Source organism: Dasypus novemcinctus, chromosome 4, assembly GCF_030445035.2.
Source record: "Dasypus novemcinctus isolate mDasNov1 chromosome 4, mDasNov1.1.hap2, whole genome shotgun sequence".
NCBI classification, from domain to species: Eukaryota; Metazoa; Chordata; class Mammalia; order Cingulata; family Dasypodidae; genus Dasypus; species Dasypus novemcinctus.
In genome coordinates, this window is record NC_080676.1 from 60,970,586 (window position 1) to 61,098,192 (window position 127,607).

General features: G+C 40.7%; 1 protein-coding gene across 1 annotated transcript; it reads right to left on the minus strand.

The window, feature by feature from the left end:
• Positions 1–61,053: 61,053 nt before the first annotated feature.
• On the minus strand, positions 61,054–121,527 carry ETV5 (ETS variant transcription factor 5). The gene is made up of 13 exons (XM_004473722.5): positions 120,735–121,527; positions 117,493–117,611; positions 117,272–117,359; positions 117,104–117,151; positions 116,954–117,004; positions 93,794–93,923; positions 92,607–92,894; positions 81,740–81,999; positions 79,621–79,680; positions 71,137–71,205; positions 70,798–70,967; positions 66,392–66,493; positions 61,054–63,560 (listed from the first exon to the last, which is right to left on the minus strand). Exons 2-13 carry the CDS (start codon positions 117,535–117,537, stop codon positions 63,339–63,341), a joined length of 1,533 nt encoding a protein of 510 aa, XP_004473779.1. The 5' UTR covers positions 117,538–117,611; positions 120,735–121,527; the 3' UTR covers positions 61,054–63,338.
• Positions 121,528–127,607: the final 6,080 nt, after the last annotated feature.

Sequence of the window (127,607 nt, forward strand, 5' to 3'; positions counted from 1 at the left end):
GGTCTCTCCTTCTTAAGGTTCTGTGGGCCCAGCCTCTTCTGATCTTGACTGTAGGGCTGCAAGATCAAAGTTCTCTCCTCTTCTGTGACATGACAAAATTCTCTCCTCTGGCATCTATGAAGCTGTTTTTCTTTTCTTGTATATCTTCCTCTGAATCATCTTGGGTGAGTCTCCATTTATAGCAGCCCACCAAGGGGGCGAGTACTTAATCTGAGTTACACTCTACTGGTATGGCTGAATCAAAGCACTCATTTTAACATAATTTAATCAAAGACATCTCAACTGAATCTAATACAATCAAAGAGGATCATGCCCAGAGGAATAGCCTGTTTACAAACATAATCTTTCTTTTTTGGAATTCATAAATGATATCGAACTGCTACACATGGGCTTAGCAACATGGATTTCTTCTCACCAAGGTTGACTTCGCTATAGCCACTGCTGAATACCTAATCTGCCAGCAGCAAAGACCCACACACAACCCCTGATATTGGGACCATTCCCATGGACTTATGCATGTCCATGGTTGTGTGAGACAATTTTATAAATCTCATACTCTTACAGCTATCTCTTTTTTAAGATTTATTGAAGTATATCACTCATAAATAAACAATAAGTGTATAATAATAGTTGTGAACCTCAGGAGAGTCTTGAAGACCCAAGAGAGGCACAAGAGGTGGGAATGGGCTGTGCATTACAGTGACCAAACCCACCCCTGTTGTCTGGGGAATAGGTGGGATGAGGGGGTGAGGATATGTGAGGGAAGGAACAGAAGGAATACAGAAGTATGTTTCTCCCTGTGCTTCTAGAAATGTTCCTAGAAACACAGGCTATGAAGTCAGATAGTCTTGAAATTTATTCCTGTCTCTGCCACTAACTAGTTGTATGAATTTGGGCAAGTTACTCGACCTCTCTGAGCTTCAGTTTTCTCATCCTCATAAGGAGCTGATTGAAAGTAGAAACGCATATAGTGGGGTCTTCAGCAGATAGTAAGTGCTCAATAAACAATAGGTATGATTATTATTGAGAGTAATTCCTACCTTGCCTTTTTCAATACCACCCGAGTTCCTGGGTGCCCACCTTCAGGTCTCTCCCCATCCAGACATACCCATCCAGGCAGAATGCAGGTTTGTCCACGCTGTCCACCATCTGCTGGGTGTGTCATCCTGGCCCATCTCCCTTCTCCTGCCACTAGATGGCAGTATAAGTCCAAGAGAAATGACCCAAAGGCTCAATTGTGTTTTTCCAACCTGCTTGCCAGCTAGGTTTCTTCCTAGGCTTTCTTTGTGGACAAGGTCAAAGGAGACAGGTATAAGGTGAATAGTACAGCCCTTCAGTCTCTCTCGGTCACCCTTCATGGTTGTTTCAACAAACACACACTGGCCATCTTCTCTGTGGGGTCAAGTGCCGGATTTTGGATTAAAGGAAGGAAAGGGAGAAACAGGGAATTATCCCTGGCCCAATCTGAGGCAGAGGGAACAGGAAGGTAATAGCATAAATTTTATAACACCCCAGAGTATAAATTGTTACAGCACTTCTGAAGGACTATTGAGCTGAATGTTGCAAAAGGATTAAAACAGTGCACACCCTTTCACTTGGCAATACTAATTACAGGAAACTACCTTAAGCAAATAAACACAAAAAATGTTTGAGAGTTTTATGGGAGTGTTGCTCATGAGAGCAAAAAAGTGGAAATAAGCTAGATGTGCACCATTAAAGGAATGGATTATTAAATTATTGAGCAGTTTGCAAATTCCTTTATATTTTTTATTTTAATTTTTTATTAGAGCAATTGTAGTTTACAGAAAAATCGTGCAGAAAATAGTTACCAAATACCCCACTTCACTCACACGATTTTCCCAATTATTAACACTTTGCATTAGTGTGTTACATTTGTTACAATTGATAAATAATATAATTAGATTATTAATTATAGTCCATAGTTTACATTAGGGTTCACTGCGAACCCTATATAGGGTTGTTTACTGTGGTATACAGTCCTATAGTTTTTTAAATTAAATTTTTATTTTAGTAACATGTATACAACCTAAAATTCCCCCCTTTTAACCACTTTCAAATATATAATTAAGTGGTGTTAATTACATTCACAATGTTTTGCTGCTATCACTACCATCTGTTACCAAAATTTTTCCAAAGTCACCTGAAACAAAAACTCTGTACCAATTAACTCCCTGTTCCCTAGCTCCACCTCCCTCCCTGGTAACCTGTTTTCTAGGTTCTTCCCTCCTTCCCTTCCTCCCTCCCTCCCTCCCTCTCCCCATCTCTCTCTTTCCCTTCCTTCCTTCCTTCCTTCCTTCCTTCCTTCCTTCCTTCCTTCCTTCCTTCCTTCCTTCCTTCCTTCCTTCCTTCCTTCCTTCCTTCCTTCCTTCCTTCCTTCCTTCCTTCCTTCCTTCCTTCCTTCCTTCCTTCCTTCCTTCCTCTCTCCCTCCCTCCCTCCGTTCTTCCCTCCCTTCCTCCCTCCCTTCTTTCTTTCCTCCCTCCCTTCCTCCCTCCTGCCATTCCTTCCTTCCTTCCTCTCTCTTTCTTAGAAGCTATAGGTTTACAGAAAAATTAGACAGAAAATATAGAGTTCCCTTATGTATTCCAATTTCTGACTCTGAATTTGCTTATTCTAATTATCTCATATCAGTGAGATCATACAATATTTGTCCTTTCAGTGTCTGGCTTGTTTCACTCAACATGATTCTTCAAGATTCATCCATATTGTCACATGTGTCAGAATTTCATTCCTTTTTACAGCCAAGTAATATTCCATTGTGTGGATATGCCACATTTTGTTATCCATTCACCTGTGATGGGCACTCGGGTTACTTTCATCTTTTGGCAGTTGTGAATAATGTTGCTATGCCCATTTGTGCAAGTATCTGTTTGAGTCCATGCTTTCAATTCTTTTAGGTATATACCTGGAAGTAGGATTGCTCAGTCACATGGTAATTCTATACTTAACTTTCGAGGAACCACCAAACTGTCTTCCACAGCAGCTGCACCATTTTTACATTCCCATCAATAATGAATGAGTGTTTCTATTTCTCCACATCCTCTCCCACACTTATTTTCTGTTTTTCAAATAGTTGCCATTCTAGTGGGTGTAAAATGATATTTCATTGTGGTTTTGATTTGTTTCCCTGATGGCTGATGATGTTGAGTATCTTTTCATGTCCTTTCTGTTCATTTATATATCTTTTTTTTTTTTTAAGATTTTTAAAAAATGTGTTTCTCTCCCCTTCCCCCCACCGCCAAGTTGTCTGTTCTCTGTGTCCATTTGCTGTGTGTTCTTCCGTGTCCACTTCTATTCTTGTCAGCAGCCCAGAAATCTATGTCTGTTTTTGTTGCGTCATCTTGCTGCATCAGCTCTCCATGTATGTGGCGCCATTCCTGGTCAGGCTGGACTTTCTTTTGTGCTGGGCGGCTCTCCTTACGGGGTGTACTCCTTGGGCATGGGGCTCCCCTATGCGGGGGACACCCCTGCATGGCATGGCACTCTTTGCACGCATCAGCAGTGCGTGTGGGCCAGCTTCACATGGGTCGAGGAGGTCCTGGGTTTGAACCGTGGATCTCCCATGTGGTAGGTGGACGCTCTGTCCATTGAGCCAAGTCCGCTTCCCTGTATATCTTCTTTGGAGAGATGTCTGTTCAAGTCTTTTGCTCAGTTTTGAATTGGATTGTTTGTCTTTTTGTTAAGTTGAAGGATTTCTTTATATATCCTGGATATTAATACTTTACTGGGTATGCAGTTTCCAAATATTTTCTGCCAGTGTGTAGGTTGTTGTTTTACTTTCATGATAAAGTCCTTTGAGGAACAAAGTTTTAAATTTGGAGGAGGTCCTATTTATCTATTTTTTCTCTTGTTTCTTGTGCTTTGGGTGTAAGGTCTAAGAAACCATTGCCTAACACAAGATCCTGAAAAAGTTTCCCTACATTTTTCTTCTAGGAGTTTGATAGTTGTAGTTCTTAACAATAAAATATTTAATCCATTTTGAATTGATTTTTGTATATGGTGTGAGATAGGGTCTCTCTCCTTTTCTCAAAAATTTGGCCACAAAAGTATGGGTTGATTTCTGAGCTCTCAATTCTATTCCATTTGTCTGTATGTCTCTCCTAGCACCCAGTACTATGCTGTTTTGCTTATTGTGGCTTTATAGTAAGCTTTAATCAGAAGCACATGCCCTCCTACATCATTCTTCTTTTTCAAGATGGTTTGGCTATACAGGGCCTCTTACCCTTCCATTTAAATTTGATTATTGGCTTTTCCATTTCTGCAGAGAAGGTTGTTGGAATATTGATTGGGATTGCATTGAATTTATAAATTGCTTTGGGTAGTATGGACATCTTAATGATATTTGGTTTTTCAGTCCATGAACAGGGAATATCCTTCCATTTATTTAGGTCTTCTTTCATTTATTTTAGCAATGTTTTATAGTTTTCTGTGTACAAGTCCTTTACATCTTTGGTTAGATTTATTCCTAGATATTTGATTCTTTTAGTTGCTATTGTAATGGGTTTTTTTTTTTCTTAATTTCTTGTTCCAATTGTTCTTTGCTTGTGTATATAAACACTACTGATTTTGGGCTGTTGCTCTTGCATGCTGCCACTTTGCTGAATTCATATATTAGCTCTAGGAACTCTGCTGTGGATTTTTCAGGATTTTCTGTATATAGGATCATGTCATCTTCAATTTGGGAAAGTACCCTTCCAATTTGGATGTCTTTTGTTTTTCTTGCCTAAATGCCCTGACAAGAACTTACAATGTCGAGTAACACTGGTAACAGTGACCATCCGTGTCTTGTTCCTGGTCTTAGAAGGAAAGCTTTCAGCCTTTCACCATTAAGTAGGATCTTGGGGGTGAGCTTTTTATATATGTCCTTTATCGTGTTGAGGAAGTTTCCTTCTCTTGCCTAGTGCTCTAAGTGTTTTTATCAAGAAAGGATGCTGTATTTTGACAAATACTTTTCCTGCATAAATTGAGATGATCATGTGGTTTTGTGCTGTATTACATTGATTGATTTTCTTATATTGAACTAAACTTGCATACTATGGATAAATCCCACATGATCACAGTGTATAATTCTTTTAGTGTTCTCTTGGATCTAGTTTGCTAATATTTTTTAAAGGATTTTTGCGTCTATTATCATAAGAGATATTGGTCTGTCACTTTCTTTTCTTTGTGATATCTTTATCTGGCTTTGGTATGAGGGTGATATTGGCATTGTAGAACGAGTTAGAGAGTGTTCCTTCCTCTTCAATGTTTTGGAAGAGATTGAACAGAATTGAAGTTAAGTCTTGGAATATTTGGTAGAATTCACCTGTGAAGCCATCTGACCTTGGGCTTTTCCCTGTTGGGAAGTTTTTGATTACTGAATTAACTCCTTGACTAGTAATTGGTTTGTTGAGACCTCAATTTCTTTCTGAAGCAATGAGGTGGTTTGCATAGTTCTAAGAATTTGCCCATTTTATCTAGCTTATCTGACTTATTGGCATACAGTTCATAATATGCTGTCATAGTCATTTTATTTCAGAGGGATCAGGAGTAATGTCTACCTTTTCATTTATGATTTTTGTTATTTCTATCCTCTCCTTTTTAACAAGTAAACTTTATTGGTACCTATTAATAAAGCACCAATCCATTCAAAGTGTACAATCAGTGGTATATAGTATAATCACAAAATTTTGCATTCATCACTTCCATCATTTTTGAAGCATTTTCATTATTCCAATAATAATAAACAGCAAAGAAAAACTCATCACTCTCAATTTTTCTATGCTTCCCCTGCTGTATTTAGTTGCTATTCTGTTTCCATCTCTCTAGTTTATTTGTATTTATATTTTGTAAAACAATCTTATATAGGCAATATCACCCATACTCATATTTTACATGAGGTTTCACTGTTATACAGTCCCATGTTACATTTTTTAGCTTTCCTTCTAGTATTATTTGACCTTAGACTTACTCTTTCAACCACTGTCATATCCATGTAATAGCTCTGCTAATTACAACTATTATTACGTACTTTCACCATTTCCACTCATTTCCGAAGATTTACAAACAACCATTTTACTAATTCTATACAGATTAACTTTCCATTCTCTACCCTCATCGTATTTTCTGGTGGCCTATATTCTAATTATTAACTTCAAGAGTTTACACAATATATTTAGTTCATAATAGTGTATTCATACAGTATTTGTCCTTTTGTGTCTGGCTTGCTTCACTCAACATAAAGTCCTTCAGGTTCACCCATATTGTCGTATGATTCACAACTTCATTTATTTTTATTGCTGCTTAATATTCCATCATGTGTATACACCACAATTTGTTTAGCCATTTGTCAGTTGATGGAAACCTAGGTTGTTTCCAACTTTTGGCAATTGTGAATAATGCTGCTATGAACATCGGTGTGCAGATGCCTATTCATCTCACTGCCCTTAGTTCTTCTGGGTATATATCTAGCAATGGTATTGCCAGGTCCCATGGCAAGTCTATATTCATCTTCCTTAGGAATGCCAAACAGTCTCCGCAGTGGCTGTAACAGTGTACATTCCCACCAAGAGTGAATAAACATTCCTTTTTCTCCACATTCTCTCCATCATTTACAGTTTTCCGACTTTTTAATAGCAGGCAGTTTAATAGGTGTGAAATGATATCTCATTGTAGTTTGGTTTGCATTTCCCTAATCACTAGTGATGTTGAACATTTTTTCATGTGTTTCTTTCCCATTTGTATGTCTTCTTGGACAACAGTCTTTTCAAGTCTTTTTCCCTTTTTGTTTGTTTGTTTGTTTTAGGAGGTACCGGTGATTGAACGCAGGACTTTATACATGGGAAGCAGGCACTCAACCACCGAACTACATCCACTCCCCAATGAGAGTTGGTTTTTTTGTTTGTTTGTTTGTTTTTAGAGGTACCAGGGATCCAAACCAGGACTTTGTACACGGGAAGCAGGAGCTCAACCACTTGAGCTACATCTGCTCCCCCCCATTTTTTTAATCAGGCAGTTTGTTTTTTATTGATGAGTGGTATGATCTCTTTCTATATTATTGATATTAAACCCTTATTGGATATGTGATTGCCAAATATTTTCTCCCATTGAGTTGGCTGCCTTTTCACCCTCTTTATTCTGAAATTTTTTGAGGTACCAGAGCTGGGAATTGAATTTGGAACCACTGAGCCACAATGGCTCCCTTGAGTTGAACTTTTCATTTGTTTGCTTGTTGTATTTAGGAAGAACCAAGGATTGAACCTGGGACCTCCCATGTGGGAAGCAGGTGCTCAGCCGCTTGAGCCACATCCACTCCCCTTTATCAACCTTTTGACAAGAGTCCTTGGAGGTGCAAAGGTGTTTAAAGTGTTTGATCTTGGGGAGATCCCATTTATCTATCTTTTTCTTTTGTTGTCCATGCTTTCTTAACTTTACAAACTACCACCTACCACGAGATCTTGAAGATGTTTTCCTACATTTTTTTCTAGGGGTTTTATGGTTGTTGCTTTTATATTTAGGTCCTTGATCCATTTTGAGTTAATTTTTGTAAAAGGTGTGAGATAGAGGTCCTCTTTCTCTCTTTTAGGGTATGGCTATCCTGTTCTCCCAGCAACATTTGTTGAATGAACTGCTCTGGCCCAGCTGAGAGGTCTTGATAGCCTTCTCAAAAATCACTTGACTACAGACGCGTGAGGATCTATTTCTGAGTTCTCGATTCAGTTCCATTGGTCAATCTGTCTGCCTTTATGCCAGTACCATGCTGTTGCTACCATTTATATCTAAGCAACATGCTTTAGAGTCAGGAAGTGATTTCGTTCTTCATTTTTAAGACATTTTGGCTATTCGGGGTCTTTACCCTTCCAAATAAATTTGATAATTGGCTTTTCCATTACTGAAAAAAGGGCTGTTGGGATTTTTATTGGGATTGCATTGAATCTGTAAATCATATCGGTGGAATTGACATCTTAACAATATTTCCTCTTCCAATCCAAGATTATGGATTGTCCTTCCATTTATTTAAGTCTTCTGCAGTTTCTTTGGGTAATGTTTTGTAGTTTTCTGAATACAGGTCCTTTATGTCCTTGGTTAAGTTTATTCCTAAATATTTGAAATATTTGATTCTTTTATTCACTATTATAAATGGATTTTTTTCTGATTTCCTCCTCAGGTTGCACATCAGTAGTGTAGCATTTTAAGAAAATTAAAGAGAGAGAGAAAAAAGCAAACGAAACAAAAGAAATGCTATTGATTTTTGTATATTAATTTGTATCCTGCCACTGCTGAACTCGTCTGTCAGTTCTAGTAGCTTTATTGTGTATTTTTCAGGATTTTCTAGATATAGATCATGTCATAAGTGAATAGTGAAAGTTTTACTTCTTTCTTTCATATTTGAGTGCCTTTTATTTCTTTATCTAACCTAATTGCTCTAGTTAGAACTTCTAGCACAGTATTGAATAAAGTGGTGACAGTGGGCATCCTTGTTTTGCTCTGATCTCAGTGGGAAAGGTTTCAGTCTTTCACAGTTGAGTACAAATAATAGCTGTAGATTTTTCATATATGCACTTTACCATATTGAGAAGCTTCCTTTTATTCCTATCTTTTGAAGTGTTTTATCAGGAAAAATGTGTTTTGTCGTATGCCTTTTGTGTATCAATTGAGAGGATCATGTGATTTTTCTTCTTCAGTTTATCAGTGTGGTTTATTACACTAATTGATTTTTTAGTGTTGAACCACCCTTGCATACCTGGGATAAACCCACTTGATTGTGGTGTATAATTCTTTTAATGTGCTTTTAGATTTATTTTGCAAGTATTTTGTTGAGGGTTTTTGCATCTATATTCATTAGTGATATTGGTCTGTAATTTTTTTTCATTGTATCTTTTTTTTTTTTTTTTAAAGATTTATTTTTATTTATTTATTTCCCCTCCCCTCCCCCGGTTGTCTGTTTTCTGTGTCTTTTTGCTGCGTCTTGTTTCTTGTTTCTTTGTCCGCTTCTGTTGTCGGCAGCGGCACTGGAAGTGTGGGTGGCGCCATTCCTGGGCAGGCTGCTCCCTCCTTCGCGCTGGGCGGCTCTCCTTATGGGTGCACTCCTTGCGCGTGGGGCTCCCCTACGCGGGGGACACCCCTGCGTGGCGCGGCACTCCTTGCGCATCAGCACTGCGCATGGGCCAGCTCCACACGGGTCAAGGAGGCCCGGGGCTTGAACCGCGGGCCTCCCATGTGGTAGACGGACGCCCTAACCACTGGGCCAAAGTCCGTTTCCCTTTTCATTGTATCTTTATCTGGTTTTGGTATTAGGGTGATGTTAGCTTCATATGTGAGTTTGGTAGCATTCTTTCCTGCTCAATTTTTTGAAAGAGCTTGAGAAGATTGGTATTATATTGTCTTTGAATGATGGGTAGAATTCACCTGTGAAGCCATCTGGTCCTGGGCTTTTTTTTTGATGACTATTTCAATCTCTCTACTTGTGATTGGTTTGTTGAGGTCTTCTATTTCTTCTAGGGTCAGTGTAGGTGTTCTGTGTGTTTCTAGAAATTTGTCCATCTCTTCTACATTGTCTAGTTTTTTTGGTTTACAGTTGTTCATAGTATCCTTTTTTTAAAAATTTATTTATTTATTTAATCCCTCCCCCTCCCCCCCCTCCCCCGCCCCGTTTGTCTGTTCTCTGTGTCTATTTGCTGCGTCTTGTTTCTTTGTCCGCTTCTGTTGTCGTCAGTGGCACGGGAAGTGTGGGCGGTGCCATTCCTGGGCAGGCTGCACTTTCAGTCTGGGCGGCTCTCCTTACGGGCACACTCCTTGCGTGTGGGGCTCCCCTACGCGGGGGACACCCCTGTGTGGCGCGGCACTCCTTGCGCGCATCAGCACTGCGCATGGGCCAGCTCCACACGGGTCAAGGAGGCCCGGGGCTTGAACCGCGGGCCTCCCATGTGGTAGACGGACGCCCTAACCACTGGGCCAAGTCCGTTTCCCCATAGTATCCTCTTATGATCACTCTTATTTCTGATTTTATTTGAGTCTTCTCTCTTTTTCTCTTCATCAGTCTAGCTAAACACTTGTCTATTTTATTGATCTTTCCAATGACTTTTGAAAGTTTTGTTGATTCTATTTTTTTGTTTGTTTCCTATTTCATTTATTTCCATTCTGATCTTTATTATTTCCTTCCTACTGCTCATTTTGGGTTTAGTTTGCTCTTCTTTTTCTAGTTCTTCCAGTTTTTAGATTAGGTCTCTGATTTGAAGTGTTTCTTATTTTCTAATGTAAGCCTTTAAGCTATAAATTTCGCATTCAGTACTGACTTTGCTGTATTGCTTAATCTTGTATTTTAATTTTCAGTTACCTCAATATATTTCCTAATTTTGCTTCTGATTTCCTCTTTAATTCATTGATTGTCTAAGAGTGTGTTATTTAATTTCCACATATTCTTGAATTTTCTATTTCTCCCTCTGTTATTGATTTCTAGCTTTATTTCATTGTGGTCAGAGGAGACATATTGTATGATTTCAATGTATTTGGATTTATTGAGCCTTGTTTTATGACCTAATATATGGTCTATCCTGGAGAATGATCTATGTGCAGTAGAGAAGAATGTATATTCTCCTGCTATTAGATGACATGTTCTATATATATATGTTAGACCTAGTTGATTTAGTGTATCATTCAAGTCCTATAATTCCTTATGGATCTTCTGACTAGATGTTCTCTCCATTATGGAAAGTGGTGTGTTAAAGCCTCCTATTATTAATGTTGAACTATCAGTGTCTCCCTTAAAATCTGCCAGTATTAGCTTCATATATTTTGGGGCTCTGCTGTTAGGTGCATATATATTGACTTAAAGTTTATTTTATCCAATATTAGTATAGCCACCTCAGCTTTCAATGGGCTGCTACTTGCATGGTATTTTTTTCCCCCATCCTTTCACTCTCAATTACTTGTATCTTTGAATTTAGGGTGAATCTCTTGCAGACAGCATATAGTCGGATCATGCATTTTTATCCATTCTGCCAACCTCTGCCTTTTGACTGAAGAGTTTAAGCCATTTACATTTAAAGTTACTACTGGGAAGCAGATGTGGCTCAAGCAATTGGGCTCCCATCTACCATATAGGAGGTCCAGGGTTTGATGCCTGGGGCCTCCTGGTGAAGGCAAGCTGGTCCATGTGGCAAGCTGACCCACACAGAGTGCTGGCCTGCACAGAGTACTGCCCTACACAGGAGTGCTAACACAGCAGATGACGCAATAAAAAGTGACACAGAGAAGAGATAATAAGAAACACAGCAGATCAAGGAGCTGAGGTGGTGCAAGAGAATGATCGCCTCTCTTCTACTCCAGAAGGTCCCAGGATTGGTTCCTGGAGCCACCTAGTGAGAATACAAGCAGACACAGAAAAACACACAGCAAATGGACACAGAGGGCAGACAACGGCTGGGGTTGGGGGGGAGAAATAAATAAATCTTAAAAAAAATTACTACTGACAATACAGGACTTTCTGCTGCCATTTTGCTATTTAAACTTTGTAAATCTTATACCCTTTTTTGTCCCTCATTTACCTTAATGCCTATTTTTATATTTCTTTGCTTTTTTGTGTTGTTCCATATTGAGTGGCTTCTCATTTTTTTTTTTTTTAATATATTTTTCATGTAGTTCCCTGTGGTTACCATAAGGTTAAAATTTGCTGTTCTAAATGTATAATAATCATATTAGGCTTGATACCAAGTTAACTTCAATAGAATATATATACTGTTCCTATACTTCTATGTCCCCCCCGCCCGTCTTTTTGTTGTACCTGTTACAAATGATATCTTTATACATTATATCCCAAACCTTTGATTTATCATTACTTTTTATGCATTTGCATTTGAGAACCTGTAAGATGTAAAAAGTGGAGTTACATACCAAAAAAAATACACTACAATAATACTGGCATTGGGAAACAGATGTGGCTCAAGCAATCTGTTTGAGCCTACCTGCCTACCACATGAAAGATCCTGGGTTTTGTTCCTGGTGCCTCCTAAAGAAGATGAGCAAGACAACAAACTGATGCAATGGGCTAGTGTGGTGAGCTGACACAACAAGGTGATGCACCAGAGACACAAGGAGGAAAACACAATGAGAGACACAACAAAGCAGGAAGCAGAGGTCTCTTAGGCTCTAGTTACTCTTTTTCATTCTTTTTTCTTTCTAGTCCTCAGTCTGAATTATTTCAAGTTTCTTGCCTTTGTGTTCACTGATTCTTTCTTCTGCTGGCTCCAATCTGCTGTTGAAACCCTGTAGGAAATTTTTCATTTCAGATATTATAGTCTTCAACTCCAGTATTGGTATTGGTTCCTTTTTAGAATTTCTGTCTCTTTATTGAGCTTTGCATTTTGATACTTCATCATTTTCTGATATCTTTTAATTCTTTCTCTGTATTTTCCTTTATCTTCTTTAGCATATAGAAGATCTTTTTTTTTTAAAGATTTATTTATTTATTTTTAATCCCCTCCCCCCCTCCGCCCCCCCTCCCGGTTGTCTGTTCTCTGTGTCTGTTTGCTGCGTCTTGTTTCTTTGTCTGCTTCTGTTATCGTCAGTGGCACAGGAAGTGTGAGCGGCACCATTCCTGGGCAGGCTGCACTTTCTTTCGCGCTGGGCGGCTCTCCTTATGGGCGCACTCCTTGCTCGTGGGGCTTCCCTACGCGGGGGACACCCCTGCGTGGGGCGGCACTCCTTGCGCACATCAGCACTGCGCATGGGCCAGCTCCACATGGGTCAAGGAGGCCGGGGTTTGAACTGCAGACCTCCCATGTGGTAGACGGACGCCCTAACCACTGGGCCAAGTCCGTTTCCCAGAAGATCATTTTTTAAAGTCTTTGTCCAGTATGTCCAATGTCTGATCTTCCTCATTGATGGTTTCTGCATTTTCATCTTCTTCCTTTAGCTGGACTATCATTTTCTGTTACTCTGTTTGTCTTGACACCTTTTGTTGCACACAGTACATTTTAATATTTTAAAGTATTAACTCTGAGATTTAGTCCCTGAGCTGTTAATACCTTAAGTTTGTATCCAGCTAGTGGTAATTTTTTTGAATGCCAAGAGGTAACAAAAATAAACCAGTGAAAAAAATAAAAACACCTTTCACCATCTTTGCAAATTGTCTGCATTGGCTGATGCTTTCCTTTAGAGTTTAACCATCCTATCAGTATGATCAGTCCATGGCAAATATGAATTGCAGGGTTATCTCACTTTCTTCTGAGCCTGTGTCTTGTCCTGGCCTTGTGCTTGCTTGCTTCTGGTCTTAGAAATTCCTGAGATTACAGGAATTTGAATGCCTCCTGTACTACATAGAAATAGACTTTTTCCCCTTCATAGGTGCTCTACTGTATGACTTAAAGCAGGTAATCTTTTGCCCCAGGCCACTTTGACTGACTTATTTTTTACTCTGCTTTAGCTGTTGCAAGTGGCTTCTGTTGTAGGGAAAGTTCTGGGCAGGCAAGCCAGAGAAGAGTATCCTAATTCAGCCTTTCAGGCTGCCACTGGATAGATTGGCACATACATAGCAGGCACCTCAGCACGTGTATAGGAGTTACTCTTCTCCCTCTGAAATAGGCCCAGGGACCCACATTAGAAGCATAGGTTTGTTCCATACCATGACAGGAGGGAAGGGAGGGAGGCCGGCAAGAGCACCATGAACTTTTCCTACCATTTTTAAAGCTGTGTTTTCTTGATTTGGCCCTTGATTACTGAAACCCATTAACTGTTTTATGGAGTTTTGAGGAAGATGGCTTTGCCAGTTTTTGCTAGTTGTTCAAAGATTCCATCTGGGAGTGGTACCTTGGAGTGTCTGACACTGCCATCTTGGTTAACCAGAAGCTCCTTTAAATGCCAAATTCTTTAAAACTAACATTTGTAAAACATTTTTACCAAAGAGGAAAAACTAATACTTTTTTAAGTGAAAAATAGTGAATGTAAAACATTCATTAGATTTAAATATAATCTCAATTGTGTAAATTATACATATATGTAGTAATGGGAGGAAAAACACCAAAATTAACAGTGGTTTTCATTGAGAAGTGAGATTTTGGATGAATTTTATCTTATATTTTTAAGTATAGAAGTTTCCCCCTACCTGCACAGTTTTCCACAATGAGTATATATATTACTGTTATGTTGAACTTCTATGTTAAAAAATAGTTATTTTTAAAATTTAATAAATATCACTGATTGCCCTAATTCTTCCTTAAGGAATTAGTAATTGTTATTTATGAGTGTTTACTATGTACAGGCCACTATACTAGGGCTGTATACACATACTTTCATTAAATCTTTGTACCAACACTCTAAGCAAGATTATATCCCTATAACATAAACATAATTCAGAGAGTTTAGGTAACGTGCTCAAAATCACACAGCTAGTCTATGGCAGAGTCAGGATTTAAATCCAAATCTGTGTCTCCAATGACAGTGAACTTTCTGCCATATCTGAGCCCTGATCAACGCAACTCTCCTATTATGAAAGGTTGCATCATCAAATTCATTCACAAGTCAATTGCTTGGATTTTGGGTCTTGTTTTCTCTTAGAAATACTGTTTAAATACTAACCTAGAAACAAAACAAAACAAACAAATGAATACTAACCTGCAAAACTGTATAAAGGCCAACCCTTTAAAAGCTGGTAAAACCACACTTACTTATTTACTGAGAAACCACGACTTTCATAAGATATTGCTTGTTAACTCTCTCCTAGCTGCTCACACAAGAGAATAATGAAATTAATGTAGGCATGAGGACAAGGCAGTACTTGGGGGAGTCATGCAGGGGTCACAAAAACTGTGTATACATACAAAAAAAGAAAGAAGAACCAAGATGTACATCAGAGTGTGGGTGAAAGTCGTGACTCTGACTGGCAGACTAGGAATGTGTCCAAGATTAGAGTTGCAGAGTCGAATGTGGAAGTCCTGTGAGGAAATGTAGGGAGCCCACAGGAAGTCTTGGGGGTCCAGACCCAAATATTTCCAAGAGCCAGGCAAGTAAATGAATGAAGCAGGCCAGGTATAAGACAATAAGGATTGGTGGGGGTTATGGCAATGGAAAACTGCACGACCCACCTAAAATATTAAAAATAAATTTTAACAAAAACACAGTGATGGCCAAATATACTTTGCCTCAGCTTTTCCTAAAATGTGGTCCTCTGACCCGAGGGTCCAAAATTTGAACCTACTAATTTTGTGAAAGGCAAGGAACCTAGGAAAGCTGTATGGATTATGGATAGAGGACCTGATCATGAGGGAAGAGAGCAAGAATGAGACTTGTGTCCACTGCTTTGGCAATGGGGAAAATGTTAGGCAGGACTCTGGGGGTTGAGGAGCTTGTCAGCAGCAGCTGTCCCTATTTGTGGGTAATTAGAAATGAAGCATTCCTTCATTGCTTCTAGCAAAAGTTTGGCCGTGGGGGAAGAGAAAGAAGAAAGGAATAAATACTTGTTGAAAATGGTACTGTTTTACATCTCTAGTTCATTGAAGCCTTACACTCTCCCTGAAAAGTTGGTGTTTGTGGTTAAGACTAGCTAGACGTTTACCAAACCTGTTTCCTTAACTTCCTTGGCATACAGTTGGATCTCATTTCCCAGGTTTTCTTTGTAATTAACTGAAGCCATGTGATGGTGTCACAGACTGTAGCATGTGAATGCAAGTGATGTATGCTACCTCTAGGTCTGGCAGACAACGCTTCCATCTTCCCCCTACCTTTGGATTGATGTCTGTAAGCCTCATGACCTTGAAAATCATGTTTGGGAAATGGTGGAACCAGACAAAGAAAGGAGCCCAGGTGGAAAGCAGCCCACAGATTAATTAGGAACACTTGCTTTGGACTTTATACGAAGAAGAAATAAATGTTTTTATGTTTATTTATTACAGCACTTACCATTGCCTTAACCAATACTGTATTTTAATGCCTATTTCATATAGGAGGAAACTGGAAGTCAGAGACATCAAGTAATTTGCTGAAGGTCACACAGCTGTAAAGTAATTAATTTGAACCCAGGCTTATCCAGTTCCCAAGCCCAGGCTATTTCCATAGCAATATATTGCTTCTATAAGGTAACATGACAAGGTTGCTTGGGTAGGGAAGGGAGTGTGGAAATCCTTCTGAGAGCCAGGTGGGGCTACTAGCAGAGCAGAATGGGGCTGTCAGTCCCTAGCCTGCCAACAGAGGTCTGAACATCCTGGGAACGTTTTGCTATTCCCAGTGGCACCCTTGATGGTCCCCTTGTTCATTAACATCTGCGTTCCTCCAATTTGGACTCTGGCTTGAACCCTGTAAATTGCTCAAAGAGGCTCTTGTACCTCTTTGTTCAGACAGACAATGGCTTCGAAAATAAAGAGGAAAATCAGATGCAGGTGAAAGTTTATTTTTAACATTTCCAAGGCCAAATGAGGATTGAACATGAAAACCAGAGCCCTCACTTCCACCTGCTCTCTCCAAAAGTGGATAGGGTGTTTTTGGCTGGTCAGGACTATTTCTCCAATACACTTGGACTCCTTCCAAACCAGTGCACTACTTGATGTGGTAGACAGTTCAAAGTCTTTCTGGGGCCTTCTTTTGGCAAAAAAATAGGCCTTTTGTTTGGGGATAGGGTTACACTTGGGTCCACAGAGTGTGACCAGCTTAGGAAGCCAAGCTGCTCTAACCGCCCCTCCCCCCCTCACCCCCCACCCCGTACGTGTGCTTTCTTCACATTTCAGTCAAACAAGGCTGAAGCCTGAACAAGTGTGGAATAAAGTGAAAATTCTTTGAGATCGTTTGACTGAAAGCTCTTTTGGGGCTGGGTCCCTGGCACTTCCCTCCTCTTCAGCTCCCCAAAGAGGCCAGCAGATAGCAGAGGTAAAGACCACCAGGACCTGGTACTTATGGAGCTCCTACATGTGCAAAGTACTTTACCACCACTATATCATCTCATTATCAAAACTGTTTCCCCAGGATAAGAATTTTTATCAGCTGTGTTTTAGCAGTAAGGGAACCAGCTCAAAAAAGAAATGTCTTAACCCTTCATTAGCCACAGAACACACCTAAGATCGTTTGACTCCAAAAATTAATTTTTTTTCACATCATACCTCAGTGTAGATGAGCATTAATTTTCTTCTGTGATTTACCACTCACCAGGGGAAGCAGAAATATGCAGAGATGGCTCTGTGCTTTTTCTATCTTGAGATCCCTGGAAGCTACCCAGTTTACTCCTATAGACCCTTCCTTCCCCATTAACTCCTATATTCTGTCATTCACAAGTCATATTTGTCCTCTGTTCCAAATCCTTTGCATTTCTTACTCCTCCCCTGCTTCTCTGTTCCCACCCTAGACTAGGGTCTTGCATTTGACTCTTGGCTGGTCTCCCTGTAGACTCTTTCACTCCATTCACTTATTCATTGGAAAAAAATATTTACTGAGCACCCACTAGGTGACAGACACTGTACTAGATATCAGCTGCACCAGTGAGGGAGACACACATGGTCCAGCTTGAGAGTCAGGCAATGAACAGGCAATTACAGTGCCACAGGATGAGCATAGTGATAGAGAAAGAGCAGGCTGCTCTGGAAGCCCCCATGTGGGGCCCTGATCCCAATGCAGGGAGATGCTAGAGGAGGCCTGCCTACTCTACTGCCAGACTCATCCTCATAAAATCATGCTCTTTTCCTGTTTCAACTAAAATTGGCCTCATTATTTTCCCTCCTTAAGGTTCAAACTTGGCAACCTAGGATTCCAAGCCCTCCCTTATCAGCCCAGCCTCATCCCAGGACTCTACAGTGGTAGTAAAATTAGAAGTAGCTCTGGAAATAATAGTGCTGCTAGTAATAATAATACTGAATCTTCATCAATATTATTTATGCCCAGGTTCTTATCTAAGTGCTTCTAATATTAATTCCACACAATATTCTCTGTGAAGGAGATACAATTATTATTGCCATTTACAGATGAGGAACCTGAGGCTCAGGTGAGCTGAATGGCAGAAGCTGAGTTTAAATCCAGGCAGCATGGCTCCAGGCCTGGCACATGTAACCAGCTCCATTGTGCCTCTGTGTAACCAGGTCATGTGAGTCTCAGTGTCCACCATTCACCCTAAATTCTCCCTGCAGGCCTTTTCTCCTGGAATGCCCTTCTCTTTCTATCAAACCCTATCTCTTTACAAAGCCTCCTCTATGGAACAGGAATAGGGTCTGGAGTCAGTTCTCAGTTCAAGTCCCAGTTTCCAACTGACAAATCCCTTTCTCTCCCTGACTCTCAGTTACCTCATCTCTACAGTGGTAATATTACCATCCTCCTCACAGGGCCAGCCTGAGTACAATGTGAGATAATGTATGTGCACTGCTTTGCAAACTCTAGAGTCCTATACAATATGAAGGAATCATCATTTCCACCCCTGGTTTCCCAAAGTATGAGTATTTCCATACAGCCTGTGCTGCACTCTAACAAAGTTTGCTTACACAATCCTTTGGACCCATGACTTCATTTTTCATTTGTGAAATGGGGATGATATCATTTACCTTATAGGGGTGATTGTGGGGATGAAATGAATTGATGTTCTTAAAGGGTGCAACACATGACAGATACTTAAGCATGTGCATTGCTGGCCCGCCAAACCTTGATCTCTAGCTGCTGGAGAAAAATAATTCCTGTCTCTCATTAGAAGAGGGCAGTCTAGAATCAATGACTTTTCTCTTCCTCCATTCTGTTAATGAATGAATGGCACCTGTCTTCTTGGAACATCTGTTTTAATTCAGTATTGACACTGGAATAATTGTTTACCAAAGAAAAATATTTTCCATAATCCTTTTGACCATGTCATCCTTGTGCACCACCACCAGCAGCTCAGAGCCAATTCTAAAGCAGCAGAATATTTTGCATGCACAGCAGTACCCTGTGACCCTTGGAGTGCTTGTTCAGCTGAAATTACTTATGTCTGGCAGAGACCTTCTCTTTTGACTTTGGCAGAACTTCAGGGAGTAAAAAAGTTGGGTTTGTGTTCAGGCTGGAATTAGATTTTGGGACTCAACAGATCATACTGTTAACACTTCTCCTCTTTGCTAACTTTATGAAGTTCATGAAAAGCTTTCTGGGGAATGGCACCAATTTATTTGCCAGAAGCTGAGATGAGCCAAGGAAGATGTAGTCAGAATTTGGAAACTCCTTGCTTTAGAATTTAACAGCCAAGGAGGAAGAAGGATATGCAAGAGATCTGGGGAATGGGGGACAGTGGGAGCAGGTGTGTAAAAAGATTTGGAAAGATTCAGGATGCCCTCAGGCTTGGACCTTTTGCATCTCAGCATTCTCACCAACTACTGTGATACTTTCTGATAAATCATTGCCCCTTTTGTTCATTGTAGGCCCTGCTGCCAGTTTTTAGTCTTCTGCTTAAAAACTTTCAAGGCTCTCCAATGCTTATCCAAAAAATACATGTATTTTTAAATCCCCAACTTGTAGCACAGGGTTCAAGGTCCCCCAGAAGCAGACCACAAGCTACACTTCTCTCCCATCTGATCCCTCATGTTCCACAAAGCTTCTAATGCCAGTCGGCTAGATACGTGCAATCCCCAGACATGCTATGTACATTCCACCTTGTGAGACTATGCCTGGCTGGTGCCTCTGCCTAGATGCTCTCCCCCAGTTCCCATCTTTGCCTGGTAAATTCCTCTTCATTCTCCATGGCCTCATTCAAATATTAATCTTCTTGTGAAGCCTTTCTCAACTCCTCCACACCAAGTTGATCTCACCTCATTTCTATTCTATGGGACTAGTATAGTGCACTAGTTTGTGTGTTCTACTAGGTGACCATGTCTTATTTATAACTATGTATCTACCAACTTACCCAGTTCCTTGTTCAGCATATATTAATTTATTTGAATTATTGAAAGCTGGTAGAACAAGCTGTCATGGTGCCAGGGAGGAACCAGAACAGTAGGCTGAGTTTTTGCCTCTTTCAGGATCACTGATTCTTCCTTTCCTACTTTACAGAGGAGTGTGATGTACTGGGTATTGGGCAGTACATAGTTGCCTTCTTGTTTACTATGGGTAACTGCTCCCTGCTAATGTGTCTGTCTCCAAGATGTCCCAAGTATCAGGAGCTTTAGTCCAATATCCTCACTATATGTCAGACCCTATGTTGAACTCCGAGGGCATAAACATGACTGTGACATTGTCTCTACCTTAATGGGGGTAAGACACACACATAATCGCAAGACAAAGCATGAAGCTTGATGGGATGTTCAGTCCAGCATGAGAACATCAGAGCAGACTTCTTCGAAGAAGAGACACCTGACCTGAACATTAAAGAATTGGCAGGAGTAACCAATACAGCCCTAAGCTTCCATGAGGATTCAGAACTGAAAAATTATTGGTTGGGCTGAGTGGGTAAGATGAAGACAGAGATACCGATAGAGATGTTGGCACTTGAGCTGGACTTGAAAGGATGAAAGTGTTTTGGATAGATATAGATAGAAATAGGATACAGTTTGGAGGACAATCCAGGCAAAGAAATAGTGTGAGCAAAGGTATGGAGGAATGATGCAGCTTGTGCTAAGTGATCAACCCCAAGAAGGTTGTCACTGGAGTATAAGTTGGGAGGTAGGTCATGGTGAGAGATGAAGCTGCAGAAGGGCAAGAGGCCAGATTGTGGAGGGTCTGAATGTCATGCTGAGGTGCTGGGGCTTATCACAGAAAAGGGGAGTGATGTGGTGAGATTTGTGTTTTGGCCAGATTCTGATGATCCCCTAACAATGGGTCTGCAAAACTGGGAGATAGGAAGCCCAGAATTTGGTCACCTCTAATATTGACTAACAGGTTACTCACTTCTTTTATCTTCTCAGTCCCCACATTGGTATGATCAGGCTGACCCACCCTCTAGCAGCAGAGATAGGAAAGAAAGCTCCAAAGTGCTGAGATGCAGTCCAGAGACAAAGGAGGCTCTTCTCTTTCTCTGGAAAAACAATCACCTGAACATTCTTGGCATGAAAGAACAGCCAGAGTATTTTCTTCCAGGCTATTGTGTTCTTAGAAAGGTAAGTTCTCCTGGTTTTGGATGTTTCAGATGGGTCAGGGACATTTTGGAAATTGAGACGTCCCTAGCCTCCTGCAAACAGGTTGGAGGAGTCTTAGGTCAGAGCCCAAAGGAGAGGGTGGTAAGATTGTTTATCAGCCTTCAGGAGAGCTCCAGCTTTTTCCAGTAAGTTACTTTCTGCTCTTAGCCCAGGCTCTGCCAGGAATGATCTCTGTTGGAACATGGAAATCCTGACAGGTTCTGAGAAACTATGGGAGTCTGGCTAAATGGAAAAACCTTCTTTCTCCAGGTGCAGAGCAGCAACAATTCTGGTGTCTTTGACCTCAGGTTCAATATTGGGTCCCCATGCAAAACATATATAAGACATATATAGGAAGGGCCTCCTGCTTAGGTGCAAAATAAACAACTCTGCCTGATTCTTGTGCTGTATTTTAGGGTCTATTTTAGGTGGGGGTAGGCAAGGAGTTAGGTGAACCTGACCTCTCTAGTTCCAACTGGACCCTTCAAGTTGGTCACCCAGCCATAACCTACCCTGTAGCTTCCCTTGTTACTAAAACCTGTGGATCTCTGCTAATGACTGGGGATGTCCTGACCTTGCATCAATAACTGCCTGGGAAAGGGATAAAGGCTCTCCTAGCTACCCAGATCTGGGACCTGATTAGAAATATCTATTAAGGCAGCCTCAAGCCCATCCAAGAAACACGACTTCAGTGCCCACTATGTGCCAGGCACCAACATGACTGCAGGAAAGATCCCAGTTTCTCCTTTCAAAAGGCACACTGTCTAGTTGCAGTAGGTGTGGGGAATAAGATTTAGCAGTTAGGAACCTTTGGTATGTAAGTGATGCTACTGCTGCTTCCATCTGATTTAAGCAAACAGGAAACAGGCTCAGCAAGGTCCAGGGGCTCAGGGTCCAGTTTTTCTCTTTCTGGGCCAACTCTATTCTCAGACGGGCTTTTCCTCTGTGGTTACTAGTTGGTTCCCAGAAGCTAATGAGGCTACCCATCTGGCTTGTGTATAAGGGGAAATAGGGAACGTCTCTTTCTCTGGATTATTAGCAAAAGCTTCGTTGTGTGCTCTTTCATAGTTTGTAACAAATGTCTCACAACAATGCAAGGTGGTGGTGGTGGTGGCTTTATGTATGGGAGCCCTGTATGATGATATGCATGTTTGTTTTGTAAGTTCATAACTTTTACTATATACTTATTGTTCATGTGTGTTAATGTATGAATGATATACTTCAATAAAATTTGTAATGAAAAGAAAAAGTTTCATTATGTATCACTGACTCTCATAGGCTGCATACCCATTTCCAAACCAATGACTATAGTGTGGAGGGTAGAGGCTGATAAACCTAGGCCTGGGATATATCTCCGTCTCTGAACCAGGGGTTGGATCTCATCTGAAGTACGTAGGCTGAAGGCTGGGGAGGGAAATAGGATTGTGGTTACCTGAACAGTGAATGGAAGCTGGTGACAAAAAATGAGAAATTCCAAGGTAGACTAAGATAATAGTTAGGGCCTTGACTGTAGTGAATGGCAAATCAAAGCAAGGAAAGCAAAAAAAAGCAAGTATGTGTGTGTGTATATATATATAGATAAACACACATGACATGTATATACATATATATACTATATATATATAATATATATACATGACATTGGATAGAGTCACAGGATCAAATGAAGAGTTGAACAACAAATTTTCCAGAAGGTTCAGCAACCAAGGCAGCTCCTAGACTCTGTAGAGATCTTTGCAAATGACTTTCTAACATCTGGTCTACTCTAATGATTAGATTAAGTCAATCATGATATGCAAGAAATAAGAGTGGAGTAATAGGGAAAAAATACAGGTCTTTGGTGACATTATTCATCAGCTGTAATAGTCAACCATGGAGCCCACTTTATCTCCAGTAATGTGAGATAATTAATTAAAATTAAAAATTAAAATTAAAATTAAAAATTAAAATTAAAAAAAATTTTTATTTTGTTCATGGCGTGACTTTCATGTCTGCTACTTTCACCTAAAAGCATCCAAATTGGTATAGTCAAACCCTTCAGTACTCTTTTTTTCTGGATTTCTCTCTAAATGCTGGCTTTATTCTACTGCAGCAAGGCTCCTCTAAATGGTAGGCTCTGTACATATATCACAATGGCTCTGCCCTTTCATGTCCCCAGCGGCATGATAGATTCTAATTGGCATAGCTTGGGTTAATTATATGTACTCTTGGATTAATTAGCCATGGGTAAGGATTGAGGGAAGAATGAAATAAATATTGCTCCTGGGGATGGGTAGCCTGTTGAATCTGTATCTGCTACACTAAAGGTTTTCAGAGTCAGGTCCCCAGACTACTAGTATTAGTATCACCTGAGAAATTGTCAGAAATGCAAATTTTTGGACTTTATCCCAGATAAATTAGAACAGAAGTCTGGGAGTAAGGCCCAGCAATCACCTCCAGATATTTTGATGCATACTCAAGATGGAGAACCATTGGCCCAATCACACAAAAATCAAAACCAAATGCTATGGTGGTTCAGAAAAAATGCAATTACATTTGGTCAGAAGATGATGAAAGTCTTATGAAAAGTAGAGGTTTTTGAGATGGGTTTTGAAGATTGGGTAGATTGCTTAAAATATAACTTCACAAATAATATTGAATGATAATAAAGAATTTTAACAAATGGTTAAAACCACTTTAACAAATGGTTTCCACTTGCCTACAGTCTTTCATTTGGTCCAGGAATAAACATATATTTATTTGTACCTACATACAATAAATTTGCTGTTTTACTTTTTCATATAACATGTTTCTTAATATGTTTTATATGAGCCTTTTAATCATTTATAATAAATTTGAGAAAATTCATTGAAGAAAATTTAAAAGTTAACTATGACCTCACCACCCTAACCCGATAGTTATTTTCATTTCCTTGTGGCCTTTTTCCCATGGAAATTATTTATATAATTGATATGATAGCAGATATGTATTATACATATGTTTTTAACATTATAGCAGAGGCATTCCTCTTAATTACTGCAGTTTTCATAGCCATAATTTTCAGGACTGCACAAGAGACTAGAACATACATTTATCATGATTTATTAGCCAATCTCTTACTATTGGAAATTTTGGTTGTTTACAATTTCTGCTGTGATAAACCTTTTTGTGTATAAAGTACATTTTCCCACATTTTGAATTTTTTCTTTAGAATGTATTTCTAGAAGTGGAAATATAGCGTCACAGGATACAAACTGTTTTATGGTTCTTGATACATTTTGCCAAATTTCTCCTGAAAGTTTTGTACCAATTTACTTTACCACCAGGAATGTGTGAGAGTGCCAGTTTTTCCACACCCTTGGCAGTTTGGGATATTTTAATTAAAAAAATTTTTTTTTTTTTTTGCTACTTTAATAGGGGAAGAGCTTCACCTTGTTTTAATTTGCATTTTTATTACTTTACCTAACATTACTTAATAAATGTTTTCCCGTGTTGCTTCAAAGTCTTCTTAAATAAACCCTTTTATGGTTAAACTTTCATGAGTGAAGATAAGGGTAAGGCTATCCAGTTGAGAGAGCACTATGAGTGACAGCACAGGGTCAGGATCAGGAATGCTTAAAGTCGGCCTACCTGGAACTGAACCATTGCTTTTAGCACCCCACCTGCCCCTGGGTTCCCTTAGTGAATAGAACCACTAGCCATCTAGTCATTTAAGCCAAAACCTGGGTGTCTTGGTTGACTCCTCCATGCCCTTTATCAACTATATTTAATCAATAATCAAGTCCCCTAAATTGCTCTTGAAACCATTTCTTCATCCCTACTGTTGCCAGATTTTCTTTGGGTTCTTGATTAAGCTACAAAAAATGAATTTTAAGTGCAATCCAGTTTTGTTATGTCATTAATTTGTAAGAATGGAAGGAAGAGACATGAGAGAAAAATAACAGATTATGGGTCCTAGGAAGAGAGGAAAGGGGCTGAAAAGAATAAAGAGAGCTGATTTACAGACTACAGTTCCCTGTTAAAGATTACAAAATGTCCAGGTTTTTCGTGCGCTGTTCCAGGCAGGGGGAAAAGGCAAGAACAGAGCTGGATTGGCTTTTGCACTTGCCTTTTAAACCATGAATTATTCTGCCCCTTTGCTAATGACAGGGGAGGAGTCCCAGCTATTTGCTGCTTTATTTGATTACCCCACCCATTAATCCCCCGGGAGGGCCCAATGATAAGGCCCCTGGAGAATATCTGGGGCTTCTCCTGGCTTCTATTGGAAATCATGTCCTGAATGGGGGTTCTTGCAGGTTCTTCCAGCAGCCATATTGTGGGGTATTTGCAGCCAAGTGGCTGTTGACTCCGTCTGTTGACTCCGTAATTTACTAGCCTACCTCACTACCACTACTCCCTGAGGCCATTATCCCTTCCTGAACTGATTGCAAAAGCTTTCTAAAGACTCTTGTTTTCCTCCAAACCATGCTTCACATTGCAGGCAGAGCTATCTTCTCAGACCCCAATATGGATGTCTTTTAACACTTTTTAAAAATTGCTCTCAGGATGAAATCCCCAAATTCCGTGGTCCATTTTACAAGCCTTCTGTAGCCTGAACCCTGCCCTACTCTTTTCTAAGTACAATCAGAAGAATGTGTACTTCTGTTTCTCATAACCATACAAAGACCATGTCCCAGGTCTTTGGGGATGACAACTACATTTTCAAATTGATTGTCTGGGGCTGGGATTTAAGGACCGGAAGCATTACCTGTTTACATGAGTGGCTTTACTGCTTGTCCTGTATCCAGACCAACCAACTTGTTGATGCTTGACCATTGCTACTCAAAGCAATTCCAGGGTTGGTCCCTGAAGTGTCTGTTACTGGTTCACAGTGAGGCGAGTACAAGAACAGACAGTAGACATTTAGAAACAGCTATATAACAATTTGAGAGAGTAGTTTTATATTTAGACTCTAAAAAAATGACAGTATTTTGTGGGTTATTTTTCATTTCCTTTTTCTAATAATTTGATTTTTTTTCTTTTTTCTTTTTGCATTTTACAAAAGTATTGGTATGCAATGGATTGGAAAATTTTTTTAAAAAAGAAGCTCTTTGACCACCAATAGTTAGACTTGATTTCTCCTCAATCTGGAGCAAACAACCTTCTCATGAAGTTTGTAAGTGCACTTTCTGGAATAAAGAGATGCTTGAATTTCCAAACTGTGTATTTCAAAGATTGAAGAAAATCACAAAGAGTAAGAAGCACAACTTTAATTTGTAGCTTAACTGTTCATGCTTTTCATGGAGAAACTGATTAAAACAAAGTTCTGGCTTCTGACCATCAAGTCCAGATGTAACAGTACTTGATATATTGAACAGGATGGTAACTTGGAACATTTAAGAGGAGGGATTGGTTTCAAATACTCCTCATGTTCTTGGTCTGTAAAATAAGGGGGTGGTATAAATTTTTTTTCAATGTTTCTTTCAGTTTTAAAATCATGTACTTTCATAATTCTATGTTTGATTAGTTAAAAACTTTTTCTAATAAAGGTAGCTGCTGGTACATGACATGGAAAAATGAGTGCTTGAAAAAAGAAGGGAGGCGGACTTGGCCCAGTGGTTAGGGCGTCCGTCTACCACATGGGAGGTCCACGGTTCAAACCCCGGGCCTCCCTGACCCGTGGGCAGCTGGCCCATGTGCAGTGCTGATGCACGCAAGGAGTGCTGTGCCATGCAGGGGTGTCCCCATGCTGGGGAGCCCCACGCGCAAGGAGTGTACCCCGTAAGGAGAGCCGCCCAGCGCGAAAGAAAGTGCAGCCTGCCCAGGAATGGCTCCGCACACGCAGAGAGGTGACACAGCAAGATGACTCAACAAAAAGAAACACAGATTCCCGTGCCACTGATAACAACAGAAGCAGATAAAGAACACACAGCAAAATAGACATAGAGAACAGACAACCGGGGTGGGGGGGGGGGTGGGGGGGAAGGGGGAGGGAAATAAATAAATAAATCTTTTTTTAAAAAAAAAAGAAGTATAGGGATAATGATTATACTTTACTATTTATTTATTTATTTATTTATATTTTCTACAAATACAACAATTCTTTTAATGGAAGCAATCGACAAACACACTTTGTCAGAGACCTGGGTTATCCAGTGCTAACTAACTGTGTGAGGACAGATGACTTCATTTGTGTGTTCCATTTCAAAACTATGGTGTTGGACTGTGTTGCAAGCATCCCTGGGAGTGTCAATGGGTCCTTTAGGACTGGTGTGGAGAGGGATGGGGAGTAGAAGGAGTCAGACAGGTTAAGCAGGTCCTCTTTGTGTTTCAGGATCAAACTTTTGTGCAAGATTTTATTAGAAGTATTTCACTGCTACAGAAAGTTTGAGAAAACCATCAGGCTATATGGTTGCCAATGTTCCCTCTAGCTCTATGCCTTCCTATTGGCATTGTACCATTTAGTGGGAGATGCTTGAATTGCAGGAATCATGTCTAGATTGGGGGTGGATTTTGAAAACCCAAACATGTGGAAGACAGGCAAGCTACATAAATGAATGAAAAAGGTGGAGATGCAAAATAAGGTGTAGTGGGCAATGCAGTGAACTAGGAAAACCATGCCCTATCTAAAGGGAGTCTTGGAATCTCAGAACCTGCCCATTGTTGCCCTGGGGATACAGGCACTACTCTAGGGTCTACATATCCAATATATATTCTGGGAGCTAAATGTGATTTATCTTTCTCCAGATGGCAGTTTAGAATGTTTTCTAAGCTAAGTAACCAGCACACATGAACTAGCAGGCAGTAGGCCTAATCATCTTCCCTATTTCATAGTACTGTATCTGGCATGCAGTAACAGACTATGGATGTTAGTTATTATTATTATTATCATCCTTATTACCTAATGATGATGTAGCTGAGCTGGATCTGTTAATAATTGCAATAGAATCATAACAATAAAATTTTGTGCTACTTAAGTTTAATTCCTTTAAACTTAATATCATAAATCAAATTCCTCCATATCATAAATCTAGAGCACTTTGGAGGACTACTGACAACAGGAAAAAGAAATAAATGAAGCCTCTCTATGAACTTGAGTCATGTCCAGGGTAGATTCTGTACTACTCTGCCAATTGTGGCTCTTAAGACTCATCATGACTCACTATGAAAAATGTGTGTCCAGCACTATTGAGCATGTGAATGTGCTTGCCCTGTATGTGTCTTAAAGTCAGACCTATTCTGGTGATAATAAAACAAAATAGTCACACTTACATAGGTGTCTTGTCCGGAGTTTTGGCTTAAGGAGAGATTTTTCTTGATCACATGATTATTGAGCTTTAAAATAAGTTCTAATATCTGTAGGACATGGGCCCACTATTCTTTTTCAAAAATGTCTTATCTTTCAAATTCATAAATTTATTTTAAGATAAACCTACTTACTCATATGGCATATAGTGCCCAAAGCCTGATTTCGATGCCATAGTGAAATCCTGTCCAGGAATTGGCTCTACCTTAAAAAACAAACAAACAAACAAAAAACATAAAAGTAAATAAAAAAAAAAATATATATATATATATTCTTAGTTCCACCAGGTTATCAAAACTATTCTTATTTCTCTGCATCCCCTCCCACACATGTTTTCACATTATCCATTAAATTAAACATATCAGGACCTTATTGAACTTGTTAAGAGGTTGCTAAAGAGGTAAATGGTCACAAAAATGAGCAGGACATAGTTCCTGTCTTCAAAGGAGGGAGACAGAGAGATAAATAAGATTATTAAAATGGAATGAATGGGAAGCAGATGTGGTTCAAGTGATTGAGCTCCTGCCTACCACACAAGAGGCCCCAGGTTTGGTGCCTGCTGCCTCCTAAAGAAGATGTACAAGACAGCAAACTAACACCATGGGCAGGCACAGCGAGCTGACACAAGATGATGCAACGAGACACAAGGAAAACATAGTAAGAGATACAACAAAGCAGGGAGCAGAGGTTGCTCAGATGATTAGGTGCCTCCCTCCCACATCAGAGGTTCCAGGTTTGGTTCCTGGTACCTCCTGAAAAGAAGATCAGGACACAACAAACAGACACAGCAAATGCAAACAACAAGGGGGTAGGGAGAAATAAATAATTTTTTTAAAAAATTGAATGAATGAAACAGGATAACAAATGTGTGGTGGTGGTAGTGGTGATGGTGGTGGTGGTAGTGGTAGTGGGGTTGCTAGGAAGAAGGAAGTACAAAGAAGGAGGGCTGATTAACTCTGGGTATGGAATTATCTAGCTTAGAGTTTCCACATTGGGTCCCTTTGCTGTCTGTTCCAGCTGAGGGTTTCTGATGTAGGATTACTGAGTGGGTCTGGGGGCTAGAGTTATATTTATTACAAATATAAAATTTTGTATTTGCCTTTTAAAAAATTTATAGTAAGAGGTAAATCTTTTCTTGTTTTGCTGTAGAGCCTTTCTAATTATTTTTTACAACCTACCAAAATATTCTTCTTTTATTAGGTATGTATATTATGTTTGATTTAATACTAATTACAAATAACACTGTGACAAATGTATTTCTACATACAGTCCCCCTTCCCCCTTCATTTCAATTATTTCCTTAGGATAAATTCTGTGGAATTAAGCATTTTGGGTTTAAAGATATAATTATTATTTTGACTTGTGTCCTATTGCCCAGTTGTCTTCCTAGAGATTTGAACAAATATACAATGCTACTGGAAATTAAGTGGAGTTTCAATTCTTGGGGTGATTTCCCAGAATTGGATTTGATAAATTTTTGTTTTCATTGTTTTAATTTTTGTGTCTCTGAAGACTAAGAAAGAAGATCTTTAAAAACTACTTGTTGGGAAGCAGATGTGGCTCAAGCAATTGGGCTCCTGTCTACCATATAGGAGGTTCAGGGTTCGATTCCCAGGACCTCCTGGTGAAGGCAAGCTGACCTGTGTGGTGAGCTGGTCCATGTGGAGTGCTGGCCTGTGTGGAAGGCTGCCCCATGCAGGAGTGCTGGCCCATGCAGAGAACTGAGGAGGCAAGATGATGCAACAACAAAAAATGAGACATAGAGGAGAGACAATAAGAGATGCAATAGACCAGGGAGCTGAGGTGGTATAAGAGAATGATCGCCTCTCTCCCACTCTGGAACATCCCAGGATCAGTTCCCGGAGCCGTCTAATGAGAATACAAGCAGACACAGAAGAACACACAGTGAATGGACACAGAGAGCAGCCAATGGAGGGAGTGGGGAGAAATAATTAAATAAATCCTTTTAAAAAACCCAAAAACTACTTGTTTATTATTTTATTTTTTCTTGTGTTAATTGCCCATTTATGTCTTTTGCCATTTGTCCAGAGGGGTTGAGGTGATGTTCACATACATGTACCCCACTCTTATGAAGTATAAATAATCATTCTCTGACAATTTATTATTATTTTTACAAATAATTTTAATGGTCAGTTGTTCTTTTTAAATCTTAGTTTAATTAAATTTGTGATAAATCTACCTGGGCTCCATGTACTTTCTTCTTATCTCATTCTGGTATATATAAGATTGTCTTGTGTATATTGGTTTTCTCGCTCTCTCTCCTATTGAACCATGAGCTCCTTTCTATATCCCTAACATCTTACATAGAATCCAGGATATTATATTTGCTTAAAATTGCTTGTTTTTTTTGCAGAAAAGGAACATTTGAGTGAAAGAATGAGATGAAGAAATATGCTGCAGCGAGACCACCATTTTGAATTTCTGGAACTAAAGTGAGACCTGCGTTTTCTTCCTTCAGTCAGAAAGATGGAGGAAAACCTATGGCTGACCTTCTGGGAGGCCTAGTGGCTGGAGGGTAGGTCTTCCTTTCTCCCCTGGGGACTCTGAGGTGCTGCTTGGAGAGCCCTGGGGGTCCAGGTGGGTAGCTGCTTTCCTTTGGCACCACTTTCTGGGCAAAAGTTTCCAGTATTTGGTTTTATTAGCCAATAAAATTAAGGGGGAAATGCTGGGGGGAAAAATCACAGCACACTGTTGTTACTCTTATGAATGAATAACATAACTTGCAACTAGACGATGAATGTCTAAATGGATTTTCTGTGCTGCAAGCCAAAACACATTTCATAAAGTTACATAGAGATGGACAGCATCCCAGTTAATAAAAACAGTTGTGGGCAAAGGATGCTGTGGTCTAACAGGAGGGAGCTGATTGATGTGAGGTTGTTGTGATTATTACATTTCACTGTGATTTTATTTTTAAATGAAAATATAACACTTTGTTACATAGGTGACTTAAACTTCATTACCAAACTTCATTTGTTGAAGTAATAGTACTTCCAGAATTGATGCACAACACTTAAAAACAAAACATCAAAATGAAACTCTCCAGATTCTGATAGCGGTGGATACCTTAGCTCAATGAAGAATCATTTAACTTCTTTAAAGCCCCCATGTTTCTGAGACAAAGAAGAAAAGAAAAAAATGCACGTCAGTGTACTGAAAGCCTAAAAGGCCTAGAACTTAATATATATTTTTAAATCTGAAAAAGGTAAGTTTTCATTCTATTCTTGGACATCTTCCTTATCCCAATAGATCTCTTTAGTGAGGCTCAGTGACTAGTGGCTGGATTACGTGAAATTGCAACCTCCTCTTTCATTAAAGCTTTTTGTAACAAGAGTCAGGAAAACCCATCAGCTGAGACACAAACTGCCAAAGTAGTTAGAATCCTATATATAATGTATATAGCTTTTCTTTTATCACTCTAACAATAAAGACATAATGTAGAAAAATGCTAAAATACAAAAAATAAAGTCAATGAATATACGGATATGTGCCAAACATTAGTAGTGGGTTACTTCTGGGTCATGGAATTAGGAGTAATTTTTATATTATATTTATTTATTTATTGGTTGTTTTGATTTTTTTTTTCTGAAATAAGTGTGCACTTCTTATGTTAGTTAAGAAGAAATCATTTTTCCTTAATTTTGGAAATTTTTAGGCAAACAAAAACAGCAAGACTAGGCTGGTACACTTCCATATTTCCATCACTTATAGTCTTCTATGTGTTCTACTGTATTGATATATTAAGTACATTATAAAACATACACAAAAATTATACTGAAAAAATATGAAAGATGAAATAACCAATATTTTAAAAATAGCGTTTTATTGTTCACTTATAGAATGCAAAAGAGTATGAGAGCAATGATATTGAAAATGTGCCATTTAAAAAAATAACTTTTAATTTTGGAATAACTTTGCATTTACCGAAAAGTTGCAGAGATAGTACAGAGGGTTCTCCAGAGACTTTTATGGTTGGGGGAGGAGGAGAAATAAATGGTCTCCCAGATCAACAAGCAGCTGTGGTACAGAGGAGAGAGACACTGGACTTAGAGTCGGAGAACAACCTTACAGCCCAGCAGCTGTGTGAATTGGGCATCTCTTCATCTTCCTGCCTAGTCTTCTCATGTGAAAATCCTACCTGGTAGAGTTGTGGAGATGAAGTAAATCCTAGCTCTGTTTCATAGTAGCTAAATGACCCCGGAGAAGATATTTGGTTCTTTAAGGCACGGTTTCTTCCTAAAGTGTGGGGAATAATACCTCCCCTACAAGGGAGGGAAGGTATCCAACTTTAGGACATTGGATCATCTATCTGTTCTTCCATTTTTTTTTATCCCTCAGCCATGATTTTCCAGGCTTCTCCCTAAGCTAGCTCTTGTTGGAGGTTGTAAACGTGCCAAAGAGCAGATCAAATATTCACATGGTTAGTTCAGACACACCACAAAAACATACTCTGAGGCATACAGCTAGTGGCACTAACAAAATTTTAGTGTGTGCTTGGTTGTGTGCGTGCATGTGAGGGAGAGATGGTAGACGATAGATAGATTAGATAGGAAAATAGATATTGGTGACCTCTTATGGCCCTTCCAGCCTTGCGATTCTTTGCATCAATGGAAGGAGAATCTAGGCTTGATGCTTTTAGGCTGGCAGTAGTCCTCAGCTCTGTCTGGAAAATTCCAGGGAGAGGCTTCTTTAGTACATGTGTCTGAAAAGAGCTGATTTGTTCTAAAATGAGCGAGTGCGTGGGTTGCAGGCACCACTGCTCCTCAGCACCCTCCCCCCACCCCCACTTCTGCAAAAACCAGCCTTGCCTTCAACTGAGGAACCTCTGTCACCACTGCTCCCTCCTCTCCAGACTGCCTCAGGGAAAGGAACACCCCCCAGGGCTGTCCTTAGCCCCTTTCTCCTCCTTTTGCATGATGATAAAGATCACAGAACACCCACTGTTGATCTGAGAATCATCTAGTCCGGTGTTTTTCAATCCTGGCTATACTTAGAATCACGTGGAGAACTTTCAAAGCAAACCAATTCCTGGGCCCCTACCTCAGAGATTTTGGTTTGATTGACCTGGAGAGAGGCCCAGGCATTGATATTTTAAAAAATAGCACCCAGGTGATTCTAAAGCCCAGCCAGGACTGAGAACCCCAGCTCCAGGCCTGGGTTTCTGCAGCTCTCTTACTCAAGGCAGAGATCTTGCCTGGCTTGTTCACCACTGAATCTTCCAGCAATTTGCACCACATGTGTTTGTTGAATGACTACTCAAACTTATGCCTCAGAGCCTGGAGGAGTCCCTTGGATGCAACAGAGGGTTGGGCAGATGGGGGCCAACTTGCTGGGTCTCCAGGCCTCATCCCCATTTCTACTGGAAGTGCTTGTTTTTTATCTGTTTCTTTTTCTTTCTTTTTATTTTTTTTAAGGCTTCCAGGTGAGATATGGACAAAATTCATCAAGCTATTGAAAACCTCTCATTTCCTATTATAATAAAGAGTTTAGGTTCAACTAGATTGAGGTCCAGGTCACTGGAACAACCCCTTGTTAGAATAACCGCTATCCCTGACTTCCAGTCCAGATTCTAGCCACCATGTGACTTGCCCTACAGAACACCCTCTCTTTCACCCCCTGGGCTTTCTGCAGATGGCATCCAAATCTAAATTTTCAGTCTGGTCCTCTCTCCTGAGGTTAGCCTCCAAAATTACCTCCTCACTGGATATATTCTACTTGATTGCTGCACCTCAATATCAACCTGCTTCAAACCTAATCTGTCCTCTTTCCCCCAAAACTAGTTTGTTATACCCACTTTTCCTCTTCCAAAACAATGCTAATACTCTCAAGACTCCAGAATCATAGCAGCCTTTTCCCGTCTACAAAAATCAGTTGCCAAGACCTATCGATTTCTTCTTTCATAGCCATCCTTAATAATGATCTTTTCTTTCCAGTCCTCTGTGGTGATCCTACATGATATTATCACTGCTTGTGATATCAATAGCCTTCTAGCCCATCACATCAATTCAGTTTAACTAACAAATATATTTTTAGGGCCTATTTTGTGCCAGGCACTGTGCTATGCTTTGGGGATACATGATAAACATGACAGTTATGGTGTCTCCCTTCAAAGAGCATGTAATCTGGGAAAGACAGAAAAACATGGAATTAGAGATTCATGTAAGCACTGGGAGTGGTTTGTTATTCAAAGCCCTCCATATTGTCTGGGCAAGGAATATGGGCCTTATCATGAAGGAAATGGGAACCCCTTGAAAAGTTTTGAGCTGGATAGTGACATGATCAGAAATGCCTTTTCAAAAAGTCATTCTGGCTGCAATGAATTGACCAGGAAGAGACTGGGCAGGAAACAAGACATTTAGGAGGTTACTGCAAGAGCCCAGGCAAGAAGGGATGAACATCCCAACCAGAGCAGAAATGGGAGAGTGGAGAGGAGAAAATGGATTTTAGAGCTATTTCAGGTTTTTGCAGTAAGTTAGTGTATTCCTGGAGACCAAGTGAGTTGTTTGAGATTCCGGAGATAATATAGTCCAACTGCCCCTCACATCATTTTCTACAGAAGGAAAGGGAAATGAATTATCAAGGTACTCAGTGAGTTAGTGGCTCTACCAGCCTTAGGACCTGGGAGTCCTGGCACTCCATCCAAAGTGTCTTTCTGTTGCAGCTGCCTCTGGAGGCAGGATCCTGATTGCACGGTGTGCTCTGCTGCCGTGGTACATGCTCAGACATTGTTAGAGACAGGGTAGATACACCGGGAAGCTAATGAAGCTGAAGTTTCAGGACCTCTCACTTACTCAGGCCCCTTCCAAGGCCCTGGATGGCCCTTAGCCATGTGGTCACATGACCATATGCTTTTGTGTGTGTGTGTGTGTAATCGGTTATGGCCGCTGTCTCCTTCCAGTCCACCTTTCTTCTATCATATACTTCCTCTTGCATGAGCATTGGTGCAGGATGGCTGTGGGCATTTTGGGAATCCAGCTAAGAGGAATTTGAATTGAGGATACCTTTAATTTGGATTCAGTGGTATGATTATATGAATCACAGTCTTTTGCATGTAGAGTTAAGCTATTACTAGTGGGAATGTCTTCTAGAAATATTTCCATCATCCATTAGCTTAACAAGAAGGTCCAGGTCCAGAGGTCATATTGTAATATGAATGTGTGCTATGGCATCTAGAACCAGAAGTATGCAGACAGTGGAGGAGAAACAGGGTGGGAAATATAGAGAGCCAGACACTGATCTGTGGAGAATTCTTCCATTCCTTAAGTGTGTAAAACAGTAACTAGAGATTTTGGTTCTAATCTATGCTTAGTCAAGATCATGTAGCTGGTAAATGGCTGAGCTGGGACTCAGAACTCATTCACCAGCTCTGGACTCCAAGGGCCAGGTTGTTCCTCTTTCTTATCTCAGAGAGAGTCCTGGAGAGCAAAACCCCCAAACAGCCATGTTAGCATTCCAGGGCTTTTCATGACATTACAGTCTTTGAAAATGATACTGTGGAAGAATATTTTATGATATGCAAAGATGTCCATAAAAAACCTTTTAAGTGAAAAAAGCAAGCTACAAAAATATGATCCCATTTTTGTGAAAACTAAGATATTTGCAGAAGCACCAAAAAATCTTGAATAGAATATATTGTCGTGTGCAAAAAGCTAGATGGAGGAATAATATCTATGGATATTATCTTTTGTAGTCAGAAAGGTGAGAAATAAGAATATGTGTTTGTGCTTGTATTTGTATTAAAAAATACTAGGGGAGTGGCTATGGCTCCCATTTACCACATGGAGGACCCTGGTTTGATCCCCGGGACCTCCTGGTAGAAAAAAAAAAAGAAAGAGAAAAATCATCCCAGACCTGTGCATTGCAGAAAGGGGCAGGCCCCTGCATGGCAAAGTGACACACCAAAAAGAGGATGAAGCAGTCAGATAGAAATATATATATATATATATATATATATATATATATATATATACACCCATATATAAAATATATATATATTAGAAGGCTACACAACCAACCAATGAAGAGGTCACCTAAGATGGGTGGGAGTGGGTGGGAAACGTGATGGATGGGAATGGGGGTGGGGCAACACTTCTTAAGGGACATCTTTTTAATAGCACTTCGTGACCAATTCAAAACACTAAAATTAAAATTTAAAACTCTGGAAGATATACTAAAATGCCTATTTTTGGGTGGTGGGGAAAGAGGTAACATTTATTTTCTTTTGGCTCATCTGTATTTTAAAAGAGTTAGTTTGAAACTTTTTCTCTAGACTTATTAAAAGTCTTTTTTTCCCGTGATTGAAAAGAAGGATTGAATAAGATTTCCAAAGGCTGTCAAAAAGAATGACCTTGTGTAGAATACTGTAAATGTGAGTTCTTTTTTCACCTGAAATTGTTTATTATTTCCAGCCTTCAGTAATGTTTCTGCAAAGATACGTTCTGGACCTGGTTTCAATTTTGAGAAAAGCAGTAGTCCCCAGAATTCCCTCTGGAATTGCCTCCAGGATACTGCTCTGGCTGCAAGATGAAATGTAGCACTGCAAGGCCATTCCTTTTCTTTCTCCAGTGTTGACTCAGATAGTTTAAAAAAGAGTGCCACACCACCTACTTCAGGGAAATGAAGAAGCCCAGTCCAAAGACACTCCCTGGGCCTTTAGCATTTTTGATTGATTGTAAATTTAATGTATTTTGAACTCAATTCAAATGCTTCTGTCTCATGAGACTGCCTCTCCTCTATGTTTCTCAGCTGTTTTGCCTGAGTTGTAGTCAGTGGGGTATGGCCGTGAGTTTGTTGACACATTTTTTGAGCAAGGCTATTTGAGAAATACTGACATTTCCCCTAACTTCCTCTCCAGGCATCAACCCAATTTGTCTCCCCCTCCCTGTTGGGGCTCCAGTCTCTTGGAAGAAAAGAATATGCTTTAGTCTTCACAAGCACTTTCAGATTTTCTTCTCTTTATTTCCTTCTCCAGACTTGTTTCTATTTCATAGCCTGGGCCTTTGCCCAGCCTTCTTCCAAACCATGATGTCTCTCTAACTAGAGTCCTCTTCACTCAAATTTAGAAGGGAACTTAGAGATCTTTTTGGTTCTCAAATCAGGAATTTCCTCCACCACATCTTTGCCAGATGGTCACTCAATGTCTTTTTTTTTTTTAAAGATGTATTTATTTATTTAATTCTCCCCCTCCCCCGGTTGTCTGTTCTCTGTGTCTATTTGCTGCATCTTGTTTCTTTGTCTGCTTCTGTTGTTGTCAGCAGCATGGGAAGTATGGGCGGCGCCATTCCTGGGCAGGCTGCACTTTCTTTCACGCTGGGCGGCTCTCCTTATGGATGCACTCCTTGCGTGTGGGGCTCCCCTACGCGGGGGACACCCCTGCATGGCGCGGCACTCCTTGCGCGCATCAGCACTGCGCATGGGCCAGCTCCACACGGGTCAAGGAGGCGCGGGGTTTGAACTGCGGACCTCCCATGTGGTAGACGGATGCCCTAACCACTGGGCCAAGTACATTTCCCTCAATGTCTTCTTAAACTTGCATTGACAGAGAGCTCACTACCTTACAAACCAGTTGCCCTTCATTGTCTGTGGGAACAGATGGATAGAAAGCTAAGCTGAGAGCAGGCTATGAGGTCCTGTTGCTTCCTCTTTAGATAGTTTCTGATCCAAGTGAAGAGTGGCCTGAGGGAAGGAGAATGGGGAAGAGAAGAGATCACTGCCCCACCTGGACCAAAGAAAGTAGAAAAGCCTGGCATTTGACCCAAGGTGGGCTGGGAAAAAAAGCTCTGGGTTCGGCTTTAGAATGCAGAGTTTCATCTCTGCACCATCTTTCACTTACTGACCCAGTATTCTTGGGTAAGTCATTTACACTCTAGTTTCTCTCCTTGATAAAGTGGAAGTTGTAATAGCTATTTCATAGGGTTAATATAATAGGAGGACTACATGAAATGATGCAGGTGAAACTGCTTTGTAACTATAGAATTTTACAAATGAGAGCATAGTTATCTTCTAAGATGCTCAGCCCAAGAGGATACAAAGCAGAGGGCCAGGATATTACTTTGTCTGAACTTACATGTAATTGGTAGAATCAGTTCAAGACCACTGTTCAATTCCTCAGAGGGTTCAACTACAACATGATGACACAATCAGTAAAAAGGCTGAAGGATGTGAGTTCCATCTGGTACAAAACACTCATTTTCAAGATGGATAAGAAGGATTGGTGACTTGCCCAGTTACATGGCTCAGTAATGGTGGACTGAACCTTAACCCAAAAGCCTGATTTCCATGTATAGCTCCTGTAAGTGTTCCCGACAGAGGGGCAGAGCATATTTTGGACAGTTATCATCTTCACTGGGCAGGTCTTCCCAGATCACTGGAGCAAGTTTAGCACCTCTGGTCCCATCCTCTAAATGTGCCATCTACATCTATATCTGCTGTCATGTTTGGAGGGCAGTACCTCCCTTGGTTGACAACCACTGGAAGCTTCAGTGATAGTGCCTAATGAAGTGGAAAGGTTTTGGATGAGGAGCAAGAAAATTGTTTTAGTCCCATTTTTTCCCATAACCAGCTCTGTGATCTGAAGAAAGTGTCTCTAAGCCTTAGTTTCCCTACCTAGAAATTGAGGGAGCAAATCCAGAGGCTCTCTGGACCCCAGGCCTCTATCTCTAGCCTTCTTGCATCTGAAATGCCTCTGTTAATGAGCCTTCACTTTAGGTCTTGAAGCGATGAATGATTTTTATTCTTTTATATATACCTTTCTATATTTGCCAAATTTTCTGCATTGAACATATATCATTTTTATAGTCATGAATATTTTCTCATTCTTTCTCCTCTTGTGTCCTTTCTCACTCCTGTACACACACTCTCTCTCCCTCTATTATTCACCTTCTCCCCTCTATGGGCATCTTTCCATTAGTATTTAAATATGCTCAAATCTCTTTCATTACAAACAAAACAAAAAACAAAACCCCTATTTTGATCAACTTTTACCCTTTTCTTCCTCCTCATAATCAAAGCTGTTTTTAAAAATTATCTGTTTGGTTATTTTGCTTGTTTATTTTTTGCCCAGAAAAGTAACGTGAGCTATTTTTTTTTCTTTTTAACTTTCAATTTTCTTATAATTTCAGACTTAACAGAGATTTGCAAGAATAGTACAAAGAATTCCCACATACCTTTCGTCCAGTTTCCCAAATGGTTACATTTTACCACATTTGTTCTCTTTCTCTCTCTCTAATCTATTTCTGTCTGTCATCTCTCTATATAGTCTATCAGCAGCAGCATTTATCTATATAAAATTTTTATAAAATTTTACGTAAACTTATAAATCTATGTATTTTTCCTGAATTGTTGCACACAGGATAATGTTTACCCCTAAATACTTAGGTGTGTATATCCAATCAGCATAATTATCAAAATCAAGAAATTAACATTGGTATATTATCTAATCTACAGATCTTATTCATATTTTGCCAATTGTCCAGTAATATCCTTTATAGCAAAAAAAGTCTGAAAGTTGTCCTATCTTTTTGGTTTTTTCTTTCAATCTGGAATAGTTCCTCAGTTTTTCTCTGTGTTTCATGACATTGACTTATTTTTTTAAACAAATCAATTTTATTGATACATGTTAATAAAGCATACACTTTATCCAAAGCGTATAATCAAATTGTATTTGGTATAATCACATAGTTGTCTCTTCATCACTTCAGTCATTATTAAGGCATTTTCATTGTTCCTATAATAAAAATAATAAACAAAAAATAGACAAACAAGGAAATTCCTCCCCTCTCAATCTCACTGTTTCCCCTGCTGTACATGGCTGCTATTTCTGGCTATTCTTGTACAATTATTTATTTGTTTATTAAGCAGTTTTATTGAGATATATTCACATACCATATGATCTATCCAAAGTGTATAATCAATGACTTTTTTTAGCTGTTAAAAGGATCTTTATTGTAAAATTGTAAAATAAATAGAAAAGTAGACTGAAGAATTTACAAATTTTAAAAGCGAGTGCAAGGCCAGGTTAGATTTAATATAATCAATTATAAGAAATAGTAGAGCAACACACATTTATAAATGTAAATAATTCTAATTTAATAGAAATTAATTAAAACATAATTCTAATTTATTATATTGTAGCTGTAATTATTGGACATAATCTCTAAAAATGAAATAAATTATTGGTTTAGTTATTTAATTTCCATTTAGGCCATAATTCCTTCCAGATAATCAAATTTCTATTTGGGAATTCTTCCCATCTTATTGGAATAAATTACAGCAGGTAATAATATGCCAACTCATAATTTTATGAGGCAGAAAAACTCAAAATCTTGTTCAACAGTAGTAATGCTAAATCATTATTGACACAGATGGATTATTTTAATTAATGAGTATGAATAAGAAAGTGTTAAAGAAAAATGAAGTATCCAAAGAAATATCTCTTCTCTAGTCCTCCTCAATTATGAAGAAACTTACAGATCCTGATCACAGGGACAATTTGCTAGTTGCACTGAGTAATTATTGTTCATATACTATACTGTTGTTATTTTACATTTATTTGGTCTACTCCAGCTCTTTTTTGGTTACTGTTTGCATGGAATACCTTTTTCCAACCTTTCACTTTTAGCCTTGTTGTGTCCTTACATCTGAGGTGGGTCCCTTGTAGACAACACATAGACAGTTCATTTTTTTATCCATTCTATATCAGTCTGTCTTTTGATTGGGGAATTCAATCCATTAACATTCAGTGTTATTACTGTAAAGGCACTACTTACTTTATCCATTTTGTCCTTTGGTTCTCTGTTGTCATACTGTTCTATTGCTTGTCTTCTTATCCTTTAGTTTACCCTGCCTAATAATCTTCATATCTAAACTTTTCTCCAAATCTCTCACCCTTGTTTTTTTCCTTTCAGGCTGCAGCATTTCTTTTAGTATCTCTTGTAAATCTGGTCTTTTGGTAACAAATTCTATTAGTTGTTGTTTGTCATGAAGACTTTGAACTCTCCCTCATTTTTGAAGGACAGCTTTGCCAGATACAGAATTCTTGGCTGGCAGTTTTTCTCTTTCAATACCTTAAATATGTCATACTACTTTCTTCTCTCCTCCATGGTTTCTGATGAGAGGTCCGCACTTAATCTTTTTTGTTTGTTTTTGCACTTTATTTGTTTTTCTTCCCTTCCCTCTCCCCTGCCCTGCTGTTTTTGCTGTCTGTGTCCATTTGCTGTGTAATCTTCTGTAACTATTTCTCTTTTTGTCTTCTCTTCTCATCTTTCTCCTCTAGGATTTACAGGGATTCGATCCTGGGGACGTCTGATGGGGAGAGAGGTTCCCTGTCAATTGTGCCACCTTAGTTCCTGATCTCTGCTGTCCTTCACCTTGACTCTCCCCTTTGTCTCTCTTTTTGTTGCATCATCATCTTGCTGTGTGACTCACTTGCATGGGCACTGGCTCACTGCACAGGCACTCAACTTGCTGCATGGGGTCACCATGTGGGCACTGGTTCACTATGTGGGCACTGGCTCACCACACGGGCACTCATGCAGGTGCTTGACTTGCCACACAGGCACTCGGTTTGCCATATAGGCTCTTGCACGGGAACTCAACTCATCACATGGGCACTGGCTCACCACATGGGCACTCACATGGACACTTGGCTTGCCATATGGGTACTCATGTGAGCACTTGGTTCATCGTGTGGGCACTTGGCTCACCACACGGGCACTTGGCTCTCATGTGGGCACTTGGCTCACTGCACAGACACTTGGCTCATCACATGGGCACTTGGCTCACCACATGGGCACTGGCTCATTGTACAGGCACGCTTTTTCTTTTTCTGTTTCACCAGGAGGCCCCAGGCATAGAACCTGGATCCTCCTGTATCATATACAGAGGCCTTATCACTTGAGCCACATCCACTTCCCTGCCCTTAATCTTATTGAGTTTCCCTTGTAGGTGATGCTTTGCTTTTCTCTTGCTGATTTCACAATCCTCTCTTTATCTCTGATATTTGTGATTCTGAATAATAGGTGTCTTGGGGTAGGTCTATTCAGATTTATTCTGTTTAGGGTACACTGTCCTTCTTGGTATTGATGTTTATGTCCTTCATAAGGGTTGGGAAGTTTTTGATTATTTCCTCAAATATTCTTTCTGCCCCTCTTTCATTCTCTTCTCCTTCCAGGACACCAGTAATGTGAAGACATTGATGTTTTATAAGAGTAGAGGCCAGTTTTTTCTTGAATATCCCTCAGTTTGGTTTTGTCTAATGTTTCATGATTAGAATCACATTATGCTTCTCTGGCAGGAGCACCACAGAAAAGATAGCTATGTTTCTCTCAGCGCATCATGTCAGGAGGTCTATGATGTTGATTTGTCCAGTTACTAGTAATGTTAACTTTGATCACCTGGTGGTGTTTACAGGTTTTTCCATTTTAAAGTTACTATTTTTTTAAGTATCTTTTGAGGCGGTATCCTTAGGCTATGCAAATATCCTGTTAGTTCTCAGAATTTTCACCTACTAATTTTAGCATCCAATGATGATTCTTAGCTTGAATCAATTATTATTATGATGGTTGTCAAATGATGATTTTCTAATTCCTTCTATGTTCATTAATTATTTAAATGCATGCTCTTTCCATATTGTCAAATGCCTTTTCAGTGTCTATGGCAGTTTGAGATTATTTTAGGAATCCCCAAAAGGAAAAGATTATGTTTGCAAACTATTCCTCTGGGTGTGATACCCATTTGATTGCATTAAATTCAGTTGAGTGCCTTTGATTAGATTACTGTTTAAGATTGATTTAGGGCTTTTGATTCAACTACATCAGTGGGCGTGACTCAGGTTGAGTCCCTGCCCCCTTGCAATGTCTGATATAAACAGACATTCACACAGACAGACACAGGAAGAGAGAGCTCTGCCATTTTTTATCCTGCCATGTGACAAAAAGAAGTCTCAAACAGCTGAAGCCCCAGGGAGAGAGGAGCTATTTGCCTGATAGCTCACAGCAGACCCTGGGAAGAGAATAGCATAGACTGATATCTAGGAAGCCCTAAGGGATAAGACCTATGCCAGCCTGCAGCTGAAATCAAGAAGAAGGGGAGCAGCTGCACATGAAAGACCAAGTCTGGAAGGGAAGGAGAAACCTGGGCAGAGATCAGCAGCCATCTTGCTTCACCACATGGCAACACACCAGGATCAACAGTAGCTGACTTTGGTGAGAAATCACCTCTTGGGAAACCTTGAATTGAACTTTTCATGACCGTGGGACTATGAGATTTTATTCCAAATAAATGCCCTTTATAAAAACCAACACATTTCTAGTACTTTGCATTTGCTCCCCTTTGGCAGACTAATACAGTGTCTAGAAAAGATCATATTTTTTTCCCCTTAGACTTCTTAATTTGGATATATCAGTAGATTTGCTTGCATTGAACCATCCATGTATTCTCAGAGTAACCCTCACATAGTTATTATTTACTTATTTTTGTTTAGTGCTTCTGGAATCTGTTAATGTTTTATTTAGGATTTTTGCATCCATGTTTATATGTAACAATGATTTATTGTTTGTATGTATGTAATCTTTCCTATTTATGAAAATCAATATTATATGCTGATTATAAAAATAATTTACAAGTGTTCCCTTTTTTGTGTCCTAATCTGTGGAACATTGAAACTGTCAACTCAAATGCTTGGTAAAAATTCCTTGTGAAATTCCTTGAGCTGATTTAAGGGGAAGAGTTCTCTAATAAATTTCTCGACTTCTTCTTTTTTTTTTTAAAGATTTATTTTTTATTTATTCCCCCCTGTTCTCTGTGTCCATTTGCTGTGTGCTCTTCTGTGACCGTTCTATCCTTATCAGCAGCACCTGGAATCTGTGTTTCTTTTTGTTGCGTCATCTTGCTGTGTCAGTTCTCCTTGTGTGTGGTGCCATTCCTGGGCAGGCTGCACTTTCTTTCCCACTGGGGAGCTCTCCTTACAGGGTGCACTCCTTCTGCGTGGGGCTCCCCTACGCAGGGGGTACCCTCGTGTGGCAGGGCACTCCTTGCGCGCATCAGCACTGCGTGTGAGCCAGCTTCACACGGGTCAAGGGAGCCTGGGGTTTTGAACCGCGGACCTCCCATGTGGTAGGTGGACACCCTACCCATTGGGCCAAGTCCACTTCCCTCTCAACTTCTTTTAAGGAAATTGGTCTATTTGTATTTTCCACTTCTTCTAAGATTGATTGTGGAAAATTATATTTTCCTGGAAATTTATCCATTTCTTTTAGGTTTTCAAAGTTATTTGCAGAGAGTTAGCAAATTAATCTCATGATTCTTTTATTTCCTCTAACTCAAGGTTGTTTCTCCTTTGTCATTTATTTGGCAAAGTTGAATTTCCCCCTTGTATTAGTTTTTATTGCTACTTTAACAAACTACCACAAACTTAGTGGATTAAAAGTACAAATTTACTATTGTACAGTTCAGGAGGTCAGAAGTCCAACATGGATCTCAGCAACTTAAAATCAGGGTGTCAGCAGGGTTGTGTTACTTTCTGGAAGTTCTAGGAGAGAATCTTTTCTTGCCTTGTTCAGCTTAGCTAGAGGTCATGCGCATTCCATGACTTATGGTCCCCATTTCTCCACCTTTGAGCCAACAATGGAGGATCGAATTCCATATCATATCGCTCTTATCTCTCTTCCATTGTCACATCTCTCTGACCTCAGCCAGGAAAAGTTCTTTGATTTGAAGGACTTATGTGATTAGGTTAAGCCCACTTGGGTAAACCAGGACAACGTCCCATCAAGAAGTCCTTAACCTTAATCACATCTTCAAAGTTCCTTTTGCCATAAAAGATAACGATATTCACAGGTTTCAAAGATTACAGGGTAAATATCTTTGGGGGGCATTATTCTACCTATCACTAACTCCCCCTTTTAAAATAAGATTGGCTAAATTTTTATCTATTTTATTATTTATCCTCAATTTATTCATTACGTCTTAACTTATTCATTACTTCTACCTTTTTTGTTTTCTAACATTAATTTATGCTTAAAAAAAGTCCTACCTGATTTTCTTGCTTTTTCTAATTTTGGAGTCAGATACTTAATCAATTTGTTTTTCTTCTTTTTTCTTTATTGACACAAGTAATTTAAGCTATGGAATTTCCTCAGAACACTGTTGTAAATTGTATTTTTTGAAGATATATACATCACACAAAAAAATATATCTTCAAAAAAATACAATTTACAAAAATGATGTTGTGGGGGTTGGGGAGTGGGTTATATGGGAACCTCTTATGTTTCTTGTTTTTTTATGTTTTATATATTATATTTGCTGCAGCTGATGTACAAATTTTGAAACATAGCTATCAAACATGGTTCCATTTTGGTTTACATTATTGTTTATATTTTAGACTGTACAAATTTCTAAATTTTTAGTTTCCTTATGTTTTACATTATAGTTTACATTTTAGTTTATAGACTTTTATATACTTTAGATGTAAGTTGACATGTCCATCATTGAATGATCTTGTGGAGCACTTCCAGTACCCCCCAGTTAGAATGTTTTCTTATAGCCTAATAGTTGGTCAAGTTTCATGAACGTTTCATAGGCCCTTGGGGAAAAAAGTATATTCTTTATTTTAGGGTACAGAGTTCAAATTTTATCAGAACTTCCTTACTAATAATTTTATATATAAGCTCTTATATGTAATTGCTTATTTGTTTGTCTGTTACCAATGGCTCTCGTTTCTGGGCTTCTAGCTTCTTGGCTTATGTTGCATAAAATAGTTTAAGGATGTGCCATAGGGTATGCAAGGGAGTAAAGGGTTTATTAAGAAACAAGAAAACAAGAAAAGTATACAGCCTAAGGCATTGTCCACAGCAAAACTGCAGGGTGAGTGGTGTGCATGGGACCCTAGGTCAAGGCTTTCCACCCCCTGCCTTCACCTCCCTGAGGTCCCTCCCTCGTCTATTTGCTCATTGTTTTTGCTTGTTGCTTTTGCTCATTGCTTTTTTTCATTGTTTTTCTCATTGCCTGCTTGTTTTTGCTCAGTATCTGCTGCTTGTCTGCTTGTCTTCTTTAGGAGGCACCAGGAACAAAACTCAGGACCTCCCATGTGGGAGGCAGATGCTCAACTGCTTGAGCCACATCTGCTCCCTGATCAGGATCATTTGAAACCTTTTTGCTGTTCTGATTGGTTGCCCACCTGTCATTTCTTAGGGGGCCAATGGTGAGGCCTTTTAGGATATCTAGGGCTTTCCCTCTCTTTCCAAATGAGATTCTCATGGCCAGGATTTTGCAGTGTCTTTCCAGCAGCCTTCTTCTCAGGAAGTTTCCTGATGGGGTCTCATGGACATGTTATCTGTCGGCCATATTGCCTGCCAGGCCAGTCCCCTTTTCCTCTCTCACTATACTAACTTGCTTCATGTCCACTTACCTGTCTTGGACTGAGAAGTGAATTAAAGTCTTTTATTAATGTGTTTCTGTCTATTTCTTATTGTATCTTTATAATTTATTCAATGTGATAGTCATTTTTATATTACTTAGTTTACGGATTTTTATAAGATTTTATCTGCACTGTGGTTCTTTCTTACCTCATTTGGCATGGTACTTTTGATGTACAAAAGCTATTAAGGTTTTATGTGGTTAAATTTTATTGACATTATCCTTTATGGTTTCTGTGCTTTGTATCATGTTTAAAGAGGCTTTCTAGAATCCACGATTTAAAAATTACTCAGTCATGCTTTTCTCTAGTACTTTTGTGATTTTGTTTTTACATAAAATTTTTATTCCATTTGGGATTTTGATGTAAAGAGTAAGTGCCTAGCCTTATCCCTACTTCTCAATCTTGGTTTTCTCAAATGGCTTATCAGATGTCCAAACATCTTTCCTGAATAATCAGTTATAGTAGACATCATTTTTGCTTCTTGCCCAGCTTTCTTTACCTCTTTTAATAACAACTTCTCTATTTTCCTTGGGGATCTATCATCTTTCAGTCCATATAGCTTGTTTGTAACTGATACCTGCTCTTGCTCCAGAGTTGGGTATGTAAAGCAACCCTGGTCAAAGGCTACAGTGATTGGTTCAAGGATGGGACATGACCCAAGTTAAGTCAATTCAGGTCAACAAGACTCAACTCTAGGACTTCTATTCTATTGGTATCTATTCAAGAAGAGACTGGCTTTTTCTATTGGATTTGCAAACAAGAGGAACTTGGTTTTCAAATGTCTTCTGTTTGAAAACATTTTGAATTTGAATGCTGCTGTGAGTTGTGAGAGTTGGCAGATAGTTCTTATCTGCCTTCTCCTTTAGAGAATTGCTTTTGGGCCAAACAGGAGCCCTCCCATGAAGAAGGGTATGCCCAGAGACTACCTCCAGACTCTGCTAATGACTGACTGGCACAGAGAACAAAAGATCAACTCTCTTCCTTCAAGGTGGGACTTTGTGTTCCCAGAACATTCTTGCTGAGTCTTCCCTCCTTGCCCTATCCTATTACCTTTACTTCCTTCGATATATCACTTGAGCAAAAATCCCCATCCCAGATTCTACCTCTAGGAAACTTGACCTAAGAGAGAAAGTAATTATGTTCAGCTTTTCTCAATACTCATGTCTATATGCTGTCACTAACAGGATGGAGTAGACCCTACTACAATTGAAGCGGTACAGAGTAAAGGATGTTGATTCTTTGAAATGTATTTGCAAAGTTTTCTGAATCTACTACAGTTTCAAAATATATCAGATAGTCAACATTGGACAATTAAATGTGTAATGTGATTCAGGCAAGATTGGCACAGGATGAGAAACCATTGGGTGAAGTTTAGTTGAGGGAATGGATTTTTTTTTTTTTTACGTACCGGGGCTGGGGATTGAAATTGGGACCTTGTATGTGGGAAGCCATCTCTCAACCACTGAGCCACATCAGCTTCTCTGAGTTGGTGTTTGTTTGTTTCCTTGTTTTTTGTTTGTTTTTAGGAGGCACCGGGATGAACCTGGGACCTCCCATGTAGGAAGCAGGTGCACAACTGCTTGAGCCACACCTGCTCCCCGAGTGGCATTTTTATCAAAACACATATACACACACACACCTCCTTCCATTCCTACATACTTGTTTATGTGATCAAGGTTTTATTTGTTAGGGTAAGTTAAACTGCTGTTACAAATAGACCCAAACATGTAATGGTCCAAACATAGTAGAAGTTTATTTCTTAACTGACATGTTGTCTCCTGTATTTGGAGACTCAGAGACCCAGGTTCTCCCCACCATGTGGTTCTGCTATCCCCCAGGGTCTCGTCAACATTTACATCCAAAAAGTGCATGGAGGAGGTATACCTGCTCTTTTCATAGCCCCAGGCCCAAAATAGCACCCATTATTTCTTCTTTCCTTTATTGTAGCGATTTAAGTAATATATTACTGTATTCCTCAGTGTCCAAAGAGGACAAAGCAACCATAAAGTAATTTGAATAGGAAAAGCTTAATATGGAGAACTAGTAACTATAACAGGGGATAGGAGTAACAAAGCGTTGGCAGTTAAGAAGTAAAGGGATACAAAGCTACAGTGGTCAAAACAGCATGGTACTGGCATAAAGACAGACAACAATCAGTGGAATAAAATTGAGAATCCAGAAATAAACCCTCACCTGTAGAGTCAACTGTTTTTTTGGTTTGTTTTTTTATTCCACCCCTCCCCCCCAAGCTTGCTTGTTGTCTGCTCTGTATCCATTTGCTGTGCACTCCTCTGTGTTTTTTTACTTGTCTCCCTTTTTGTTGTGTCACCTTGCTGAGTTGGCTCTCCATGGCACTTGCAGGCCACGTGGCACTCTGCAGCACCTGTGGGCCAGGTGGTACTCCGTGGTGTGTGGATGAGCCTGCCTTCACATGGAGGCCCCAGGATGCAAATCCAGGGCCTCTCATATGGTAGGCAGGAGCCCAATTGATTGAGCCACAGTCGTTTCCCTCAACTGGTTTTTGACAAACCTACCAAGTTAATATTAATGGGACAAAACAGCTCTTCAACAAACGGTGTTGGAAGAACTGAATATCTATAACAAAAGATGACTTCTCACTCCCTATTCAAGAATCAACTCAAAGTGGATCACAGAGCTAAATATAAAAGCCAGGAACATAAAACTACTAGAAGAAGATGTAGGGAAACATCTTCAAGGCCTTGTAGTAGGTGGTGGTTTCTTGGACTTTACACCCAAAGCATGTGCAACAAAAGGAAAAATAGATGATAGATCTATAGATAAATTAGACCTCCTCAAAATTTTGCATCTCACAGGACTTTGTCAAAAGGGTAAAAAGACAGCCAACTAATGGGAGAAAATATTTGGAAATCACCTATCCAATAAGTGTTTAATATCCAGGATATATAAACAGATGCTACAACTCAACAATAAAAAGACAAATGACCCAATTTAAAAAATGGGCAAAAGACTTGAATAGATATTTGTCCAAAGAAGAAATACAAATGGCAAAAAACATATGAAAAAATGCTCAACATCCCTAATGATTAGGGAAATGCAAATCAAAACTACAATGAGATATCATTTCACACCTATCAGAATGACCACTATTAAAAAGACAGAGAACTACAAGTGTTGGAGAAGATGTGGAGAGATAGGAACACTTATTCACTGTTGGTGGAAATGTCGAGTGGTACAGCTACTGTGGAGGACTGTTTGGCAGTTCCTAAAGAAGCTTAATATGGACTTGCCAAGTAACCCTGCAATACCACTATTGGGTATATACCTAGAAGAACTGAAAGCAGTGACACAGACATCTGCACACCAGTGTTCATAGTAGCATTATTCACGATTGCCAAAAGTTGGAAACAACCCAGGTGTCCATCAACAGAAGAATGGATAAACAAACTGTGGTGTATTCATGCAATAGAATATTATGTAGCTGTAAGAAGAAATGAAGTCGTAAAGCATATGACAACATGGATAAACCTGGAGGGCATTGTGTTGAGTGAAGAAAGCCAGACACAAAAGAACAAATACTGCATGACTATGTTACTATGAACCAAATATATTCTGTAACATATTGTATGATTCAAAAAAAATTTTTATATGTCTCCAGTACATTTACTTGAGACATATATGTTTTTATTCAACTGTGTTTTCTTTTTAGTTTTTAGTTGTTTATATTTTCAATTATTAAATGCACAAAGTAAAGTAAAAAAAAAAAAAAAAAAAGAAGTGAAGGGATATGGTGACTTCCAGTGAAGATGGTAGAGTAGGGAGTTCCAGGATTCAGACCTTCTATGAAAATAACTATTAAACAGGCAGGAACTATCTGAAACAACTATTTTGAAACTCTAGAGGCCAGAAGAACATTGTACAGTATCCAGGGAAGAATATGAGGAAGAAGCTGATAAATTATGGTAAAGAACTGTAAATTGCTCTCTCTGCACAGTGGCTACAAGTGTCCATTTCCTGCTCTTGTGGTAGGCTGCTGTGGGGTCTAGTCCCTAGGTGGCAGCTAATGATAGAAAGGGAAATAAAAATCCTCTTCCCCAAGAACAGGGGTGTACATGGCTGGCCAATCACTTATCACGGCTTTTGATTGGTGAATTCATCGCTGGGGGCCCAGCCCTGAGGGCAGCTATTGTTTCAATCCTAGCTGGAAGAAGGCAGTGGGAGCAGTTGTTTCTACCCTCCCTGGACAGAGGCAGAGGCAGTGGAGATTTAAAGATGCAGGGCTTCCTTAGCACTGTGGGGAAAAGTTAGCTGAAGGGCTGCATTTGCTGGACAGGCCAGAAAAACTCAATCTGGGGAGCCATTGGAGAAATTTCTCGCATCCTTCCTGACACCCTCCACAGGGCACCTTGGAGCTGGTCTGAGACCGCTTCATGGGTCCCTGGCCCTATTTTGTCTGGGAAAGACTGACTTGGGAAAGTCCTCCCCAGGGTGACCCTCCTCCCAGAATTTGCCCACTAGGCAAAAGCACTGAGACAACAAAAGGAGTGTTAAAAACAAAACAAAAAAACTATAGAAGTGGACAGTCTGGTACAAAAGCCTGCTGACTTTGGATACCTGGGAGATGGAGGTTTGTCCCCTGAAAGACAGGGGGGACAGCCAGACTCCTGTAAACAGGGGAACCCCAAAACAACCAACAAAACAAAAGGCCAGGACAAGAGAGAAGCCCAGTAAGACAGGGAAAACTGCACAGTACATTCACCCTGGGCAGACCTCCCAAGAAAATCTGTTTTATCACCAGCTGGTTGTAAAAACAAGAAACATATATCCCAGGGAGTAAATACCAGAGTTAACATTTTTAAATTAAAAAGTACAGTGTGCAGAAAAAAAGAAGAAAAAAAAAAAAGGTACATTGTGCAACAAAAGAGTACAAGACAAAGAAACAGGAAATGGTGGCCTATCCAAAGGAAGAGGATAAAAATCCAGGAAACACCAATGAAGATGAGAATATGGACATACCAAACAAAGCCTTTTGAAAATGATCTTTAAAATGTTCAAGGAGATGAAGGAAAGTTAAGAAAGAACTATAGGATATCAGGAAAACAATGATGAGCAATATGAGAGACTAAGCAAAGATGTAGAAATTTTAAAAAGGAATTTTGGAGTTGAAGACCACAATACTGAAATGAAAAATGCCCAGGAGGGTTTCGAGAACAGATGTGAAGAAAGAATCAGTGAGCTTGAAGAACAAGACACTTGAAAATGAGAAAGAAAAATGAAATATTAAATGTGAAAATAGCCTAAGACATCTCTGGGATGTCATTAAGTGCACTAATACACACATTATAGGGGTCGCAGAAGAAGAAAGTAAGGGGAAGAAGGAATAGTCAAAGAAATAATGACAGGGAACTCCCCAAACTTAACAAAAGACATGAATATGCACATCTAAGAAGCTCAGAGAACACCAAACAGGATAAACATGAAAAATATACATTATCATATATTGATTACACTCTCAAATGCAAAGGACAAGGAGGGAGTTCAGGATGCTGCAGGAGAAAAGCAATGTGTTATGTGCAAGGGATTCCCAATTAGATTGTGTGCCAATTTCTCATGAGAATCATAGTGGCAAGAAAGCAGGGGGTTGAAATACTTATAATACATATATACAAATACATATAAAACAAGGGAGAGAATTGTGCAAGATGGGGCTGAAGAGCCAGAAGACTGAGTTTAAAATTTTGGTTTTATCTTAAGAAATGACTATAAATATATTTTGGAGTTATAATTTAACCTAAAATAAAATGCACAGACTTAAGTGTTCAGTTTGACAAGGTTTAACAAATGTAACAACCATCCAAAATAAGATACAGAACATTACCATCACCCCAGAATGTCTCCCTGCCCCTTTCCAACCACTTTTTGCCCACCCATTTTCTGCTCCCACTTTCTGATTTCTGTCACCATAGATTAGTTTTGCTTATTCTAGAATTTCATATAAATGGAATCATACAATATGTATTCTTTTGTGTCTGGCTTTTTAAAATAGTATATGTTTTTGAGATCCATGGCACTATGTAAAGTGTATTCTTTTTTATTGCTGAGTAGTGTTGTATGAATACCACAACTTGTTTATCCAATCTGTTGATGGACATTTGGGTTGTTTTTAGTGGCTATTGTCAAACATTCTTGCACAGGTCTTTTTGTTAACACATGTTTATCTCTTTCTTGGGTAAAAACTTAAAATTGGAATTGCTGGGTCATAGGGTAAATGTATGTTTGCCTTTGAGAGAAACTGTTTCCCAAAAGAGTTTTCCAAAGTGGTTGAACCATTTTATACTCTGACCAGCATTGTATCCTTGCCAACATTTGGTGGTGTTAAGCTTTTTAATTTTAGCTATTCTAATGGGTATTATTGAAAAGTCTTAAGTGGGAGAATGGCATTATCTGTTTGGGGCTTTTAAAAAAATCATTCAGACTACAGGGGGATGGGAGTGGGCAAGAGTACATGTGGTGAGGTCTATTAGATGATTGCAACAGTTCAGGTGAGAGATAATGGTGTTTTGGATTATGGTGGTGACGTTGGAGATGGATTTTAGTGATATTAGAAGGTAAAATTAATAGAAATTGCTTTTTTGATTGGGAATACTTAGAAAAGGCCCAAATTATTAAATTTTGTTTGTTTTTAAAGGTGGAGATCACTTGGCTGGTTTTGGAAATATTGTATTTGTGGTGCCTTAATATCCAGCAAAGGGGACTGCTTAAATAAAGTATGCTGTTTATGTACTGAGGAATAGCATGCAGTCATTAAAAGTGAAATTGCAGAAGAATAATTCTTGATATGGAAATATGTCCAAACATTGTTTTAAAAAATAAGTTACAAACGATTACATTATATAGTATGACCACATTTGTATTTAAAAAACAGTGTATGGGAAACGGACTTTGGCCCAGTGGTTAGGGCGTCCGTCTACCATATGGGAGGTCCACGGTTCAAACCCTGGGCCTCCCTGACCCATGTGGAGCTGGCCATGTGCAGCGCTGATGCGCGCAAGGAGTGCCGTGCCACGCAAGGGTGTCCCCTGCGTGGGGGAGCCCCACGCGCAAGGAGTGCGCCCGTGAGGAAAGCCGCCCAGCGTGAAAAGAAAGAGCAGCCTGCCCAGGAATGGCGCCGCCCACACTTCCCGTGCCGCTGACGACAACAGAAGCAGACAAAGAAACAAGACGCAGCAAACAGACACCAAGAACAGACCCCCCGGGGGGGGGGGGGGGTGGAAGAATTAAATAAATCTTTAAAAAAAAAAAAAAAAAAAAAACAGTGTAGAGAAAAGACACCTGGATAGATGTACAGGAAAGTTTTAACTGTGATCCCTAGGTTGAATTTTCAGACTAGTGTTTAATTTGAGTTATGGCTTTTTCCTCTTTTTTTTTCCTACCAAGATCACATGTTAATTGTGTAATATTAGCTGAACTCAAACTAAGAATTTTGGAATCCACATATTCTAAATTCCAGATTATAGAATTTGATCCCTGCCCCAGCTGCAAGTCAATTTAGAAACCTTTTGACTCCAGTAATATTAATCAGTTCTGTAAATGACCTCAACTCCATGGAACTGGCTCTTGCAAGTCTATCTATGACATCCACGTTTTCATCCAATTGTTAAGCCCCAGTCCTCAATTTACTTGACACACCAGAAGCATCTGACACAGTTGATCTCTCCTTCCTCCTGGAAACACCCTCCTGGTTACCCCAACTTCAATGGTCACTCTTTTTTTTTTTTTTATTCATTTTTTTAATATTACATTAAAAAATATGAGGTCCCCATTTACCCCCCAACCCCCTCACCCCACTCGTCCCCCCATAGCAGCATCTCCTCCATCATCATGAGACATTCACTGCATTTGGTGAATACATCTCTGAGCACCACTGCACCTCATAGTCAATGGTCCACATCATAGCCCACACTCTCCCACGTTCCATCCAGTGGGCCATGGGAGGACTACAATGTCTGGTAATTGTCCCTGTAGCACCACCCAGGACAACTCCAAGTCCCGGAAACGCCTCCACATCTCATCTCTTCCTCCCATTCCCCACACCCAGCAGCCACCATGGCTACTTTCTCCACACCAATGCCACATTTTCTTTGATTACTAATCACAATAGTTCATGAATAGAATATCAGTAAATCCACTCTAATCCATATTCTATTCGTCCATCCTGTGGACCTTGGATTGGTTGTGTCCACTCCACATCTGTATCAAGAGAGGGACTAGCCACTCTTTTTCAGACTCTTGCTGGATCCTCTTCACACTATCAGCATTTTAATCTTGGAGTGCCCAGGACTCAGTCTTCAGAACATGTATTTTTTCTGTTTATGCTTATTCCTTTGGTGATCTCATCCAGTCTCAGCTTTAAATACTTTCTTATACATTGACAACTCCTAATTTTCTATTTTCAGTCTGGATCTTTCCCTTGAACTCTAAACTTATACATCCAAATCAGTGTTCCCATTTGGATTTCTATATAGGAATCTCAGGCGTAATATGTCCAAAACAGAACTTCTGTTCTTCCCCTAACTCCACCCAAATTGTTCCTCTGCAGTCTTTTCTGTTTCAGTAAATGGCAACTTCAACCTTCCTTGTGCTCAGAACAAAAACTGTGGAGCCATCACTGACTCCTTTCTTTCTCACTCCCCACATCCAAAATCTATTGGCTTTACCTTCAAAATATGCCCTGATTATGACCTCCCTATGTCCCTCGTCCAAGCCACCATCTGACTGCACACAGATTACTGCAATTGCTTTCTATTTGATCTATTTGATCTTTCTTGTTCCTCCTACACTGTTTTTAACTCGGCAACCAGAGTGATCCTTTAAAAGATAAATCAGATAATGTCATGTTACTCCTCTGCTCGAAAAGGTTCCTTCCCATCTCATTCAGTGTAAATGCCAGGATCCTTAAAAAGTCTATGAGGGGGAGTGGATGTCGCTCAAGCGGTTGAGCACCTGTTTCCCACATGGGAGGTCCCTGGTTCGGTTCCTAGTGCCTTCTAAAACAAACAAAAACAAACAAGAAAAACAAATGAAAAAACCAACTCAGAAGAGCCCATGTGGCTCAGTGGTTGAGTACTGGCTTCCCACACAATAGGTCCTGAGTTCAATCTCTAGCCCTCCATACCTATGATAGGACCTCAGTTACTTTGTTGACATTTTTTACTACTCCCCTCCCACTTCCCCCATTCCCTCTGATCTGGTGTCACTGGATTCCTTAAATATTCCAAGTATGTTCCTGTCTCAGAGCCTTTGCACTTGCTCTGCTCTGCCTAGAATGTGATTCCTTCAGATAACCATCTAGCTTTTTATTTTTTTGAGGTACCAGGAGCTGGGGATTGAACTCATAACTTTGTATGTGGGAAGCCAACACTAACCCACTGAGCCACATTAGCTCCCCTGAGTTGTGTCAATAATTTGTTTTGCTTGTTTTTTCAGGAGGCACTGGGAAATGAACCCAGGACCTCCCATGTGAGAGGCTGGCGCTCAACTGCTGATCCACACCGGCTCCTTAGCTATTTCTTTAGTCTATGCTCAACTGTGAAAACTTTCCTGGCTTTCCATTTAAATTGAAATCCTCATCTCCATCACTATCTTCTTTCTCTACCTTTCTCTATAGTATTTAACACAATGTAACATAAACTATCACTTATTTACTTCATTTGTTTCTTAGCTCTCTCCCAGAAATGTAAGATCCTTGAAAGCAGGGATTTGTAAATTTTTTACTCTCCACTAACTCTAGAAAAATTATCTGGCATGGAATAGGTACTATTTGTTTCATGAGTAATACAAAACATGTTTTACCTTGTAGTCCACTTTCATGGAGACAAATGTTTCTCAGTAGCCTGTGGGTTTCATTGTATGATTCCTCATCCTACTCCCCACCCCCATAGCATCTATCAGTTCTTCCTCTGCGTGCTAATGGAATGATGTAAACAAACTCACTGATCTTAAGCATGGACACAAGAAAACAAGATCATCCAGGACAGTCCTGCTAATGCTTAACAGCAAGTACAGCAGACGCCGTTGGTGCATGTTTTCACAGCCCATCTGAGTTCACTGTGTCTGCAGTTCCCAGCACACAGATACTTGCATCTACCCTCATTGAAGAGTTAATCCCTGGGGACAACCCTCAATCAATCGGGTCAGAGTTGCTGAATCTAAGCCCTGGGCCCCTCAACCTCAGGTGGCTGATTCTGAGTTAAGTTTCACACGGTACACCTGAGGGTCCCCCAGAGCAAGCCCCTACTGCCCTTCCTGCTCATTTAAGCAACACGTTTTGGTTTTTCTCCCTCCACTGGCTCCTTTTTCCCACTTCCTCATTTATGTTTTCTGGGGCACCTTTTAAATATCCTATCTGAACTCAAATCCTTGGCATTCAAATTTTTCCTTAGGGGAACCAAGCTAGCCAGTGGGTCATCTTTGCATTTCCAGAGGAAAGTGGGTAAGAGTTCCAGCAGGATGACCTAGTTCCTCAAGATCACCTTTAGCTGAGAATACGGAGGTGGGGTGTTAGGGATGGGGGAAAGGCGGAGGGCAGGGGGCGGAGGATCTGGGGGGTAAAGGCATTAAACATAAGGGTATTAGAAAAGGCTACGGCCTGAGGCTTCCATGTGGTTGGAAGGAGATGGTATGAGTAGTGTTTAAGAATGAGCTGATCTGACATGGGAATAGGGTGTTTAAATATTTCAGGAGTCATCACATGCATTACATTACTGTGCCACAAAGAGGGCTTTCACTTAAAAACACCACTTTAAACAATTAATTTTCATTATTCAGCTGTGCCTGCAATTTAGATGTTCAGAAAATGAATAAACATATGCTTTTAATGGTGGGACTGAGCAATCTTCAAGAGCTTACTTAAAGATGGTGACTTGAAAATGATGTTCCTAACTGTTAAACTTGTCCTCCTCCCACTGAGTTTCCAGTGAAACTTTCTCCGGTAACTTTTAAGAAACGGGAAGGAGCAGTTGATCCGAGTCCTCACTGGCCAAAAGGTTAAGACTCAGAGTGGTCCTCTAAGACCATCTTGTCAAATCCAACTGATCACAGAGCTGGGGCTAGATTAGGAAAGATTTTTACTACTGCATGGATGGAAAAAACAGTATAGGCAAAACCTAATTTATTCTTTCCTGTATCTAGTCCTCTTTCTACAATAGCCACTGTGAACATTCCAGGGAAAAAGTAATTTTGGCGGCTAACAGCTCTGCGTATTTTCAGATTCAATTTCAACAGTGTTGCCATTTAAGAAAGCTTGCCAAAAAGATAATGGGGATGAAAAAGTACTCTGTCAACTGTGAAGACCTATCCAAAGGTTAGCTATCTGTGGTTCACTGCCAAGGCCAACAAACCCAGGCCCAGGTATAGTCAGTTCCTAAAGTGAAAGAGCTAAGGAAAGGCTGGTCATTAAAGGGGCCCCATCTGAATGCAGCCTCCATGCCCCTATTTTAAGTACATTTACATGGAATAGAATCAATGATTACACTTTATGTATTTAAGCTGATCATTTTTCTGACCTGTTTCCTTTCATATGTGTTTCAAAGACCACACACTATGCTCCAAGCACCTGCACCACTGGGCAACGAGTTTTCTTTCCAAGGTTTCCAAGCGTGTGGGCCCATTAGTGTTTTTCTTCCACATTAGTTTACATTTGTCCCAGCTGCATTAGAATTTAGATTCTGCACATACTCTGGCTGTCAAAACCACATTCTTTTGCCTCACACTATCTCTTTTGTCATCTAACAACTGAATAAGCATTGTTTCTCTGGCTTGGCTCATTAAAGGGGATCCTGATGAAAAGTAAACTTCCCATTTGTGAGCTTCCGTAGCCTACCACCCTGCCTGAGAAGGGTGGCAGTGTTTGGTGACCTCCCTGCATTGGGTTAAAGATTTGGGTCTGGGCCCAGGCTAGAAAATGAGCCTGTGAATAATGGAGAGCTGACTGTCAAAGCCTTATCATGCTGAAGCTGAGAAAGAGCTCCCTTTTTCCTGCACTCCCCTGCTCCTTCTCCCAAGCACCTTTTCTTAGTCTGTCAAAGCTAATGGGCTTATGTGGAGACACTCATTCTTCACAAGCTCTGATTCAAGCAGCTGTGCATGGATTCAGTCTCGGATGTTTCTACACTTAAGGGCTTGTAAAACAGTGAAAGAAAGAGAGTAGATAATCTTACAGAAAGCCTTCTGTTCTAGGCTTAAAAAAACTCTACTTATTTCTCTCCTATAATAGGAGTCTTGAAAAGCCCAAACTAATGGTGTAAAAAAAGTGAAATAAGAACACTAAAAGGTATAATAAAACTGCACATAGTACTGCAAACTTTATTTTCTTCCACACTTTTCCCAAGTGATTATCATCCACAAGAAAGAGACAAACTTGGAGGAAAGATTTTCACTACTGCATGAATGAAAAAAAACAGTACAGGCAAAACCTCTAATTCAGGGGTTTTTAAAAAGGGGTTTGTGAGCTTGAATTGAAATTAAAAAAACATTATTCTTGTGGAGACATGTTGGTGCGGGTGTGATATATTTATTAAATAATACACAGTTTAGTGTGGACTTAGTAAGGGGTCTGTTGTTTTCCCCTGAGTGGCAAAGGGGTCCGTGAAATAAAGATTAAGAACCCCTGTTTTTAATTTTCTATTTTGAAGGACCAACTATTAGTAAAATTTTTACTTTGCTAAGATCAGAACTTATTGGGGGGAAATGAGGACCTGAATGGTTTTACTAAGTTCTAACTGGTTTCAAAGTATCCATCTAAGGGGCTGAGCTAGAATAATTCTGGGACTCAAAGCCTAGATTTATTAGTCATCTTTTCACACAACCCAGGGCCCCAGCCATGAGCTACACTTTTTTCTTTTTAAATTTTAATGTAATTTTCTCTCCCCTTCCCCGCCCTCCCCCAAGTTGTCTGCTCTGTGCTCATTCACTGTGTGTTCTTCTGTGTCTGCTTATATTTTTGTCAGTGGCACCGGGAATCTGTGTCTTTTTGTTGCGTCATCTTGCTGCATCAGCTCTCCGTGTGTGTGGCGCTACTCCTGGGCAAGCTGCACTTTTTTCGTGCTGAGCAGCTCTCCTTATGGGGCATACTCCTTGCAAGTGGGGCTCCCCTACATGGGGGACACCCCTGCGTGGCACAGCACTCCTTGCGTGCATCAGCTCTGCGTGTGAGCCAGATCATCACACGGCTCAGGAGGCCCTGGGTTTGAACCCTGGAACTCCCATGTGGTAGGCCGATGCTCTATCTGTTGAGCCACATCCACTTCCCTACACTTCTTTAAGAAATAGAATTGGGAAGCAGATGTGACTCAAGTGATAAGGCCTCTGCCTACCATATGGGAGGACCTGGGTTTGACCTCTGGGGCCTCTTGGTGAAAAAGAGAAAGAGTGCCTGTGTGGCAAGCCAGTGCCCACACGAGTCCCTGTGTGGCTAGCCGAGTGCCCACAGTGCCTGCGTGGTGAGCCAGTGCCCGTATGGTGAGCCAGTGCCCGTATGGTGAGCCAGTGCCCATGTGGTGAGCCAGAGCCCATGCAGTGAGCCGAGTGCCCACACAAGTGAGTCACGCAGCAAGATGATAATACAATAAAAAGAGAGATGGAGGGGAGAGTCAAGGTGAAGTGCAGCAGAGACCAGGAACTGAGGTGGCACAATTGACAGGGAACCTCTCTCCCCATCAGAGGTCCCCAGGATCAAATTCCGGTGAATCCTAGAGGAGAAAGATGATAAGACAAAAAGAGAAATAGATACAGATGATCACACAGTGAATGGACACAGACAGCAAAAACAGCAGGGTGGGGGGAGGGAGCGGAAAAAGAAAAAAAGAAATAGAACTGGCAAGTAGGCAGGCTCAAAGGAATGCAGTGGTCTCACCTCATCATTGGCCAGGAAGATTATGTCTTTTCACCTTCTACCCCTTTGGATAAAATTTTTAGCCAGAGTTCAAGAGGTGAGAACAAATAGCTATGTAATTCTACTCCAGATAACAATTCCCTCGATCCCACCATGTACTGGTGAGGCTAAATAGTTTAGGATAGGGGTTCTTAACCTTTTTTGTTTCACAGACCCCTTTGCCAGTCAGATGAAAACCACAACACCCTTCTCAGAATGTAGCAGCAGACAGTTTTATGACACTTTACATCAGAAGTCAGAGAAAATAAAGATAATAAGTTGATTTTTTCCAGTTCAAGCTCACAGATCCCTGAAATAAGGACCTCTGATTAAGAACCCCTGGTTTAGGGAGATTGGGAGAAAGGTGAAGACAGACGGGCAAGAAAGAGGCAGGTTTCAGGCACTTGGTAAACTGAAAGCAAACTTTATTGTACACAGTACAGAATATAATGCAGCTTGGCAGGATGCATATGGCCCTGCACAGGGGAAGAAAATATTTCAAATCAACCAGCAGGTTAAAGCCTTTCTGCACTGTAGACTTTCCTCACTCTGGAAAGAAGCATAAAACCAAAAACCAAAAACCAAAAAAACCAAAAACCAAACCAACCAGGAAGTACATGAGTTCAATGGGAATGCAACAGTGATGCCACCATCCTATGTCCTGTCATAGCACAGGCCACGTAGCATAGTTATGGCAGGGGAGGGGTAGGTAACTCGGGCTATGGAGGATTATTTTCATACTTGCTAATACAGCATAAACCCATTAAAAAAAATCCCAAACCAGGATAAGTAAAGATAATAAAAACAAATCCTATACAACATTTACAACAAATAAATCTCTAGCCAGCTGGGGGTAAAATACTCAGATTATATATAGACTATGTGTAGGTTAGAAAGCTATAAATATGGTTTGGAACAAATCCTTTGACTAGAGTACGATGCTGATTAAAGCCCAAGCTATAGGTTCAGTACCTTTGTGGGTCAATTATCTTCCAACAGAGGACAAACTTACTCTTTCATAGCTATAAAATGTACCCCTAACCCCTGTGAACCACTTCACAAATGCGCTGTTGGTCATAAGGGGGACTGTTTAAGACTACAGAGATAGAAAAACAACTCAAAGCGTGTGTCATACACTCACCGAGTCAGCACCGTCACCTTCGTGTATGGAGAAGAGCAGTCACTTTTAACGTGCTTAGTGGCTCGGGGAGCATGGAATTCTACCAGCAGAGCAGGCAGCAAGGCACTACCACTTTCTAATAACTTTTCCTCTACTTTGAGCTCAACTTTCATATAGCTTTAGTTTGGTTGCTTAAAACTTTTTCAATATAATACAGCAATCAGAATAAAACTTTTTAAAAGAAAAAGGTGGCAGGACACTAAAATGCTAGCACTGTCTCATCTGTCAGTGGCATACAGTCAGTCCCAAACCCTACTGAATCATATTTAGGGTTTAAAGTCCAAGATCTAAAAAAAGGAAAACAAAACAAACCGATAAAATGGAAATTGTCATCAGTCATGCCCAGAGAAGAATCCCTATGGGCCCCACCAAGCGACCAGGTTTTCATGAACATGACATGTATTATGTACATATGCTTTCCAGAGAGGCATGTTAGTGAATATGGGGAACTATACACATAGACTCTAAATTGTGTGTCCAGGCTGCCCTGCACACTTCAAAAATGTACAACTCAGGTGCAAATGTTCCATCAGGTTGTCTGGTGCAGAAAGCACAAAGCAGGCAACAAAGCAGGCTTTTACATGGCAAAGGGGAAGTCCCCAGCAAAGCCCCTTTCAAGCTGCAGCGTCTTCATAAGTCGGCATTGCCCTGGCTAAAGGACACAGTGCACAGTTACCAAAAGGTTTGTTTTTTGCTTTAAATACCAAAATTACAAAAATCAGTTTATAAACTGTTTTTCCAAAACAACCACCAAAACAAAACAATCCCCCAACTAAAGCAAAATAAAATACTGTCAAAAATGTTAATCACCCTTCTCCTAAAATTAGTCATCCATACTTAGTCATGTGACTGGGGAGAGAAAGGGGGTGTTTGCTCTACTTGGTAACCACATGGCCAGTAGGTTCCCAAGCATAGTGGATGGGTTATTATTGAACTATGGAGTGGGTAACAACTGTTCTTACCCCTCCTTCTTTTTAAACCAAGGGGAAACATTTCACATTGAGCTTGCCTTTCTTAATTTTGATCTATTTTTAACCCTTCATGATTCAAGCTTCCCTAACTTAGCCTACCTACTGCTCTGTGGGTTTGTGATTTCTTTTTCAATATATTGTGCAAATCAGAGCCCTTCTAAATGTAAAGGCATTTAGTAGTCCATCAATACTGTGGATTGTCACACACTCCATCTTGGCTTATGGGTACTAACCTGAACAAGGTATTGCTTTGCATATGTTGTCTGTGGTAAGGAGGCTCCATTTCCATCTTTTCCCTGAAACCCCATCAGAATCAGAGCAGAGGCACCAGTTCTTGGTGGTTTTCTGCCTCTCTCTCTGTTCCCACTCCCCAGCCAAAGTATCTGCTTTTAGGGTGCCAATCCAGAGATGGCTTGGGTTTTCTGGAAAATACTCAAGGGCAAGCTTTAGAAACAGCCAGAAACACAAACAAAACCATTGCCCTCATTTGCCTGAATGGGAACTGCTAGCTCTAGGGTTTGGCCACTCAGCCACTCAGAAACTCAGTAAGCAAAGCCTTCAGCATAGGGGAGGCTGCTGCAGCGATCCACATCCAGGAGGTAAGCAGGGTTGTCTTCAAAGTGGGTCAGTGGCAGGGTTTCCTCTTCATTGAGGTGGCACTCAGATTCTGCTTTCAGGAATGGACGCTGATTGTCAGGGAAGGCCATGGAAAAAAGGGCATCTGGGTCACAGACAAATTTGTAGACATATCGTTCTCCTGCCACCTGAGAGAGAAATCACACCTTATTGAGAACCAGTTGGAACAGGGCTTGGGGAACTGGACAATTAGCATCTCCACCAGAGGAAGTCTTCAGGGTGGCAGCTGTATCAACCATCCCTACCAGATTTTTTGGGAACCATAGCTTTATCTTAACTCTCTGGGTTCCCAAACCCAAAGCTGGCACATGTATGTGGTAAAATGAAGTAGGAGGGCAGAGTGGAGATAATACTAGATGGCGTCTAGTCTGGATTCAGTCTTACCAAGTCTTCACCTCTATCAACCTCCATTTCCCCTTTCAGAAATTGAAGGTATAGGACTACAGCGTTTCTAAAGTCCTTCCCCACGCTGGCATGCTATCACTCACCTTTTAATTAGCTCCCATTTACTCAAGGGTCATATAATAAATACAGTAATGATCCCTTATATTGAATAGTGCATTATTATTTCTGGAACATTTTTACATATATTACCCTGTGAGATTAGAGCAGAGATTATCTACATTTTTATTGGAAATAGAGGCTTTGGGAGGTTAAATAACTTGTCTTAAAGCATATAGCTAATAAATGGCAGTGTTAGGATCTAAACCCACCCAAGTCTCATTCCTGGATCTTCTTGTACTCTTTGCCCGTTTCATTTTCAGAAATAAAGTTCTCTTCTACTTCCTTAGAAAACCTAGGGACAACTCACTTCCATTGATTTGAGTTACTGTGTCTTGGTTACTTTGCCTCATATTGGATCTGGAGTTGGGAACAGCAAAGGAATAATGGTTCTCCCTCCTGAATTTAGGATTCAATCTAATAGTATTAACACTAAAAGGCAAGTAGGGGGGTTGGAAAGAAATGGGAAGTGACTGCTAATGGACATGGGTTTCTTTCTGGGTGATGAAAATGTCCTAAAATTGACTGTGGTGATAGTTGCATAATTTAGTGAATATATTAAAAATCATTGAAACATATACTTTAAATGGGCAAATTAATAAGGTCTGTGAATTATATGTAAATAAAGCTGTTAATAGATATATATTTAGAAGGGATGGGGGTAAGATGACCACCCATCTACTAACAGCGACTAACTCTGTGCCAGGTACTGAAGTCAGACCCTCAATTACTACCCCAAAGGAACTTACACTCTTGTGGGGGATAGCAACAAGCAAAGGAGCAATTTACAGAAAGAAGGGCAGTGATGGGGATAAATAGAGGTGCTACTCGAAGCAGAAAAGGGGGCCACCTGACCAGGCTATGGACTTCAGAGTCTAAGGAGCAAAGAGCTGATACATATTCAGGAAGAAAAGAAGTAGGGGCTGGCCAGGTAAAGAAAACATTGGGAATGTTTCAGTTCTTAAGTAGGATGGTAGTTTAATAGATGGTTTTTGCATCTTATCCTATGCTTGATAATTTCCATGCATATAACATGAATTCTTTAGTAAACACTACATTAAAACATAGTTAAGGGAAGCAGACTTGGCCCAATGGATAGGGTGTCTGCCTACCACATGGGAGGTCCGCAGTTCAAACCCCGGGCCTCCTTGACACGTGTGGAGCTGGCCCATGTGCAGTGCTGATGCACGCAAGGAGTGCCGTGCCATGTAGGGGTGTCCCCTGCATAGGGGAGCCCCATGTACAAGGAGTGCGCCCCGTAAGGAGAGCCGCCCAGTGCGAAAGAAAAAAGTGCAGCCTGCCCAAGAATGGCGCCGCACACACGAAGCACTGACACAACCAGATGGCGCAACAAAAAGAAACACAGATTCCCAGTGCCGCTGATAAGGATAGACGCAGTCACGGAAGAACATGCAGCAAATGGACACAGAGAGCAGACAACTTTGGGGGGGGGGGGAGGGTGCGAATGGGAGAGAAATAAAAAAAAAAAAAAAGAAGAAAAGTGACTGTGCTGAATAAAGTAGTCAAGCACAAGTGAGCAAACAGGAGAATTAGATGGTGACCTGATTGGGGACAGCTTTAGCTCCTGTATAGTGCTAAAACAGTCTAGATTTTATCCAGAGAACCATATTTAATATTTTTTAAGGTAGTGAGGGGAGTTTGGAGTCACATTATCATCTGCCTAAGAGAACAGTGAATCTGGCTTCAGTATGAACAAGTTCTCAGCAATTTCTACCACATAGACTGCCTAAATGTGTAAATGCTAAATTCTGAGGGAACAGTATAGTAGAAAACATGAAGGCTAAGAAAGACCTATCAACAATTTGCCATTCTTTTCCTCTGTCTATCCATGGTATTTTAAGACTGTGGTCACTCACTACTGATCCCAATAAGAATTTTGTACTGGCTTCCTCCAAACATGCTTCACCAGTTTATTCTGGTGCCATTTTATAAACCTTTGGTTTTTAACTTGAAATCAAGTTTTTATATAAATTCTGAAGGAGAAATAAGGTTTCCTTATTCCTCTATCATTTTTAAGATTATCAAACTAAGATTTGGAGGTCTTGGAGGTCTAGGTGTTTTTAACAACTAAAGACTCAACCAAGCTTTCTGTGAGAGTAGAGACCTTCAAGTTGATTCCCCTCATGCGCTTCTTTATGGTTGACTTAAATTATTTCTGAATTTCTTTGAATTAAATGCAGTGTAAGTAAAGCAGAGGAGCCTAATTTTCCTACTGTATGTTCCGCATGTGTACTCTGGTTTCCATGTACTCAAGAGTATTAAGAGCCTCCTAATATCTCATTTGACTCTTGTCTTAATTTGTTTTTCCAATCAGAGAATCACTTATGAGGCTAACATTCTCTCCTACTGATCATAAACAGTCTTATGAGAGACTCCTTAGACATTTTTCTTTTAAAGTGGTCAGGGGTGGTCTATATGTCTCTTGTAATTGCCCCACCTTTTGCATGATTCCTTTTTCATAGTAATAGCGCAGAGAACGGCTGAGCTTGTCATAGTTCATAGCTGGCCGGTTCTTTTGGATGCCCCAACGCCGAGCAACCTGAAAAGACAGGAAAACAGAGCAGTGGAAAACACTGGGCCTAGAAGTTTTCTCCCAATCTCAGAAGAACCAGTCTCTAACCCAAATGCTTTGGTTAATGACCCATTTCCCTGACCTGAAAGGGAAAAGGTTTAATTCCCTGAAGACCAACCATTCAACAAAGCTGATGATTCAGTCACAACAGCTAGGAGACCTAGAGTAGAAGAATCCTAGTGCTTTAAGATTGCGAAGGGCTAGGCTAAAGTCCCCAAGGAGGTCAGCTCTCTACCAGTTTTCCATATATGAATTATTGACCAATACTCATAGCCCATTAACATGTTGCCATTAAGTGCTATGGTTTCTGTAGCAGTCAATAAGGAATAATTAGAATGGTCATTCCTGAAACATTAGAAACACACTAGTGAGTTGCTAATGGGCCAACAGAGCAAAAGTTCAATTCTAGTAAGATTGGAGAGGGGCTGGGAGATGTTTACTTATTGCAGCTCATGGAGTAAGGGGGAATAGGATCATTTCAGCCTGCTGCCATCCAATCCCCTACTCCCAGCAGACTTGCAGAATGGACACTAAAGCATGTAGCACCATTATCCACTTAATGAAAAATTAACAGGGCTTCCCAAACAGTTCTGCAGTACATTATATCCAACCCAGTCCACCTGAGGTGCAGTGATGGGGCGATGTAATTGGAGCTTTGGGCAGAGAAGCCTTATAGCAGGAAAACTTCCTAGTAGAGTTACCAGATTACCAGAGCAGCCATGCAATTTCTGTCCTCAAATATCTCAATTTCTGTCCTCAAATATCTCAACACCCAAAGTCCTATTTATTAGGATGACTGTCAAGGAAGGAGTAGAATAACCCTGGAAATTGGGGTCTTTTCAGGAGTCTTTATGCAAATCAGGGTTCATGTTTTGAGCATTTTAGGTCAGTTTTGGAAACTTCTTAAAAAACAAAAGAACTACATCCTTTCTATCTTTTACAAACCAAATGTTAAACATGGATTACAAAGTAGGGAGACTGCCAGCATTTCACTTAAAGTATTTCCTTAAGGTATTTAGGAAGAGTGAAAGCAACCAATCTCCAAATTCAGCATTCTAAAATGACCTTCAATAAATACCAGAAATGATCAGATGAGTAAGGAAGAATAGATCTGTCCTGATGACATTAGAATAATTCAATAGCCATGGTTCCACTTTGCCTTGCAAGAAAGTTAAATTTCCTTTCATTTACTTCACACCCCTACAGGACACACGATGGCCTTGGGGCTCCTCTTTTCTCTATATTGCACCCATTCAACACGACCTTCAAAATTGCCAAAAAAGGACAAAATTCAGCAAAAATCAAATCCTGGTTAGAGAAAACAGACATTTTAAACCAATGGAAAACAGTGGTAAGAAGGGAAATCGGCTAACGAATACTTGTCTCGTTCTATCCAGTGTAAAAGAAAGGACACTCTGAAATTTACTTTAATTCCTGTCAGCCACAGTGATGCAGGGAACTTCTATAATAAAAGAAGCCCAGCTTCATAATTTACTATGTTCAGAGGTAGAAAACAATTCTTAACTTCTTCTTGACCTCCCTCTGTTTGCACTTGCATATGCAAATGCCTGCTGGAGAGAGGTTCTGTATATGCACAGATTTCAAAGCAGCTCTGGTAGCCATAGTTACTGACTCATCCTCTGGCCAGAACCCTGTGATTCAGTAGCCCTCACCAGGGCTGCTTCTTCTACAGTAACGCATAATGCAGCACAGCTCCAGGTTGGCTGGAAATTAGGGCCAGCCTCTTCTTTTTTGCGGGGGAGGTGAGGGGATGTGGGTATGTGTGGTGAGGAAGTCGACAGCTTTTCCATGAATTACTCTGAGAAAAACTCTGAGGCTGAAGGAGTTAAAACATGCACACAGCTCCTCCCATTTAAAAGGACAACAAGCCACAGCACAGGGAATGGCTCCTTCTAGCAGCCCATCCTTTTAAACCTCTCTATGGCATCAGTTATCTACCACATGTTCAACAAACAACCCTACCCCCCAAAATATTCATTAATGCAGATTCATAGCTAAAATGGCTCCAGATTAAAGCCGAGTCAGTCATAATTGAGAGGGTGCTAAGCTGGATGACTATCAAAAGACATTTGATTAGGGGGCCTGCCAAAACGCAGTTCTAAAACCACAATTTCCATGCACAGTGTAATGGATATTATGGATAATTACCCAGAGTGCACTACTCAGCCACACAGCTGCCTACAATTACGTCCCAAACAGCTTCCTCCTCCACTTCACCCTTCAAGCTCCCCACATGTCGACGCCTTACAGTTTTTCTGAGAGGTTGGTATCATCCTGAGAGCAGCAAGAAGAGGATGCCCAAACTTGTATACAAGGAGTAGAGGGGGAAAGATTCAACAAATGTGTGTCACAAGGCCAAACTACACAAGTGGAACCAAATCAATCCTGGGTCAGGAGAAGGGAAGATTCATAGCTTCTGGAATGCTCAGGGACTTCAAGAGGGGTGGGAAGAAGCACTTCTTGGAGAAACAAAGCTGCTCCACAAGAGGCGGGCTCAAGGCCACCACAGGCCTCTCACATGACTTGGCCACTTGGCATTTACGTGCATTCTGGATTAATATTCGTCTCTTTATTAAGTAAGAAAGCAGAGGCTTTTTGCCATCTGGTCATCATTTTCTTTACCACTGGTAGGAGAGCAGCAGATTCAATAACATTTACAAAGGGTCATAACCAGGTTTACCTGCAGCTGTACAGCCTGTGCTTAGGCCTGAGGCAGTGGCAATAAAGTAATAAAAGCTCCTGTTTGTGAAAGGAGATAAATCAATAAGGGCTGCCCACATAGCAGACCTACTTTCAAAAAAGCCTCAGTGAGTCTAGGTGACATGCTTTCCTCAAGCCTCATATAAACCAGACCATGTTATTAGGAAAGCAGAGAGAAGAATGGGACTATGTGGGACGGATGGCCCTCCAGTACAGCTGGAAGCCTAAAATACAGCTTAGCCAACAAGAAATGCTTAGAAAAACACAGTAGTACCAAACTCTGGCTTAGAAAGCAGACTGAGCCTTTACAGAAACTATTTACAATATGAGATGTTGATATATTTCCATTTTTATAATGACTGAAAACAGGGAACACTATACACATACCTCTTTTACAAATGCATTTAATGAACATTTCCTTACGCTCTTACCATTCAGGATTCTCCATAAATTTCCAATCCACACATTCTCCTCCTTATCCCATCTTAACTTTCAGACCATTTCCTCTTCCAAATCAAGTGCCAGATTGTTACCTCCTGCTGTTAACCCCCATGCCAACTTATCCCCGTGCTGTGCTAAAGTGAGCCCTGGAGTTAAATGAACACCACCAAAAGTTGCTGTTCTTTCTCAAATGCCTTCCCAAGAGTGCCGTTTCCATTTTAATTACACCCAACCCAATGATACCTTTTACCCTGCTGGTTTAATATATAATGCCTAAGTATACACTATCAAAAGAAGCATATGTCAGTTTGGTGGACAGTTATTTCTTTTCTATTTATAATCTCTCTAGATTCTAAATCAAATAGAAATGAAAATCAGCCCCTTTAAAAAATGCTGAACTGACAGCCTGATCTAATTTACTTTGTTATATGATATTCAAGAAAAGGCTCTGTGGGTGTGTCTCTACCCACTGAAGAAATGCTATTGGTTCTGCCCATAAGCTTTTCTGCCAAGTTTTGGATAAACAGTAATACTGTTTCTTTTTCTATTAACAAAATAATGGAAGGTTGTGTAATCTTTCAATGACTGTGATGCCACTAAAACACCCTAAAAATCTAAGCTGGTAAAACTGACCAATCTCTGATAATTTTCTTTCTTCAAATTAGAGCCATCTGAGAATATAGTAGGGGTAGTTATATCCTGAAATATCTTACCAAAATGTCATACAACATGTTCATGTAGCCTCAGATGTAGATTATGACATACGAGGGTTGAGGCCAAAATAAGTGAAATAACACTTGAAAAAGACTTTCCAAGAGAGAAAACTTACCCTATTTGGATATGTCTTCATAGTCTCACTCCCCAGATTTTGCAGAAGTGTTACAAATACTTTTTATGAATTCTACAGTGAAGAATTCTGCCTGTCCATGTAGTGTAAAGTGCCCTATTCACAGGAAGGGCACTGCAAGCCCATTGGCCAGGATGTGAATGGGAAGGGAGTGAATTTGTTTAACACAGTAAAAAGCCTCAATGGATATCCAAACCAGCACCACCATCATCATTAACAACAACAAATCCAAAACCATGTAACTCTGGCATTCAGTTCTTACCTCTTCAGGCTCTATCAGCTTGAACTCCATACCTCGGCCTGTCCAGGCAATGAAGTGGGCATTGGCTGGGTCGTCAAGAAGGGTAACCAGGAACTGCCAGAGCTGAAGGGAACCTCGCCTCTGGTAAGGGGGCCCTTCTCGATACATGGTGGGCTCTTGTTTGACTTTACCTATTTGGGGCAAAGATACATAAGCAATACTTGAGTCTCAGGTTTCTTAGGTGATTTGGCCAAAAAGGAGTTATTGACACCGATTCAATCATTTAACTTGGCAAAACTGAGGTGCTCCAACTTCTTCAACCCTCCATTTTAGCAACAAACCTCAAGTGAGGCTACTTACCTTCCAGTCTCTCAGGCACAACACAAGTGTCATCAAAATACAACCGGGGATCTTTTTCATATGAAAAACCTACAGGAGAATAAAAAAAAGAAAAGAAAAAGAAATAAAGACCATGCTGCTTAACAAATGTTATCTGTGTGGTACTAAAATTAGGGATTTAAGGACTAAAACAGGATTCTGCCATGTCAGGCCCTAAGCACTAATGCTGTATCTATGCCAAACTGAATTTTCAGGGATTTCAAAGGGATTTAGGCATTCATGTTCTGATGTCATCACCTGAGCCCTGGTCCAGAGCCACATCAATCCTGTTATTAGAGCTAAGACTGCAGGGAAGCACTGAGTCACCAGTAAGTTCCTTCACATCTTGTGTTTCTGTGACTAAGCCTTTATATCTGAAGAGACATCTCTTCTATTTTAGTTGGCCTAGCTGGATGCATTTAGATCATATGTGCATAGTCCTGCCATTTTCCTTTCAGTTAATATTAATTTTAGTCTTTCCTATAACTTGTCCAGACTACTTACATACTTTACTGAATTATGAAAAAATGAAGAAAGGCTTGGGCCTGTGGAGGACTGCTAAGAGCAGTACGTCTAAGAGCAAGTTGGAGTTGTGATTATCACTTGACACAGTAGAAGAAATCTCAGGAGATTTTCTACCAATAAAATGTTTTCATTTTATAAATGACTAAACAGAAGTCAAGAATGGAGAACTGATTGGTCCAACAATACAAGCAAGTGGAAAGGAAAGCAAAAGGTTTAAAGGCGACAAGGAGAAGGAAGGATGGGATTCTCAATCCACAAACCCTCAATCCGCATTTCAGAGGTGTGGGGGCTTCAGTGTAACTCTCCTTTCAACATCACTTCTCAGGACAAAGCTCCAGGAGCTCCTGCCTGATAAACGATGCCTCCGTGCACTCGACTCTCCAGTTGATTCAACTGGTTATATTATACAAGTGCTTGGGTGTTGGGCATGCAACGGAGACAGGCAGGGAAAGACACTCTGCAATGAAGAGCTTTTGTTAGACTTTGAGAAGGATTCACTGGAACTTGAATTATTACATGGGTAAAGGCAATAAGAAATAATCAGTTTTCTTTCTTTCATCCCAAACAGCCCAGATTAAGTAGCTTCTTGGCAGGTCCAGCACCATTTTAAGTATCCCAGGACTGGGAGGAACATGCCCAAGTTGGCAGAACTATGATTGTCTTAGTCATTTTTGTTTCCTCAGCCCCAAGCACCACTTCTTTGTTGCTCAACTATATCAAAGGCAGTATATTTTATTGGCATTTATTATTTAATAAATATTTATGCCAGGTAATGTGCTAGCAGGAGATAGTAAGGAGAATAACACAGACTCAGTCCTTGATCTCATGGAACTTGTATGCCAAATGGGGGAGACAGACAATGAAACAGACAATGAAATGAATGAGACGAGGTATAGTGTGGAAGCTAAAGAGTGAGTCCACCCTGATTAGCTGTGTAACTTTGAAAAGTTAATTAATCTCTGTGCTCCAGGTTCATTCTCTGAAAACTGGGGATAAAAATAATTCCTATCTTATGGGGCTGTTGTAAGGATTAGCTAAATTAATGTATCTAAAGTGCTAAGAATAGCTCCTGGTATTAATACATAAATGTATAATAAATGATAGTTAAAGAAACACTGTAATTGCACACTGGGGTAAGTACTATAAAGAAAACTCACTGAAAAAATGTGAGATACATCCTGTCATGGATTCTAAATTCCTTGAGGATAAAGACCAGGTGCTGGGGGGAAGGTAATGCATTTACATGCTGAGTTTGGCTTAGAGTGGCCACATTTGAGCAACACAAAGGCTCTCAGGAGGTAACTCTTAGGCATCCTGCAGCTCTAGGCCTAGTTCATATTTCAGGCGCACAGGCTCTTAAGCAAAGTCATCAGTATCAAGGGCTCACTGTTGGACCATCCATCTTTATTGGTCTTGGCCATTGCACATGGGGGATTGTTGCTGTTCCATTGGGAAATGTGATAGTGCTCCCCTGGCTAGGAACTCAGCACTCCCTCAGTTGTCATTTTTAACTGTAACCACTATGAAAATATCCAAACATCTTTATGTACCCTGTATACATGCCCTGGAGAACTCCTTCCCAACCATGTGCCCCCTATCAATAACACCCCACACCAGTGTTCCTCCCCTGCCATAGTTGAACCTCTCCGTAGTCTAAAACTTCTTCAAAAATGAAGCCTAATATATTGTCAGGATCCATTACTAGTAAAATGGAATAGAGTGATGGGTTGAAAGTTTAGATATAGAATACATACTAATTTAGAAAAATAAAGTAAAAATAAACTGGGGTATCAAAAAAATGAAAAAATGAAACGGCTTTATTTTTGATGTTTTGACTTTCATCACCGCAATAGGTGTTGCCCTGTATGTACAGTGGCAAGACAGTTTCTTCCATTTTTTCCTCAGTGTCTACATCCTTTCTTTTTCTTTTTTTTCCCTTCTAATTATTAAGTTTGTCTTCACAAGTTTTAGATCATAGTAATTCACATATACAATATACAGTACTCCCACATATCCAACATCAAACACTTTGTCCCTTCCCTAGCAACGATCTTTTTACATGTTCATATTATATTTACTGCAGCTGATGTACAGATATTGAAACAATAGCTTTCAAACATGGTTCCATTTGGGTTTACATTATGGTTTATATTTTAGACTATACAATTTTCTAAATATTTAGTGACTCCTGGGGATGAGTCTCCCTGGTGCCAAGAGATTACTACCAAGCACCAGCTGATGATGTAACTAGAAAAAGACCTTGAATAAAAGGGTCAACTCAGACCAGCAGAATATCTCAGCCTACATGTAATATCAGGTGCTAAAAACAGCTTTTTTACTTTGAATAAAAGGGGGAAATGGAAAGGACAAATGAGTATATATGGCTATGAACCTCCAAAAAAGAGTTGGGAGGTCATCAGAGGGGTCACGCTTGTGCACATCTCAGCAGGGTCCCAGAGACAGCCAAAGTAGATACAAGCCCAGGTACTGGTTCTCCTGAGGGCTACAGAGACTCAGAGGTTCTATGGCCATGGCAGATGGCTCTGGAGTTCAGTGCCATGTCAGTTGGCCCTACTTTGGAGTTTGTGTTCCTGAGTGTGATGGAGCTGGTCTCAGATGTGACCTTTCTACACATGCCTCTTCTGTTACTTTTACTGGACCTGTGGTTGGCGCTGGGGTTGATATATATTCAGGAGACCTGAATCTCTGGACTGTCCATGTGACAGCCACGTCCTGATCCTTAGCAGACTTGCAACTCTTACCCTCTGGTTTATTGGACTTACCCTGGCCAACTAACAGGGAGGTGAAGAAGGTCAACCACCACACCAGGGAGCCAACAGTGCCTACAACTGCAAGCACAAGAATTGTATCCATCATCCATGTGGAATCTAAGCCCCCTCTTGATATAGAGGTGGAGTGGACATAACCATCCCAGGGTCCACAGGATGGAGGAATAGAGTATGGATTAGAGTAGACTTACTGATATTCTACTATGGAACTATTGTGATCAGTAATGGAAGAAATTGTAGCACTGATGTGGAGAAAGTGGCCATGGTAGCTGCTGAGGGTAGGGAGAGGGAAGAAGAGATATATGGTGTGGGGATATTTTCAGGACTTAGAGTTGTCCTGGGTGGTACTGCAGGGACAGATGCTGGACATTGTATGTTCTGCCATGGCCCACTGGGTGGATTAGGACAGAGTATAAATGACAATGTAAACCATTATCCATGTGGTGCAGCAGTGCTCCAAAGTGCTTTCACCAAATGCAATGAATGTCCCATAATGATGAAAGAGGTTGTTGATGTGGGAGGAGTGGGGTTAGGGGGGTGGGGGGTTTATGGGGACCTCATATTTTTGAATGTAACATTAAAAAAAAAATAAAGAGAGAAAAAAAAAAGACCAGGTGCTGAATATCTTAATATCCTCACAGGAGTTTGCATGTAACAAGTGCTCAATAAATACTTAAATAAATGTGGGAGAGTCTATAATCTCTCCTAAGAAATATTTAGAATACAATGTTATCTTTTAAGTCAGGGATTCAATGATTCCTGTGATAAATTTATTTTCCAATTTGGTACTAGGAACCAGTGTGACTTTTATGACAAATTGATACTTTTGGTTTTATCAACAAGAATTACATAATCCATCATGCTTCATGTTTTTTGCCTTGGCTGCCAGGAAACAGTATTTCTTGACCCTCCTTATGGATTTTGATACTCCAGTGATGTTTTAATGGCCTTATTATAAAGTCATTATAAGTGAAATATTTCAAAGGTTATACACCTGTCAAACTTGCCATGTTATTTTTAGAGCTTTTCTTCCACTGAAGTAAGGATAATACATTCACAGTATATAGGAAATAAAAGTAAAGCTAGATTAAATTCTAGGTATAGTTTTCAAAACTAATCAGATGAAGGGCTGCCTATAAAGAGTATCATTGGGTGTATTTTGTGGTTTTCAGTCATTTCCACGAATGGTTCTCTAAAACATCTGGAAGATGCTATTGGTTTAAGTAAAATGTCAGTTGAATTTGCACCAGCAGTTGCATCAGTTGTGGCTACAACCAAATAAAGGTGGCAGGAAGGAAGAACCTGTTTGAGGTGCAAAGTGGAAATGAAAGATTCAAAACAGTATGAAAGGATTCCAGGTGAACGCTCAAGGCAGGATGGCTATCTTAGCAATCCCAGATGCCAATCAGAAACACTTGTTTCACTAAATGTTTTAAGGGCATCTGTGGTCAAGACTGTATAAAAAGGATAGAAAAACCTCCTCAGGGTAATTTAGAGCAATTAAGAATGCTGGGTCTCTTTCAAAAAACTAACTTTTTTGATGTGTATGGGGTCAGGGAAAAAAATGAAAAAGACTAGGGAAAAGAAAAATCACACTAAGTCACTAGTTATTCTCTGTGTAATAAGCAACCCAATGTCTTACTAAAAATATTTCCTTTAAATGCTCTTTCCTAAATGTTGTAATTATGAAAAATGCTTTCCTGCCCCCCCCCCCCCCCGTGCCTCCCGTTGCCTGCTGCAGGCATCAATTGCTGCTGTAGAAACATCCAGGAACCTGGAAAAAAGCTCTACACAGTTGTGCCTATCACCGTCAGTGGTCCAGTAGACAGCCCTTCCTTCCCAGGGCTGGACTGTCCCTCAGAATGTCATGGATGCCCAGTGAAACAGCACTTAGTCAGTAGGAAGCAGCTCTGCATAGAAGCCATTGCTGTGAACTAAACACCTCCAAAAACCAACCAATGCCTCATGGTGCTCTTTATCAGCTCTCTCAACCTTCCTCTAAAACTCTAGGAAGCAGTGATTCTCAACCTTAGATGTATTGGAATCACCCGGGGAACTTTAAGAAATAACTGAAGCCTGGGTCCCATCAGATTTTCTGATTTAATTATTCTGGAGTAAAGCCTGGACATCAGGGTTTTTAAAGGCCCCCCTGCTGATTCTAATGCATAGCCAAAGTTGAGAATCACTGCTCTGGAGCAGGAGTTCTCAAACTTACATGCACTCAGTGTACACTGGAATCTCCTGCTTGGTCCCACCCTCACAGTTTCTGATTCTGGGGTAGCGGCAGAGGATCTGCATTTCTAACAATTTCCCAGGGAAAGCGGATAGCACTAGTTTGGGTTATCACTGCTCTAGATGGTTATGGAGAAATGTACAGGATGGAAGAAAAGATATACTTGTGGAGAAACTTGTTCTAAAGAAAAAAAATCTCCTTTATTTCAATGCTCAGAAGGGCAGTCCCAATTCTACCATTTACAGCCCTGCCTTTGCCTGCAAAAGTAACTCTAAACATTTGAGCCTCTCTCAAGGCCTTTCATGCTTCTCAAACTTCACCCATCTCCAACAGGGCTCCTCTCCACCAACTGAACCAATTCATTTGCTACTGCCATCCACTTGTGCAGGAGGTACTCAGTAAATGCTCCTTCCAGCTCTGGGAGCTCAATTATCCTCCCCTTACAAAATGTCTCCCCCTTCCTTTTTATTCACATCTAATTACTTCTTCAATGTAATCTTAAATTTTCAAAATCCGCCCCATACTAAAAACAAACAAAATCAACAAAAACACAGGCCCTCACAAAAACTGGCAGCAGAAGCCTTAAAAATGTCATATCCCTCATACCCAGAAATTTCCCTTTCAGAAATTTATCCTCAAGAATGAATCAAGGGGGGAAGCGGACTTGGCCCAATGGATAGGGCGTCCACCTACCACATGGGAGGTCCACAGTTCAAACCCCGGGCCTCCTTAACCCGTGTGGAGCTGGCCCATGCGCAAGTGCTGATGCGTGCAAGGAGTGCCGTGCCATGTGGGGTGTCTGTCCCCTCTGTAGGGAAGCCCCATATGTGCAAGGAGTGCACCATGTAAGGAGAGCTGCTCAGCGCGAAAGAAGGTGCAGCCTGCCCAAGAATGGTACTGCACACATGGAGAGCTGACACAACAAGATGATGGAACAAAAATAAACACAGATTCCCGGTGCCACTGATAAGGACAGAAGTGGTCACAGAAGAACACAGCAAATGGACACAGAGAGGAGACAACGGGGGGGGGGGAGGGGGAGGGGAGAGAAATAAGTAAATCTTTAAAAAAAAATTGATTCAAGGAGTATGAGAAGATTTAGCTGGATGGATAATTCATCTCGGTTTGGTTTACTTTGGGAATAACCTGAAAATGTTTAAATTTTCAGGAAGAGGTGACCAGCAAAATGCACACCAGGCAAAGAGTACTGTACACAGGAAATTGTACAAGAATGTGTGATGCTATAGAAAGAACTACAGAGGATGGAGGGAGGTAAAGAGTGTGGATTCTGACACTCATCCCCCCAGCCTTGTGACCTTGGGCAAACCTTTTAAACCTCTGAGCCTCAGTTTTCTCATTATAACATGGGCATGGGAAACAGATGTGGCTCAGGTGCCTGGGCTCCCATCTACCATATGGGAGGCCCCAGGTTTGATTCCCAGGGCCTCCTGGTGAAGGCAAGCTGGCCTACACCATCGCAGAGGGCTGACAGCAGACAGTGAGTGCAAACAAGGTGGGGGGGGGGGGGGGATGGAATAAAATGAAGTAAAATAAATAAATCTTTAAAAAACAAAAATAAAACATGGGCATAATAGGAATATCCATTGTATAGGCATGCTATGAGGATTAAATGACTTAAATAATCTGAAAGCATGTTAAACACCCAGCAAAGTATTTGTACATATTAAGGGCTCAATCTCTGCTAATGCCTAATTATAAATAAAAGAAAAAATAGAAAATAGACTATGAAACAATGGGTACCGTATGATGTTATGATTCTGTATTTTTATATGTACAAAAAGTCCAGAAGAGTATACAGCAAAATATTAATGATGATCTCTGATGGTGAAGTTAAAATTTTCAACTTTTTGCTTATCTGTACTTTCTAACTATTGGACAACCAATATTTATTGTTTGCTACAAAAGTTAATATTTTAAACAAAATGAGCTCAAAAGCAAGTTCCTCCAGGAAGCTCTGAGATTCTACCCCCATTCTGATCACTTCCTTAAAGCCATCTCCCATACAAGACATATGTATCTTATTTGTTCTAAATTACCTTCATCTCAATTAGGAGGTCAGTTCTTGTGAAGGCTAAGTCATAAACTTAATCCTGGCCATGGCTCCTTCACCTAATTACAGTCAGATTATCTCAGCGACTTGCTGAATTAGTTGGTCCCAAAGGAACTAGGCCTGAGAACTTGAATAAATACCATACCCTTGACATGAATCTATCACCTACACATTCAAATAAATGGCAGGACATGTGAAGATTCAGGCTTCATATCTATTCTCATGTTTCTCTTTTGAGTTTTTTAATCTATCCAATTAGACAACATTTCATTTGTGTCCTTCTGCAGAGCCTTTTGTATATAATATTCCCCTATAGAGTCTCATCAACCTCTTCCCTTCCCTAGCTCACCTCTTCATGGGACCTCTCAAGGTCAGCACAAGAACAGAATCTCAGATTTCCCTTCTATTTTAAAAGCAGTAACCATTTATCATGTAGTAATACTAACAATGAAATGTTATCCAGGTAGGCACCAAACTAAGTGAAAACTAGAAATACCTTTCCTAAGACATTCTTGATTCACATACAACCACCCTCACTGACATATTCCCAAATTTTACTTTAGGCTAATGTGTTATATACATATATGTAAACTCCTGTATGAAAATATGGAAATCAGATTTGTTCATTTTTACTTCATATTATCCCAAGAATTTTTGAAGGCTAGGGTTACTGCTATTCAAAATGATGTCAGGCCTCAAACCTTGTATGCAAAATAACTGAAGATTATGATCTATTTGTTCTCTTACTCATGAACTAAGAAAGCTTTAACCTATGATCTCAAATCTTAGCCTGGAAATGGCAATTTTAAGCTCCTTGAATTTCTTTCTTTTTTAAAAAATCTTCTTACCTTCATGGCTGCTGGAGAAATATCCCCCTCTCATGTAGGATGACTGGCAGTTAGGCACTTCTAAAAGGGAAGCACAGACATACACACCCCTGTCAATATTTCTGCAGTAGCACTAGCACATTGGTTCAAATGCAGGTCTGCAGCCAAGTCCCAAACCTTCTCCTGGCTCCAGGCTCATGTCTTTTCAACACTGTCCTGGGAAAGATACACTAGCCTGATAAGAAACACGGGAAACATACTACAACCCACCATCTGAAAGTAAGACATTCCCAATCAAGGGTCACAAGAGGAAAAACTCATTATCTTGCTCTCCTATCTCAATCATTTTAGAAATTAGTTAACACTAAATATGGTGAGAAGTAATGGTAGAAAAAGAAATTGACTTTTAAAAGGCCAAGCCTGGCCTCCTGCCTATCATTGACTCGGGTCTTTTAGGTCCAGAACAGGAAACAGATTGCTTTTAGTTCTTTCCCAATCTGCTCTCTTTTATGCTGATGGTAACACTCAATTCTGCTCCAACTGGCCAGAGTATTTTCAGGACAAAAGATAAGGGGATTTGAAGTTATGAATGAAGCCTGAATAAGAACCATCAGGACTAGGGGATATGCAGTTTGGCAAGTACATTTTAGTCATGCCAGAACTGTTAAACTGAAACCAAACCACACTCAACTGATACCATCTTCAGGCATCATGTATCAAAGTGTCTATCAAGAGCAAAGACAGTTGAGTTGTGACCACTGGGATAAGCCTTCACCCCAGGGATGCTACTCTGATCAAAGAATTACAGATATGGTATCATCTACTGAGTGTCTTGCTTTATATTGGGTCAGGACAGATTAAAATATCAATCCCTAAAGAAAAATATTGCTGGTTATGCCTGCTCCCAAGAAAAATACATCACAACCTTAAGAAGGAATGCCACTGGAAATTTTAAAAGATATCATTTGGTAATATCTACTAATATCAATACTACCAACTGATATCTCCCTACCTACCTACCTATCTACCTACCTTTCCAGACTTTGCCATTTCAGCCCAATTTCAAGCTGAATGGAGCAATCGATGTACTGTCTCCAAGAAGGGCAAGAGCAAATTCTATATCCCATTCCATTTGCAAAAACCTCATTCATATACATACTGTCCACCCTCTCCTTGGGATTTTCAAGAAAACTTAAGCACTTGGGGGAAAGGCTGTAAACCTACCAACCACCCTCAAATTCCCTTACCCTTAACTGAAAAAAAAGTGAAAAGTTGGTCATTTCTGAAAGCAGAAGGGGAAACCAAGAGGAAAAAGTTTCTTAAGTGTGTAAATAGCTGCATAATGCCAACTCTTCTTTCTCCCAATGTTTTCATTTAATGTCTCGTGGGGTGTGTGTGTGTGTGTGTGTGTGTGTGTGTAGAGGGGATGTGGGATGGAGTGAGGTCCTATAAGTAAAAGAGTAATAAATTTCTTGATAGGTTAAAGTAAGTTCCTAGACAGGAGACATCCATAACTAAACAATAGGTATCTAACATGTTATACCTCTCCCTGTGTACACCAACAGTTGCTGAAAAACACGAGAACTTTCCCATCAAACAAACAGGACAATCTTTTCCATGGTGTACCTAGGGCCCTATAAAGCCATGAAATATCAGAACACCATTAATTTTGAGAATATAAAGAATCACACCCTACATGTTCACTTACACTTATATTGGGTGTTCAGTGGATTTGGTATACTCCAAAAGAAAGCCACAAAACTAGGGACAGGACTGAAATGTGAAAATGATATGCCCTGTGTCCAGTGATCCTAATGCTAAAAGTTCTTAAAAATGGTACCACCAAGACTGGACCCCAGCAATCTTTAGGCTTGGGTTCAGATGTGTATTCTGTGCCATTTCTGAATGCCTACTATACTCATTACCATTTGTAGTGTGTATATACCATATGTATACTCACTCTTCCATTTTGCTTTATATTCAGTGATGCCTAAACATGTCTACTTTACTAGACCTTAAGTTCTTTAAGGCAATTCTTATAAAACAATTTCCCAAGGCCTTGCACATAGAGGACACCCAATAACTACCGGATAGATAAATGAGATAATGAAGAAAGGAATGGTATGATTTTTATACAAACCTGAATCAACGCAGTAATCCCGGGGCTCCTGTTTGATTCCCATTGGTGACTGGAACCCATGTGCCGGTGGGCCTGGCAAACCTGGGACCCCGTGTTCATAGAGTGGGTCATGGTATTCTTGTTTGAATCCCTGAGGGGGTGGAGGAGCTGCAGGGACGATAGGTTCTGACATTTGCCTGTGGTAACTGGGGCGATTATCTCCAGGAACTCCTGACTGAGGAGGGAAGGTATGGCAGGGTTCAGACAGTTGTCTCTGAAATCTGTAAAGGAAGAAAGAAGTTCTATGGTTTAACTAGCAATCTGATGAATACCTACTATGATTTAGCACAGGGACTAAAGTTCAGATTAGGAAAATTATTTGCAGACAGCAGTAAATTTATATATGTTTGTTCATTAGTTCATTGATTTTTTTTTACCTGTAGACAGAATAAACTTTTAAAAAGCCTGAAAAGTACAAATTAACCAGTTATAAAATGTGGTTTAAAAAAAAAAAAGCTCATTCACAACAGCAATGAAAACCATAAAATCCTTAATAATAGCCAAGAATTATATGAGTAAAACCTTAACAGTGTCTGAGGAACAGAAAGATCTGAGTGAAGAGAAAAACAGCAAACCACACACACACAGAGCTTTGAAGTTGTTGATTCTCCAAAAATTATTCTATAAACGCAAGGCATACCCAACCAACTTGAAAGAATGATTCCAAATTTTATCTAAAACACTAATCTCTGAAAAGAAATAATGCTCTCCTGGAGAGCATATATATTATGAACTACAATAATTATAACAGTAATACAAGGAATTAAAGATAGGCAAATCAAAGGAAGTGAATGGAAAGACAAAAACCATCAAGTTCTAAAATTTAATGTTTTAGGGTTAGCATTTCAAATCAGTAAGGGGAAAAAAGATAGACCCTGTTTTACACCACATTCCAAAATAAGTTACATATGGATTAAAGAGTTAAATATAAAAAAGAACCAATAATAAAGTAAATATATATGATACTTCACATAATCATGGAGTGAAAAAAAAAATCTAAGCATCATACAAATAACAGAAATCAAGACAAATATGCATATACTTTAATGTATAAGTCTGGAATTTCTATAAATAAAAAAAAGAAACAACAGCAAAATGAAAACAAACTGGGGGAGAATCTCTAATAGATATAGCAACTTTAACATTGTTGACATAAAGAGAGCTTAAAAAAAAATCAATAAAAGATGAATATACCAATAGAAAAAATGAGCAAGGAGCATAAACAGGAAAATCACTAAGGAAGAAATAGCCATAAGCAGACCAAATTTTAACCTCATTAGTAATCAAAAAGTACAAATGAACAAACCAAGATGAAAAACAGAGAAATATTTTTTCTTGATAACTTGGAGGATGAAAAGGCAGATAATAATTCTATGGCTGGCACATAAAAAGCACTTAAATCATGGATAAGACTGGCTATAGCTATACAGATAGTTCCCAACTCAAATGTCTAACAAGGGAACTAACTGGCAAAGTACATTTTGAGAGTCATTTAGTTGAGAGCAACTATGAAATGTGATACAATGTGCAAATATATACGGTCCTGGAAAGGTTATTTTTGGTACATTAAGAAAGGTAGGTTGCAGGTTACAGGCAAGTGACATTAAGAAAAGCAGGTTGCAAATTTGATGCTCAAATTTGGGAGGGGAACATCAAATTTATGGCATCACATAAAATCCTGCAAATATTTAACCTGTATATAAATAATGCTTATCTCTGGGTGGTTATACTTTAGATGATTTCTCTTTCTTGCTCATAATATATAATAAATGTGTACTTTTTATAAGACAGAACAATAAAAAGCTTTTCGTTAATGTTGCTAACCAATGTGTATCCTTAAAGTACTTCAGCTATCAGATAAATCCAGATGGGAGCCAACTGCCCTTTCCCTGCTGGGCAGGCTATATGGCCCAAGGGAGAGCCTGAGGTCCTGACAGAGGGCAAATTTGCTTGGCTTCAGTGTCCTCATCTGTAACAAAGAGATACAATCTTTCTTCAAAATGCTACTGGAGGGAAACGGACTTTGGCCCAGCGGTTAGGGCGTCTGTCTACCACATGGGAGGTCCGCGGTTCAAACCCCGGGCCTCCTTGACCCGTGTGGAGCTGGCCCATGTGCAGTGCTGATGCGCGCAAGGAGTGCCCTGCCACGCAGGGGTGTCCCCCTCGTAGGGGAGCCCCACGCGCAAGGAGTGCACCCGTAAGGAGAGCCGCCCAGCGCGAGAGAAAGTGCGGCCTGCCCTGGAATGGCGCTGCCCACACTTCCCGAGCCGCTGACGACAACAGAAGCGGACAAAGAAACAAGACGCAGCAAAAAGACAGAAAACAGACAACTGGGGGAGGGGAGGGGAATTTTAAATAAATAAAAATAAATCTTTAAAAAAAAAACCAAAATGCTACTGGAATGATAAAGTGAGATTTGTCTATAAAGCATGGTTTTCTGCCATAGCTGGGATAGTTTGCAGACATGATTGTAATTACAGACTGTGGGGATGAATTCAAAAGGTGGGTGTGGAGGTTAGAGATGAGTGAGTGACCCTTCAAGACTGTATGGCCTAAGCCCATGAAATACTTGAGTGCCTACTATGCATAAAGTCTATGTGTATTAAAAAGAGTACTTGTGAACACATAAATAGTAAGTAGGAGCCAGGGTTCCTGGAGAAATAAAGAATTTAGAATGACTAGTTTTGTTGAGGTTTTAAAAAAAAATCAATAATATAATTCTTTAACACCTCAGTCTTTCTAATTTTAGCTTGAATCCTATTAAAACTTTAAATCAAATAACTTGAATTTGATTTGAATCAATCTGTGGCAACAAGTGCCCAATAAATTTTTAGAACATCAAGATTTAAATCTTAAACTGAAGAGATTTTATGTGCAGATAAAATAACGGTTTAGATGAGGGTATAGCATGGTATGATGTGTTCTGTGTGAGTCTGTATTACCAAAAGTAGCATAGTAAGATCATTTTATAACTTGAAGATCACTGAACAATTTTATGCTCAGCCGCCTGCTTATCCCACACACCAAAAGCAACAGAATCTGTCTGGTCAATATCTTAAACAAGTTTTACAAACTATGAGGTTCAATGGGTTGAGAGCCTTGAAGTGGGATCCCAAACACACCACAATGTAACTTCATCAGGCATGTGATTTTCAAGGCTGCTGTGATATTTAAGAAACCCTTCAATGGTCTTTGAAGAAGTGTCAATTTGAAACTCAGGTTTAGGCTTGACATTTAGAACATGGGCACCAGCAGCATACTGAGAACCTGACCTGACTTGTGATGCTGTGGGCAGAAAAGACAGACAAGGTATTCTTAAGGCCTTATTTTCATAAAGTGTCCAAACCCTTATGATACTTGGAAGGAACAGCAACAAGGGCCCACACCCTCCATTTTCTCTCTCCTTTGACCTCTGCCATAAGTCAGTTCCTTTGAAAACCCAGAGATTGCACGTACCAGGCAGTCCTGTTACTAGAGCCTCTGCAGCTGACAGGCCCAATCACTCCACTTCCGCTCAGTGCTCACCTCACTTTTCAGACTGAAATCTCACCTGGTATGGCCTCTTCAGGAAAAGGTACTTCCATATGGGCACCAGTCAGCAACCCCACCCCTTCCCCAAAGCCTACTTTTTAAGTTGCATGACGTTTAGAGGCCTGTGATTCATAGGAGGGATCCCATAATTGGGAATTGTTCAGTACCGGTTTGTTTTGAGGGAGTGGGAGTGGCAAAGACTATCTTAAGGGTAGGTCACAAAAAATATATTTGGAAGAAAGAGTCAGAGCTTGCTGCTGATAATGGCTTTTATTTGCAGAGATGAGTAAAAGTAATTCAGTTCTCGTTGTTCTCAAAATACATTCTGTGAACTTTGCTTACTGTCCTTCATTTGAACCCCTTCCTTTCTCCACATCCTTTTGAAATATCTAAGAATGTGTTGTATATATAACACAGCATTGAAAGATTCTTCTTATTTACCAAGGCAGGCAATCATTTTCAACTGCAGAGCAGCTCTGCTCCTAACATATCTTTTCTTCTTCTTTCTAAACCCCTTCCCTTTCTTCCACCCCTACCAATGATCGCAACAACAGAGATCATGCCTTAATAAACTCATAGTTGGTAAGTAAAAGCACACTTCTGACTACTAAGCAGGCCTAAATTCCATAGGTTACAAATAAAGGCTTTTTCAGTTAGTTTATTTAAAGAACAATTTATTTATTTATTTGTCAGATTTATATAGCGCTTCCTCCAAAGAGCTCACCCATGCTACCAACATTTTGGTTTACATTACAAAAACCACTAGATGCTTTTCCCACATTTCCTTTTCAGTTTCTGCTGCCAACACACAGAGTAAACACAATGCTTACAGGAAAAAAGGAGAAAAGTGTGGATCTGATGAAGGCTACACGGTGGCTATGGTGCCAGGGTGAAGTAAAGACAGTTCTGAGGCCAGCTGAAAGACAATACATAAAATCTGTGAAGAAATTGACACCATGTACTTCATATTTCTGTTAGGGCTAAGAGAAGATGGAAAATAGAGAAGCAGCATAGCTGGATAAGAGGCTCAGAACATCCTGAGCTGAAATCCAACTTTCATCCTTTACTAGTAGCTGTTGGGACCTTGAACAAGTTACACAACTGCTTTTAGCCTCAGTTCCTTATTCAGGACAACCAGAATACCCGTCCCAAAGATTTGTTGTAAAGCTTACATAAGATAATTCACGTGAAGGAACCCAGTAGACATTGGTAGGTTCTCAATATATTACCTTTACACTCTATCATCAACTGCCCTCCCACCCCCAACACACTAAACTCAGAAGCTATGCAAATATAAGAGAAGATCTTAAGAAATGGGAGAAGACTACCACATATAGAGAAACCATCCACAAATCAAAATATGAAAGTCTACTAGTTGCCTACACAATATCCATGAGTTAAAGAGAATGCTGATTTTATTCAGGGTGGCAATGTGCCACCCAATTTCACATTAGTATTTATTTTCCATATAACCGAGAGCCAGACACTGCTGCAAAACAAAACCCAAATGCTATCCTTCAAAACATATCCAAGTATTCTGAAACAACTCCAAGGGCTCAATGAGGTTTGTCAGTGCTGCTCAGGCTCAAATTGGCTGATCAAAGCTGTTGATAAAACATTGAAAGGTGAGGAACAAAATATTTCAAGGACCAGCTGTCTCATTTTTCAAGATTAAATATGGGAAAAGGAAAGAGATGCAAACATGACCCCAGAATATTAGATGGTCAAAGTAATAGTTTCATATATATGGTATTAATCACTCTGATAATGAAGAGATTAGGGATAAAGGGGAACTTGAAAACTTAACATTAAACAATGAAGCAATTGAAGCTTCTAAGTTATCTACATCATTTTATATAGATACATCATTTATGGGACCTACATCATTTTAGAGAATTCCTTTAGTACAGTTTTATCAAAAATTAAAGTGATCTTTAAAATATAATATTGTCACAGAAGCTAACATTTATTGAGCATTTCCTCTACAAAAATATTATTTAATTAGATCACTCAATGATTCCTTGTGGTAAATATTTTCTACTACTTTCCCATTTTCAGATAAAGAACACAAAGCTTAAATAAATTTAGTGCCTGCCTGAGATTATGCAGACAGTAAGCAGCAGAGCTGGGATTCAACCCCAGGTTGTTAGCTGTCCAACTCCAGAGGCAGTGGCCTGTACATCATTTCTACAATTGTTTTAACATCCTCTCTTGATGACCTTTAAATAAAAATCATACAGTCTAGACAACTAGAAAACCGCCATATGTTTGGAAATTAAGAGACATACTTTGAAAGAACTCAAGGGTCAAAAAAAAAATCATGATAGAAAATATCTGTAACTAAATTTTTAAAATACCACAGATTAGAACTTAGGACTTGGGTAGAGAGCTAATAATTCATAGTCCAAACCAGGATACTTTGGGGAGTGAAAAAGGGGAAACTATTGGCCATTACTTCCAGACAAGGCATATATAAACCTTAAGTGATATGGTCAATCCAGGATGTATGGTCACTATAGCCTTAGAAAAAAAATTTATATGCATATACTATAAACAAAAGAAGCTGAAAATTAATGAGCTAATCATCTAACTAAAGAAGTTAGAAAAGGAAAAATAGAATAAATCCAAAGGAAATACAAATTATAAAATATTTTAGTAACAGCAGAAATCAACAAAACAGGAAATCTCCAATAGAGAGAATGAACAAGGCCAAAAAAAGTTAATATGTTGAAAAGACAAAATTGTCTGGCAAGACTGAAAACAAAAGTCTAGATAAATAACATGAAAAATGAAAAAAGGGACAACTGCAGATGCTGTAGATTTTAAAAAGGACCTTATGAACAACTTTATTTTATTAATTTAAAAGAGGCAGAAAAAATGTTTGATAAAATTTTACCTTCATTCATGTTAAAAATTCTTAATAAGCTAGGAGGTAAAAGGAAATTTCTTCAGCTTGATACAAGATAAAAATCCATCGTAGATAGGGTAAAATGCTGAAAACAAGACCTATTAAGATTTAGAACTAAACAAACAACAACAAAAGAAACAACTCCTACTCTAACCATTATAAGTATATTATTTAGTCTGTCAAAGAAGGTTTCGTTACACATCCATGAAACTCAGTTTTGGATCCCAAAAAGAATTTGTGCTACCATATAGAACATGCTATTAAAAGGGGTGTGCCAAGGAGATGCATCAGACACATTCATTTCATTCCCAGGCTACAAATGTGATTTGTCAAGTTCTTCCTTCTCTAAAATTTACAAATTTTGAAGGACAGAAATGCACAGCAATTTACTAGGGATGGAAATTGTGAAGGAAAATAGAAACAAGAGAGAAACTTGGTATTAAATCTCTTAATTTATCTGGCATCTTTAGACATGAGTGCTTTTCTATAAAGCAAAATTCCAGGAAACTTAAGCTTATCCCTCTAAACTATGTAGCCCAGTTCATAATTACCCAGAAAGAAACCTTCATAAGAGGTTATGCAGTATATATAGTATTCCCTCTTTCAGAAGATATTATACATAACTGATCTTTTCTTGATGACTCAGGGATAACATATTATGACTATAAATTACTGTAATACTGATGCCCTTAGGGATTATCAAAAAAGTACAGGCTTTTCACCAGCAGGAGTATTTTCTTAAATTTTGCCCTTTCATGAGTTTTTATTACTTTCCTTGATGACAAATAAAGAGCAGTGTAATATAAAACTCTAAGAATACAAAAAGAAAAAAAAATTCTTAGATTATAAGTTTTTTAGTGGAGCTTCTTCAGTTGAATTGTGGGACTCTGGTGGGGCCTCCCTCAACTTGAGATGTGATGAGAAAATGGTATAATAAAATTATGTTCAGTATTACAGGCTTAACATATGAACATTTTCTAAGTTCTTCTACCCAGCACATGTAAACTGTAAACAGCACGATGAAAAAATATATACAAGATTTGAATGGCTGAATTTGAAAAGCACTCCTCTTCTTCAAGGAACTGCTGGTCTTTAAGGATAAATGGAACATGTCTGAACATGCCAAATTACATGGTTTTTTTTCTTCCTTGGGGGGAGGAAATCACCAATATAAATCACTACTTGCAAGCATAGTATTTAGCTTCTAAAAATAAATTCTGAGTTGTGAAGAATTATATACTAAGATTATATAAAACATTAAGAATGTACTTTTGACTAGATCATATTTTAGTTATAAAAAGTATAATTGCAGCAAACTACTATCAGTATTAACAAATATGTATTGAGGACAAGTAAGATATCCTGCTACATATAGTCTAAAGAAAGGGGTCTAAATTATGTTTTCTTATTCTCAAAGAACTTACTCTATTCAGCTTAGGGCACAACGTGACTGTGAGCAAAATGAAAAAGATATGTATTACAAGATAGGTTTAGATAAGGGATGTAGAAACTTAGATTTTGTAGCTTAAGAGTTGGACAAAGTCCTGGTATGGGTCAAGGTCAAAACAGATTTTTCAAGATCACTTATTGAGCTTTTACTAGTCATTAGTGAAAGTCAGCAACCCAAAGAAAATGAAAACCGAAACAAATGATTTAGTCATAAAGTTTGTATTTTGGTTTCTAAATGTAGGACTCTGTATTTGGCTATGTAATGTTGAGGAAGTCCCTTAGCTATATTTTACACCATTTATCTTGTAAAATGGTGTTTTCTACTCAGCTTTGGCCACAGAACTGTGAAAAGGCTCATTTAAGACTATTTTTTCTTCTAACCTGTAAAAAACAATGTATTTTTGTTAGCAGGTTAGTTATGAAGTAATATCCCTCTAGGTTTAAAAAAGTTATGAGCAAAGAACACACTATAGTACTGAACAAAAGTAATCTGTCCCACGTTAGGGCAGACACTGAGTTTATTAAGTACATGATTATTAAGTTTGATGTCATACACAGGTTTTCAGTTTGTCCCATTTTTCTGTTATGCAATATCTACCAACAAAATCAATGTCATATTTTTGATGTATTTTCTATCACAGATCTCACATAGCTATCTTTATTAATAGACAAGGGGGAGTAAGTCCAAGATGGATAAGCAGATGCTTCAGATTCAGACACAATCATTCCCAAAAAGATACATGACATTCTGATTCTGGCCTCTGCCTTGACACCTGCGGGCAGACACTCATGTATCTCAGGAATCCAAATCTCCCCCTTTCAAGAGGAGACAAAACTACTTCATTAAGTAGACTAAGGCCACTCTATCTGCCAGGACTGCAAGAGGAGAAATAACCTCCGATGGAATTAAGGTATTTCTTTCCCAACCCAGTTAACCTTTAACGCAATCTGTTTACATAAGTCCCCTGGATAAGAAACAAGGATTAAGGAGGAAATGTGAGCAAGAGATTTACCATCAAGTCATTTTCTTTTACACATGGTATACCAAACACAAAGTGTGCTGAGTATTTCAAATACTGAATCTATACCTCATCTCTCCTCAATTAATAAACCCCAAAAAAGTCAGATCAATGCTGCTTAAAAACAGAAAAACAAGAAAGTATTGAAATAGAAATGGTGTCAAGACCTGAGTTCACAAAGAGGCAGGCTTGCCAGGTAATTCCGCCCACAGAGAGGTTTTGTTTAGTCCGCAGAGTGTTGTTAGTGTTTTTCAGTTTGAATTAATTGCCAACTTAAAAAAAGCTGAAACTTTTACATAAAAACCCATGTCCAAATTCTCTTGAGAAAGGGCAAGATTGTTAATTCAAGGTTAACAAATGGCAAAAGCTAGTGGCAGCTGTCTCCTATGGAGGAGCTCAGACACAGGGGAACCCTACTATGTGCCAACAAACCCCCACACAACAACTCCACTTTGGCCCCATACAGCATAGGTGTTCATGGGCCTTCACCTCATCAGGGAAAACATACATTGATCAGCAGTTTTTCACAGCAAGGGGAAGGAGGAGCAGAATCAGATAAGAGGCCTATTTTTTCCTAAACTTCATCTAGAAATAAAGTGTTCCAAGTAAATACTGGTAAGTGCCTGGGTTGGCCCAGGCCTGGGAAAAGCGTATTCATGTGTCCTCCCTACTCTCCCTTGCCTCTCATTACACCCACCCAATGCAGAGTACAACAGACAGAAAGGAAATACTGTGGTCACCATCTTGCTGTTTTGGTAACAATACTGACAAACCATCACAACTACCTGCCGGCAGTTTCTCCTCCTCCCAGAGAGGTTTTCTGATCAGCATCCAAAATTCTAGAACACCATGGATAATGGACTTAGAAAGCTGGGACTTACGCAGTCAAACTTGGTGTTTGCGGAGGAGGCCCCTTTTACACCTTAGCTTGTTTGGTGAACTGAATGGACATGTTACTGCTGATGCTTCAATGTTTTTTTTGTTTTTTTTTTTTTAAAGATTTATTTATTTCATTAATTCACCCCCTCCCCCGGTTGTCTGTTCTCTGTGTCTATTTGCTGTGTCTTGTTTCTTTGTCTGCTTCTGTTGTCGTCAGTGGCACGGGAAGTGTGGGCGGCGCCATTCCTGGGCAGGCTGCACTTTCTTTCGCGCTGGGCGGCTCTCCCCACGGGGCGCACTCCCCGCGCACGGGGGACACCCCTGCGTGGCAGGGCACTCCCTGCGCGCATCAGCACTGCGCATGCGCCAGCTCCACACGGGCCAAGGAGGCCTGGGGTTTGAACCGTGGACCTCCCATGTGGTAGATGGACGCCCTAACCACTGGGCCAAGTCCGTTTCCCTCAATGTTCTTATATTAGGAATGCAGAACTCCCTGGAGTGTAACCAAGAGATTTTTATCTCAAAAGTAGATAATTATAAGTAAGGCCCTTAGCTAATTTCCTGTTAAAATGTGTTAAAATCAAATGAGTAATAACATTTGCTATAACTCAGCAATCTCTCCTAATATAAAGGTGAAATGTGAATGAAGTAATTTTGGGCAGCACAAACCAAGGTTCTATTCTGGTAGGCAGTATCCACTATGAAGCCAGGAAATCTGCCTTCGGCAAAACTTAACAGATCGTGTGTCCTGGGCAAGTCATCCTTCCTCCACCTCTACAATGGGGCAGATAGTACTAATTATCTCTCCTTTACCTCCTTCATAAGGATGTCGTAATGTCTAGAAACATTTGGAGTACTCAGGAACAGGGTGGTATGTAAACAGGCCACATTATTCATATTATTATAATCTTACCTCACAAGATGCCTCAGTGGAATGAGAGCTTTATAGGTTATCTGGTAAACATGACTAACTGCTTACCATCTTCCAGTGAGGAAAAGGAGGGGTGAAGAAGGCAGTTTGGAAGCCCAGATCAGCACTAACCTCTGTTCTGATGGATACTGGTTTTCTGGCATCATCTTTGGCATCTGCATGGGCGGATGTGGTGGTCGGGGAACTGCAAAGGGTTGCTGCTGTGGTCCAGGCTCTTGAAGCGAATGGGGGGTGGGGGCAGGGCCCACACCTTGCACAGGGCCAGCTGAAGGGGCATGCGCTGAGGGAGGCAGAGCTGCCTGAGGCGGGGGAAGTAGGGAATTCTGATGACTGGGTGACAGGGGGGTGGTAGGAGGGGTTAATGGCTTGAACCCAGAGGGAGGCTTCCTATCGTAGGCACTGTAAGCAGAAAAGAGAGAAGGAACCATTGAGCTGCAATCACGCCATTTGCATGGTTACCTGGTCCAGCAGAACACTAAGGCAGCCCACGGTTGCCAGGAAATGACAGGATTAACATAGTTAAATTGCTAGCAGCCCCAAGGGAATATTTGTACCTCTGAAAAGTGACAAACACACTGCGTCACAGGGACTTGTTTAACACTTCTAGTGATTTTTCTGAAAGATAATTTTAGCCTCTGCTTCCGGTTTCCTCTCCCGCCTCTTCCCCCTCCCCCCCTCCAAGAATTCTGTGTGTGTGGGTGTGTAAGGGTGGATGGGTGAGGGGAGAATCTAAGCCCAAGTCCTCCAGGGTTCTCAGGAATTCGCCAGAATCTCTGGTGAAGATAAATTTCTGCTGTAACATCACTGGAATTAACAACAACTCTCCTTCCATTTTCAGGCGAACCTTTGTTTATCTTCTAGAGCAAAGAATGATTTAAAATTAAAGCTTCATTCCTGGTGCCTGGATATTCTTAAGTAAAGGGCAAAAGCATCAGGACTTTTTCATATATTCTGATTTGCAGATTATTTCTTTGGTGCTTAAAGTTCACATTAACATATGACAGACATGAAGAAATATATATTCCTTCCTTCAAAGTCACAGATCAAATATCCCAGTATTTGATCCCCTAGGAAGGCTCAGTACCACATGAACTTAGTCTACCGCAGTCACAATGCTTCAACAGTTCTGCAGTTCATGTGCAGCAAAACAGCCCCAAGTGGACTGGTCTACACCTGGAAGATTAAATTGTCATGAAAGACAGAGGTGCTCTACCCCTTGAGTGTGTGCTGGATAAGACTTGCAACAGGCAGCACTACAGCAGAGTCTTTCTGGGCAGCCGTTCTTCAGTTCCACTTACCAGTAGTTGTAGAGGCACTTTTCTACATAGTTAGCACCGAGGGCCTGCTCATGGCTACAGGACGACAGCTCAGAGGAGGGGCTGTGCAGCTCCCGTTTGATCTTGGTTGGAGGTGGGGCATGAAGCACCACTGAAATGAGAACAGGGATGAGGGAAGAACAGAGAGGACAGCTGATTAACATGCTTCCTTCTGCACACATTGTAACTAGCCAATTGTTCTTGGAACTCATGTCAAGTCACATGCCAGAGAAAGCAAAACACTTCAACACAGAACCCTTCCATTTCAAACTAATGAAAAGTTCTTCAAAATCAGAAATCATCACCTGACACTTTAAATCAGCCAATTCTTTTTTATTTTTCCCCCCAAATTTCCTTGGTCATAGGTCTGCTTTCCAGATGCTCTGAAACCCTTAAAAATCCTGCAGATGAGTCTTCAAGAAAAACACAGGTGGTGACAGAATACCAGGGATTGCAGACATGAAGAATTCTGCCTCTAGAAAGGGCAAAATGGCCAAAATATGCTGGTAGGCACTGCTTTTCTTAAAATTGCTCTGGCAAATATACTTCCTATTCAGAGGCATATTTATAAATTAAATATATGGCTTTTTAAGAATCCTTAAGTAGCTCTAAATATCAGATCTGAGTAAGAAATACAACTCTGGAGCATTACAAAAACTTTTAAAACAAAGGAATTAAGACAATTGACCAAACTGCTACCCAGGAAAGGCTAACTGTATACAGACATTGACGTAGTCCTGGAAATGGTTGTGCTTACAATGTTTTCTCCATGCCTTTCCCAGTGACCAGCCAGGAAGAGCAGGTTTCCATAGTCAATCCTTTAGTAGATAGTGCCAATTACTTTTCCTGAATTGATTAAGTACATAGAGGTGCTGCTTTATGTTTGGAAGCCAACTGCATATTCCCTCTGTGATTGTGAGAGGGCAAAGTAAATAGGAGTTTTTCAAATCAAAATGACAGTGGCCCCAAAAAACAAACTCAGGTATGCCTTTTCTATATTATCTAGGAGCTAACTTGTTTCAGAGAGGACATTTTACCCAAAGTAGAAAGACAAATTGTAAACATGCTATACTATGAGGGCTGTCTTTTTCTAGTTATAAGTTAGTAAGTCTAGCTACTTAGAAGGATGGGGGAGAAGAATGAGTTAAGCTTCTTTGCCAGCTACTTTCCACCGTATTAAAGCTCTCATTAAATAGCTAACCACAGTCGGTGCTCTAGAAAGCCACTAAAATATTCTTGGACTCAATGTTCACTTCTAAAACACTTGCAGGAGTTTGGTTAATTCTTAACTATTATTCTAGGTAGAATTAGCTAAATGATCATCCTTTTTCTGTCTGATAAGGCTGAACAATCTTCTAACCAAGTAGGTTTCTCAGGTGTCTCCTACAACCCCAAATTCTGAACTCAGCAGTTGACATGAGTTGGGCAACTTTATCACAGACATCAAGATCATAAAATAATGTTGCCAGAAAGTCCTGCCAGTGACTGAAAGGAAAGGACAGGTTTTCATAATTCCTTTCTTACATTATGCCAACTGCATTTCCTGAATAGATGAAATAAATACAAAACTGGCAGGTTATATTTAGAAGTCTTTAGAGTCTCTTGTGATTTTTTGATGGTGACATCATGGCAGCCAATGCTCAATTGTTATCAAATGTTTTCAGACATTCAGACACAAAAAACAGTTAAGCTTGTTGTTGTTTGAATGTTTGCCGTAAATGACAAAGGAGAGTCAGTTGTTTTCATTTCTCCAATGCAGTGGATATACTGAGGGTTCTCAGCACTGCCCCTCTTCTCACCAGTCTTCTGCTGTAAAAGTTTTGGGGACAGGTAATGATGCCCCAGTTTAAACAGAAGTTACATGTCCTTGAAAAGTCTACTTTTCTTACTTCAAAGAAAATAATTTACAATCAGCGCTTTATCTCAATTTGGGAAGTAAACAATTAATGCTATTATTAATTTTCTCATTTAAGTTTTTAAAAATATCTTGATATCTTCACATTATTATAAGTTACCAGAGGATAAACCTAACACCAGAGTGTAAACCAAAGTTGCTCAGAAAGAAAAACTGTGTATGGTTTTAGGAAGAACATCTATTTTAAAAGAGAATCTAAACTGTCAGCTAATGCTGATGTCTTGATATCTTCAAAGCTATACAGTACTTTTAGTATACTGTACCATTTTGGCTCTAAATTATATGGTTCCCTCTCCTACCCCAAACTGTCTTATATGTGGAATCTTGTGCTCTCTACACAAAGGCGTTCAAGGAAAATTTGAAAAAAGAGATTGAGAGGATTATATTTTCACTTGCTTCTTAAAATACAATGACCACATCTCCCTCCAAGGCTAGGCACAATGTTAGCCATATATATTTTTTCCCTCAGGAATTAACCATTTGAAGGAGAGAAGAGATTGGAACAAGGCAGGAATGATATTGGAAGTTTCTAGAGCTACAATGACAGGAAAGCCTACCGGGGTTTTTGCAAGACGGGAGCAAGGTTTAGCTTTCCAAAGCAACTGCTGGGCCAGAGTCGATATGTAAAGGAGCCTGATTATGGCATGCCTCAGTGAGAGAGAGTGATGTATTTAAAGCAGAAACTCAGAACCTCAAGGAATGGTACAGCACCTTGCAGATGGTGCTATGATGTTGTGTAGTTATATACTGGTCTTTAAAAAAAATAGAGTAATTTATACTAAACGCTGACAGAGACCTAGCACTATAAATGATGGCCACAAACTGGAACTGAAAAAGGATTATGAACTCTTGAAGTTTGAGAAGAGATGCTTAAAAGTTGATAATTTGAGTAGATAAACATCTTTTACAATTAGAAATTATGAGTTATAGAAGATGGCCCCATAAAGCCTTTGTTGTCCTAACAACAATTCCTGGTAAATATCAACTGACAACCTTACTTGTCATAAAGGATTCGTTCGCTCATTCGTTTACTGGGTGTTCTCTATGGGTCAGGCATTCTGGAGGTGCTAGGGATACAATGGCAAGCAAAACAGACAAGGTTCTTTCCTCAGGACACACATAATTCAGTGAGGATGTAGCATCTTCTCACAGACGCAGTTAGAGATAGAATAGGGTCCCACAGTACACTTAATTCAGGCCCTTATTTTTGCAGAAAAGGGTCTTAGAGGGCAGAGGAGGCAAGGGCTCCCATTGTCATCTTTTTTTGTTGTTGAGGTATTGGGAGCCAGGGACTGAACCTGGGACCTCATATGTTGATGCCACACTGACTTCCCTGAGTTAGTTTTTTCATTTGTTTTACTTGTTGTCTTTGTTTTTTTCAGGAAGCACTGGGAACCAAACCTGGGACCTCCCTTGAGGTCCTCAACCACTTGAGCCACATCTGCTCCCACCACTGTCATCTTAATACTTTTGCACTGCACTGACAGAAATGGAAAATATTCCATTGTCCATTCTATACATTGAATAAAGAGGCCATACACCCTTTTATCAACTAAATAAAAAACAAAAATACCACACTACATCTGATTAAGGAAGAGTGCTCTAGAACAAAAGAAAAATGGAAAAGAAGAATAAAACCTCAGAAAAGAAAAAGAATGACAGACTAAGACAGAAGCAGCCAGACTCCTTACCTAAATTTACTATGAACTGCTCTTATATTATTTTATTTGATTGTCACAACCCAATGAGACAGTTACCACCTTCAGCTCCATTTCATAGATAAGAAAACCAAAGCTCAGACAGAAAGGGCACTTGCCAGACTCACAGCTAGTAAGCAGTCAGGATTCCTACCTAAGAAGTTCTTAATCATTATATTGCCTCCCAGAGGGAATCTGAGAGAAAAAGACTATATAGAAAAGGGATTTAAAGAAATAGGAAAAGAGATGGAGAAGAAGGATCAAAAACACTGGAAAAAAGCATGGAAGACTATACTTTTTTGGCCAGCTCTCAGGTCTGTATCCTCATCTTTAGTTTGCACTCTCCAGCTAGAGGCACACGTGATATACCTGAGTCTACTCAATGACTTAAACTGACACCTCCCTCTGTATCTAGGCCACTAAAACCCCCACAATTCTTTCCTCACCCCCACCAGCAATGTACATCTCTGATTCCAGCAGCCTTTACATCTTGTAATCCTTGCCTCCCATTCTAGTATTCCATCTAAAAGTTTCATTCTCCCTTGTATACTCCAGCTGATCAAAATCTTTTGGTCTCAGGAAGCAGATTTGGCTCATTGGATAGAGTGTCTGCCTATCACATGGGAGGTCAAACCCAGGGTCTCCTGACCAGTGTGATGAGCTGGCCCATGCAGTGCTGATGCACACACGAGTGCCGTGCCATGCAGGGGTGTCCCCCGCTTAGGGGAACCCCATGCACAAGGAGTGTGCCCTGTTAAGAGCCGACCCGCGTGAAGAAAGTGCAGCCTGCCCAGGAATGGCACCGCACACACACAGAACTGACGCAGCAAGATGACACAACAAAAAGAGACAGAGATTCCTGGTGCCGCTGACAAGAATATAAGCGGACACAGAGGAACACACACCGAATGGACACAGAGAGCAGACAACTGGGGGGGTGGGGATGGGAGAGAAATAAATAAATAAATCTTAAAAAATAAAAATCTTTTGGTCTCCTAGTTGCAGGCCCTTTGGAACACTCAGACCAGTCAGAAGCAGCATTGTTGCCACTGATACCATCTCTTTCTCCAAACGCCCTGCCTCTCCCACTAAATGATATTGCTTCTGGACAAGTCTTTCTGAATGCCACCTCTTGTGCAAGGAGACTTTGAGTGACTTTGGATCAGCAACCATTGTTTAGGCTACACACTGTGCTCACTCAAGACAGGACACATTGCTTAACTCTCAGGACAAAAGCAAAAAAAAAAGGGGAAGGGGAGCATGCTAATTTCAAGCACCAAATTTGGGTGAAGGGATGGCTCACATCAACACAGAAGCAATAAGAAGTAGAAATTATTATTTAATGAAATACAAGATTAATGAAAAAAAAAAAGTCAGGATGGAGATTACCCTGGAGTAAGGTGCAGTGACTGTTAAGGGACACAAGGAGTCTTTCTATATTCTGATGAGCTCGATTTCTTGATTTCAATGCTTGCTACTATGGGTGTGTTCGGTTTACAAAAATTCATTGAGTTCTACCCTTTTAATTTCTGTATGCTATTTCAATAAAAAATTCCTGCATTTTTAAAAAGGAATAGCCTTGTCCTTGTTAATATCAACCACTGAATTAATACTAAGATTTTTCAAATTTTAGGAAATATTTCTTCTCTGATGGTATAGAAGCAGTCTTCCAAAGAAATAACAAGACTGTTTTAAAATAGGAAAAAAAGACAAGCTGGTCCATTCAAAAGAAATAATAATCCCCTCTGCTGACAAAATCTGTTTCCTGCCCACAAGTACAGGCCTGTGGACTCTGTCCAAGGCAGCTCCCCCATGCCAGTGCTGGCAGTGAACTTCACTATTAGCGTTCTGAGGATCAAATCAAAGGAAAACTCTTTCATTTAATGTTATGATGAACGACAGTTCAATTCAAAAGGACTTTTTTTTTAGAAAGACAAAAACTACCTTGTCTAATAAGGCTTTCCTTTGGTGTTTCATCAAAGTTTCAATTTGCCACAGACTTTGCTGTGAATCCATACAACATTTATGTAGCTGCTGAGCATTAAAGAAATTGTCAGTCAGTTATACTACAGTCTGAGTGGGGAGAATGACTGAGTCCATCTTTATTTTTCCCACTTCACATACACAGGTATGGGTAGTTGTCACCAGTTGTTCTCCTTCAGGTTCTGTTTTGGGGTTTTCCTCTTCCCTTCCTCAGTTTCATTACTTTCATCCAAGTAGACTCTTTCCCAAATCAACTGTGCAGGCCTGACTTCAGGAGAAGACTTATCTGGTTACACTCAATGGCCATGATCCTCTCACTTTGCATAAAGAGTTGTGTCTCATGGTGGAAATTGACCAGAACGCCAACACCTGCCTCCAGCTGGCATACTGTCCATCAGGCTGGGTCTGAGGTGGCCGGCCTATGTCTCCACAGCCTCCAGTAGCTCTTCTGAACAAACATGATGTGGAACAAATAGAATGGCCAGATACTTCTCAAGATTCCAGAGCTGTAATCATAAAGCAAAAGCCAATTCCAAAGCTTACAACTCTCTTGGCCACCAGATTTGAGTTACTGCTCCTCTCTTAGACCATTCACACCCCCATCTCATTCCTCTCCAATGGAAGAATTATTTCCTGTTTAGTTCAAGAAGGAGGGGTAGGGGGACAAAGCTGGAGATATCTGCCCATACTGTTCTTCAGGACAGGGAAACATGATGAAAGGCAGAAGAAAGACTATCCAGCAGAGAAAGTTTTCCATCTTACCGTGCCACATGGGAAAAGGAACAGTATGGACATGTGAATAAAAAAATGGCACTAGCCAAAGAGAACTGAAGTAACCAGGGAAGAGCAGGTGTGGCTTCTTCTCCCTTGATTTACCCTTAACTTGTCTGAAGTACCCATTGGCAAAGACCAGAAGGCTTCATGTCACCAGAAGCAGTGTCTCTTAGGTTCTACCATATTACCAGAAAGGGGCAGAAATATTTATTTTAGGGTTGAGTAGATTAGAAACTCATTTCAGGAATAAAATGGATTAATTGCAATATTCTTCCTAATTTCTACAGCAGCACTAGTGAATGATAATGAAAGATGATACTCTATCCTGGGAACCAAGGAGCTTAAAGGAGGTAAATGGATAGGTTCTAGCACTTCATACAAAATACCTAGAAAATAAGATGCCTTTTGGATTTTCAAACCAAATAAGAGGCATGCTCAATGTTTTAGTTTGCTAAGCTACCAAAAGGAGAAACCATAAAACGCACTGGCTTTAACTATGGGAATTTATTAGCTTATAAGCTTACAGTTTTGAAACCGTTAAAATGTCTAAATCAAGACATCATTAAGATGATTCTTTCTTTCTGAAGACCAGTTGCCAGCAATCTTGGATGCCTTTGTCACTTGGCAAGACACATGATGGCATCTGCTGTTCTCTCCCTTCTGTTCTGGGTTTCGTTGCTTTCAGCTTCTTGCTTCCAGGCCTTTCTCAATTTCATTTTCTTAAGGACTCCAGTAGGAGGATTAAGACACATCCTGAATGAGGTGGGTTACATCTTAACTTAAGATCCTGCTCACCAAAAGAGCCTACTTACAATAGGTCTATACCCACAGGAATAGATTAACTTTAAGAACGTACTTTTCTGGGGTACATTCAGCTTCAAATCACCACACACAAGCTCTTCTGTGTGGTTAACACAGATTCTGCCTGGTAACAGGTTCCAAAAATAAAATTTTGAAATGTCACCCAATTTATTCAGGGAGCACAGTTCTAAAGCACAGTAGAAATAGGTATGGGGAAATGTGCAGTTTTCTTTCATATCTAATACAGATAACATTTTTAAGCATAAATTCACATATTTAATATAGCATCTATAAATATTAAAATCAACTATTTAGGAAGCTGTGCTAAAATTTTTAAATGAAACCCCCAAAAGTCTCTTCTCAAGCAGGTACAATTACCTCCATCTGAGTGGCTCTGTTCTTTTACTGGCATTTTAAACTCAACACAATAACATGGAAGTGAGAGGTGAGAGATATAAGATGGGAGAAGGCAGGCTTGAGAATGGCATTTCTGTATGTTCTAGGGAATAGTTTGTATTTCTGCATATCCTTTCAAATGTAGTCTTAAAAAGGTAGCAGTTACAAAACAACTGACCAGGACTCTTCAAAGCTGTCAATGCCATGGGAAAAAGAAAAGGTAGGGAGACTATTCCACATTAAAGAAGTCAAAAGAGGGATAACAATAAATACAATATATGATTCTTAATTGAATCCTAGACAAAAAAACACTAATAGCATCAGTTATAAATGACATTTGGGGGAAGCGGATTTGGCTCAACGAATAAGCATCCGCCTACCACACAGGAGGTCCAGGGTTCAAACCCAGGGTCTCCTGACCCGTGTGGTGAGCTGGCCCACGCGCAGTGCTGATGCCCACGCAAGGAGTGCCCTGCCATGCAGGGGTGTCCCCCGCATAGGGGAGCCCCACGCACAAAGTGCTGCTAGGAGAGCACCCTGTGCAAAAGAAAGCGCAGCCTGCAAGGGAGTGGCACATACAGAGAGCTGACGCAGCAAGATGACGCAACAAAAAGAGACACAGATTCCCGGTGCCGCTTACAAGAATGTGAGCAAACAAAGAAGAACACACAGCAAATGGACATAGAGAGCAGACTCCTGGCGGGGCAGGGAAGGGAAGAGAAATAAATAAAAAATAAATCTTAAAAAAAAAAAAGTCACCACCTTCAAGCAAATCAGCCTTATTCGACAAAGAATTACTTACTATAAGCTTCTTCCACTGATCTGGAAGAAGAATATAATAAACTTGTTTTAAAAAAATGACATTTGGGGGACAGAAAATTCTGAATATAGAAAACATGCTAGAAAAGATTACTGAATAAAATCTCATTTTCTGAGGTTATGAAGGAAATTGTCCTTAATCTTTTGAAATGTACATTATTTTGGGTGAAATGTCATAATGTCTTATAACTTGCTTTCAGATGGTTCAGAAATAAATAGTATATATACACAGAGAGAGAGATTAAACAAATATAGCAATATGTTCTAAAATTAAATCTATTAAAGATATTATAATATCCCATTTCCTCTGAGATACTTGGGGGAAAATGGTCTTATCTTATGATGACTAACATGTCAAAAGTAGATGTACGGGGAAGTAGATGTGGCTCAAGTGACTGAGTCTGCCACATGGGAGGTCCAGGTTTGGTTCCCAGTGCTTTCTAAAGATGAGCAAGATAATGAGCTGATGCAACTGGCTGGAGTGGTGAGCTGATGCAACAAGAGACACACAGAGGAAAACATAATGAGAGACACAACCACAACAAAGCAGGGAGTGGAGATGGCTCAAGCAATTAGGTGCTCCCTCCCACAGGGGAGATCCCAGGTTCAGTTCCTGGTGCCTCCTAAAAAAAAAAAAAAAAAAGACCAGCACACAACAAACAAACACAGCAGCAAATGCAAACAATAAGGCGGGAGAAATAAATGTTAAAAAAAAAAAAGTAGATATGCAGTTCAAAACCATGTCATGTATCTATCAGCCATATGGGATCTAAGACCCTTCTCGATTTAGAGGTGGAGTGGACATTGCCATCCCAGGGACCACAGAATGGAGGAATATAATATGGATTGGAGTGGACTTCTTGGTATTCTAGTATAGAACTGTTGTGACTCTAGCAATGGAAGAAATTGTATCACTGATATGGAGATGGTGGCCACAGGAGTTGCTGAGGACAGGGAGAGGGAGGAAGAGGTGTAATATGGGGCATTTTCGGGACTTGGAGTTGTCCTGAATGATACTGCAGGGACAGATGTAGGACACTGTATATCCTGCCATAACCCACGGGATGGACTGGGGGAAGAGTGTGAACTACAAGGTAAACTATGGTCCACGCAGTGTGGCAGTGCTCCAGGGTGTATTCACCAAATGCAATGAATGTGCCTCACTGATGAAAGGGAATGTTGATGTGGGAGGGGGGAGGGGTGGGGTGGAGAGTGTGGTATATGGGAACCTCTTATGTTTTTTAAAGTAATGAATGATGTGATCTATTTATTTTTTTAAAAAAAGGACAGTAACAGAACAAAACAACAATAACAACAACAAAAAAAACACATGCATTCAGACATGAAGGTGACCTCTGGCCTATTACCAAATTGGAAGGATGTTGCCGTGTTAATCCTGTCCCTTTACCATATTTGAATAAAAACACCCCAGGAATCTCAAATTACGTTAGGATAAGTGTTGATAATCTTCTAACGTCTAATTCAGCAGTTCTCGAATAGTTTTTGGCTCTGGTCCACTTAGAAAGGACAAGGGAATACCTAGAGAGGGCAAAAGGCAACTACCACCATCACCATGACTACTGCCATCACTGCTGCCCCACTTCTGCCTAATAAAGGTTGAGTAAGTCCAGGACCAGGGCTAGGGGAGGAAGCCTGAAACGGGTAGCCTAAACTTTTGCTGCTGTGGACTTTAAGAATAAAAAGGCACAAGAATTTCTGGAGGCTCCAACTTGTTCAAGGTAGCTTACCAGGCTAGGTCAGAAAGGAATGTGGACCTAAAGATTTTAACTTGTCTTAAGTAAAGTACATTGACTTGGAGGATCCCCTGTGCATTCATGACTTAGAAGCCAAGGATGGTGATACCACCAATAGGACTCTAGTGTGGGATCAAGGTCCTCCACACAACCCATGATGTGACAAGCATCTGGTGCAGCCAACACTTAGGTTAGCATACCACATGCAAGCTCTAAGATTCCAGGGCAGACTCATGTTGCAAACTCAAACTGCAAGGACAGTTGCATTTGTGCTGGGCAAAGACCTACACGAAGAAAGCAAGGCTTTTGCTCTGGCATAGGATTTGGTATCAGTAGGTGTAAGGAAAGATTGCTTCAGGACTGGCAGAGCTGCAGTTTTTGGGATTACAGATTCGTGGTCAGTTATGGTGGTGGTGGCTTTATGGTGTTGATTACTTCCGCATATCCTCCATTTGTCCTGTTTCTCAGTCAGGACCAAAAGAATGACTGTTACCCTGGTGGCATGTCATGGGGCCCCAGGGTAAAGGATCAACCACAGGGTGGCAGAATTCATCAATGAACAAATACAGAACAGAAGCCCTTTCTATATGGCAAATATCATCTTCTATACAATAAATAATGAAAGAGCCAAATCAGGAACAGTAAAGTCAGCTCCAGTTCCTGGAACATCTGACTCCAGGAATCTAATTTCTCCGAGGCAGTAGGAAAGAACTTCAGTCAGCAGAAGGCTTCAGGAATTGGTGTGTAGAGGGAAAAAAAATCCCACTACTGTTCATGATTTACACTAGAAATTTAGAAACTCAGGGTAATACAATCAGCTTAAGAAAAGAGGCTTTGAACTTCTAATTATGACATGAACTGTGAGAAAAACAGTCAGATCCAACAAACTGGGTAGGGTTACATTGATATAGGAACAGGACCAACCTAAGAGACAGATTCAAGTACTTGAAGTCCTGATGACCTTGCATGAAAATGGCTGGGGAACACCAGAGTGAAATAAGAATGGACAGAATATGAGCCAGGTCTTGCTACAGAGGAAAGAGAGTTGAATGAAGGAGCCACATTTCTTCCCCATAAGAGTAGATGAAGTTATATCAAGTGTTTGGACATTCAGGAATCAGGTACCTTTTGGGGAAGGATTTCTTGGATCGAAGCCAAGGCATTTTGTTGGTAAACTCCCATTAAAAATCACAGGCATCCTGCTTGAAAAATAAGAGTGAAGACTGTTTCCAGAGAGCCCACACAAATGGAAGGCAGAAACACAGGGTCAACAGGGACAATGGAAGATAACTTTAGAAATTCGAAAAGGGAAACTCAGAGGCCATGAATGGAAGAATTAACAAAGGGAGGAAACGGAGCTTAGAAAAGGACTGGACCAACTTTACAAATGTACATATAGCATTAGAAGATAGAGAGAGTGGTATCTGAAACATCTGTAAGAGGCCTCCTGCAAGGCTGGTGGAATCCTTCCCAGTGTACAGAATTAGAGCTATTGAGAGAAATACCCCCATCAACACTTTAGATTACAACAGAATTGGTACATTAAGAAGTTAAAGCCATGAAGCTGTTCTCTGTAAGCCTCTCTTTCCGTTTTCTCTGTTTATCTAACATAACCCTAAATTGCTGCTATAGATTCGAGATTACAGTGCTACATGGTTCTAGGTTGTGACATGTATAATGTATTGAGCTGGGAAAAGGTTGCTTTCTCTAGGGATACGCTGGCAGTATATAGAATTGGTGCTTGTGTGACAAGCTGCTGCAGTGTTTATATTGGTTTTGGAGATTGAGGTGTTTCTAAATCTTGTTTGTATAGGGCTGGTGTGATATATTTTGTGCCCTCACTGTTCCCTGGAATACGGAAGAGATGAGATACAAGATAGACTTCACAGTAGAGAAATCCAACACTGAAGGTACCAGCAGTGCCCGCTCAAGGCTGTAGCTTCTATTAGACTCCTTCTGACCACAGTAAAGGCAGGAAAATATGAAATATGAAAATGGTGGTTTTATACTTATAAAGGTATTTTAATTTCTTTGTGGGAAAAGAGGATTGACTTGATAGGAATGGGCTTTAGTTGGTGACATTCTTAAACTGTTGGAATCATTTTATTTGAACTATAATGTTTACATTATTTAGTAACTTTATATAACATGATGAGGGACAGGTGTTGGGTTGGAGGTTTGCTTCTGCTAGGACCTGCTCAATGATTACAACAGACAGCAAAAGAAAAAGGCTCTACCCTTCCCCCTTCTATGAGGCTGGGCCTCTTCCAGCCATGGTACCAGGGGACCAATAGAACCATTACGCATCTCAAAATTAACTCATTGGATGAAACATTGTTGGTCGGAAGATTAAAAAAATAAAACTTTGTCTTTGAAAAGTCACTTTGGGAGTGTCACTGTATATTGTACAACTGATGGGATAGATGTGGCCATTAGATTAAACCCATTGGGTTAAAATCAGCAAAAGGTCAAAATGTTGGGGCACTCTAAACTCCAGGGGGAGCTCCAGGCTTGCTCTACCTCTTTGCTCCCCCTCCAGAAAGAAGACAGTTACTATCTAGGTCCAGGATGACAACCAGGTCCTAAAGGATGGATGTGGGACAGACAGAGGATGGTTAGCTTTGGCTAGAAAGCACCTATCTCCCTCTTCTGTAGCATGCGGCTGGAAGCTGCCCCTGCTCTACGTAGGCTCAGAAGGAGCCCTGGCAGGAGGCACAGAATGGCCTGTTCTAGGCCTTGGGATAAGAGTCCTTGAGACTGACATATGGTCCAGTGGCAAGTTTGTCAAGCTAGAGAAGGTGGCTGGGCATGTCCTTGAGAATCAATGAAGACCAAGTAGTTGCTGCATAAAATTTACATTACTGGGTTTGTCCTTTTGCCACCTCTATCACTAACAATAACAACGTAGGTGATTTTCAAAGGTTTCAATTCTAAGTCTGGCTAAAACATGAAGTAAAAGAGATTCTTTGCATTAATTCTTCCTCTCTCCTCTTCCCAAAATAAGTGGTCATGTATGTAAGAGAAGCCCACCTTGGATGTACACTACATCAGACTTGTCCTGGCTCACTGAACTGCAGGTAAGAATGATTGCCCACACAGAAAACCTGCTCCTCATTCTCGGTACAAGATTCCACCTTTCAAATAGTCATTTCCAAACAGAAAACCGCTCTTATCAAAAAGGGAAAATAATTTAATGCCTATGGTAGCAGTTTTTTTGGACCCAGATGAACTAGTTTCAGATTTCCTTCCATTAAACTTACGCTCTCTCTATCCTTTGAAATAGCTTGGATTTGTGCCAGTTCCTTTTCTTCAAAGGAATCATTAATCCTAACAATAGTGACTTAGGTGAGACTCACATATTAATACATGTAGGGATCTTCCATAAAAAAATTTTGTACAGAATGAGTATTTCTAATTGCATTAAAACTGTCACATGCCAGAACAGGAAGACTCTCCTTTCAGTGATCTTCAGCACTTCAAACCAATTTGCATTTGCACATGGAGAAACCAAAGCATAAAGAGTGATTTAAGAGGCTTGTTCAAGTATACATAGCTGACGATGGAGAAAGTCAAGATAAAAATAAGTTGGTTCCTCTAGCTTTTAATATGCTCTCATGAAGTAGGTCTATTTAGACCTACAGCCGAAGGAACTGGCTTACTCCTGGGTCATTTGGTTACTCTGATGCTTAAGAGTCTGGCAGGATGAATAGGTGACTGACTGGCCTACTTTCACCAAAAGGAAGATCTGAGTATTATTTGGACCAACATTTTACTACTTTATTGAGACAGCAGTTCAAAGAATTTTATTATTCAACCTTTTCCAAAATAATTATATATATATATTTCATTTTCAAGATTGAAAAAAAAGTCCAAAAAGTCCCTGTTCTCCCAACTCCAGTGTCAGAGATGACAGGATGGCTTCCTCTACTGTAGGTTTTATTTCAACCACAGTAGACTTGGCCAGGAAGGACTGTTCTCAGTGGAACATACACGGAGGCTAAGATAGAAAAAGGCTCAAAAGAACTTTAAGCTTTAACATCTCTCCTAATTTACTCCCAATTTTTGTAATTCTCATTTCAATTGGCACTAAACTGAAGTGTTAAAGATACTTGAAATAGGATTTAAGCATTGTGGAAAATTTCATCTCCAAGTACAAATTTAAGATTCATCCTTACAATCTGATAAGGAGAAAATCCAAACCCTAGGGAAATTGGCTTCTCCCACCAGAATCATTCCCTTCTATCTATAGTCCCACTTCTCCTAAAAGCAGAAACTCAGCAAGTGCGTCAAGGACGCCTAAACTGCGTCTTGTTCTCTAGAACATGCTATCTTACTGGGAAACACAGTATTAGCTGCATAAAGTCTAAAGGCAGCCTAGGGAGACTTGGGTGGTGTAGGTGTTTAAAAGAGGAAATAGAAAATGAGGAACAGCTCTAACTAGTTTTTCCTATTTATCTCTAAGGTCACACCAAGGACTCTTAGAACTCAGGCTTTGCGACCCTTCACTGACTTACTTTCTTACCATGGGGAGGCTGGTGCCAGGACTTCAGAAAGATGGAGTGGGAGGACATCTAATAGAGAATGTGATGTATGCAAAATTCATTCACCAAATATTTACTTAATAGTCACCGTGCAGAGCAGGGTGCTATGGCCCAGGTGGACATAAAGATACATAGATGACAAAGATTCTTAGCATCTGGAGACAACTTAAGAGTTTAAGAGCAACCATTTGTTTCCTATTTCAACAGTAAGGGAAACTGGGAAGCAGGGACTATGTTTAATATTTGTCAAAATACAGAATACATCAAACCCGTATGCTGTTTTCTCCTTATTTTTCTTTTCTTTTTTTATTTTTTTAAATTATTTATTTATTTATTTTTTTGAATTACATTATGAAAAATATGAGGTCCCATTCAACCCCACCGCCCCCGCCCCCCACTCCCCCCACAGCAACACTCTCTCCCGTCTCCTTATTTTTCAAGAAATAAGATTCCTCCATGGTTGGTGGGGAAGGAAAGGAAGGAAAAGCAAGTTGAGGAGGGGCAGAAAATTTCTGACTCAAGATATCCCTCAGCATAGTAAAGTTATCACCACTAAATTATTCTCTATTAAAGTTCAGATTAGGGAACTTGGGGTAGGCATTCTAAGAATCTGTTCTTTATGGGTGACCCTGTAGAGGAGACATTCCAGTTCTATTCTACCCTTTCTATGGAAAAAGTATAAAAGACCCTCATTAAGTACCCTTTCAGGCAATCACAAAGTATTTCCAGGCACTTAGCTGAAAAGTGTTTATGTAAGCTCAAGTCCTCCTTAGCCCCTCTGGAGATGCACAAATATCAGCATCCTCTTACAGAGGTTGATACCTAGGGTTACTTCTGGAGAGGTTTTCAAACTCTCTCACAAAAGGACAATCTGCCCAGGCCTGTTCTTTTTTTTTTTTTTAATAAGGAAGGAAAGACATTGTTGCTCAAGACTAATTTACAGCAAAGGAAATAGTTCAGAAAAAAATCCTTACGGCAAAACACAAATGCAAATGGCCTTATTATGGTTGTGAGGATGAAGCTTGCGAACTAAGAGCTCTTAGAGAAATCTTAAGGGAGAAAATTACTCTGGATCATTACTTTGTTTTTAGCTGCTTGTCCTTATGTTTATCATAGAGCCCTGGCTAGCCATGCAGCCATCTCGGGGTGTGCCTGGGAGCTGTCAGTCCCGCCGCAGGAGGATGTTCAGGGTGAGCGCTAAGGAGACAAGTATACCCCTTTACCTGCCTCCTTCCAGGGCGAGGAGCCCACTCCAGTTTTGGGGTTGCCCAGAGGTTGGGTTCTTTCTGGTATTTCCAAGGGACTGTATTTGGGGGGAGGGGTGTGCAAAGCATTTCCTTAGTGCCGAGTGGAAGGCAGTTGGGAAGTACCATTTTAAAATGACACTTATCTGACCACAGTGGGGAAACTGAGCAGGAGAAAGGAGGCCGAGTTAGAAGGAATCGCAGGTGTTACCCCATGTTAAAATGTGAGCCTAAGCAAGAAATATCTGTGTTATGAGAGGCAAACATCCAAGTTCTTCAGGCCTGGAGTAAGGATTGGAGGTCACAGGAGAAGAGCAAGCAGGAATCTCTGAAGAAGAGCTAAAGCCACAATCCCATGAGAAGCAAGAGATAGGGTAATAGCCTCAGATCAAGTCCCAGCACCTCCTCTATTATCATTCCCCTCAGAGAACAACAGTCTAAAAAAAGGAGATAAGGGGAGTGGGTAGGAGCAGGACTTCACTGGCCTGGTCCCTCCATAGCAGCCCTTCCCCACAAATTCAGGCCATGAGCTTGGCAGCTTGAGGGTTAAAGCCAGCACTTAAAACTCAACCCCATTAAGCCCAGGCTTGAAGAACAGGGAGCAGCAGGGAAGCCAAAGGAAACTAATTTTGGAGGCTCTCCAAGCTGCCAATCACAAGCATATTTCTAACAGTCCCGGTGTTGTTTGAGTTGGTTGTTTTTCCACAGGCTGCACAATGGGGTCTGGTTATTCATTGAAAAAGTCTGCAAGCACGCCCCGCCCTCCATTCACAACCAATTTGGAATGCTCCATTCAGGCAAGAGGGGGAATCTACAGCTCCGCTTGCTGGGGCAGACGTAACAGGGTCCAGCTGTCACCACAGGGATACTTGCTCACCCAGTGAGCGGTGTTTACGTAGGAAATTCAGACACTGCAGGGGCAGCTTGCCTGCTCTGTGCCCTCCCCAGAACTTAACTGGCCAAGACTCTTTCTGAAATCTGCAAGGGTGTGCAAGTCAGCTAAAAGCGAGGTCGGGAATTACTGTCTGGCAAGAGGGGAAAGGCAAAAGAAAAACTACCCTGTGCTGGTCTGATTAGATTCTGACTATTACCAGCCAAGAGAAACAGACTTCAGTGGTATTTCTCTTTGCCCCCAGGCGAGCTGGTTTGCATTAGGGGACAGCTTTTTATGGAAGCCAGTCTCGCAGGACTCCACTTTTCCATTCATTGCCTACAGCTACCTCAGGAGCCACCTGGCTTCCTCCCCACAGGAGAGGGTCTCTGGGGACTTGATTCGGTTCTCGGGGCTGCAGTGGGGGTAGGGGGTTACCTACCTACTATAAACAGTTTCACAGTACCTTTTCCTGGTTCTGGATCTAGCCTAGCCTGAAGGGTTACAATACCTCCAGAATGCCCATGAGGCATCAAATGGGAAGTGTGGAGAGCTGGGGTTAGAGGGTGAAATCTACTCTAAGGACATGGCAAAGTACAAGGCTAAAAACTGGTTTGGTTTCTTAGGGATTTTTTTCAAAGCTTCAGTAATCACTCTGAGGGAGATCTGATGGAGCCAGTTTGACAACCAGACCTTTATTTCAAAGAAAAACATACTGCTTTATAAAATCAAATCTAGCAGATAAGTTTTAGCCATATATTTTTTTCCATAACATATCTGGACATTTTCAAATTTGTGTTTGTCTCTTCACTGTCCACCGCTGTCCCCCTGAGCACACCAGTGAACTCAGATGGTGCCAATGGAAGCATTAATCTCAAATCTTTCCAACCACAGCATCCCTATTCACTGCCATTATGCAGATCAGTCTCAATCTCCTGGCCTCTTAAAGCTAGATCCCTGTTCCCAGGAATCTTGCATGCTGTGCTCCAATTTTCCCTTATATACTTCTTTCTTCTAGACAGGAGAGCCTGCTTTATTTGGGATGAAGACCCTTTATGTACGGCTCCTCCCTTTAACATCTGAGTTGCTAGTTCATTATCACCTACCTGCCAGGCCTAAAGGTGTTGCACACATATACTTGGGGCCTAAAACCATGCCCCTCCTTTAAGCTGAGCCTCTTAGAGGGATGGGACAATGATAGAAGCTGACGACCAAAGTCTCTGTTAAGTGTGCTTGTTGAGTTCACAAAATGAAATTTTAAAAAAGCAACCTAATCCGGTACTGGCATCAGTATGCTTGGCACTTGTCCAAGAGCTGGGAGCTGCGACATGACAAGACTCTGAGCTCCCTGGATTCCAAATGGAGAAGTATGGTGTGCCAGGGCACAGACGGGGCCCAAGCTGCCTCAAGGGCAGCTGTATGCCTGCAAGGGGGCTGTGTCAGCCTCTGAGGCTGGGTGTATTTTACCATTCCTAAAACCCAAGGAGAGTGTGGAGAGAAGAGTCTCTTGGTAGGGAATCACAACCTCACCCCCTCACCGGTAATATTTTTTTCTGGGACTGAAATTAAAACAATGATTCTAGTAGATGGTAGAAACCTGCAGATAGTACAAATTCTTGGCTTTATTATTCTACCCACTTCTTACTCTTATCATTTGAAGGACCCTGAAGAGCAAGGGATAAAGAGTTATTTCCTGATTGATGCCAGGATTTTGTTACCTCTGACACCCATGTAAATGATCTGCTCAGCAGATACAGATGTGTCATTCTCTATCCCATGTCCCTCTCGCCAAGAACGAAAGGGCTGGAAAGGGTGCTGGGTTTTACTAGAGGACCAAGGGCAAAGAGACATAGAAGTGTAAGAGAAAAATCCATTGGTTTTAATAAGCCTAACAGGATAAAAGTGAGATAAAAACAGATTTTATTAAACATGTGACTCTTTCAGATAAATGGGAATGGTAGGACTTGGGTTCTTAAAGAGTCCTGGGTCTAAAGATCCTCGAGGCTCTCCAAAGAGGCAGGATTTCAAGTTGTTTAGCCCTTTCTCAGGTAGGTAGTGGGCTAGCTCACAAAGGCTTTGGGAGGATAGTGTAAAACCTGGAGACAAATAACTTTTCCCCTTCATGGTTTCCTCATGCTTCTCTTCAGCATTCTTCTCTTTCTTTTCCCTTATTTCCCCCTCTTTGCTGGGTTCTTAAGAGTATAAACTACTGATAGTCTTGATTCCCCCAAGCCTCTTATTTTAAAGTGCCTACTGTTTTCTTTCTTACCTTTCACAACAAAAAGACCTTAAGATGGATCTTTCACAAAGACATGGCCTTAAGACCACACTTATGCTATACCCGACTTGAGTCCAAAATGATGCACTCTCTCCTAAAGTAAAGTGCTGCTTCTATTATATAAACCTCATAGGTATATAGATAAAAAGAATCCAACTGAATAATGTCAAATTGAAACAGGATTAAGATCAATGTTTTAGGCTCAAAGACTGTCACTGTCTTAACAGTTAATCCTGGTTCCCTGACCATCTACTGCAATGTATTTATGGAAAGTGGATTCTATCAGTTCATTAGTTGGTCCTTAGGAAATTATGTGTACTTTTTCCAGTCATTCCATCCTTTTTGAAACAAAGATCTAAATAGACCCCTTATAGGGAAAACTGGGGTCATTCGGATTTTAAAACAATTCTCTAAATTACATTTGGTATGGAGGACATGATTTTAAAATAAGATTTTATCATGCCCTCTCCCTCGCATAAAACATCTTAGTTACTGAAAATGCTGACATGCAAACATTCATAACATTACAACTGAAACACGAGATAAAATCAGAACCGAGATATGCATCTAAAAACTGTTTTTTATATATGCCAAAATCTAATAATACCCTCAAGTACCCAAGCAGTCAATTCAGAAAAATGAATGTAACACCCCTCTCTACCACCCCCTCCCCACAAATCTAAGCACTCCTGAGTTCCAATCTCAGGCATGGCCTTGATTTGTATTCGATTCTGGGAAAAATGTATAGTAAAGATGTATACACATCTATGTGCTGACCTTAGCTATACGTATATTTATACAGATATATACACATACATATTTATAATATAGAGTATATACATATATGTACACACAGTTTTAGCAATACACACAAATACATCTTCTAGGAAACATGTCAGTATTTATTTCTGTTTTATAATCTCTCTTTCAAATCCTAGATGGAAAAACTCAAAGCACCAAGATGGTCTCCCCTAACACTGGAGGCTTTCCTGAGGGCTTTCTCTAGGTATTTGAATTCAGAGCCTGGGAGTACCTGTATATTCAGATACTCCCAGGCTCTGCAGTTTTTTGAGAGCTTCTTATAGAATATTCTTCTTTAAAAAATATCACTTCACTAACTACTCCCATTTAGTTTAAAACCTCTATTCTCTCCAGGGATCTGGACCTCATAGTCTCCCTTCTGTAAAATGAGGGGTTTGGTAAGATTATATCTCTAAAAGGGAATTCTAGCTCAAACAATCTGGGATCTTCAGAGTTACTTCTCAGGACCAAGGGACAAACACCCACACATCCCCAACCCTGCGTCTGGCAGACTCCCTATGGTTTTTAGCTACATGTTTTATTCCCTTGACTTTGACCTCAAAGTTTTTAGGTGGGTGACACTTTACTAATGTCTACATTTCTGAAGTACAGGTGAATGTTATACAGCTAGAAGTAAGCTGGACACTTCTAATAGGATTTCTAAGAATGATGGCTTCATTATTTAAATCACACTTATGGATGGATGTGTACTGGCAGGAAATACAAATCTGGAAATTTCAAATTGTGATCTCTTTAGAAGGTGAGCTAAAGTGTTTACAAAAACAGTAAGCCATAATCTTCAAATAACTGCCCTTCCAAAATAAAAATAATTCCCCTCATTACTTAGTATAGGATTTCTCTCCCTCTCTTTTAGCACCCCCTCCCCCCAAACATATAAAGAAAAATTAATCAAATCATTGTTAACAAGAAAGCTTGGCTATTACCAGTGGCAGGTCACAAGAAAACATTTGTTTAAAAAATATTTCTGCTACTGAGATGGCAGAACCAATGAATTTAGGAAAAAGATTTGCTTTACTGGGTAAATGGAAGTTTGGTTTATAGTACATTGCTTGAGGGATTCAAACCAACTCATAAAGTTAAATTTGAATATTTTCCCCATCCCCTGGAGTAATCATGGGTTCTTCTTTAAGACTGGAGTGGAAACTGATCCTTAACACAAGGCTATAAAATGAGCTCATAGAGAAGGAGTCTGCTGCCCAGCAGTGGGCTCTGCCAGCTCCTGGGCCTCTTCACTGTGAGTCTGAACTACATTCAAATATAAAAGCAAAAATTAATGGCTCAAGGATATACCACCCCATACTGGTGTTCTTGCCTGACCTTAAGCAAGTGAGTTTATTTGAATTTATCCTTCTCCAAGCACCACCTCCAGAAATAAGTCAGACAGAATTATTAAAAGGCTTTTCTAGGCCACTCAACTATCTCTTTTATCCTTAAAGCACAACCTTAAGAAGTTAAAGCAAAAAGCAAACAAAGTAAAAAACACATAATACTTGGGAAGCAGAAACATCTCCCAAAGCACCTCCATTTTAGGTATAGTGTTTTAATTAAAGAACCTAGCACATTCTATTTGCTGAGAAGGTATTATTTCTAAGGAGCCAAACACATTTATTTATTCCTTCACTTTAGCCTGTTCCTGCAGATAAATACCTCTTGAAATATAAATCCTGTTTGCAGACATCTTTCTCTAAAGACTATATCCTTGCTTCAGCACATGAAATCAATTTGAATGTAGCCATCTTTCCTCCCTTTTAACTCTTTGGGTTACAGAGAAACAAACAAAAGTGTCATAAAAGCATTTCAAAGAGTCTCTGCCAAGAAAGCCATCTCCCAAACAGATTGCAGTTTATGCTGCTCCAAGCAAGAACTGGAAAGGCTGTGCCAAATTATCAACACAGAACAAAGTTGGATTACAAATCTACTGTCTTTCATCTTGCAAAAGGACACACACACATATACACACAATTTGGGTTGTCTTTATTTAGCCTTTCAAAGGGCAATAATTAACATGCATTTACTTTTCTGTAGAAAACTTCTGTGGCAAGCTGTGACAAAGCTAAGGTAGCCATGCATCTGTGGGTTACCGTTTATTCCCTTTTAAAGTTTCATGGCATAGTGCCTTGAAAATGAAGCCTATCATTAAAGAATGTATAGCTTGTACCTCAGTTCTCTCATTTAATGATTTAGAACACCTAGTATTTATTTAGACACAAAGATACCTTGCCTCCAGTGACATTTTTATACACACACTCACACACAGATAAAACAAAGCTGGGAAAAATTTGTTGGGTGCAAAATGAGAAATCAAATCCTTGCCTGGCTCAGGTGCTTGCTATTATAGACTATGACTAAGAGACATGAATTTCTCTATGATGCAACTCTCAAGAGAGGCAGCATTTCTCCAGGCCTCTCTTAAACCTGCTCACTCGCCAGTGACTAATGCTCTCTAGGGCTGCCCTGTGCTGCTCAAATTTCATCAGCCAGCTTTGTCCTTGATAGCTCAGCCTGGACCATAAAAACTCCCAAACCTGTTGAGGAGAGCCCTGAAAAATCAGTGCAAAGCTAACCATACCCTTGCCAGCACTGAGAGCCATCTTTTGTTCTCCTCACAGCATTTTGTTATCTCAAGTAATGAGCACTTAATGACCATTTTAAGAAAAAGTTTTTACTCTTCTTTGAATGATAAAATACGCAACAACTACATGAAAAATAAATCAGGGTCACACCGTGACCACCCTTTGTCAGCTTAGAAGTTAAAACAAAATCAACACTATGTTGGTGAAATCACAATTAACTGGAATATTACATTAACTATTTTCTGCACCTTTAAAACAAAGAAAAGTCAGGTTCATGATTCACCTCAAGGACTTACAAACCGAAGGATTTACAAACCAAACAAAAAATGCTGTAAGATAATGACTGATCAACAGACTTCAGTTTAATACCTTATATATAATGTCAACTAATTTGTAATTCTGAGCTTGAAGTCTTGCTCTAAAGAATTGTAGGATGAAATTATGTTCAGTTTAAGTCTAACCTACAATAAAACAAAAGCACTTCAGAAATTATTTCAATAAGGAATGTACTAAAGTTTTCAAGGGTAACTCTGAACTATATTAAAATAAACAAACAAAAACCAACATTAAATGCATTCCACTACCCAAATCTGCTAGTTATAGTTTTCTGAACATGGATGATCCAAAACTACATAATTTCAGAACAAATGTGCCACTATCAGAAAGGTACTTACAATTATCAGACTGAAAATCTGGGACAAATTGTTCATCATCTGGAACTTGTGCTGGAAAAAGAGATTTTTATTTTAGATCTTTACATTTCATTAAAAAGGAAAGCAAAAAAAATTTTTTTAATGGAAAAATAGGACAGCCAAGAAACTTGCCTTCAGCTAACCAAGCCTCTTGAAGTTGACTGAGATCCTGAAACAACTCTAGAATTGAAAATAGAAGAGACAAAATAAGGTACAGAAGAGAGGCTGAGTCTATAAGCTGCTTATACTGGGGGTGATTTGAGGAAACCACAACCTAAGAGTTTGGGAAAGCTTCACTACCTTCAGAATCATGAGCCAGATCTGTGTCCAAAAACTTCCTCTTCCTGTCAATCACAGGTCGCCCTCTACTTTCCTCTGATCGAGATTTCTGTAAGAGGCCAACAGATGGAGAAGTTTCACATATTATAAAGAGGTCCAAAGGGAGTTGTACCATGAAACAAATGAGAAGACTCATATTTGAAGAGAGAGGACAAAACAAACTAAAAGCCACATAAACTTACCCCTGGGACCATGAAAGGGACTTGCTGATCATAAAACCCATCCATGGTGCTTCCAACGTCTCTAATGTCACTTTGAAAGGTTTCAGCATTGAGTTATTTCTGGAGGAAAAGGGGTCCTCCTGTAATATGAATTTGGGAGATTTTAACTTTGGGGGGGGGGGAGAAAGAGAAACAAAGTAATTTTATACTATTCTTTCTTTAGGACCTGTGCAAAATCATTACCTTCTTTTGAAGTAATGAAAGCCCACTCAAGGTGTGAGCTTTACAGACTAACAAGGGTCTTGATTATCAACATTCTATGTGCCCAATGTTCTTACTGACAAATCTATTAACCAGACATTCTTGTCTTTTCTTTTGGATCAATTATGATTAAAGGTTTGCTTCTACTTGCCCCCCCCCCCCCCCCCAGGAACTTATTTTCGTTATAAAAGGGTGATTTCAGGATTCTTTCATACAGAAGAACCCCCAAGGTATTTGTAATGTTTGGGGCTTTTAAAAAGAGATAATTAAATTTCTGACAGTACAGTGTCAGGAAGTAGAGAAACTAGGTTTAAGTATTCTAAATTATGGGCAATTAAGAATCTGACATACATAGAGTTTCTAAAAGTATTTTGTAGGTCAATGGTAAAACAGTATGTATGGGTCCAGGAATACATCAGAGACACTTATCTTCACACACAACTATTTAAAACCTAAACTTCTGTACAAACACAGGTATAGTGTCTATAATGGTACAACTGTCTCCATGGCAACTTACAGAGATATCTTTGGTATCTCCAAATTCTAAAAGAATAAAACATCTATGAAAAATAATGGATAAAGGAAACTGGATTCCACAGCACATATTCTAGGTACATCTTTACCACAGGTCTTTAAAAAAGCATTAAAAGCAAAAGAACCACGGAAAGAAAATGGTTTGTTTCTTAAACGGTGAAATCAATTTTCCCAGACAAGTCAAACAAAATTAAACTGTCTCAGCATTGTTAAGTGTTGAAGTTGGGAGGAGGGATTGCAGTCAAAAGGGAAAGGAGAGACCTCTTTCTAATTTGGGAAGAACAAAGTAACAGTTTCAGGAAGGTACCATCTTTCTGAACACTACAGTTTATTCTCCAAAGAAAAACGCTATTAGGTCAACAAAATGGGGGGAAACATTCATTTCACTCACCTTGGCTCTAAGCAATGCAAACGTTTAAAGGATAATTTATTTTGTTGAACATGTATATAAATTTTAAATACGGAACTTTTTCCCAGGGGGCAATTCTATCCAATTGTATTTTTCACACTGTATGGAACATATAAAATGTTCATAAGTGAGCAGGATACAAGGAAACTCTTCACGGCCAGTTTCCTTTCAGCACTTTGGCCCAAGTAATCAGATATCTTCAAAGTCAAAGGGAAAGGGAGAGAGATGCGGGACAGCACATAGTTCATAAAACAGCACACTAATCATAACTTCCTAGAAAAACACTCCCGCCAGCCTGCCTGCGATCCTTCCAAACAGCGCTAAGACGGCCACAATAAAGCCTCTCTCCAAAGTCACCAACCTGTACGCAAAATCTGAGAAACCTCAGCAGTGAGTTGAGGGGCATAAACACGATTCCTCTGTAGCCCTCAAAAATCTGTCAAGATGAAATCGCGGCCTTAAAAATTCTGTAAATGTCTGTTAGGAATGAGTGGGGCAACGGATAGGAGAATGGAGGGGGAGAGATTTTCAGTATCATGATGAAATACATTGCAAAATACTTCAAAACGAAGAGCAAAAATATCTTTAAAAAATAAAAGCAAGGAAGTGCCATAAACGAACCCGAAAGAGGGATCGAGGATTTTTTAAGCAGCTCTCAGAGTTCAAGGGCTAGAAAAATTGTGTTCAGAGTATAATTTATTTTATAAGCCTGAAGGGTAGGCTCAAATTAATCCATGAGTTTAAACCACTTCCTTTGTGGCCCCCCTTCCTGGGGCCCCCAGGAAAACTTTAAACATCGCAGAGGAGCGAGATGGAGGCCCCTCCCCCGCGGCGCGCAGCGGGCCGGGTTTTATGAATGAGAGAGCGAGCCGCGGCCGCCACATCAGGTAGAGGCTGTAACTGGATCCCTCGAGCTGGGCCCCATTCACAAAACAAGACACACTTCCACCCAATTCCCAGCCTTCCCCATTCATGAAAACTCCTTCAGATGCACCCCCGCCCCCACTTCCAATGCACGCCCGGCCGCCGACGCAGGCCCCTCACCCCAGCGTTTTCGGAAGAAAGCGCAATGCCTCATTCACAAAAAAAAAAAAAAACCCCAAAAAAACCGCAGGGAGCCGCGAGCCTACGAAAGAAACCAGCTTCATTCACAAAGTCAACCACATTCATAAAACCGAGCTGCAGCGTGGGTGCTACCACTCTCCTCCCCCCCGCAAAAAAAAAAAAAAAAAAAGCAAAAAAGAAAACAAACCTTTCCAGGGAAGCCCCCCTCGAACAGAAGTTCGGTTCCCCACAGAACCCGGAAATGCGGCCAGACCCCTAATCCAGCCCCGGGCTCCAGCATCTCGTGGTGTCTCCCCCCGTTTTTCCCCTCCATCCTCAGGCCTCTGTTCTGATGCTCCCCGATTTTTCCACAGTCGCCACGCAGCTCGACGCCCTCAGTCCGCTGGGAAGGGGCTGTGTGATTGTCGGGGGGGAGAGGTTGGGGGGGACTGGGTGCCCACTTGCCACAACCTGGGACTTAAGAGGCTTGCATAAGTTGCTGGCCGACCCCCAATTCCGCAGGCTACACATGCCTATGTCATTTAACTCCGCCTGGTGTTCCGGGGGGGCATCACCTCTCAAATATTCCCCCTCAAGCTGCTTTCCGCCCCCTCCTCCCAATTGCAAAGCTCCACCAAGTGTCTCTTCTCGCGAGCCTCCAAGTCTCCTCGGGGCTCTCAGATCTCCAGGGGCTGTAAAGCCCCGCAACTCCGGGCCACCCCACCACCCAGACCCGCACTTCGCGCTCGGGCGAGCCTCCCCCGCGACGTGCAGAAACCCGTTCTCCGCACGCTCCGGAACCGTTAGCCGCCCCCGCCCGGCGCCTCCCAGGAACCGAACCGGACAGGACTGGACCGCGGGAGAAGGGGCGGTCAAACCCAGGAGGCTCACACGAGATAGACTGAACCCCGACTTTGAGGACTGAGTCAGCCCGTGAACTCTCGCCGGCAGGCCCTTCAAACCCACTCCTGGACGCCCCCACGGGAAGCCCTCTGCCCCCGCGAAGCCCCCTCACCTGAGGCGGCGGCTCTCGTCCCCTTGCAGCGGCCCCGGCGGCGCAGGCGCGCTCACGCACGCGCGCACCGGGACTGGGCGCTTAGGCGAATAGCTGGGGCGAACCGCTCCGGATACACTGAGCCGCTCCGCGAACCAGCGGCTGGACTCTGCGCTGCAGCTGCCAACCAGGCTGGAGCGCTGGCCCGGCCCCCCCGCAGCCTCCTGCTCTGCCCGCTGCCATTGGCCCATGGCCCTGTCCTAGCCCGGTTTCCATTGGCCCGAGGCCGCTCCCGCAGCTGTCCATCACCTGTTGTTTACCCTGTCTTTGGGCAAATCCAGCCTTGCCGCCCCATCAACTCCGGACCCCATTGGCCGACGGCGCGCCCCTCCCCACCCCCTCAGGGGTATGTTTTACATAATTTATGCACCGGGGGACATTGACCAATCAGCAAAGAGTTGTTTATATAATGAATGTAAGGACGTTTTTCATTCATAAAAAACGCGACCTGAGGGGGAAGCTTAGCTGAGTCAGTGAAGCTCTTAAAGGGGCCGAAACCTTGAGACGCCGCCTTTACTTCCCTCCTCGCCAGTTCTCCCAGCTTTTCACTGAGGCATGGTTCTAATTCCTTAACCACACCACCCCCTCATCTCCCTCCAGCAACTCCACAGCCAGGATTGGGCCTCTTGGCGCTAAATGTTCGCAACTGCAGCAAGAAGCAAAGTTATCGTTTTAGAATTCAGGAGAAAAGAATTCGTCATTCCACCCAGAAAGAAACTCGCTGACCGTCCTGGGCGTTCGACCCGCAGAAAAACAGAAAACGGAAACCGACTCCTCTAATCTTAGTTACCTTTAAGAGAGGCCTTCATTTCTTTTAACCAGTTTCCAGTGAGGAAGAATAAGCAGCCTCTCCCTTTTGAAAATCTAAGCTCATAAACAGATTTCAGTTCCTATTTTTCTAGCAAGGCCTAAGGTCCAAACAATTCCCGTTTTCTCGCGGTGTTTAATTGCAACCCTTAATCGCGGCCAGAGTGGGTCCTCGACCTGAGGCGATAGAGGGCCCGGGCTCAAGAAATCCTCTCCAGGGACGGTGCCAGCCAGTCAACCGATCTTGAAATATAAATCCCTCTGAAACGGGCGTGCAAGAGTTAGACCGCCTGCCTGTCTCCTCGGCGTGCTTGTTTTCCATTTAAGTGCTGAATGCAAGATGGTGCGTTTGCGAATTCGATCCCGTGCAGCTGGGAAAGAAGAGAAGCCTCTCTGCTTGCCAAATGATCGGGCACTAACAGCAGTCGCTGAGATTCTTAGCAGGGCGCTCCAGGCAACAAATAAACAAGCAATCCTCTCCCTCCTCCACCCTCTCTATCCCCTCCTGCGCAGTCCATGGGGACTCTCTCCTGTCCCACAGGATGCTGGGGACACTTGAGGGACCTCTTCTGTTCTCCTGTTGGTGTGCTGTGTCATTCACCCCGTGTGCCACCAGTGAGGAGAAAAGATGTCATATGTTAGGAGAGAGCCCCTAGCAAAGGGGGCTCCAGCATACTGAATCGTCATGCTGTGGGGAAACTGGATGTTTAGAAATAATTTTTTTTTTAAAAAGGAAACATTTGGGAGCGAGTGTAGCTCCGTGGTTTGATCTCCTGCTTCCCATTTAGAAGGTCCCGGGTTGAATCTCTGGTACCTCCTAAAAATTTTTTTTAAAAAGGAAACATTTGCCTATCTTCTTTTATGCCTTCATTTGTGTATGTTGAATGGAACTGGTGCTTGGTCTGTCGTTTAGTCTGTTGTTTGTAGCCCAAGAAATATTTGAATGCAGAAATATTTAAATGCCCTTAAGGAACCTGGACCACCCGGGGTTGAGTTCTGGGCCCAGCACTGACCAGTGAAAAGTTACTGACCTTGCAAGAGACTGAATGGACATGAGGCGAGGGGTGGGAAAGTACTCTGAACTTTAACAAGGAATTCCTGGATACTTAATTTCCTAGCTGTGCATTTTGCTTCTGACCCTAGTGCCAATAAAACTTTCCCTTAGTTTCTCTCTTCATTCTCCAGGTAGGGCCATTTCTATTTGGAGGTTTTACACTAGTCCAATTGTGTTCCCAGCTTGTATATCCCTGTGGTTGTCATTCAGAGGACTCTAGCTAGCTAGCTAGATGCAGGGCCAAGGTTAGCTTCCCAATCTTACTCCTCCCCAACTTTGTCTACCCCCCCACCTACCACACCCTCCTCCCCCATCTCATCCCATTTCATCTTGCCCTTTGTTCTACTTTCTCTAGAAGAGCTTTCTTACTCCTCTTGCTTAACTCTGTCAGTTTCCAGCCCTCCAGAAGTTCTGCAGCCCATGGGGCCACAAGTCCTTACTATATAAACCATAGCACTCAGTCACATTTTATAACTTGACTACAGGAAAACAGTGCAGGACACTTCACAGCGACTTGCTCCTCAGGGTCAGGCTTCATGCCTGCAGTGTGGCTCTTGTGATCTTTGCCTCAAGCCAAGGCTCCCCGTCCCACCTTAGGAAGAGAAGTAGGGTAATTTTTTATTAAGGAGAGGTACATAGTGTCTAAATTGGGGGTTGGAGAGGAGTTGGGGGATGGGTTTTTAATAGGAAAGCTGTCACAGATACAAGATTATGTGCAGGGATTTAGTGCTGGAAGAGAGCTATGAATTATTTAGTCAATCAGTAAATAGTCATTTTGTGCCCAATATTCAGCTCAACCCCGTGGTAGGCCCAAAAGTTAGAGAGATGAATAAGACCCAGTCTTTGGAGGAGCCCAGTCTGTTGCACAATTTCAGTAGCTGAGGTTTGCTGGGTGCTTAATATATGAGCTGTTTCATGCCGTATACAATTCTTCACAGACTATCTCATTTAATCCTCATAATAATCTGAAGGGGTTAGTACTATCATTATGTCCATTCTATAGGTGGGAAACTGAGGCACAAAGAGGTTAAGCAACTTACCTGTGGTCACAGATCTAGGCGGTTGCTGAGCCTAAATAGGAACCAAGGCGGTCAGGCCCCAGAGTGGATATGTGAAATACCTAGCATAGGCCTCTGTTGTTTGGCAAACTGCCAGGGAAGATAATTTGAACCCAAAGTTGTAGTGGACAGAACTGGTTGAAATTACAGAGAAGCAGATTTCAACTCAGTCTAGTGTTAGGAAGGACTTTGGAATGTTTGGCTTGGTCTGAGAAAGAACTACTACAGCTGGTAATGGATCTTCTGTCACAGGAGGCATTCACACATTTCGGGAGAGTGTGGAGAGATTTCTTTGCTGAGTGGGACAGATAAACTCTAAGCTTTGCTCTAGCTCAAAGCTTCTAAGATTCTGGGCATTTGGAGCTTTGTGCTGGCAGCATAGGTCAGGCCCTGGGCAGAGCCGCCTCCAGTCCAGCATGAGTTGCCAGGCCAACTCCTGGGCCTAGGTTTCTTATTGTTTTCTTTCCACTCTTCTTCCTTCTTTTCTTCTGTTCCTTCTCAGTGACTTGCCTCCCCTACCCCCATCCCCATCCCTACTCTCCTCCTCTTGTTATCTGTGCCTTCATATAAGAGTTAGGGGTCAGGATTTAGAAGTTCTTCATCTAGTACATTGAGTCTTTCCTTCTAAGAACATTACTTACGTTAGAGCTTTTGTCAAGCACGTGTTCTAATATACCACTCCCTCTCCTCCAGGAGAGAAACAGGATTGGAAAAGAAAACAAAGAGGGAGACCAATCCTCTGGAGCATTCATCTAGTGTCAATCTAGCCTTTGTCCTCTGGCAGTAGCCAAACTCAGTTAATCACAATAGGATAAGTAGACCCTTGTTCTTTAAGCTCAAGTTGCTTTGGAAAAGCAACTTGGAAGGGTAGAAAAACAAGCACCTTGCCCCGGGCCTGCAAGCTTTTGTTTCCGTTTAGAGGATTGCTTTTAAAAATTTCTCCCAAAATGTCAAAAGCAAGTCAAAGGGTAAGAGAGGCCACCAGTAGTATGAGCTGCCCACCAAATGGTGGTGAAAAATGTGGCAACTTCATGATCTTGGTCCATCACATGAGAAAATGCCTCCTCTTCCTCAGTTAGAAATGCTGTGGTAAGCGTAGTTCTGGCTGGGGCGGGGAGCCCCATCTCGAGGCTGGGGTGTGGGCTACCTGTCCCCTGGGAGCCGGTTCCTATTTTTGTATAGTATGAAGGAAGGTCTTTCTTTTCTAACATTCGGCAATAAGTGCCCTTGGGGAAAAAAGAAAATCTTTTTTGGATTCAATGTCTCTTTAAACAAATAGGGGCCATTTTGTCTTCAGGGTTCTTACAGGCAGGGAACCGTGATAGCTAACCTTTACCCAGTGCTTAATAGGAGCCAGGCTTTAACACATTTCATCCCAACGACAGCCTGTGAGGGAAGCACCTTCATCATCACCTGCCCTTGTTGCAGATGAGGACGCTTAGGTACCGAAGGTTAGCTCTGTACCTGGTCGTGTAGCTAGCAAGGGGAAGGAGGGGGAGGTGTGCCCAGTTGGGTTTCTCAGAGCCGCCCATTTGCCACTCTGCTGAGGAAGTTGTGTGTGCTTAATGACAACAATCACACCAAAAGAGTTCTTCATCTGTGCCATGCCCTGATTTGGGTCATTGCTTGTATTAACCCACATGATCCTGTGATGTAGATACTGTTATTATCCCCACTTTACAGATGATAAAGAGAGGTTAGTATTGGGAAGTGGACATGGCTCAACTGATAGACTGTCCGCCTACCATATGGAGGGGCCAGGGTTCGATACCCAGGGCCTCTTGACCTGTGTGGTGAGCTGGCCCACGCGCAGTGCTGCTGTGAGCAAGGAGTGCCGTGCCACGCAGGGGCAACCCCGCGTAGAGGTGCCCCACGTGCAAGGTGTGCACCCTGCAAGGAGAGCTGCTTTGTGTGAAAAAAGCACAGCCCTCCCGGGAGTGGTGCCTCACACACACGGAGAGTTGACACAGCAAGATGACGCAACAAAAAAGAGACGCAGTTTCCCTGTCCTGCCTGACAATGCAAACAGATTCAGAAGAACACACAGCGAATGGACACAGAGAGCAGACAACAGGGGTGGTGGGGTGGTGGGGTGGTGGTGGTGGTAGGAAAAATAAATAAATCTAAAAAAAAAAAGAGAGAGAGGTTAGTATCAATTGGAGGTGGGAACCGAACCCTGATCTTGAATTAGGGAGGCTGCTTGCTCTTAAATACTTCACTCTTTGGCTTTAGTTCCTGTACTCTCCCACTCTCAGTTTTCCTCATCTTCCCTTTGGGATTTAGGAACTCTCAGGAGAAATCTTGAGCTTCCTGGGGAACTTGTTCCAGCAACACCAGCCAGACCTCTGAATCATTATCCTGGGCCAGCAAAGATTTGTCTTATTAATGTCACTCGAGAAAGATGATGGCAATTACATTTACTGAGCATCCCCACTACGCCAAGATTTGTGCTAGACCCTTCACATAGATTACCTTATTTGATGTTCCCAATCTCTCTCTGAGAATGTAATATTAGCCTGATTTGCAGATAGGAAAACTGAGGTTCAAAGTAAGAGGTGAAAAAGCATATCTGAAAAATCATAAACAAAAAAAATATATCTGAGGTTTCGTGGTTGGGAAGGAGCCAGTCAGGTCTCTGACCAAACGCATGATCTTGACCCTCTGGCCCACCTGGCCTAGTGGGGCCTTATTCCTCTCCTGGCTCATTTCCTGAGCCCAGGACATCTTCTCTCCTCCTAATTCTCAATTCTTAGTGTTTACAAAATATGCACTACTGAGAGCCTGGGGAACATGTCATGTTTAGATTCCTAATGGTTGAAGGATTTCTTCCTTCAGCTCCAAACCTTAAAAAATAATCATTCAATGCAAGTCTTGAAAACTTCCCATGGATTCTTCCCATTGCGTTCAGAGTCCAGCTCCTCAGCAGGATCTTCACAGCATCATGGGGACCCTGCAGTCCGTCTCTCCCCAGCCTCCTGGACTTGGTGGTCTGGGACTCAGGACGAAGTGCCTGTGCCTTGAGCCAGTTCTGGGCCAGCCTCCTGCTCTTCCTTGGAGGTCCACGGGCTCCCTGATAGTTTGAGGACTGCCTGCTCCCACATAAAGGAGCATCAGACTTCTGGGATTTGGGGGCCTCATGTTTGATCTTTAAAGAGTTCTGTCCTTCTTGACGTTAGGTTGCTATTCAGAACATCTCAGTGCATTAAGCATATGCTTCTCCAGCAGTCTCTTAACTGCCATGGGTTTAAAGACCAGCAAACAGAGTGAGTTTGAAACGGCTATAGAGAAAGAGTACATGGGTTCCCAGTGAGCACCAAAAGGCCTTCTCTAATGAGGAAGTGGATGAGCTTGAATGTGTAGACTTAGCAAAATCTATTTCGACTGTTCAGAGGCCTCTTTTTGCTTCCTTTTATGCCCTTAATTGGGAGTTTCAGATGCTGAAGGTTAACCCTTGCTGAGACAGACTTCAGCTCCCAAAGCAGGAGTGGGCAAATCAGACCTTGCTTACCTCGAGCTGTGAGAGTCTTTGCTTAGGCGTCTCTTAACAGGCCCACTGGAAGAACAGGCTAATGTGGTGGTAGGGCTGGAACAGGGTTCTCCCATGGGCCTGCTTCAGTGTGGCAGCTGGAAGGCAAGTGATTCTTCTAGCTCTTGGCTTGGTCTTCTAGTGCCCAGCCTCTGCTTTGGCTCTTCTGGCCTGTGAAGGAGGCGTTTTTATTTTGAGTTGGACAAAGGGAAGATCAACCATGGTCAACTGTAATAGAATGCCCAGATGAAAGACCCCATCAGTGGATTCGATCACTTGGCTTCAAATGGGGCATCCCACCTGCCCTTTCAATGTGAGGCAGTTCTCTCACCCACTGCCTGACTCAAAACCAAACAAGCACACCAAGTGTTTAAAAGCAAGGATATAAA

Coding starts and splice junctions, on each gene's coding strand:
- ETV5 (XM_004473722.5), bottom strand. CDS start 117,537: ATGGATGGGTTTTATGATCAGCAAGTCCCTTTCATGGTCCCAGGG. Junction 117,360..117,492: donor TCCCTTTCATGGTCCCAGGG/GTAAGTTTATGT, acceptor GGCCTCTTACAG/AAATCTCGATCAGAGGAAAG. Junction 93,924..116,953: donor AGATTTTCAGTCTGATAATT/GTAAGTACCTTT, acceptor TTCTCATTTCAG/TGGTGCTTCATGCCCCACCT.